The following is a 140,752-nucleotide window of genomic DNA, read 5'->3' as shown; positions in this document are numbered from 1 at the left end:
GTGTTGCATGGTATTGTGGTGTGGTATTGTCCAATCTCCGCAGATAGGGGGGGAAGATAGAAATGCAGCAGGGCTAGAGCAGTGGTGGGGTTGGCACCGGCACACAATCTGGCCAAAGGCCGCCCGTGGGCTGTATGAAAACCCCGGGTATAAACAGGCACAGCTGCGGGCGAAGTGCTCCACTCGGGTGTGCGAGTGAAGGACTCGGAGGCTTTAAACTGCGAAGAGTTTAAAAACACCTTCGCCTTCGGATTTTTTCTCGAAAAGAAATTGCCGTTCCAAAAAGGATGGCACTTAAGTAAATTGAAGCGTAATTTACAGCGGACATACAATACATTATTTATGCTGTTGTTATCCTAAATATGTCAGCGAACGTCTTCCAAGAGCCTAGGAAATGTCAAAGCACGCAGTGTTTTAACAAGTAGTTCAGGTTTGTAGCTGCGTCAGCATGCGTAGGCTGCAAAGGAACAAGTTTGACAGGTGTGACACACCTGAAGAAGGCTCCACGGCCGAAACGTTGTGTTTTCTTCTTTTTTTTCAGCATGGAATAAACCTATTAAATGTTTTAACTAAACAATTTAAAGATAATAATTTTCTGGGAGTTAGATAAACACATGTCCCCAAGAACTGAGTTGAAAAGCCTGTCAAAACTCTGAAACGAAAATAGACACCACCCACACACAGTGTCATTGTTATCATTAACCATGCATATAAACCCTTTTTATTTAGCTTCCTACCCTTTTGAATATTGATTTGAATAAACAGATCTGTTAGCAGAATATGTATTACCACAATATCAAAGCATTGTCTATTAGACCACAGGGGAGAAGCAACTTACTCTTTACTTGGGGACCGTATTCTCTAAGCTGGGCCTAAATCATACTGTCACATTTTGCAAAGGCTATAGCTTTGTTTGGGGTAAAAGGTGGGGGTCCTGTCACGGATGTCGGAAAGGACGAACCGTGGAGAGGCAGGAGAGTGGAAAAAGACCCATATGCGTAGCGGCGGAACAGGGGACTAGCCCCGGCTCAGCAGTTCAGGAGTCGTATAGAAACCCTCAGGCAGTGGACGTGGGCTGACCTGGATGCTAGGCGGGTCTCAGGACATCCGAACGTCAATGCTGAGCGAAGGTGAATCAGAGACCCAGAAATATATAGCTCCAGAGAGAGAGAGACACCGTAAGGACAGCAAAGCACAGGAAACTAGGGAGAGGACAGAGTAGGAGCATCCTCTGGCTGCAGAGGGTGTGACAGGGCCCTCTATAAAGGGTACAGGGTTTGATTCATTTATGTTCTACTACCACTTCATAATCATTTATCTGTCTGGAAAAATGTGAGAATTACAAAACCCAGCAGTAACAGGGGATTGCTCTGTAGACCTCAGATCCCCTTCTGTCAGTGATGCACATGTTTGTGTGGGAAAACAGTGTGGTGGCCATGCTTTTTGAATCTTTGGTATTCTCAAAGCATTTCACATGGCATGGCATTGCCTGGGGGTATTGCTGAGCCTGTGGTCTATCCTACCATGACATTTAGCACAGGACAACTTGCACTGCACAGCTTTCACACAACGTTTAGGACTAGTGCATAGGTCAATACAGCCAATTGTGATGCCACACGGGGAAGGTCACAACATGCCACTCAAAATTACAAAAGTACAATTAATTATATGCACATATTAAAGGGGTTATTAGAAAAAAACAAGAAAAATAAAGTAATATTGCAATGGGGGTTAAAATAAATCACAAAATATTCTTTCAGTGGTACAACAAAAAAGACATAAATGAAGTGGTAAAAACCATAGATGATCAAGTGAAACATATCTTTTGCAATAAAGGAAAACTATAGAATGAAAGGGAAATGGCTGCTGTACTAAATGAGTATTTCTCTCAGTTGTTCACCAAAAATGAAGTCACTGACCTGCCATAGACAGAGGAAGGGCAACGTTCTGTATTAAACTGCATTACCATAGGAAAAAGAGTGTTGCAGGTACTACAAGTTTAACATATCTTCAGCACCTGATGGTATCTTACCAATTGTACTTCAGGAAACAATAAGTGCTATTCAGGAATCATTGACACAACTCTTCCAAGAGAGAATTGCTAATGTGGTTTTCATCCTTAAGAAGAGTGACAAACTGAAACAAGTAATTATAGACAAGAAGTCTCCAATTTGTTTACAAGTTTGACTATGGAAACAAGTGTTAGATCTAAACTAGAGGATCAGCTATATGGAAATAGGACTCTGTAAGATAGTCAACATGTATTTAGACAAGCTAGATTTTGCGAAACTAACTTGTTAGTTGACTCTGAACTGGCAACAACAGTAAGGGACACAGACGTGTGCTATTTGTACATGTAATAGCCTAACATGTAAAAGAAATCAGTCTTTCTGGCATAGAATTAGTTTTGTTGCCCTTTTATGGGTTTATACTACATTAGCAGTTCTCCAGTTTATATTGCTTGTTATGCTTTAACTGGTATTTTTATTTCTCCTAACCTGAGCCTGTGGTGGTTATCACAGAGTAAAGAAAACATACAAGAACAAATTGTTTGACTGAAAATCTTGTGTCTCTTTTGCAGTCCCACTCCATTTTGCTTTTTGCTAGAGCACATAGAACACATAAAAAGTTCTCTACATCCCCAATCACATTTTAAACAGCAACCTCTTTCCCAATATTTGAATGAATCTTATGAACCTTTCAGTTAAACAAATCTACAATGTCTACATTTGCCTTTTTTCTGTGTCTTATTTGGTGGTACTTTTTATGAAAGGCTTGCTTTTCTGTGAGTGTATCCTTGTTTGTGTGTCTCGGTTTGTGATGCCCAGATGGGTGTAGTAGAAGAGATGTCTATGCATGTGGAATGTTTCTGGGACAGGTGATAGGCAGGTCTGTGGGTGAAACCATACAAGACAGGAATCCTGTATTCCAAAGCCCTTAATGTGAGTCCTAGAGTGAGGTCAAAAACCTGTACTACCTTTTTTTAAATAGAATCGGCTCTCAAAACAAAGGAAGTGTGCCTTTCTCTTTCAGGGCAAAAAGCAAAAACAGATTAGACACAAGAAGGATTATTACTTTCATCATTTACAGTAGTTTGGCAATACCTAACTTTTTGATTCTCCAGGTTTTAAAAAAATTCCTCAGTTTCAAAACTCCTGAGGCTAACCTACTGTAGGATGCACTTTTTTTGTTTACCAGTTTGGGTCTTTTGGGGCCAGATTTTTATGTAATTTGTTATGGAATGAACAGCTGTATTACTATCACATGACATGATGTAAACACCTCTGATCATGGAGAAAATTATAGAGTCTGCACATGCAACAAAGTCAAATCAGTAGAAAAAGTGTTGAAAACTGTAGAAAACATTTTCTATTTTCAGCCATAAATACATCTAGAGCAAAAAAAAAATAGATGGGGGGGGGTAGATCGATAGAGTCAGTTTTGGAAATAGTAGTTCCAAAAGTAATTGACAGCCCAAATTAAAATAGAGAATATAAACAATAGCAAGAGGCTTTGTCAAAGAACTGCATCTGGGTAGAAAATTCATATCTACAGTATCTACTCCTGCTAAATCTCCTGATTTTTTATGAATCAATCCTTCTTTCCGTCTAACCCTTAAAAACCCCTTGTCTTTTTGATCAGGATGTCTGTAGAAGATGTTGACACACCTTCATTCCTGGAAAACCTCCAATATTTGCAAGACAGGCAGCAGGTATGTCTGTGTGTTTCCACTGTTTGTAGATTCCTCTCCACTTTGGGGGCTATCATTTCCTGTCCATCTGAGTTGCAACATTAAGTATGCTTTAAAGGACATTTAAACAACTGCTACTTTTGATCAGGATTGAATACATAGATAGAATTTAATCCTGTTCTATGCTGTCAAATTAATCAAACCCAACTGCCGATTAAAGCTGATTGACTGTGTTCAGAAATACATTTTGTCTTGCTTATCCATGTTAAGATAGGGTAAAGGATCCGTGAAATCACTCATACCTGTTCTTTTCTTCTCAGAGGTTAATCACCTCTGATCCTGTGGCAGCATAAAAATCCCTGGATTAATAACCTTCAGATGGAATGTTGATCATTTAGTGGCAGCTGCTAAAATCCAGATTATCACTGGATCAGATGAGCAATGTTTTTCACAGACAGGAGTCTTTTGCTTTTGCTTTTGCTTTCTGGATGCTTCAGAGAAATATTCCATACTGCATTTGCTTTTCTTTGTTGAGTGTTTCAGTGGCCATAGCAGGAAAGTCAGACTTGAGGACGGTGACGTCTGATCTGGTTAGAGAGCCATTTGCCCCTGCTGGATAACCACAGATTTCTTTATCCCCCAGTACATGATTTACTCCTGCACAATCTCCAAGTCAAGAGTCTTATCTAATCTCTAACTACTTTAAACATTTTGCATACAAAGGCTTTAAAATATATTTTTAGCCTTTTCCTGGCTTTGGTGCATTGATGGCACGCAATTGAATTTCATGGGTAAGAGTGAATGGAATAATACTGTAATTCCAATAGTGAATAATAATTCCTTACATTTACAGTATATAGCACTCCACTCAAAGCGCTTTACAGGCAATTGGGACTCCCCTCCACCACCATTGAGCATAGGGTAGTGCTACTCTCGATCATGGTCATGTAAATAATGTAAATGATAATGTAAATGTCTTCTCTCAGGTCTGTGTTTTAAGCTTCTAGCCCTTTTCACCTTGATAATAAAATCAACCCAGGCTTAAAAAATTATTTTCTCTATTACACTCTATGTTTTGGAATTGTATATACACTATATCACAATGTATTTGGTGCTTTCAAGTTATTGGGAAAAACTTGTATTCTTTTTTTAATATTTATATGAAACCCAGACAGAGTTTCTGTTCTTTCTTCTTTATGTAGCAGATTTACAAAAAATCATTTACTACAATAAAATATATGAGAGTGTTGTATAAGAGTGACCTAAATTCCTTGAAATCCCTGAGTAGTTAAAACAGAGGAACACTGTCTGGTGTTTGACTTGTAGTATTAGGTTTATAGAAAAGAGTCATAATTATAGCTTCAGATGAAAGTAAGAAGATAGCTCAGTAGAGATACAGAGCAGTAAGTGCCAGTGACGTAGGACAGCAACAGTGGCAAAAGGACCCAGACTATTGAAGAGAGCAACACCCCACTGTGAAGACAGAATCAGAAGATGCATAATCCCATGGTTGTTATTTTTTAGAACTATCTGTAGATCTCTTGTGTCTGTATATATGAAGTCACCTCCAATCCTAACAAAAGATGAATTCTTACCCTAGAGGCAGCAAGCTTGGATAATGCTTATACTTGGTTTAAGAACCAGTTAATGTGTAGAGAGTACAGATTCAGATATCTCAATTTGATGTGATGTCAACAGTGGAGTACCACAGGAATCTGTATTAGGACCACTGCTCTTCCTAAGCTACATCAATGACCTTGTGGTGCAGTTAATAAACTAGTCACTTTTATTACACAGTGAGTTCTGGAAGTATGGATGGTTCCTGATAACCAAACATGTGAGATGGCATCCACATCCTTTCATTTGTAATCTGTCATGTGTTTTTGATTTGTTGTTTTATGTCTTTTAACAAAATATTCATTTTGATTTCCAAAATTCTTTACAATAATAAAACATCTCTTCAAATAATGAATAGGAAACCAACTGGTATTAATTAACACTTGTTTTGGAAAACACTGGTTACAAACTGGACAAACCTTATAAATCTTGTCCAATATGAGGCATAATGCCCTAAAGAAGAACATACCTGAAATGATGTGAGTTTAAGCAGATAAAAAGCCAATTATGTGAAGTGTAAAATATTATATGGTTTAAAGTGTCCTTTGTGGTATCTGAGATCTTACAGGAACAGATTTATTGTAAATTGAACCTGTTCCTTACAATTCAGTTGTCATTTGATCTAACCATTTAGTAGATAACAAGAGAAAATGTTTCAGTCTCTAACAAAGTGTTTAGAAAATATACCTTATATTTTATGTACAATAATAAAGTCTTAATGCAGCACATATTAAAAGTATTAAACTCTCATTAAAGGGTGAAAAAGAAATTTGCCACGTTGTTGTACCTATATATTTAACTAATGCACAATGAAAGGTTGAGGTTGGAAAGCCGTAAGGGATATACAAATTAATTGTTTTCCTCCAGCATGCAAATCCTGATTTATTATTCTTATGAGCACGAAGCCAGTGGAAAATTCTGAGAGTCTGTCAAGACTGTGGTTTTGAGTGAAGGGGAGATGGAGGTCATGAAATAAGCAACCAGAGGAAGGTCATTCTCTTTTAATGGCAGAGCTAATGCTCAGCGAACCATGTGAAAAAAAAATCCTCTTCTGAGTGTTTCTGATCCACTCTGATGCTTGGTACTTAATTTTCCCTTGTGTAAGATTTTCCTGCTAAACACATGAGGATATACAGTAAGTAGGTATCTTTTCATTTGGCTGACACCTTTCTACAGGACTGCTTACAAGTTAGGGTTCTAATCATTGCTGTGCAATTCATGATAATAGATAGTTCATCCATCCATTTTCTAACTGTTTTATCCCATACTGGGTCACAGGGGAGCTGGACATGTCTCAGCAAGCAATGGACACAAGGCAAGATACACCCTGGATGGGATGCCAGTCCATCAAAATGATAGAAAGTTATCATTTAGAATCAAAGAATTGTAACAGATCACATAGCAAAGCATTGCTTACACCTGTGGTGTAACATTTATATACACCAGGCTGCAAAGCTGATAGGAAACTACGCACAAAGTACAAATGTAACACATGGACTAACATCAAGTGCAACAGCAGTGCCAATGGCCATTTATAAGCAGGAATAGCAAGAGCAGCAACAACAGACACTGTAGCAACAGAAGGGTCACATCAGTGGACTCGGGATAGGCAGAGCAGGAGCGCATCAATCTTGTTGTCTTTAGAGAAAAGAGAGACCTGTCAGGAGTCCAGGCATCAGAACCTTTAGGCTAGCGTTGTCACAAGTATGGGATTGGTGGTTCAATGGAGTAGGTAGAAGGTTCATACCCTTGCTCTGCCATTGATTTTCATCCTGCCTCCCTGGCCACACCGCTAATTCTCTATTGTCTCTTTCCTTCACCCCCCACCCTTTAAAAGAAGTGTCTCCTTTTCTCAGTTTTAGACCTGTCCTCTGGTTTGTGTTTCCCCATTAAATCTGAAGAAGATTGGCTTTGTCGATGCCTTTGAGGATTTCAAGAAGCAGAATTTAAACCAGAGCTTTTACAGCCCTCCTTCAAGACAAGAGCTGCTATGTCTCACATTACTATGGCATGATGTCACATCTTGTGCTGCCATTTGAAGCCACATACTATATTGTAAATACTGTATGTGTAGGACATTTACTATGCAGTGTAACTACTGTATGTCAAGTGTTTCTAAAACTGCAGTTTCCTTTTCTGTGTCTGATTGCCTAGAGTCCACTGGGCACAGTTTTAAAGGATCAGGTTGGTATTTTAATTCATGTACTTTTTTTAACGATGACTTTAACAAAGCATTAACATGACAGTAGCAGGAACAGAAAACTTGCATCTGCGTTGCAGTAAGCGGATTTTCTAATGATGCCCTGTATGGGAAGCACTACAGTTGTCAGCCCATTATGAGTTCAGAGTCAGGCTTGTGTGACTCACTGTTTTCTGCATTCCCTGGTTTGTTTTATGGCCTAAATAATGTGCCTTTATCTTAATAATCCTAATTATACTGTATCAGAATATGTACAGCACATTGCACAGCATTGCAAAATACCTGTTGCTTGTTTTGTAACCAACTCCAAAGGGTGTTCTTTAATGTCTTAAGGTTTTGTTATAAACAACGCAGACATAGAAATACGTTTTTGTGTGATTATTTTTCTTGAACCTTTGTGATGCCTTTGCAGAAGCTATTCGACATACAACCCTGATTTTACACTCCTAGAAAATTACCAAAGAAAATCAGTTCATTTATCATTTTTTGTGGGTCATAAGAAAGGTGCCGAAAAGCTTTCCATTGAAGTCTTTCAACAACTGCTGAATGGGTACACATGTGGCTACAGTTCCAGAAGCAACAACCTCAGAGTGGACAACAAGTAGAGAGCAGGAATTTTCCACAGCCCTGCCCTGAAGCATGGGCCAGAACGCTGCCTCTCATCCCTGCCGCAGTCTCAAGCATTAGCCAAGTAATCCACCACTGTGACAGCTTTGAGAAGCTGTTAGGATAAGGATAAGATGCTTGGTAGCTCCCATCTATCAGTGCGCACCACAAAAGCTAAATGCTTTCACTTCAGTCGCTGTTCATTTTTCTGACAGAAAAGGTGTTGTTCATAAGTGCCAAATCAACAAAGACACAACACTAGAATATCTTGAGGGAAAAAGACCATAACTCAGAATATGGGCAAGACTTAAAAAAGTGTTCCTTTCAACATATTGGAATCAGGCCACACTAAACAAGCACAAACTAAACACTGTAACTCACCACAGATCTGTCCAGCTTGCTTTCAGCATTGAAAGTTAATTTACATACAGGAGGGGTCATACTCTTGCTTTAGTAACCCTACACCCAGAGCCTCACAACACCTGGTCAACAGCCAGTAATTGTTTTTGTGCAATTCTAAAAATCTAATAAACGTTTTCACACAGTGAGGCCACATTTACTGATTTACTTAATAAACCCAGAGATCATTGTGTCGATATACAGTAAGAACAGCTGTTTAGTGGTGAATTAACATTTTATAAGTTTTTAAATTTTAATTCAGATGTTCAGAATTTGCTCCACAGTTTGTTCTTTCATTGTGTTCACTCTTTGGGTACCTGTGCTTGTTATTGCTTATTATACATTTGCCACCTTGAGTTTTCACATTTTGAACTCAGAAACTGGGAGTCAGTTTGTGCCCCAAAGCTAAAAACTGTGGACATCACCCTCCTGTGGCAGATATCATATTTGTCCACTTTGCTTTTGAAAAGCACTTCAACTCCTGAATCAAGGGCACGTATCTCCAGAGTACTGTGTTTTTATAACACCTTCCCAATTTATTGAAATAATTTTGTCACTTAGGAAGATACTGTACATGTAAACAATCCTTGCAAGACCTGCAAGATTATAGATGTTCAGGACAACTCATCTACATTTCACTTCCAAATAAATCTGTACAAGCAAACTCGTTGCCCACAATCTGACAATAAGGAGTTGCCCTCGTTAAAATAAGTGCTTTGCTGTATTTTGGATACTGTTTTTGGATAAAAACAGTGAGGACCCTATTTAAATCCATAAAAGTGTGTTAATTATTTTACCAGCACATTTATGAAAGAAGCAAAACAAAACTGCAGAAGTCAACATTTTTCAAGCTATTTAAACAGGGAACAGTGCACAGAAATAATTGTAATGTGTGTTCAGATTCAGTTCAGCTCTTGCTGAGCAAACTGTCCTTGACGTTAAATAATACAGAACTATTAAAAAAGGCCACAGAAAGACAAGAAAAAAAGACAGCTGAAGGTCATATTTTAATTATCTTCAAAAATCTGATTCTCTCAGTAGGTTAATCAGTACAATCATACATGATACCTAAACTGACTGACATTTTGATAAAATCATATTGACTTGCACTTAATGTGTTTTAATAGTCTACACAGTTAACTAGACAGTTGATATAAAAACACTTTAATATAATAAAGAAGCACTGATGTTGGTAATCTGTCCAAGCATGTCCAAGAACTGATTACAGAGCTAAAACTAGAAGCAGGTATTAGCTAGACTTTCATTTACACACAGTATTGGCACACAACACATCCACAAATCTTACCAGGAACCCCTTTGTGGGTTATGGTGCATTTTAAGAGGAAGCAGTTGCAATGAATCATGGGAATGTGAATGTAATTAGCTATCACCATTTCACAAAGCTTCACAGTAACTGTAGTGATATTACAATGTGTGTCGTTTAATTAAGCATTTAAATTAGATAGCTGACTTGTTGCATTTATTATATTATTTTATGGATTGACTTGACAACTGAAGCAAACTGACCTTTTGATACAGATTTCACACATATTATTCACCCTCTGATCCAAAAAATCCAGAAAACAATGAATAATAACAAAACATTCCTTCTTCTGGTACCCTGGAAGAAATGTGTTCTTCAAACTAACACTCTAGACACTAATGTGTGACTGAGATTTAACTGGAGACAGAAGAGGAAGAGTATTCCACCAGTTTTATTTTTCTAAATAAGCTCGGTTGTCTGTCCAGTGGAGGATGATTTGAAACTCAATAGAATATTTGCACACATTCACTGTAGCTGCTGAGCTGAATGTAGGTCTGTTATCCACATTAACCTAATGGTCTTTCTTCGGTAAGACACTTGCTATTTTTGACTGTAACCCGAAATGTGTTTGAGTCCTCCACAAATTCAGCTGAAAACCAAGTTGTCCACAAGGTTTTGCCTTTTTATACTAAAAGGTACTAGCTTGTAGTTACTGTTTACAGAAAATGGAAAAAAACATAGAGTGCATCCAACGTAATATCTGCAAATTCACAGCATATTGCAGCAATTGTCATTTTATGCAAAGTTACTCATCAGACCTCACAATTTTTCAGTTTACTTAATTACAATCTTCGGGAGGAACGTGGATATTGCCCTGAACCATGATTGACCACAGACACTAAAAATTAGTTATCATATTGCACTATAGCAATACCTACACTTGACCATAGTATGCCATGATGCAGTCCCACAGGATATGCAGTAAGATAGCTCTGTGGTAATGGAATCATGTTATATCTCTGTTGTACAGTAAATTATGTTTAAAAATGTAAATCTATACAGTAATGAATTTGAATTGCCTGATATTCCAGGTTTGCACAGTTAACATAGAATTTAATAGCAGCACAGCTGACACAAACGCTTTCATTCAGTGGCAGGAAATGTGGTTAAATGCGAAACAGGATTAAAGACAGCTTGGATTGTTCGACCCCCCTGTGGTGTCATTAAAATATTTTCCATATAGTGGTTGAACCATTCGTTACAGTGTGATTTATTTTTTTTCCAGTGGAAATGTCTTGCACTTGCACACAGCATTTTTGTTTGCCTTTGAAAGACCGTTGTTAATGGCTGGTGAATAATATGTCTCATTTGTCTTTGTTGAATTGAATAAATACTATCAGGCCTCAGGAATTTATTAATTCTTTAGGGTTCAGATTAAGACCAAGGTTGATCAAGACCAAGTTGGGGAAAGGGGGGATTCCATAACCTAAGATTCCTTCTTTGAGTATATTTGCACAGTTTTTTATGCATATATCATTTTTAGGAATTCATATTCTAATAAATCTAATTGATAAATTATACATGTAAAATATTTGTATGAGTTATTTTCCTAAGATGATTCATAATTCATTTTTAATCAATAAATGGGTTGTTTACAATCGTATACTTTTCCAGAGGGAAGATGACTCACTGTACTTTACTCTGAATTCATATCAGTCTGCTAAAAAAGGAATTAGGTGTCCTCTTACACCCAGAAAGGCCAATGTGTTACTTACTAATCTAGCATCTGTACAATCAGATCAGGAATCACAGAGGAAATCTACTGTCACTCAGTGGAAAAACGGAAAAGAGGTTTTTAAACGGAAAAATCTCTAATAGAGACTTTTAGCATTCCTTTCAAATTAAATATTTTTACAAGATTAAAACGAGTAAAAAATAGTTTGAAATGTCCAAAACCTGCAAGTCCACTCTGTATCACTGGTAGCCTGTGCAGTTTTCAGAGGATGGGACTTATAGTTTGATGCAGAGTGTATTCATTATCCTGGACATGCTAAAGCCTATTTAGCACCGTAGGAGATATCCTAGGAAGTTAATAATCTATAGAATTTACAGTGGTCTAATCCTGATGAGAAAAAGGCATACTATTATCAACGTTTCAGCATCAGAGAGCAAGGGCTATGCTGTGCAAGTAGGTAGAAGGTACCCACTTGGGTCCTACTGATACGTCTCCCTACTGTTTCTGAAAAGTCCAGCTCTTTGAAAGAATGAGCCTGACAACAGTTCCAATACGTCAGGATATCACCCCTCACACAGGCCTGTGAAGGGCGTTAAAGGTTGTCACATTTGTCTTGTTGGCAAACCTTCTGAGACACACACTGAGGGCCCGGTCACACCCGCCCCTGCCATTCCCAAGGACGGTAGTGTCTTCCTGACAGGTAGGCCGAATTCCTTGTCCGTAGGTGTCGGAATATCATTGCCAGAAGGTTTTCTAATTAATGGATGTTTGTTGCAGTTTCATAAAGATCTGTTTTATGGTTAATTTAAAATACAGTAAATAATAAAAGGTGAATCTTTCCCCAGTACGCTGTGCCAGCACTGGGGACCAGAAATTGTACCAACTTTCACATCTTTCCTTGGGAAACATGCTTTAAAAGCCAAATGTTTAGAAATTGAAACCCAGCAGACTTCATTATCATTAATGATAGATTCATCGCTGCCCACAATCTTTTCCACATTACTAGTGAGGGACAGATCAAAAACATCTGTTTGAGTTCACACAGCACCGTCTTTTACTTACTTTCTTTTAACCAGATAATTCAGTTGATCATTTCTCATTTTCAATGAAGTCCCAGAGAGGCATTCAGGCAGCAACACATTGATGATAACGGGGGTTTCCTTGTTCAAGGGTACAACAGCAGCTCTCCTCCCCAGACACCAAAGAATTTTTTAACTCCATGGGTGGTGTTTACAGCTTCATTAATCCCTCTAGATACTGACAATAAACTCATGACTTCATTACAAAGTACCGGCCCAGTGACTGCTGCATAGGTCACAGAGTGAAAACATTTCTGTGGGACAACAGGTATCAGGAACCATGTTGCGCTGAATGGCCAGTGTCTCCCTTGTCCTTTTGGGCTTCCTCCTGTTGATCAAAGGTCCTTGTGTAGGCACTCGTTAATTCCCACACAGTTCAGACGTGACATGGAGGAAGTTGAGACAGGTCTAACTAGGCCTCAGGCTGAGAGGGGAGCTCTAGAACAGAGTACACATACACAATGCATCTTTACACCTGTCTTTCTGCACACAGTCGGTTGGTGAATGAGTCCCAGGCAATTAGCTCTGCCCACACCCAAGACATGAACCTGTACACCCCTCCCCATCAATAATGAGTCCTGAGCTCTGAATCAATAAGGGCTTCATAGCCTTCATAGCCCCAGTAAGGGGTCACACAGAAGCCACAGCGACAGCAGAAAATGGAGGAGCAGTTAGCTCCACAGCACCCGGGAGGGCACTCAGACACCAGGGGCTCTACAGAGAGCAGCGAAGAAAAGCCCGAGCATTATCTTCCCTACCCCCATAACCGAAGTTCACGTCCACCGGGACTGGAGAGGATGCCTAACATGGCAACCGAGTTTTTTTTCTTCATTTTTGCTCCCCTGGACACTGGGTTTTTGGTAACTAGGGTCCATGCGGTTCTGGTGCAGGCCTGGCATGTGTGTCTCCTGGAGACACCTTTTGTGAGTTATGTTCTGTTGGGTAGGCCTTGATACAATTTCCCTAATTTCTGGGTAATAAAAAGGGAAATTATTTAGAATGACTGTCTTGTCTTTTCTGAGGGGGGCACCAGTGGTTCTGGGTGATAAAAAGAACCTGCTGCAGGGGAAAAAAAGGACCTGGCATCCTTTAAAATAGCTAAATTGCTAAAATTGGCATAGTCGGCTTCAAAAGCAGATATTTTTCCTGTATTTAGGGGTCACCCGTCTGTGACACATGCAGTACTGTAAATTACAGCTGCGCACCATGAAATAAAAAATCCGCTTACCTGACTGCACATCAACTTACTGTAGTACCGCCGGCACTTTTTTTAACACACTGCGTCTGTGAAATGCTCGGAAATTTGCATGAAAGTTAGATTCTTAGTACAAATAAAACATTTTCAGAAGATGACAAAGGAAGGGGGGGGATAATGATTCATCAAACCTGCACACAAGCGTATAAAATGAAATAGTATCCCAAGTGCCTTCAGAGCCAAGGAGAATGTAGTATTTTTTCAAAGTAACAGGATACACGGTGGTACACGGGGGGAGGTCTCAGTTTTAACAATGCGCTGTGAATGTAAACAGGACTGTATCACATGCGCTATATAGCACAGCGTGGAAAATTCCACAAGGCGAGCCGCCTCGCTACTTGACAGCGTTCAACGCGACACCTGGAGGCGCTCCGAGCGACTGCTTTGCATCTCAGTGAAATTAACCGCGACGTGACAGTTTTAATGGGGCCGAGGTTGTTGGGTTTTTTTAGTGACGGGGTACATGTCGCTTGGTGAAAACCTGTAGCGTGCTAGGAATCCGTGTATTACACACGCACTGACAAATCCTGCGAGACTCAGGCGGAATGGCTTTGACCCAGCAGCAAATTTACCTTCTGAAGAAGCCAGTCATGTTACGATGTCAGCAGGAACAGGTTAAGACTTCAGTCCCAAAATTCTGCAGTATTTTTTTTCCAGTCTCATTCTTTATAATTAAGACAAATAACATCTTTGGGCACATGAAATCAATATTTCCATCAGAGTGAGTTTCCCAACACATAAATATGCTTGTAGGTATAATGATAATCGAGTTGATTTGTTTTACATAACATAAAGCTATAGCAAAACACGTGTAAATCACACGTGAATAGTTTTAGAATAAAAAAGCTTTAGACTCGTTGGTGATTATATTTGATTTATCTTGTCACATGGGCTGTAAACCGGTTAGTGTGTCTGCTTACTTCAATCTACAGCACACAGTTGCGTTTCCTGTGAAACAGAAACTTGACCAAATACTAATACACACTAGCCCAATACCCAATCATGTACCAGTATTTTTGTTATGCGAGCATGTAATTTTCCATCGAGCATCGCACTCCGTTGCAAGCATACTGTTCGACCTGCGATGCAGAAAGTAATTTTCCACTGTACAGTCTGAGGCGGCGCTTGACTCAGTTTTAAGGAGGTAGTAATTTTCCATTGAACTGGAAAGCCTTACCTGCCCACTACATTTACCAGAAAGCTCTTCGATCACAGCACGATTGCGTTATAAACTACAGTAACCACAATTCCCTGTGTTTCCCGGCCACCCTACTTCCGTTCATGCGCTCTTGGTTTGACCTACACAGTAACAGGAGAAAATGGCAGCGGCAGGACTGGGGCAGCAGGTAGGACATTGAGAAATGTGGATTAACAGGACAGATAAATTCCTTAGGGACTGCGTTGAGTCCGTTTTCTGTAATCTATGGTGATGATAAATGCATACGGAGAGTGAAAGCAGTGCAGTTATTATTGCATGTGTTCAGATTATATTATAGTGAGACTACCACTATTTTTTATTCAGGCCTTGTGCATATGACAACCCGTGTTTTTACGTGTTCATTTGAGTGTACGGTTTTGTCTTCAGATGGATATACTGCTCCATCTAAAGACCAAACGCATATCACGTTTTGGAATAAACTGCCGAGGGTGTCGGCCTTCTCTGAAGTGCCCTTGTCGAAGAGTAAAGACATCCCCCCCCCTAAACCTAGACTAGAGGAACCCCCCTTTCTTACAGCAGTGGTTTCCTGAAATCCTAAGAATTAGATCTCCAAGTTAACGAGTTGTTTTAATTTTTCTTCTTTGCTTTTAATTATAAACGCAAGACCTTGAAAGATTTGATTCTTTGACTGCAGAAGTGGGACAGAAGCCATTTATGTAGGTTTTGTTTTTTCCAGGAAAATGTTTTTTGGCCTTGTGGACATCGCAGGGTTTATTTTTTTTTAAAAAAATGATGCAGGTAATTCTTAATTTTAAGATCAGACCAGAGGGTGTCAAATAATGTAATAGGTGCTCTAATAGCTCTCTTTCATTCCTGCAGGTGCGCCTCTTCAGCACCACTGTGATTAAGCCTGCTGCGAAGCTGGTTAAGGTAAGACTAGAGGCACAGTGATCTTAAGGAACATCTTGACAGACTCCCTTGACTGTTGAGTATCTGTGTTACGTCTGTCTGATAGGACAGAAACACAGAGCGAGAACGCTGTCTCTGCTGAAAACTAACATTTTCATTGTTTTGGTTTTCAAGTTTGAAAAAGTCAACATTTTCACCTGTCAGTTTAAGTAGTCACATGTGGTGTTGTGAGCATTGGATACAATGCTCGACAAATCACTTTCCCTGAGTCTGACTTCTAAAAGTAATATCACTTTTAATATCTTAAAAGTAAGTTTAAGAAAACCTCTGAAAATTATGGGCTGCAAAGAGGTCTTCTACGTTTGGTTTTGTAGGGGTGCAGGGACTCTTATGATTTCTTGGCAACCCAGTCAACTGTTTGTCTCCATTCTGTTCCCTTCTGTTTTCTCTGTCATGTACTCCCTCTTTGTAAATTTCCCAGACATTGTTAGTTACGGGCGGAGCGGTGGCTCTGTGGCTAAGGATCTGTGCCTGTGACTGGAAGGTTGCCGGTTCAAATCTCGCGGCCGGCAGAGGAATCCTACTCCGTTGGGCCCCTGAGCAAGGCCCTTAACCCCAACTGCTCCAGAGGCGCCATACAATGACAGACCCTGCGCTCTGAAAGGACGCATGCGAAAAGACGAATTCCTAATGCAAGAAATTGTATAGGGCTAATAAAGAAACATTATAAAAAAACATTATAAACATTACATTATTATAACATTATAGTGCGCTAAGCCTCTGTGAATTCAGGGTTAAGGGCCTGGTCTGCACAGCCCGATCCTTTCAAAACCGAAAGCCACCTAAGACACAAACTGCTTCAAACAGATTCAAAGTTCCTGTACTTGTGGAGTGTTCCTTTCTGAGGGCAGCTTGAGCAGTCCATTTCAAAGGGGGGGGATAGGGAGTATCCAGACAGCAGCTGACCCGTGTTCCCGTACTGGCGATGCTCTATTGTTTGAACGCCTTCTAGAAAGCCCCCACTGGGCAGACGCAGCTAACGCAGCCTCTTCCTCCAGCCGCCCATCCAAGTGTACGGTGTGGAGGGCCGCTACGCCACTGCCCTGTTCTCTGCCGCCTCCAAGCAGAAGAAGCTGGATCAAGTGGAGAGGGAGCTGGGTCGCGTCGCTGTAAGTCACCTCTTCTCTTGCGCGCACGAGCAGACAGGACATGTGTGACACAGACACCAGCAAAGCAGCATTGTATGGTCTGACCTTGTGTGCTGCGCAGGGCCTGATGCAGATGCTCATGTAGCACCCTATTGGCTACGCCAAAGGATATGGAAGGCACTTGGGTACATTTGAAATGATATTATGTTGAGAAGTGCCCTTTTTACAATCATAGGTCATGAAGAGTCCATCAGGCGATCCACAGCGCATGTAGCTGGAGTGTGTGGGAAGCTGCATGAGATGATGGTTTGCTGTAGACTTTGGAAGGAATATATAAAGGAATATTAAAGGATATGTCATGGATTGTTGGAAGACATGGGTGGAAGGCATTTGATCTAGTATCTAAACATGTCTTGGGGAAGATGGAAAGACTTAAATCAGTACAGACAGCAGGCTTCAGGAAGGTCAAGGCTGATAAAGTTGGCGGCACACTCCAGAAACAACTGCGAGCCTATGTTTTAATTTGGTTTTCAGTGTGGGGATTTAAATAATTAGGGGAGATGATTCTGGGGGCTCTGTATTCCTGACATTTCTTGCTGGTTTCTTTGAGCTGGGCAACAGATGTCTTTAATTGTAGTGTCTGTGGAAGTGTAAAGCTTATAACAGACACATGGTTTATCCCGCTTTTGTTTTAAATAATCTGTGATGTAAATAGGATACTGAGGAGATGTGAGTCTGATCTGTTTTTATAGATTGTGAGAACTTTAGTTGATGCCTCTGTCACTTTCAAACAGCGTTAACCTACCCATGAAAGCTGCTGGTGACCTATAATAAAATATTTTAACAGCCCTATTTGTAATACTGTTTTTTTAATGAAACAGAAAATAATGAGGAAATTAAAAAAAATCTATAACAATTTTTCAGCTTTTTGGATTGCTGATTTTAAATCAGGATTGAAAACTAATGGTATGAAAAGGTATTTGCATGTGAACATATTTGTTCAAATACCAGTGCTGAAGTGAAAAGTTTACACAAACATCAGTCCAATATTTTTGATGGACATCAGTCCAATGATCTCCTTGATTAAAACCTGTGCCTGTTACAGCATTCTTTAAATTCCAGTGTCTACGTGCTTTACTTTTTGGGTATGAAATATACAGTGGCTATTGTGTTACAATAGCTATTACATGGAATTGTAATGTATTTAACTGGGAGTTTTGCTATTGATTGACAGAAAACACTCTAATGTCAAGCGGAAATCAAAATTCAACAGCTCCTCAAATTATTTATAAATATAAAATGGAAAATAACCGATTCCATAAGTATTCACTCCCTTTGAGATAATGTTTGATTAATTACAGCCGTAAATCTTCTTAAATAGGTTTCAACCAGCTTTGCACATTAGGACACTGCAATCTTCGCCGATTCTTGTTGGCAAAATTGCTTAGACTCTCTCGGGTTGGATGGGAACTTTTGGTGACCAGCAATTTTCAACTCCTGCCACAGATTCTTGAGTTCCGGGCTTTGACTGGGTCACTCCAGAACATTGGCTTTTTTTTTTCTTTTTAAACCACTCCAGCATGGCTTTGGCTGTATGTTCTGGGTCATTGTTGCTGCTGGAAGATGAATCTTCTCCCAGCTCCCACGTCTCTTGCGGTTTGCAGCAGGTTTTCCTCCAGGATTTCTATGTACTTTGCTGCTTCCGTTTTCCTTCTATCTTCACAATCTTTGTCCAGGCCCTGGTGCGGCAAAGCTTCCTTGTAGCATGGTACTGCTGGTGTTCTGAGGATGATGATCACTCTTATGGTTGTGCCCAACATGACGCTTACCGTTGAACCCAAAAAGGTCAATTTTGATCTTGTTGGACCATAGAATCTGCTTCCACTTGGTCTCGGAGTCCCTCACATGCCCACATGCCTTCTGGAAAAGTGTAGTCGAGATTCGATGCACGTTTTTTGTCACTCTACCATACATCCCAGTTATCTCTACCATATCACAGGCAATTGTCATATGCACAGTTTCTCCCATCTCAGCCATGGAAAACTGTAGAACCTTTGGACTTCTCACAGGCTTCCTGATGCACTACCTGACTAGTGCACTTCTTGCCTGGACACCATGTTTTTGAGGACTCAATGTTCTTCACAGTTGTGCAGTTTTATCCACATTTCTTTATAATGGACTTCACTCTGCTTTGGAGGATATTCGACGCCTTGAATTTCCTTATACCCTCCCCCTGATTGGTGCTGTTTAATAACCCTATCCCAGATTTACTGTGAAACTTCCTTTGTCTTCATGATATTTTTGCTGGGAGCCGTATGAATCAACTGTGGGACCTCCCAGAGATAGGGTGTTTCACATGAGTTCAGGATAATTATTCCTAATTGCACACAGCTGGACTCCATGTGTGTGAGAATCACTTATTTTCTGTTTTATATTTATATTTAGGATCTATAGAATTTCAGTTTGACATTATGGAGCGTCTTGTGTCGATCAATGGCAAAAAATCCCAAACAAATACAAATGATTCTGTACTGTAACAGTACAATGAGAAAAATTCCAAGGGGGGTGAAGACTTTTGAGCGCCACTGTATAAAGTAGGTTTTCTAAAATGTGACACACCATTGCAGGAGTCGAGTACATGCCATTCTAAATTGGGCCCGTACTGTTGTGAATGTTTGTGTGCAGAAGTGTCTTCCATGGATCTGGCTGAATGAGCAGGAGCACTGGAGTGATTGAATTGCTTCTCGTTTTCAGATCCTGATCAAAGAGCCCAGGCTGTCGAGTGTGGTGCTAAACCCTCATGTCAAGCGCAGCGTGAAGCAGAAGACCTTCGGTGACGCTCTCACGAAGGAGAACCTCTCCCCCATCACAGTCAACCTGATCAGTAAGGGCACTGTCCCTGTGTAGAACAAGCACACAGGACTGATGGGGCTCTGCTGCAACTCCCTTTAATTAAGAAAACGAAATATTTCCTTTCCTATAGGACTGGAAGAGAGGGACTTGTCAATAGGTTAATAGGTCTAACAATGAGGTATAAGATGTGATTGTGCATTATTTTTTCATTTAAATCTTAAAATGAAATCTTTGTTTTGCAAGATAAATGTTTATCAGAAATACACTTAATTTGTATGAATTTTGGATAAGCAGGAAAAACAGGAAAAATATAGTGGTAGGTGATGCCATTAACTATGCTTGTATTTACCTCAATAATCTTGACCTGTTGACCTCTTAGCTGTTTTTTATGTAAACTACACCTTGAGCTTTTACACATTAGTAGAAGGATCTACTTTTGGTTCAAATCGGTAATGCTGCTTTACGTTAGAACTATGGCTGTAGTCCACAGCTTTCAGGCTGGCCGAAGTACTAGTACTAGGTACTAGATGGGACATGCTTCGGTTTTACCATGCTGAGGCTATTCGACAGTCCTAGCGTGAGGAAGACACTGTCATTCCTCCCGAAGCGCCTCGGATCGTTCCCATTCAGACACCGCAGTGGTACTGGGGAGAAGATACGTTGGAGGCTGCACTGCTCTGTTAAATGGGTGCCGTTTCACTTCCCCTCTTTCCCAGAGGTGCTGGCTGATAACGGCCGCCTGACACTGACTGCCGACGTGATCTCGGCCTTCGGCAAGATGATGAGCGCGCACCGCGGGGAGGTCCTCTGTTCCGTCACGACAGCGCAGGTAAGGCACAGGCCTCAGGCGACAGGAACCGACATGCACTTCATCAGTCGTGTGTGTGTCCTTGTTGCTGTAACATTGCCCTGTGAGTCTCCTGTTTTGATTTCAATCCCAGCCCCTGGAAGAAGCCCACCTGACTGAGCTGAAAACTGCTTTGACTGGGTTTCTGCAGAAGGGAGAGACTCTGAAGCTGGAGACCAAGGTGGGTGCTGGACTGCAGGTCCTAATCTGTTGCTTTTGCTTGAACCTTTTCTTGAATAGCCTTTTCTTACTTGAACAGCTTTTACATTTTTATTCAGCTTTAAGTGTGGTGTTACCAATCTTGTGGAATGCCATAATAGTAAAGTAGATACACCTATCTGTTTATAGGAAGTGTGACTAGGGCATTTTCTTTAAAAAAATATTAGTGTTAAAAAATAAAAGATTATTAGTTCTTACGGCATAAGTCAAGTAACTTAATTTTAAGACATGGAGTTTCTGTCCATAAATGCAAAGTTATTGTATATAAAGAATTATTGATAAAACGGTGCATGGTGTGTTTCTCATGTTGATGTCTAGCGTTAACATTTCATTCAACGGTGAATTTTCCTTATTCAGTGGATTTAGATCATCTTTAAAACGAATCTCAAAGTCTGTGAGGAGGTAGGCTGGGCAGGCTGGTCTGAGGATTTTGAATAATATTTACCCTGTATTCCATCAATGTTTTATTTTTTCTTGTAAGCTTCTGTTAATCTCCTTCCAATGATCACATTCTGATCATATATGTGGTTTCTGATCAAAAACTTTTTTTAATTGGTATTATTTGAGATCTTGCATAAGGTTAGATGATGGATTATCAGGTTCACCTACCTTCTACAGTTGGAAGTGATTTCTGAAGTTGAAGCTACAATTCTGAATGGGATTTAACAAGACTAAGAATCGATCTTTGAAAATGTAGAACCCCAAGTGTGCATTAAGTGATGTCACTGATGACAACCTTTGAGGTTATTTAGTCCACTCGTGAAACAGTTTATACAAGAGTGAAATTTTCCAGTTTTCTTGTTGCTTTCAAATTTTGAACTTTTAAATTGGTTAGACTTATAGCTTTTGTACGAGCAAGAATGAGATCTGCCAGGCAGTTGAGTAACGGCAAGAACATGTTCCCTTCCACTGAATTCCCCAACAAGGACAACAGAGCCAGAAGCTGGAAATGTAAACTACCTATTATTGTATCTGTTTTTTGCTTCACGCTATGAATGAAGTGTTTGCCTTGTGTTTTACCTTATAGTCTGACCCTTCCATCTTTGGGGGAATGATCGTCAGCATTGGAGACAAGTATGTGGATATGTCCACGAAAACCAAGATCCAGAAGCTGACCAAAATCATGAAGGAGACCTAGTTCTACGGACTGTTGGGCTGTTAAACGTGTACTTTTCTGCTTTTCAGCAGTGACCTAGACCTCATCTGCCTGTTATGAACGTGGGTAATAAATGTTCTGTAATACAAACTGTTTTTTTGTCTTTGTCCCTCTGTCAAAATGGAGCTTTTGGAGAACTGATCTTGGTAATCTGTTAATAGGAAAGCCAAGGGTGATTGGTTGTTTCAAAATCTAAGTTCGTGAGGGAAAGGGGGTGAGCTGTGTTTGTTACAAAATTTGCTGCTCGATCAGATCATTTTCACATATAATGGCAAATATGATTGACTAAGAGTCTTCAAAAAAATGCATTGACATCTCTTCGGTTCCACTTTAAAGTGTAAGGTAATATTAAAGAGCTTTGAAAAGTCCGACTGACTTTTTGTGCGGTTAATGTGAGGTGAAATCTGCGTCGTTGGTTGGTGAAGTAGGTGAAATATATTGAGCCTAACATGAAACTCAAATTCAGTTCTGTTTTTTTTTGTACTGGTTGTCTTTGTAACCCTTTGCTGCACTTTTCTATGGGACACAGTCAGCTGATCAGGTCCAGGTTGTTCTCTTGAGAACATTAGTCAGTGCTCCTACAATGATTGGCACCACAGTCAATAAGTTCCAGTAAACAGGGGGGAGGGACAGCCTGAAAGGCAGAGCATACTGTGCCACAGGCATTCTGCAAGCACTGTGCTCCTCTGCCTGTTGCCGTGAGTCCAGCAGCTGGAGCCTGAGGGCAGTGTGGGTGCAGCTCTACTGCTGCTGGGGTCGATCTCGGGGTGCAGGGCTCGGAGCACGTGCCGCTCTGCTCCCAGGGTGCCTATACAGCGGCAAAAAACTGGGACTTCTGCGACAGGGAGAAGACCTCACTTCTGTAATGAGCTCTTGAACACTGGACCCTGGTGTAAGGACCTGTGTCCTCCTTCTGTTGGGAAGGAGAGCTTGGCGTTTACGAAAGAGAGGTTCGTCAGTGCAGTGGAATTGGCACAATGGCAGCTCTTGCATCCGGAGCCTGTTAAAATGTGGTTTGAACTCAGGACCGAGGGCCTGGGATTTTTTGGGAGGTCTTTAAATGCGCTGGAAAAGGGCTGGAAAGGGACCAGGTTTTTAGAGTCTTGTTATATTGTAGTTGAGCAGAGTCTGAAGTGTCTTTAATATTCGAGAATATTAGTCGGGGGCACGAGCTCATGCATCCCTGAAAATTGGTAACACCTTTGGACCGCTCCTGTGTCAGAGCAGTACATCAGCCACACAGCCCCAGCCTGGCCAGGAGGCACCCCAACAAAAAAAAATGCATGTTAAAGAAAGGAAGTCCTTTAATTAGGGTCTCTTGACAGGTTTACATTACAGTACCGCACACTAGGTTTTACATGGCATCGTTATAGAACCAGGGATCAGACACTCTTCGTTATACTATATTAAAAAAAATAAAAGCAATTGCATGCTTTGTGGGTTTTGAAAAAAATGATATTGAGAGCTATTATTATGTACAAACTTCAAATAATACAAACTTGATTTCCCCTGAAGATCAATTTTGAAAAGGAGACATCCCTCTCCAACACCCCTCTTCTCCCACCAAAGAGTACTTCCACAGTTTTCCTCGCCTGTCTTTTTATCATTTTTTAAACATTTAAGACAGTACAGTCTTACACCATTATATGAATCAATTCTCTGTATACGTTTAGACTTGAATATAACCACGTAATATGCTTATTCTTTAAATTAAAAAAAAAACATGATTGGCAACAAAAATATGTGCACTACTGTGATACAGCACAAACCAGCAAGGGAGTGTCTGAAACTTCGCACTGGGAAAACAAGACTCTACTGTGTTGCCCGTTCCCAGGCTTAACTCGGAGGATTGGGTAATGGAGCAGTTCAACAGAAACTGAAACACTCCACTACAAACTAGTTTGACACAAAAAGTTAGAGCAACGGCGTTTCTGCAAAAGCTGTTGCCATTCACATAAAGCCCTTTCCTTAAGTTCAGAAATGATTTTATACAGAAGCTGAGCCTTAAAACTGGAAGGCCAAGGTTATTCATCACACCAACCTTTTCTTCTGATCACCAGCAGGTCTCTAGCCCTGGACTTTGAGGTTTAAAAGGTGCTTCAAGACCATGTGAAGCAGACTCGTGGTGCAATCAGATTACTAAACCGAAATAGATCAGCTCAGCCAGGAAGAGACCAGGGGACCAGGACTAAAAACCTCTATGATAATCAATCTGCCTCCTGTATACAGTAGTTGGCCAGTTTGATGCATAAAGCTGGCTCTTCCATGTAACAGCGGCGATTTCCAATCCCAGTCCTTGGGAAAGACAGCCCTTCTCTGGCTCCTAACCCTTCTTCTTTCATTCCTTCTTGAAACTGTTTTTTAGCTTTTAGGACATGAGCAACTGAAAACTTGTATATGTACAATTTTAAACCCATGTTACAATATTCAAGTGTTTGAATATTTTTTTTACGGCCTCTAGGTGCTGTCTAGGAACTGTAGGCTCCGGGTAGGAAACTTGACTATTTTAATTCTACTGGGTCAGCCAAGCTGAACAACACAGTGGTGATTCCTCCCTGCAGTGTGGCTCGGGATGCTGAACCAACAATAGGCCCAAACAGCCATCTTGTCTGCAACACTGCCCTCAACTGACTGCCTTAATCCACAGCTTTCGTACTAGAAAGTGGATCAGATGGGACGTTTGCTCACAAAGGAAGGCTGGGCATAGAAAAGGCAATGCAGCAAAGGATATCCACAAGAACAAGCCTGCTAAGCACAAGAAGAAGCAAGTGCAGGACACTGAAAGAAACAAGCTGAAATAACAGCTTCTGAAACACCAGTAAGCAAGTCTGAGCTGATTTACCTTAATACTAAGAAATGTCCTAAACATTGTATTTGTAAAAGAAAGGAATAACTCATGTTTGTAGAAAGGATATGGAGCCACTGTGTAAAGAAAGTCTCTTGGTATTAAAAAAAGAGGCAAATGTTCCCTCAAATTGCTTCTTTTTTTGTAGTGCAATTTAAAGCTTCCTAAGTGTTTGTAATATGTTACAAAAACAGGTCCTCCAGTATTTCATACTGTGTAAGAAAAAAACATTTAAACTGCAGTACTTTTTTCCCTTTGAGGAATAAAAGTTCAGTTCATACTACAGATCACAAATTCAAAAATACTATGTTTCTTGGCAAATATATTAAGTCTAATTGTCACAGCAACACACTGTGACGTCAGACCTCGATTACCTCACCCGGCTGACGAGAATCAAACAAGAGTCGGCGAATCAATGAAGTCAAACAGCTTTGCTGTTTTTATAAAGCTACAGAAATACCTTCTTGTCCAAACAGCACAATCATCCAAAATAAAAAAAAAACTTGTGTATAAAAAAATAAACTTAATTTCACATTTTGTCAAAAATAAGTAGATTAACCTGCATTTTTTCTAAAAAAAGACACCCTATAAACATTCCAAAACTGTTATAATTATCCTATTGTAATATTAAATGTCACATTTTACATTATGAAGCTTTCAAATACACACATACATCACATTAAATAAACATTCTAAAATATCCAATTGATCTAAATCAGTATGACTCATGAACAAAGTTATATAATGCTTGTGATTCTAAGTCTTTCTCAAGATTTAAATAACTATCATTTGTCCTTTTTTTGACTTACAAAGCTATCAAAATTAATTCAGTGCTTCAAAATCCACTCTTCTGTAACAATCACATCAGTACCCACTGGTACTTTCAGTAGTAAGCTAGAAGGAAGTTCTAACAAAGAAAAGGCGCAATGTTATACAATATATATATCATTATACAAGTAACAATTTAGATTCGTTCAGAATGCCTTCATTGACATTTACAGTAAAGAAAAATAAGTGCCAAATGACAGATGGATATTCACATGTTTCTTACAAGCTTTCTGAGAAATTTTGGGAAGCATTCATTCAAACTGAACTGCCAGGTTTCATTAAAATCAAATGCCTCACAAAAGTGTATTTGTGTTGTTTTTGTGTTACTTCAGGTGTGAAACTAAATGAAAAGTATACATATTTTAAAATACAAGACATTTTGTGGTGTTTTATCTGTTACGCAAATAATAATCAATGTAATAAAAATAAGAAACACCCTGCAGACTTCAAATTCCATTACAACATCCATTTGAATAGTTTCTTGAAATGAGGTAAAATGATATCTTTCTTAAAATAAATATTTTAGCAATTGATAATGATTTTCTGGAGTGTCTTGTCACATTTTTATTCCTATCGTTACTGAACCTAAGACAAAATATTTCATCATTAGTTTACCACAGAACAAAATTGCAGCTTTCTGAGCCTCAGGTTCAAACTTAAGCAGAGGACTTAACACCAAACCAAAGATTTAAATGATTCTAAATAGTACTACTGAAAGGAGTTCCACATGAAAAAGGCAGAGGGAGTGATGGCAGGCATGATAGACCAGCAACCTAGCACTAAGAAAAGCTAGGATTGATGTTAAACCTAATAACATTTATAAACTAAGTCTAAACACAATAGCAACACAGACATTCTAGTCTGACTGCTGATTCCCACTGTGGGGAATCCAACCCCAGTGGAATGCTATACAGGGAATTGAGGCAGTATAAGCAAATCACCAGTGGTGATTTTCCCCAAACCTATTTGTTTATAACAGCAAATAACTATGCATGAATTGGATGTGACATCATGTCTTCTAGAAAATCAGAAATTCAAAACATAGGAATTTATATAAGGTAAAAGCACATGGCAATGTTCAAGTTCTTTAAGTATCTGCTGTGGAATACTTTCAGTTTCAATGGAATCAAGACTGAAATCTACATATATGCAGCTAATCATACCAACCCCCCCCAAAATCTATGTTCCTTTCTGTAAGTACTGTACCCACGCCTTCATTTTTCAGAATAAAAGTAGTCTTTATGTATTAGCCTTCAACAGGAATTGTCACCTTTCCTCTAAATTTTGCTGACCCTTGAAAAAAAATAAGCCCAAAACACACAATCTAGTCATTATCTAGTCATGCACCAGTGTCCTTTTCTGTTGCTTTGATAAAAGCATTTCTTTGTTTCTAAAAAAAGAAAGAAAATATTCAGTGCCGTCTTTCCTTTAACATTGCTGAGACCACATGTTTCCACACAAATATGTATAGTGTTTTTGTGTGGCAGTGCAGATCAAAGCACCCCAAGAGCAGAACAGAGACGCATCAACAGATGCGAAAGGCCTTGCTGTAGAACCTCTGGACCCTCATTGATGGGCACCTCTAATTCACCTGAATCTCTTTCCTGCACAAGTACCCTGCATCAATCAATACCTTCATGCAATAAATAAATATTTCAATAAATACATTTAGGATTAGGACTACAGTCTCGTTAACACATAAATGAATTTTGCCAGGTGACGTGTGATGACAGCAGATAATTTAAAACATTGTGGTAAAATATAATTACACCCTTATTTCTTAAAAATACTCCTTGTTCATACTCTAAGCTCTAATGTCTTTCTGCTGACTATGTATCTTGTAACATTCTGTAATAATCTTTTTTAGTTCCCTGCAATTCACACAATTCATGAGAGAGAACCAAATATGAACGTGACAGAAACAAATGGTAAAAACGTTCTTAAGACTAATAAAGATTATATAATTTGTGAAAGAAAAAACTCAGATGAAATTGTTTTCTTTTTTGTGTGTGGTACACATTGAAAAGTGGCATGTTGTGGGGTTTTACAGTTCTTCACTAATAGGAAAAGCCTACGTGTTTTTTCTTCTGGTATAACATAAACCAATGTGTGTTTTATAGCAATTTGCTCCAAATCTTCATGTTACAGTTAAGAAGTGATTGCTCATGCTTTGTTGAGGTCACGCTAATGACTTGTAGTCCAAAAAAAGCCTGAGCTAACAGAAGGATGTCTGATCCTCGTGTGAAGCAAAGATCACGCACAAAATATATATATATATAAAAAAAGAAAAATGTAAAAAAAAACATCCTATCTCACACAAGAACTGAACAGCTTTTGCAGATACACACACATTGCAAACTACGACACTAGACCTTGGAATTCAAAAACAAAGCTGTTCCTATAGTTCATCAAACAGCTGTAGATCCAACCGTACTACAATCTCTCCCGTGGGGACTTCATGCAGAAGAAGCCTCTTAGTGATTGGTCCCTTTGAGCCCTGGTCTTTCTTGATATCAGCCGCCCGGATTTCTGTCCTGCCCAAGAAGTCTGCAACACAGAAGGGGTATTGGGTGAGAGCAGTGCTTTCCCCTCTCTCCCTGGTCAATAGCCAGTCCGAGATCCTCAGGGAAGCTTGGAAAAAAGGGTATCGATGACAGAACACCAGTGTGTTTAAAATCAGTGCCATTTCTGTTCTAATCTAATCTAAAAGTGTAGAGACCTTTGTTTTGTATTCTTTTCAGTGTGATGTTTCTGTCGACCATGGACAAAGAAAAGTTCTTTTAAAAGGAGCGGAATGGCTGTGGGCTAAAATATGAAAGCTAGGCCTCTTTTGGCGGCACACAGGACGTATTCACATCAACAACTTGTCCAAGATGCTGTAGGATCCAGAAACCCCTGAGCCCACACGTGCTATAGACCAGAGGTCATGTGTGTAGAGTATGCCGTCTGTAAACAGATAGTTCTGAAGCCGGCACAGTGCTAGGAAGCAGTTGGACCTTCTTACCGTCAGGGGAGAACTGATCCCGTTCGAACACGGTAACACACAGCACGTCCTGCTCCAGGTCCTTGATGAAGAACTGGCAGTTGGAGTTCCACTTGGGATTCAGCGTGTCCTGCATTGTCTTGGTGATGTGGCACTGGGAGCCCATGGTCACCTCACAGTATGGGTTGCTCTTCCCTGTGGGCAGAAGAGACCAGTCAGGACAGGCTTCTCCACACAAGATACCAGCAACAGCTCCAGAGGTGGCATTTTTCACATCTGTGTTTTCCCTTGGGGGGGAAACAATATCTCCTCAATGCTTTTGTCCAAGATGACTCACGATAAGATGATGAGAACAGAGTTATTTAAAAATAAGGGAATGTTAAAATCTATTTAAAAAAGCTACTCTGAAGTAAGCCTCAATTACACATTGCAGCTTCTAGGAGAAAAGCAAAATGATGGGCTAAATATATGTAAACTCTGTTGTGGAGAATGCTCCACCCTCACCAAAACCAGATATATTGTACGTAATCTTACCATGTGACCTGCAGGGCTTTAGTTCAATACCTTCCACAATATTCACCATCAGTCGACCGATTCCTGTGGCCCTCTGGGAACGCACTGCATACAACAATAACAGCGGTGAGAAATCTAATGATTTTTTGTAACAGCGTATACATGAATTAATTCCAACAGCAAATCACAACATTTCACACAAAGGTCCAATAACAAAAGGGTACCTCACAACCCTTAATAACATCTCTGCTGAATTCTGGTAATCGTCAGCTGTCCAGGCCAACCACTGAGAGGCACTGAGAACTCCCAGGCACTCCAGCCTGTAGTGACTCTGAAACCCTGTGAAGGGAGCTGAGTGTGCTGTCTGTGTGCTCTGATCGGACTCACCCAGGTAAGCCTTTTCCCTCTTCCTTTTCTCTGTTTCAATGTAGAGCTCAGAGGCAGCTTTTATTTTCTGCACCCAGGCTGTTCTGTAGACACATGAACAGAAAAGATTAGATCTTGCTGGAAATCCTTACTATGTCCAATTCATCCACAGCTTAATAAGACGTGGTCTTATTTTTGAAAATGACAAAGATCCAACTTGTAATACTCGCTCTCGGGTAAGTGATGTTTCCTGCACTCATAACATCACGGCTGGTGTTACTATCAATCTTCCTATCTACCCATTCCCTGGCAACACGATCAGGCAGATTATCTAGACCACCTGCATGTAATTAAACAGCACTTATTTTCTTTTCAGCCGGGTATTTAAATCAGTATCTCCCTGATCAGTCTTAGTGCTTGCTCCTAAATCTTAGCACTTGTTTCTCTCTTGTTTTGAAACTTCTCGGGCTTCACTCACTGGACCACATCCCTGCTTTTATTTCCTCTACAGGTGAAAAACATATGCCAGATATTGAGATGTTTATCAACATCCAAGTGCTAAATACGCCATTTCATGTGCAGTATACAGTAACCTGCAGAGTGTCCACTGTACAAAAGCATACCTTTCGTTGATGCTCTCTGCTCGCAGCGTGTACACTCTGTCGATGTGTGAGATGTGAAATATGGGCTCATCGCCAGAGGGGTCTGTGGGCAGCTTCACCAGCACTTCGTTCAGAAATATTGGCTGTGAAACCAACACAGGATATACTGAGTAAATTTACTGTATGTGAACTCTAAGTACTTGTAGTACCTCTGGGGTTTTCATTGATCTGAAGCTAAAATCTCTTGAACCTCAACAGCCGTACCAAATACAAACAGAAAATCATTAAAAGAAAGTCTGGGACAAACTTTCCCAAACAAAGTGGTGAAGAAATAGGTGGTGGTATACTTTTTCTACAATGCTGGGCCTTAGCCCAGCCAGTCGGACGAGGGACTCACACTCTTGTACATCTTGTACTGCAGGTTGGACTTGGGGCTGAAGACCTTGTCAGACCCAGAGGAGCCCAGCGGTTTGATGGTCTGCGTGAGCAGCAGGAAGTCGTTGAAGAGGAAGCCGTACAGCTCCTTGTTGCTCTTGGCCTTGTAGAGCTTCCCACTGTGAAGGAACTTGCGTGGCCCCAGGCAGTTCGTCACGGAGTTGAACACCAGTTGCTTCACGACAAAAGGGAACAGGTGAGCGTTTCTGAAGGGGGAATAAACTCCAAAGAAGTATTTTTCTTCACTAACCTACAAAAATTTAAAACCTGTTTCTACATGAAATCTCTTCCAGAAGACTGGTTTAATGAGCACACAGTTGGCATGAAAACCAGAAAACACAGGGTTTGTCCGGGATCAGTGGGGAAGTACAAAATTATATGCCTGTTTTTAATAACTCCATATAATAACAAAAGCTTATAGTATGATTTATTTATTCCTGAATACTTTAAATATAACTGTTTATCGCCATGCCAAAGAATTAGATAAAATAATTCAGTGAACAGTGCCTACAGATGCCAGCAGTCCTGCCTACCCAGGCCCCTGGCCTAGCAGGCTGTGAGCATTACCTCAGACAGGCCCTCGCACTGCACATGGGCCTGGATCCACTCCAGGCGGTCCGAGTTCTCCTTCTCCCTCACGCCTTCGTTCACCTGCGAGCACAGCTCCTCCGCCTTCTCCTGCGCCTGCTTCAGGTGGCTGTGGTCCGGATGATTCTCCGGAGTGTTCTCCAGGATCTGGGTCAAAACACCGCCTGTCACTGTAGGCAAGCGCGAAACCCTGGACTTTGTACCCCTGTCAACTCTAGTGCCTGTCCTTTCATACAGTCACCCAGCAAGCTCTGGCGGTCTCTGTGTGACATTTCCCCATGGGTGAAGAACTCCAGGGCAATGGAATACAACCCAACGGTCTTAGGGAAGCACAGTCAAATCAGCCACGATGAGTCTGTGCTCTTATGACGCAAGGAGGCAGCTGGGACAGCCTTGCTTTCTGGCCCATCAGATTAGGGAGGCGAGTAATCACAGACCAGTGGTTATTGTTTGTATCACTTGCCCTTGGGAAAGTCTATACTTGTACAGTTTTCCCATGGTTACATCACTGTCATGTCACATTAAGACGAGGATGGAAGAATAAATAAGGCTTCAGTGAAAAGGATGAAGGAGGCTGAGAAAGTTTATGTTAAAAGTTTAGAGGGAGAATGATCCTGCAAGACGGTGCCATGTTTGTCTCTTAGAATTACAGAGTAGGTGGAACATTTTACTGGTCTGTGTAAAGCAAGGGGGATCTGGGTATAAAAGAGAGGCCCTTGTTTGAGACAGGAGGAGAGCTACCTGTCAGGTGTGTTATAGTGTTGCTCCCTTGCACGAATGCCCCTTCAGTGTGACACTCTGTCCTGATGAGCCATATTTCATTAGTCTTAATGACAGAAAGGGTAGTGGAAATCTCTGTGTATGTTAAATAATGGTGTTATTGGACCGCCTGTGTGTCTGCTCAGAGATGCAGGCTGTGAAAACAGTTCCCCACAGACTGTACAAAACTGATCATACCTCTCCAACAGCTTTTACTGGGATTTCACTGCACAGGTTCTGTCTTATTTTTTTTAATCTCCTTTAAGACCTAACTTTAGTAATTAACAAAATGTCTACAAACCACTTAATTTTGGAAAGTGTAAATTGCAGAGTCTTGTTTTCTTTATATGCATTCGAGAACACTGTGTGAACCCATGTGACTTGAAGCACATTTGAGGAGAGTTACAGGCACTTATTTCCGGGAGCTATGAAACAGCTGCCCAGTTATACGGATACGGATAGCCCTCGCCTGTCTGGCTCTCTGACTCAGAGCGGACAGCTTGCTTACATTCTTAATGATGAGTGGGTATCGAGTGACTCTCTGCATGGGCTTCAGTAAGAAACTGGACAGTGGCATCCCCTTGCAGCGCGGGTCCATTGCTAACCTCTGGAAAAGAACCACGACATGGTAGGGGTAAGACGGAGGTAGGGAGCTCTGTTCAAGGCATAAGAATTACACGTCAGCATCTTAAACCATTTCATTTCATTCGAGTACCTTCACCACCCACGTAAGAGGCTCAATATAATTCACACAGGTAATTTAACAAGTACTGTGTAATAAATCTACAGTATGAATAACTTTACATCAGCTTTAAGGTACTAATAATTGGATCTGTAACTATGTTAAACAGAGCTGAAGAACATTTCAAAACTCAATCCTGCAGACATGTTGATTCTGTAAGCTAAGAAGAGTGTGTCAGAAGCTTCAGTTTCACATAAGAAGTGGTATCTTTGTTAACTTACAGACACTTTGTGAATAAACAGCTTATGTTTTGAATATATCTCCTTAGATTTGTCAGGAGCATTGCATTTCATACAGTAGTAAATATTCCTGCAACAAAAATTTGATGTTAATCTCTTCATTGCTGTTTTGCCCTGTGGCTTAAAATGGCGTTCTATTTTCAGATTTGTCATCTGCAATAAAAACTGATACCAGATTTTTATCTTACCCTTGAAAAGGGAGTAATCCAGAATTATGCTCAGATTTACAGTGAAGCTGGCTAAATTTCACTTTCCTAGCTAGCAATGTATGCCAAAGTGAGATTTAATTTTAAAAACCCACAAACAAGCAACCAACAAATAACCTTACAGGATACTGCTGCAGAAAATGATTATCAACTGATTGATATTAAATCTAAATTGAAGATTTAAATCAATTTTGTCGTATCCTGGCTGCTACGCCCATTTTAATTTAAATCCCATGAAACAAATCAGGCCTTGTAGTACTGTAATGTCTTATGACCCTGTCAACGAATTTCAGATCGATGAGCAAAACTGAAATTAAGTAGGGCACACAGCCACTAAGCCAGGGGAACTGCAGTTCCAGTCTGCTGCCCCAGGGGACCTTGCCTTGACAAAGTCCTTGAAGTCTGGCACTTCATCAGTCTTCTGCTGAATGAGAGTGGCGCCGTTCAGCTGACAGCTGCAGAAGCGAATGTAGGGCTGCATGTGGGGCAGCTGGGCAGTCAGGATGTCACCGATCATCTTCACTGGCATCCGCTCACCAGACATCTTCTTCCGTACCCGCAGAGCCCTTCGCAAACACACACCTGCAGTTAGCACTCAGCCTTCAGACAGGAGTCTCAGAGATCAGAGATCACACCCTGCAGGAGGGGAGTGTCAGAGATCACACCCTGCAGGAGGGGAGTGTCAGAGATCACACCCTGCAGGAGGGGAGTGTCAGAGATCACACCCTGCAGGAGGGGAGTGTCAGAGATCACACCCTGCAGGAGGGAGTGTCAGAGATCACACCCTGCAGGAGGGGAGTGTCAGAGATCACACCCTGCAGGAGGGGAGTGTCAGAGATCACACCCTGCGGGAGGGGAGTGTCAGAGATCACACCCTGCAGGAGGGGAGTGTCAGAGATCACACCCTGCAGGAGGGAGTGTCAGAGATCACACCCTGCAGGAGGGAGTGTCAGAGATCACACTCAGCAGGCCGGAGTTTCAGAGATCACACCCTGCAGGAGGGAGTGTCAGAGATCACACCCTGCAGGAGAGAGTCTCAGAGATCACACCCTGCAGGAGAGAGTCTCAGAGATCACACTCTGAAAAATGGGGTCTCAATGATCCCACCCTGCAGACGGAGCACTGAGACATCACAACCTGTAGGCAGGGGTCTCAGAGATCACCTAGAAAGTGGGGGTTTTAGGAGATCTCTACAGTTAAGAAAGGCTAGTCCTGATTCGCATATGGACAGGAAAACATCGAAGGAAACTTACTTCAGCAGTTTGATGTTGCACATGATCAGTTCCTTCCAGTTGACAAAAATCATCCCCACCTCCTTCTCTGTCAGCAGCTCGGACTCCAACAGGGGCTTCTGGAAGACCTGAGGTCACAAGAGAAGAGCACTTAACGCAACCAGAGCCCAGTGGGCTTCACTCCAAGAGCTCATTGAAGGATTCTTAATCATCCCATTTGTCTATACACTCGTAGGTTTAGCTCCATTATGAACCAAACCTTTGGAATTCGGTGTATAAGGAAAATTTGTTAATATTCACGTTCTAGAGTATACAACAATGGCTCTTATTGTTGAAAATTATTTAATCCATACAACAATGGCTCTTATTGTTGAAAATTATTTAATCCAGCACATGAGGTTTGGGCACCCTGGTATCTGCCGATAAACTGACAAATAAATCCACAAGCTAGCTCTCAGTGTTGTTCCCTGTTCTCTTTGACAAAGGTGTTTTAAATTTGTCTCTTTGTTTGTTGCGTTAGGGAAGTCTTGCCTGAACTGCTAGGGTGTAGGAGGAAATATTTCAGAGGACAAAACACTCAACTAAAAGTCTTTTAAAAGTTTAACAGCGTAGCCAAACGCTGCTCTTCTGTTGGTGGCACACCTCAATGAAACAGAGAAGGTTTATGATCTGTGAATTCCAGCTCGATAAACACACAGGTACGGTGGGGGCACAGTGGGGAAGTGTCACTGTAACATGTCCACAGGGCTGTCTGTACCTCTGTAACCAGCTGCAGGTCATTGACGTAGTTCTCCTCCGTCACAATCAGCTCATGGATGTAGCCCTGCCTCTTCCTCTCTGTGGGAGTCAGCATGTCCAGGAGGTGCAGGTCTGCGCACCCTAAGACAGAACAGGCCATCAGCCTCTTCTTCCTCATCACAATAAACAGCGGTTTTCAACCACCAACCACAAAAGTCAGGTGAATCCCTGAGGTCACCTTTCCATCTGGGGTTTGGTCATTGGCAGCTCCACCTACAAATACCCGTTTCACCTTTCACCTCACTGCAAGGATGCCCTAAATCAGCACACGCACAGTCACAAGGGAGAAACAGCACCCCTTGACTTCTTCACCCGGCACTTCTCTAGAATCACACATTTCAGGACAATGGCACTTCACCTTATGTGCTGGATCTGCTGTATGCTGGATTGCTTTGCTTACTGTATAGCTCATTGCACTGTGCTGTATTCTACTAGTCATGTGACGTGGCTTCATAATATGGAATTTTTGTACTAAGCTGGTCTGTAATATAGGCCTGAATGTAAGCCATCTTAGACAAAGGTCAACTATGTAAAAATGTTAACAATTTAAGCCCAACATATTATTGGTATTATTACCAACACTATTAAGCTGAGAACATTTAGGAATTTTACAATGTATGACTTCTATACAGCTTTGACTTTCTGCAAAAATTAATTGCAGTCCCACAATTTCAAGAAATGAGTTTGAGCAATATCTAAAACCAGTAGCTGTACAAAATAAGGTCTGTGACATATCTCTCAGCTTCTAAGGTCCTGTTTTGACCAGTCCTTGTTCCCTTTTCCCTCCTTAAATTAGGAATTCTGATGGATAAATAGGCACTGATGACATCACAGTTGACGTTGGATTACTTGGACAGAACACATAATTTGAAACCAATGCACTGCAGAGATCAATAGGATGAATTAATGAAGCCAGAAACTAAAAGAGCTCTGTATAATCTCGTGTTCTTCATAGCAGGTGAGAGATTCTGAGCCACCCTCCTCACCATAAGCTGAAGCACAATGCAGCACTTCCATTAATCGGACTGAAGTGGTAGAGCCATGATTTGTAGAGCAACAGGCTTGTAATCTATTGTTGGCCAGGGTCTTTCTCCATGCACAGCCTAGTAAAACAATGACCTGGTTTGGCTTGCGTCTGTAACCTTGACCTTGTGCAATAAAAAGGTGCCCTTGTTCATGATTTCATTAAACAAGCTAACATTTTCAGCCAACGTCTCTTATATTGTCGTGGAAGCATTTTTAATTATCTGGTTGTCTAGAATCAGCTTCTCAAGTATAACTGCAAAAACTAGCCCAAACTGACTACATTTCTGAAGACTATTTGCCTTGGCATAAACAACACTTCTTCTCACAAAGTTAGAAAAAGGCAAAAAGATGAATTCTGGACTGTTGATAGGTCTGGCGGTACAGAAGAAAGAAACCATTTCTTGGGAAACCTGCAAGATTTGCAAATGAAAAAAAACAGGAGACGGCATTCTGAAAATCACAGTTCATCATCTTGTGTTAGAAGAGAACCCAGTGCTCAGCTGTAGGGCCGTGACCCCCTGACTGTGCATCCTGGGCTTGTGTGCTCATCGATCAAGTCCTCCAGTTTTCACAGTGCTGCAGGAAAGCTGGCACGGACTGTGGACCAACATGGGCCTCCACATCAAAAAACGCCAAGTCCCAGCAAGCCAAGGACTCCCTGGCTGACTTAACCTGGCACCTGGTCAGCTTGTAACGGGATTTTCCAACCCATGTTGTACACCTCACTAATGACTAAACTCACACTAATGTCTAAACCCAAAATCCAACCTACAACAGGGCACAGTCCGTGCTTTGAAAGGGTGTCTTCAGCGAATGAGCCACTTTGACGAAGGGGAAATGGGAGACTGCAGAAAAATTCGGTACCATCTTGGTGTGTCTGACATCTTAATAGTGACAGCTTATCTTAGTTTAAAAACGTCATCATAATGCGAGTTAATAAATAATAATAACAATAACAACAACAACAAGGACAACAATCTTTTTTTTTCATGCAATGATCATTTTCACTAAGAGAATTAAATACTCCTGATTTACAATTTATAGTTGCATCTCTAAGGAAATATCATTGCATGTCTGAATCCCCAAGCTTCTGTATTTCACTAATTCCTGGAAATAATATCCTTTTAGTAAAGGTGCCAATAACATCACAAACTTATACAGATGACAGACACCGGATATCCCATTGTAATGTTTGAACTTGAACTAACAGCAAGAAGGTTTATCCATTTGCTTGCTGGCATGCGATGTTCTCTGCAGCAGATCTATTGCTTCGTCAGCAGTCAAGAGCACTGGCATTAAACTCCGTTCCTGGAGACGGTGGTGTCTTCTGGTTTTCTTTCAAACTGAGCAGTCAATTAAACAATTAACCAACTTATCTTTTTAGACGCATACAGGATGCTTATGATGTTCTGAACACTCACTTAATTAAATGTACAGTTGCCTTCTATACACCTCAGAGCCTTATTAGAAATATTACAATTTAGCAGCAGTTATTAAAAGCTAAATTGTGTAATTAGATAATTAGAGCAACTATGTAACTGAGAACTCGGATAGAACTAAGACCAGACGTCAAGACCCCAGGTCAAGAGCCACTGTAGGAAGAATTTCTCCAACAGATCGGGGCTTTACACACACTCCTTTCCAATACATTGCTTGTTTTCCTGGCACAGCAGGGCAATGGTGCATTTGCCCCAGCAATTCTGATTCTGGATTAGTCTTACCCCATTCCAAAGCTAAATCTTCTGTATGAGCATGAAGTGCATTATAATACTTTATTACTTATTTGTCAACGCCTGTGGTAAGATCATGCTATCTTCTCAAATAAAAAGTTCAGGGAACATCCAAGAGAAGTGATGTGTATGTCACTTTACCAACACATCCCCCTCAACAGAGGAAACCTGCACGTAAAAGTTCCCTTTTATAGGGGAATTAAGCAGCAGTGGATCACACTTGATGTTATGCTACCATCCCAACTGTTCATATGAGTGCGTGCCCATCTTCCCGCTTCGGAATGCATGTAGCAGTGGTAAACTACCCGGACAATCCCGTTTAAGGCCAGTCAGCTCAGGTCAAAACACATCTTTTTACCTAAGGGCTGCTGGCAAAGATCAAGTCTGCTACTACAATGAGGTTAAGTATTAATTTTAATTTTAATCTCCGCTGGACTGTTTTACCCATAGAATTTGCCACATGAATCTCTACGGTCTCACTGTCGAGGATCAGTCTACAAACGCTGTCTACTCTGAATGTCTTTTATAGGGAATTGGGTGTCCACTGCAGCCTGTTCCTTAATTTCCTTGTGAGAATGTAAGGTTTGCTTTTTTTTGGAAAGTCTCGATGGTGCCTTCTGGCAGCTCAACACCCTTTTTGCATTCCAAAGTTGGTGGCCCTCATACAGTCACATAATTGCAATTTGACACGTCCTCATAAGACAAAAAACATACTTTGACCTGATTTTAATTGTATGTTTTTTCATTAGTCATTTTACATCTTAAATGCTTTTTAGACACTAGAAATCTGACAAGGCAAAGCTGATGTACCATTTTCACAACACTACTGTCCTTCAAAAAGCGAAGTCACTTTTCTGTGCTGTAAGGACAGTGGAATGTTACTTTCACAATGTTGCCAATATTGAGATGTTTGATAGGCTCGAGCCTATCAAAAGCAAATACAACTGTAGAGCGAATCTGTCGAAGATTGAGAGCTTTTTCTTCACTAGCTGTGAGAACAAAGATCAATCAATTGGAAACTTGGTACACCTACTCAACACAAAGAACACTTTAACACAACCGGGGCTGGCTGCAGTACATGTCTCTGCTAAGCTGAAACAAGGACTGCTCTATACACAGAGCAGTAGAGGCTGGGATACTTCAGGAAACAAGGTTATCCAATAAGCTGGTATCAAGATAGGCCTCACTTACTCAAAACATTTAACACAGGTGAAGGCACTACATCTCAAAGGAAATAAAAACACACACATGTACGTCTACTATTACCATGGAGCATTTAATAGTTATTTATACATGTAATTTTCTATAAAGACTGCATTACAGTTTGTTAAAGCTATGGATGTTTGTATATATATGTTTTTTTACATTCATTTTGATGAAATACTCCAGTAACCAAGTGCAACGGAAAAGGATTTCTGTGACTGATCTTTTGCGTCGTAATGGAGAAGAAAGATACAGCATTAGTTTCCTGTGTTCTAAGGTCTGAAATGAACCAAAGCTTGCCAAAGTACAAAACATCCAAGAGGCATTACTGCCCTCTTAAGAAAATGACAGTGTGTCCTGCAGGCAGCAGTATAGCCCATTCTTTAGGAAGCAGCAAAGTCCAATACTGTCACATTGTGGAAATCAATGAAAGACACAGGCGCCAAAAGTCCAACTTAAAACCATTAGAACTACAACACTGTTATGAGAATGTTGAATAAGAGCAACAAAAATGATATGGTACCAATATAGTATCATTTTAAATAAATGTCATGCTTTCATGTAGAATAGAATATTTAGTTAAAGGCAATAAAGAAACTAACATGTGGCTGTTCAGTACAGGACTGACTTGGAAGCAGGCTCCACCGAATGTCTTAGTATAAATACCACAGTTTACATCGCTTTTTTACATTTGTAAACATTGAAATTGTCTGGAGGGTAGAAGTCTTTTTTCCAGTACATTCGGTCGTGTCAAGAAACTGAATCATGGTGTTCATCAAAATGAAAAAGTCCAGGTTACAAAATTCAGTCCCAGCACAAACACACACACAGACACACACCTGACACGCACGCGCACGCACACACACACACACTGGTGGCTGTGGTAAATTGTGAGTTTTCCTTAGGATGGTGCCGCAAAGCCAGACAAACTGTCAGCTTATTTTTTTCCTTGTTTTAAAAAACTACCATTATGATTTTAAACAACTAACAACAAAATTAAAAGTCTAAGCTTTGTAAATAATTAAAAAAACACTAACCAATGTATTTTTTTTCATGTATAAAAAAATAAAAAGTTGGTCACCATTAGTGACTAGCAGTACTTGGAGAATTCAGAAATGGACCCCCACAGCGAGTCCAAAAGAGAAGTTTTTCAAAATGAAACTGTTGGGAGGAACATAAGCGAACAAGTGAGAAAGATGTAAACCAATAAAAATCACAATTGAAATTAAAACCCCTCCATGCTGTGACAACTCACATTGGCCAGTAAAAACTTGTTGAACCCACCCCCAGTTTAATCATAGTGTAAGGGTGACCACTCACCCTGACTGACGGTGATTTTTATTTGATCGTTTTACCCTCTCTTTCTGTGGTAGAACATATTTGGTTTCAATCCCCACTCTTTCCCCTCAATCCAATATCAACAAAAACACTTTTGGTATAAAAATTAAACAACTACAGCAACGGCGGGAACAAGTGTGCTGGTAAGCCAAGAAGTTCAGATTTTAGACGGACGTAACTGTGTCTCAAATATGTCAACCTTCTGAAATAAATCAGTTGAACATACTATGTTCAACGAGGAAATGGACCAGGATGGTTTTTCACAGCATTGTGACCTTCTTAGCCACCAGCTTGAGCACACATTGCTCTGACAAAGCAGAGAGTGCAAAAATATACTGTATATTATTGGCCCGCCTCTGCCCATGTATTTGACATTAGGTAGTATCTCCAAAATAATAAGCACCTGGTGTAAGTCTGGACGTGAGTAGGTGGCTTGTGAGAAACCTGAAATGGATCAAAAAGCTAGAAGCAATTGGAGTCCTTTCGGTCTCCTTGTAACCGCCTGAAACTCTTCTGAACTTCTTTTCTCACCTCGTGACAGATTGGTTGCAACACAAACACAATTTATAGGTGGAACATCTCAGGCGCACTACGAACATCGTAAACCACATGCAGCATTCCTTGATAGTGGGTCTTTCTGTGGGGCTAGGGGTGAGGGGAGGAGAGTGTTAGTTGGTCAGGGCAAAAGGAAGATCCAATGGAAGCCATTTGACATTTGTGGTTGTTGAAAACAACATCAACGACAAAAATGCTGGATGCTGGTTTTAATATTAGTTCACAGAAAGCCACAAAAGGACCCACTATCCTGGCTCTCGTATATGGATTATCCTTTTCTTTTTTTTAAATTTTGAAAATCAAATTTTTTTTCTCAAATAGTCCAAGCTTGTCGATCTGCGTGCATCTAATGTTAAAAATGAGGTAATAACTGCTGTGCAGTGTGTTCTTCTAGTCAGAAGGCAGTTGGTGATCATGCAGGAGTCACATGATCAGGGGGGCTGCATCTCCCATCATCCCTCAGGTCAGTGAATAGGGGATAGTGGGTCTCTTTGAGGACTTTCAAGCCTGAGTGGGGAATGGGCAACATATGATTCCTAGAAAAAGGAGGAAAACACAACACATAAGCAAAAAACGGAAAAAAAAAACTAAACCAAAAAAACAATGTGCAAAAAATACAAGCTAGGAGAAACAAAATGACTCAGGCATGTCCAAAAACAGCGTGGTGCAAAGAGATGACAAAAAACGTGACTACATGCCACAACAAGGGAGTGGGGATGGGCGTGTGGCCAGGCAGGGGGGTGTGGGCAACAAATCAGAGACTTTACGCTGCACTCTGAAAGGTCTTCAAAGAGACTTCTTAAATGCAGCACAATCGGAGGCTGGGGTTTCTACAGGTCACTGGAGGATTTAGAGCAATGCTGCATGTTTTTCTCTTACTCGGTTTTTTAAACACCAATGCAGTCTTGGTACAAAAACAAAGACGAGCAGGCGGGAGACGGCCACTCACATTGCTGGCTGGGGTCCGTGTCAGTCGTCAGCTTGACGTAGTTGGAGGGGAACAGGCCCACAGAGCCGTTGAGCTCCCCCTTCCACCAGTCTGGGTCCTCCTTGCTCAGGACATTTATAATCTGCCCTTTCCCGAAGGCCAGCTCATCATCGTTCTGCGCAACGTAGTCGTACATGCCTATCACCTGACACACTGGAAGACAAAACCACACGTTCACCGGTGAGGCCTGCGCTCAGAGGTCAAAACGGGGAAAATGAGCTGAATCCCAAAGGACATAACCCTCATATCCCCAAATAACCCCAGGTCGTTTTGTTTACTGGCCTGGCTGTATCTAAGGCTAAAGCTCCCTGCAGTCCTGTAAACCAGCTTCACTAAGACATTGTGAAACCTCCATGGAGGCCACTAAACAAACATGACGATTGTTCCGGATCAGCTAGTTTTTTTATTTGCTCCACCACAAACCAGGAGACTGAAACCGCACAACATGAAAAGACATTTGTGCCCTTGGGAGGAGAAGCCATACATGTACCTGATGAACAGTGAAACCATTCGTGGCTTTGGTCCTTCCCCTCAAATTTGAGCATTTGTCCGATAGGGAGCCTGTGTGGTTTTTTTGCATAAAATTTCATAGCAGTTGTTTTGCTTTTAATTGTTAACCACATATTACTGCCTTTAAAAAGACATTTTGTTTGCAACACAGAAAGACATTTTCTAGGGATCTGTTAGCAGTCACTGGCTATAATTCCATGTTCCCATTTGGTAGAGACATTTGGTTGAGCTCCTACACTATACAACATTCATATCCTAAGAAACATCACTTAATTTGTAGATTCACACTTCACAAACCTTCACTTGCAGACTCACAGGCTTTACGGATTCTGGCAAACTTTACCAACCTTTCATAATCCCCTTGAACGTAGTCTTGTTACACTAGCAGGCAGGCGCACTCACAGCCAGTCACTAGTGACTCATTTGCTGCCTGTATTTGCAAACCTGCACTGTTACCAAATCAGCCAAAGCCTCTGTCTTGGCACAGTTTGTGAAAATATGTGCCCACTAGCCCTTCTGCCCTGTCTCGGACACGCACCTGCACTGGGTCCAGAGGGTTTGGGGGGCTCCGTGGGGGTACTTTTACTCGTTCCTGGGCTCAGCAATTTCACGTAATTTGCTGGGAACCAGCCAATTTGCCGTTTCTTCCCTCTTGCCTGTAAAACACAGCGAGACTGTTGTTTAAAACATGAGGCGCTTCCCAACGCGACATGCAGGGGACCGGAGCTTCAGTCAAAAGCTAACTCGGAAGTACAAAAATCAGACTTTTATTGCTGCTCTCAATTCGAAACGCAACCACCACAGACTCAGAATGAATGAGGTTGTCAGAAAAAAAGGCACAAGATTTATTCAGCTATGAGACTGGATGCACAAACAGAAAAACAGGGACCCTGGGCCCATGACTGCACACACCAGAAGGCACCAACATTAGTGGCGCCAACCACAAGATGGCGATCATCACAGGCACAATTACCGCTCACAAGAAGCCAGTGCAGTTCTCTTTCCTGTGTATTTTTGATGTACTTGGGAACACGCTCCCCTGGTGTCTTTTCCCTCAAATCTCACTGCTCCAGAGTGGAGGGTTTTCAGGAGTCAGCGTAGACATCAGTATCCGACTTTCACTGGCAGAAAACCTATGCTCTGACATGCAGCTTACAGACCTGACACTCAGCTCAGCATTTTTCCTGAATGCATATCAGAATGCAAGTATTTCTGTTCGTGTGAAATTAGGAATTCTATCTCATTTCAATTTAAAATGTTAAATCCTTGTTTTATTTCAGCTTGTGAGGCTGAAGGCACATCACAGCACAGGAAAAAAAAACAGGCCTCTTGGCGTTAGATGTTTCTGAGATATATTTTTTTAATAAAAAATTGGAAAATAAAATTGTGCTTCCTGGAGGAATGAGGCAGAGTGACACCAGTCCTGATAGCGAGCCGACGCCTGATATCTGGGGTTTGTCTTGTTCTTATGAAAGACACAAACCAGCATGAAAGGTCGGCTGTAGAGCGAGACTCACCTGCAGCTCCCCTTCCCACCAGCCCCCTGGGTTCTTCTTCCTGACGAGGATGAGCTGCCCGGGAGCCAGGGTCAGCTGCTCAGCTCCTGTTGCGGTGTACGGCGCGATGACCTGGGCAATCTCTGTCGGAGCACAGCAGAGAAAGGCCGGCTGAGGTTTGCACGTGAGCTTGCAGACACGTCCAGGGAGGTGCCAAAATGGTTTAAAACTCAAACTGGCAGGTTTCCACACAAGACTTCGCCAGAAGACTTCATGAACACACTGTATAGTGCAAACAGGCCTGTTGCCATTTTAAAATGGGCTTTAACACTGCCTACAGTGAACAGATTCAAAATCTTCAGAGAAAATAAAAGTGTAAAAAGTCTTAAGAGAAAGAAAAGAGTCACTGAGTAACTTATTGTTAAGTTCTTGAATAAAATGATTGGTTTATCTGATTTACATGCTTTGGACTTGCGAAATTCAATTGGGGCTTTTTGTGAAGTTGTGGGAACAAGACAAGAAATAATTCCATCCATTTCATAAATATCACCTGAGATTATTTTGAAAAGTAATCTTTGTCAGACACACCCCGACAGCCAGGGATACTATACTTTTGAAGCTTAAGAAACTGAATGTTCTTTAAATATTGACAACAAATAAAGCAGGCTTTCAACTGCTCATAAAGACACCACAGATAAAGCAGAAAATTGCTTGGACACAAACCTCTTTCATGTATTTATTAGCTAACACACCAAATCTAAATCATATATATTGGTCCACAGTGAAATCAGTAATAAAACCAAAAGTCAGTTACACAAAGGACAGTATACAATGAATTAGAAATACCTAAGAAGACCTACAGTACAATATGAACCGTTACAGAAAGGACCTGGTCAACCCTAAGTCATGATGTGGTTCAAGCCGATTCCTCACTAAAAAATTGCATTCGTGTATGTGCAAATCTGAAAAAAAAAAAAAAAAAAAAACGGTTTCCCAGTAACACACAATTCCAAGAGCAGAGTACAACTATAATAATAAATTAACAAAAATAACCAGGACAAAAGAAATCACATCCCACACACCGTAACTTGCTAGGATGTCACAGGGACCAGCACAAACTCGTCAGACGTGTATAATGTTAAATGTGCACATTTGTGACACAAGAGCTGGAGGTGTTTTACTGTTTGGTGAAACACTGCTTTGACAAAGAACACCTCTTGTGAATGTCTGTGTACTCTTACATATTACTGCATGCTCCAGACCAGACCGAACTTCTGATGAAGCATGAGTTTCGTGGCACAAACAGCACCATATTAATCACAGACCAGCCTGAAAAAAAGGCTCTAATGAGAAACTTACCTGGCTTCTTTCCCAGACTCCCCGTCTTCCCAGATGACCCGATTCCCTGTGCATTTCAAAAGGAAGGGACTTAATTGTAAATTCAGGAATCCTATTACACCACAAGACAGTGTTAATAGATCTTTCTAACACCGATTAGGAACTCGATTTCAAATCTTTCAAGTTAAGGAACTCGCCAAAACACTAGGGCTGTATATTCCAACATGAACATATAAGTAGTATTTTCTTCACTCTGCTTCTCACAGCATTAGCATCTGTGAATCCAGACTTCAGAACTTTGGAGTGATTTTACATGCTGACAAAGACAGCACATTTTCTTTGTACCATAAAATATATTCACACTGCCAGCCTCTAGGTTCTTTAACACAACCCACATCCCAGAATCTTGTGAAGAAAACTGCAGTTTATTCACAGTTGGCACTGCAAATTGAATGCCTGAGGAGGCCTTTACTTAACACCATTTCCTTTACTTCCACTAAGAAAAATATTTTATAATATAGAATTCAGACTTGCTTCATTCTGAAGTCTTCTTAACCTTTGGAAATCTTTAAAATAATGGCTTACTTATTAAAGTAATGCTAAGCAAGTGGTGCCTTTGTATGATTTTTCTTTAGTCTCCTAAACTCTTGTTCCTAGGGGCCTGTTATATGATATTTCCTATAACAGCTCGTGGTAGTCAAAGTGTTTGTTTTAACCATAACCGTTATTGCAAACTTGGAACGGCTTCTCAAGCTTGTATACTTTGTTCTTTTCAACAGAAGGGAGTGAGAAGAGCAAACGACAGATGTCACATTCCAGGGCCCTGTGGCTCATATCTGAAAGGGAGAACGGGACACGAGGATCTGGAGCACGATTGGGGAGTCTGAGCACACAAACAGCACTGACCTCGGAGTCCTTGGGCTTGACATAGTTTGAGGGGAACACTCCCGTCTTGTCTCCCACCACACCAGTCCACCAGTCGCCCTCCTTCTTGGTGACAAGAATCATATCTCCCTGCTGAAAGGTGAGGTCACCCTGCTCGTTGCTCTCGTAAGTGTACATCGCTATATACTCTTTAAGAAAACAAAGAAGGAGACAATCAACACGCAGCCTCCTTTTAGCTGTTAAGATCCTTCATGGCAGCGGTTTCAACATGCTGGACGATACTTTTCAAGTTAATGGTAGAATCAATACATCCTTATTACAAAGTTGCTATTAGAAAAGCAAACCACTGAGTGAGAGATGCCTGTATAAACAAATGCCCTGAGGGGACATGTGGACTCTGAGGACAAGTTCATGGACATTCGGGTGAAAACCCTGTTTTACATGACTGGAAACGAAGATTGTGTTCTTTACCCAGACAGTCTCCAGCTTCCTCTTTAGTCCCCAAAGCAGACCAGAAAAAGTGTCATCTAAGGTGTTTCATCTTAACAAGACCAACGTGCTCAGGGATTTCAGTGGGACCTGAGATTGATTTGATAGCTCTTCTGTGAGAAACCCGGAGTGCCTGTGGCTATCAGATCAGTGCTTGACCGGAAAGACTGTACAGAATATGTCTTTTCAAAAGATACTGATAATTTGTGCGCTCTCAGGCAATACTCCCAAATAATTCCCAAGTTCCAAAATCTAAACCTATACAGGTTGATAACAGGCAGCACTCTCCCTTGAAGACATCTTTATTTTCAAATTACAGAAGGAAATTTACTAGCTATAAATGGTGTTTCTGCTGCATTCAACCGGTTGTAACTGCTCTTTACAATGACCTGGAAATCATCGTTGCTACTGAAGTAGATAACAAAATAGGAATTTTTACAAACAAATATATTTGTAGGTTTTCATTTTTTTTTTTTTTACAGAGAGTTACTGAGCTTAAGCATGAAAGCAACCTTCCCTCTGACCAGAACATTTGTGGTTCTGGTCTGCAATGAAGACATTTTTCCTCTCAGAAAGGGAAGATGTAAGATGTTTACATTGGTTTTAAGAAGTGTGATGCACTTGTCTGAGCAAGGTCCTTCTTCTAAAAGGCAACTTGAGTTCTGTGAAGAAACTTCGAATTGAATAAACACAAGTACTGAAATTGAGGAATTTATGGCCATGCCCTGCATCAACTTCAGCAAACAAGAATAGTCCCTTATTCTTCCAGTTTAAGCGAGCAGTTCAGGAACTGAACAGCCATGACCGAGGCCAACACGGGATATTAAATGGTTGTGTTGAAAGGGTAGATGGGTCACAGCATCCTTTATCAGCTTTCTTCCTGGCAGGAAACTGAACTAACCAGCTGCTCCTGCACTAGGTTCAGCTTGCGACTCTGCAGCGCACATATCAGTGCCCTACCTTCTGCAGGATCCGTGGGTTTACTGGGCGAAGGCGTGGGTCTTTTCACACTTGGGGGGCTTTCAGAGGATCCAGACTCGATGCTTTGGAGGAAAGCAAAAAGCCACATGAAACGCAGCTTTGATGTTTTCAAGTCCATTCCTGTTCCACCATTTCCTACTTTGGGTTTCAGCAGGGCTTGCTCCTTTTTGAGTTCCGGCTTTTAAAAACGGAAATCAACTTAAAAAAAAAACATGCCGATAACGATGAAATTGGATTTAAGCTTCGAAACAGTGGAGCATCCCAAAACAGCTACTCAGGTTACATGTAGTTCCGCTTTAAAAGCTGCTGTTCACACCTTTCTGGCTTCCTTACATCGGTGTAAGTAGTAACAGCTGTTAGTACTGTGTGGCATCTAGATTAGGGTGAATCTGACATGATGTGTGGACTTCAATACTAACTGCAGAAGGGAGAAATAGTAAAAAAAAAACACCAGGAAAGTGATTAGTCAGTTTTAGGCAGCAGCAGGGAGAGGAGGTCAGGGCTCTGCTGCTCTCCGTCTGAGGGAGGTGTGCATTTCTTCATGGCACTCATATGAGAGATTTCTCTAGTAAATGCCCTGCTATGTAAATGGGCCTCAAGTCACCATTATAAATATGAATTTGTTTTCAATTGCTCTAACTGGTTAAATAAAGGACGGAAGAAGGTTGAATTCTTCTGCTGTAGTTCTAAATTTACTTGCAGTAAACCAACAGGCCTTAAAAACCTTCACCACAATTCTATTCATAAACACTTTATAAAAACCTGTACAGGAAATCAGTGTGAAGGAAATCATTGAACTTTATTTGTCTAATAATCCTATTAAGCAGATCTACTGTACATTATATGGAGAGATGCATGGCTAAAAACATGAGGAAATAATGACTTTTTTTTTACCCACGAGACAGAATGGGCTGATGGGGGACAACACTCTTTGGTGGCGTGATGGCCAATCACTGTACCTCTTTCATGTCTGGTTTTTAACAGGGCAACAGTGACAATTCCGGCATTAAATGCTGATAATTGTATAAATCAAACACAGAGTTAAGAGCTCAGAGAAATTCCCACCCTCTTGCTCTCTAACGAGCTTTAGTTTCCTGCACAGCTCCTGCACACCAGCCATCCCTGGCCTGGAAAAGCACTGAACACAGCACCACACAGCCACAGACGACTGTCCTGAGGATCACTGTGTCAGCATGTTCTCGAAGGAGTTCGACTGCGGAGTAGTGTCGGCGTACGAGTTGTCCTCAGACAGGATTCCCCCTGAGAGGAAGAAAGGGTTTTGGGGCGAGCCAAGCTCTGTTGAGAGCACTGTGACGCACGCATCCATAACAGGACCCACAGGCAGCAGCTGGGAGTTCCTTACCTCATGGATTTCCTCATGGGCCCGGAGATGAGCTTGACGTAAGACTTGGGAAACCATCCCTTCTGCCCCTGCACCTCCCCGAACCACCACATGTCCTGCTGCTCCAGCACAGTGATGATGTCGTTCTTGTTGAAGTTCAGGTGGTTGTCCTTCTTGGCTCGCCATGGATACAGAGCCTGGGCCTGAAGACCTTCCACCTTCTCCCCCTGTGAAACAGCAGCAGGACGTCGGGCTCAGCATAGCTCGCTTTCACAACAGCACCCCCTACTGGACATGCGGGCGCACGCCACCCTGCTCTCCAGTATAAAAAGAATGTTTCATTCTTTTTCACAAACATGCAACAATCCAGGAATGAGTGCTCTAATGCCACAGCTCATGGCTCATAACCTTAATCACTATATTGCAAACTAAGCTACTTAAAATGGTTAATTTTGTGAACAGGCAGCATTTAATCTCAGTGCAAATATCCTCCTTCTCCTTTATAGTGGATTACTGTCTCCAAGGCCAAGCTACAGAAGAAAGCTTCCTGCACGCCACCAGCTTCCCTGTCCCACAAGTGTGCGCTTACCTGCCCCAGCACGGGGGAGGGGGAGGAGCCTGTGATGGTGGCAGGGGTGAAGGCTGACCTCTGGCGCAGCTGACCAGTGCTGGGCACTGTCAGCGAGGGCTGAGTGGGCCAGGCATCCCAGCCATCCCCCTCCGTCTTCTCGGAATTGTTGGACGGCCACCTGTCAGCAACACAACGGGAAATAGGGGAGCTTACACAACAGCGGACCAGAATACCCCTCGGTTTCTCTGTCTAGCTTTAAGGATCTCACTGAGTCAGTGCTGACCAACTGGCCCCAATGACCACTGCTTCGCAGGCTTTAATCACAAATTGCTTTAAAACTATAAGGCTGTAATTCTCCAGGATCTTACAGAAGAAGAGCTGCTTGCGTGCCGGTGTTAAAAGTAGGCAGGCGGTATCTTTGATGAGAGTTGTCATGTTTTATCTACTGCGCATCCATTTCAGTCTGATCCAGATCAGACAGGGCCCCGTCTGATCCATTTCCTGCTCATGGAGGTGCAGTAAATCTACAGCGAACAGTAGGTACTCCTTCAAGCAGGACAGAGAAAAGCAGACTTCAACAGCAACACAAGCTCACCCTCGGTGGACAGACAAAAATTGAAGAGCATTCCCTTAATTAGGGCCTCGTAACACATCGGGTTGTACAACTTTCCGTCAGGACAGTTGAGAAGAAGAGCTGAGACAGCTATTTAAATCACCGCCTTTGTTTTTTGTTTTCCGTTATGCAAGCTGATGGAACTACTGTTCTCACCAAATACACCCTAGATGGTACTTTAGAAAGTTTTAAATGTCTTTAAAAAAGACATTTGCAAGAAAAAATTCATGGGCTTAATTGTTGTAGGTTAATTACCCACTTTTTGCAATCCGTTCGGTTTGGAAAACAATAACACTACAATTGGACATCTTGAGCTAACAAGGGACCACCCAAAAGTACAGCTCTCTGAAAGAAAACCTTTATCCGAGTTACATCCACCTATTTCCTAACTGCTTTATCCAATCCAATGCTGCGAGGGAGCCAGAGCCGATTCCAGGAGACAACGGGCGCAAGGCAAGATACACCCTGGATGGGACGCCAGTCCATTGCAGGGCACACACAGAGACACACACTCTCTCACCAGGGCCAGTTTTTCCAGAAGCCAATTAACCTACCAGCATGACTTTAGAGTGTGGGAGTCCGAATTGGAGCTCCTGGCGGAAACCCACACAAACACAAGGTTGTAAAACCTCAACACAGACAGCACCCCAGGAATCGAACCCAGGGCCTGCGAGGCAGCAATGCTGACCACTGCGCCACAGATCAACTGCGTAAATCTACGAAAGCAAATTCACTGGACAGAACAGAATGAAAATCTTGGGTTCCACAACGGAACCAGTCGATTTCAACACAGAAAAGGTCTGGCTTGTTCCTGAAACCCCCCCCCCTTCTAGGATGGCGATCTGGTCGACGGGGCGTGGGAAATAAGTCGAGGCCCGTTCACTAGGCGTTGGTGGGGGCTGGCCAGGCGTCGGGACCTACGTGGAGCTGAAGTCGGCCCAGTTGCTGCCGGCGGCTGTTGTCGGGGGCGGGGCGGCGGGGGTCTCGGCGGGAGGGGGTTGGGACCCCGCGCTCACGGCGCTGGTGGGCGTGACGCGGGCCGCCACTTTGGGCGCAGATCCTGCTCCTGGTTTGAGACTGGCCGGGACGTCCGACTCGGGGATCTTCTCTGCATAGTTAGCGGGGAACCAGCCCGTCTTCCCCTTCAGCTCCCCTCCCAGCCAGCCAGGCTCCCCCGTCTGACTCTCGTCAACCTGGGAGACGAAGCGGGGGAATATCTCAGCCCGAGCTCGAACCCCACAGCCGGCGCTTCCTTCGGGAATACGCACACGCTTCTGGGTTTACTCAGAAACAGCAACAAAAATACTGCATGTGCATGCGATATATTAAATCAACATATATGTAACATACACATTCACAAGTCACGCTGATTTTGAACTGATTCAAAGGTGTCTTATGCATCTGCTTTCAGAAAGTAAAATGATCGGATGGAAATCCAAAGATAATTTACATTTAAACTTTTAAAAGTATAGCACAAGGCTTCAAAAAGTGTTATTGTTTTTTTTATTAACATTTTATTCATGTTAATTCATTTCAGTGTCATCAAGGCTCAGCTCTTTTGTGGAACTATTCATATCTCTTCCTGTCACAAATTCAATAATATTGCTACAGAATACTGTACAAAATCAATATTTTATTACGTGCCAGCAAGTGATTTGGACTCGATGAACATTGAAATAATTTGGCATTGCTATTCATGCATTGTACATATAGAGCTCCTGGCAAAAATAAAGATTCACTATGAAAAGCTCCTTTGACTCTGTTTGGAAAGTAGATTTGAAATCATGTTCTTAGGCTGTGCTATTTCTGAAAGCTACCTCATTACTGTGCTAATTAAGTGCTCAGGATGGCAGGACACAAACCATGTGATGGGAAGAGAATGTTAATATGGCATACGACAGCATGCACAGCTCCCACACAGCGACCGACGCCAGGCCTTAGCATGTGAGACCAGTGTGAAGATGTGCTTGGCTTGTTTGGAACTCGTGGACTTGTGAATTTTTGTACTAGAAGGAACTTCTGACTCAGAACTGATCGCACCGCTTCTCGGACTGGGTGGAACATGAAAGACCAGGCACTTCTGCCTTGTGGGTGCTCTATTTTTCTTTTGCTACACGTAGTGCTGCCATTTCTTGAAGGGTTAGTGAAAGAAGCTAATTAGGTAGCAAAAGGAGCTAATTAGGTTGCTCAAATCTAAAAAAGACAGGCATATTACTGGATTCTGTCAACTTTCGGGCTTGTCAGCCCATTTGAGAGGGACTTTTCACCATTTGGTTTGTGTCTTTACAGTCCTTCGCGAGTAAGTCTAGGTGAGATTTTATAAGTTGCTGAGGAAAATCTACACATTTTAGAGGCCAGCACTTTATATATAAGCATCAAATTGATGTCAGCTACCCTGCTTGATTCTTTGGAGTGTGGCTGTGAGATCGGCTCTAGAAGCCTCATTCTAGCACATTTCAGTCCATCAATGTAGCCGCTGCTCTGAAGATGCAGCTGTCCTTCAGTAAGAACAGAGATGTGGAATGCTCTGAACCATGACCTCCTACTGGTGAAATACCCACAGTCTTCCTTCACTTACCCACTCTCCTTTAACCTCCAGCGAAGAAGCAGAGAGGCGGAGAGAACGGTGTGTTAATGCACAACGCAATCATCAGTTAACACATTTAACCCCCCAACCATTTACATAGGGGCACGAATCTGAGTCATTTGTTTTATACGTGCCCATAGAAACTAGCCTCCGACAACAGCAGTTCAATTGGGTCCATTTTATTTTGTGATAATCAATTCAATTGCTGTACAAATGCTTTATGAATAAAGGGAATATATAGGCATAACTGTATCTGAAAATCAATTAACATGACTATGGAACTTCTCGAATTGTAAAAGGACACCAAGAACTTAAATCCTTCTCATTACAAGTGTCAGAAAAAGTACTTTTTACCACCTGAAAATAGTTGATACACCATAAGCTTCCAAAAACATCTGGCAGGGATTCAGTTACTGAAAATAAGTCTTTCCACTTACTAATAGGCTCAGATTTGAAACGCTGGAGTAAACACTGTACTGAAATAAATCTTTAGCTTTGTTAAATAATACCTAAATATTATGTAGATTAGAAAACACATCCACCCTGTAGAAATGAAGGAAAGATACTTTTTTTAAAATTAACCCAGAACGCTCACAAGCATTGAGCTAGCTGTTATTTTTTCTTCAGCAACAAAGATATTTAAGATATTCGCTCACCATAATGATGTCCCCGGGCTGTATTGTGATTTCATCGTGACTCCGTGCGTCAAACGGGTACAGAGCTCTGTAGAACACCACCTTCACGTTGTCCTGGTCAAAGCCTGTCACAGGAGACTTCTCTGTCGGAGGAGACAGAAAAGTCAGAAAACAGGACGAACATCCGTGTTGAAACTGCATCACCAACAAAGGCTTGCAATTAAATACTAATGCACTTATTAACACGGTATAGATAAGCATCAGAGCCTTGTACAAGCAGAATGGCAATTATATAAATGAGCCAATTAGCAATTCATTAAGAAAAAGACTGAGCCAAGATCTTGAACTGAAATGAATGTTCAACATCACACCTCTCCCACCAGGAAAACCTCTAGAAGGTTAAAAAACAAACATCAGAGCATTAAATGATGCTTTTTTAAAGGCCATTTATGAAACACATCAGTCATTTAAGAAATCAATGCTTTTCTTCAGAACCTCAGAGGTCAGGGGCCTTTTGGTAGCTATGCCCTGACTTGCTCATAACACCGGTTCTTCTATGACGCTCCTATAAATGAAAGGGGAAATTCCCCTGTTCTATTATCAGATCAGACATTGGATCAAAGGGAAAGAAAGGAAAATAATATTGTTTTATTACTAGTATTATTTTAACCAGATATATCTCCCTGTTAGAATCTCAACACTAACTCAGTCCCTTCTGGGGCTTTTTCTTTTAACATACAGAAAATGAATAACAGCTGTGTGTGATCTGAGAGCCCACAGGAGTCAACCCCTTCCTCCAATTTGCATGTAGAAATTCCTATGATTACAACGTTTGAGTTAAGAGGCCCTCTTGTGGCCCTACGCAGAATTACAGGCTGTCCTGCCATAGGCAAATTGGGAAAGTTGCTTTGATTTCTTAAAGAGCAAAGCAGATTTTTAATTGTTATCATCTGAAAGGATTAGGCTGTGTAGACTTCGAACTCACAGAAAAGCTTAGCACACTAACAATGGCTGAAATTTTACTAACAAGGAGTACATGACAAACAGAAAAAACAAAGGTAACAGAAGAGAGTGAAACTGTAAGGCAGGGAACTGGGACTTGACTGGGCTGCTGAGAACTTTATAACAGTCAGTGGAAAACAGCTATTAGAATGAATAGCCTTTTGTAAAATGAAGAGCACTTGTGATGCAAAAACTGTTACACAAACAGCTGCATCTGCTTTAGAATACTGAGACCCAACAGTGGACTCCGGTACTGGGATTCTCACATCAAGCTGGCTCTCAAGTCTCACGTCTTCATGGTTGTGGTAGAATCCAAACCAGTACCAATTTCTGGGTGACTGCCCTCATTCAGGTGTGCTGCCTGTAATGTAACCAACTAGACCTCTGCAGAAGGCCAAAATGCTCATTGTGTGCGTGTCCGCTATAGTACCACTCCCTGTGTGAGCGTGTCCGTTACAGTGCCCATCCCAGTGTGGGTATGTTAGATACCGTATCACTCCTGCTGCGGGTGTGTCTAATACATAATACATCACTCCCAGCTGTGCCTGTTTCTCGTCATTTGACCAACTAATAAGGGCTGTTAAGTCAGAAACAGTGGCAAGCAAGTTGAGAAGAGAAGACACACTGCTCCTCCAGGGCCTGAGTCAGAACCAGTGATCTAGAGCTCAGCGAGAGTGAAACCAGCAGACACAGGATAGCTCCAGGATCAGGGTTACCTGTGGGGGGCCAGGCTGCTTGGATCGGCAGCTGTCCTGGCTCAGGCTGCTGCATGAAGATCTTGTTCAGCTTGTCCTGCATCTCCTTCCGGCCCCTGCCGTCATCGTCCTGCACCCTCTTCATCCACTGCTGCTGCGCCGGCGCCGCAGGGGGGGGCTCGCCGCCCGGCTCGTCTCGCTGCTCACTCCAGGCCGCCGAGACCCCATCCTCCTCCGGCACCCGCCTGGTGGGGGGGAAGAGGCTTTTCAGCGCGTGGCCATGCAGTGTCAGTTAACTACCCATTTTGTTGTTAAAGCACCTGGTCAAACACATGGGTGCCTTTAAAAGGAAGACCAAGGACAGAGATAAAATCTCCTATTGAGGCTGCATTGTGTGAAGCTGAAGTCCAGCCCAGCACCTGCACTGTCTTATGCCCAAGCGTGCAGCAGGAACTCCTCAGGACAGCTCTTGTGCATCAGTGTCAAGACAAATAAAACCACATTACCACATAGACAAATTACCACATTGTTCCCTCACAGTTTTAACATCAACACAGCTTGAAAGATTATTTCAATAACATGTTCACATCACAGAACTCTGTGACACCACCCTGTGATTAAATGTACTGTATGGGGAAATGTCTAGATTTGTTTTTTCAAAATATGATATTTAGCATATTCGCAATGTTGTCACTATTTCATAATCCTACAATTGAACCAGCAGACAGGAAAATGACCACTATCGAAGTGCGGCAGGTCTCTGATCCACCACAGTTTTTGCAACTGCTTTCATGAACCCTCGAGGACCTGCAACAGGACAACAGTCTGTGTAACCTACACAAAAGAGATTTCTGGATTTTGACTGAACATCTTCTAGTTTGTTCAAATAGAAACAAGCAAGTAGTGTCAATTTACATGATTGAAAAACCCATCCCCAGCCTCCCACATCCTCAATACCCCCCAAAAATGCAAAAATGCCTTTTGTTCTTGACGTGTTTCCCAGAGTGCCTCTGGGCCCTGACCTGTGTCGGTCCTCCTTCAGTTCGGCGGTCTTGCGCTCCAGCTCCACCTCCTTCTGTTCCTTCTCCTCCACTTCCACCTCCTTCTGCTTCTGCCACTGCTGCCTGCTGTGGATCTCGCGGAGCTCCTGTGTCAAGAGGGGAGCGAGACACGTTAGGGCTGGGTGACACAAGGGCCTCCATTATCCACACCGACAGGCCTTCGTCCTGTGCAAGCGCTCCCTTCCCCTAAACCCAGGCTAAACAGGCAGCATGTGGCTGCCTGTGCCCTCATCCATCAGTCACACTGGCAGAAACACAACAGGGTGAGTGAGGATCCCAGCAGTGGGAATTTGGGCCAAGATTTTCCCATATACCCAATTTGAGTCGGTGAGCACATCCTTTTTGGGGAAACTGTTTTGTTATGCGTCATCCGATACATCAGTCCATTACTCATCAGGGCTGTTCAACCCATCTGTTCAGGAGTGCTAGAAATTACTCAGACAGGACGTAAAAAGGCTTAATCCTTGAGGTGTCTTGCACAGAGCACAACACTGTTCTGTTGAATATGGAGAGACATCTGTGGCTCTCAGGGTGAGGAGGAGGCAGTGTTACACACAGCTCCAGGTTAAGAACATGCACGTTAAGTTACTGAAGATTGCTGAAGACAGGAAGACAAGGGCTTGTGCCCCAACATGGGAAGCACATACCAATGTGGAAGGTATATCCCACAGTGAGACTGCAGTACCTGTGTTAACACAGGGCTGCTGTTACGCAGTTTAAAACTGCATGCCATCTTCTAGTACACACTTCTGTGACTTTTGCAACAAAAAAAAATGATTCCCCAATTTGAAATTTCAGATTTCATCAAGTTTTGTGAATGAATAAATGTCTCTGTATTGAGGCCTGAAAGAGTACGATCATGTTACGGTACAGAGGATGGGCACGCTGGCAGCTCTCTGGCAGCACAGGCCAGGGCAGAAGCGACGTGGTGCTGGTAATTTTGGGCAAACTCTGCAATTCTAGAACACTGTGACCTAGAATACAAAATTAGGAAATGCCAACGCAGTGATATAAAATCCTTGTCTGAAAACTGACAGGCTTAAACTTTTTCCACTGGATAGTGGCTTTCAACCTCCAAGAAGATAATAGGAACGGCACAAGCTCAGAAGGCAAGTTCCTCAATAACTAACTTTCAAGTATTTCGTAAATTTACAGTATTGTACAGTACATCAGCTTAGGACCAAACCTCAATTATCTTTGAATTTCCAGTTTCCTTTTAAGATGCATATGAATTCCCTACATTGAAACGCTAAATGGGAAACGGCACTTCAAAAGTCGAAAATACAGCACAAGGCATTCACACCAATCATCTAGATTTTGTACCAATGGTCTGTTCACATCTGATTTCTGTTCTGCTGAGGTGTTGAGTGGTTTAAACCGTGCAGATGACAAGCCATGTACATGCAGAGTTATGTACAGTAGTTTACCCACTCACAGGCACCAGACTTTACCAAGCAGTTAGAAAGTACCCGATCTGCACACAAACACAGATTTTTCGGCACATCAGAGCCAGTTGATAAAAGCATTTGTTAGGGAGATATATTTCTGGATATGGTGTAAGTTTGAAAAAAACATGAGTTATCATGCGACTACAGTACATCTTGAGAAATTTACCAAAAGCCTGAACATCAAAGAACTTTATACACAATACAGCAGCAACGATGACTGCCTAAGTATAATTTTAGGAACAAGTACTCCTAAGACTGGGGGCACTTCTCTACATACAAGACGGCAGAAATCCAGAAGAAACTAACCAGCATTGATGTCAAAGCCAATACTCCAGTCGGAAAATACTAGCGTGCGATTGTCAGATCAAAATGAGCCAGACTGGCCAAATGGTCTTTCCTTGTTTCTGTAACAGTTTTTATGTTCTATCTAAATCCAAGAGAATTAGTAAAAAAAAACTGTGCAGAGAAAAAAGAGAAAGAGCTGTTTTAATCCAGTTGATTCCAACAATGCAACAATGATGCTGCTGAGAAGTCAGAGGGATATGTTACAAACTAAAATGAACGTGTTCTTGTCGGCTTTCGACAGCAGAAGCAGTGTAGAAACAAGGAATCTGTAAGATGAATTCAGCTTCTACCCTCAGAACTAACAGATAATCCACAATTCATACAGCATATTGAGGCTTCTGGGGAACAGAGATCATAGATGATCAACACATAGACAATGACCAACTTCAAGTTTATGGAAAACTTTCCACAAGTTGTATTTCACAGATTTCACTCTTGAGTCAGGCGCACTTTGCTATTTTATACTTTGCTGGTAGTAGATTTCTATCGTGTACACCTCTTACCTCACATGAACACATTTCGAAATACTATGAATACACTTCTGCAGTAAAATGAAAATAAAATCATTTATGGATAAAAGGGACTCTGCAGATCTAAAATTTACAATGGATTAAAGAAAGAAAGTGCTACACAGTCTGGAGGACTTCCCTTTTGTGTATATACAGTAAATCCATTCAAGAATTACATAAACTGAATTTGTTTCATTGTACGATGTTTTGTTTTACATCATGTCAAATTTGCGCGAGGCGAGAGCTGAAGAAGGTTCGACACAGGTCAGAGCCCAGCGGCACTCTGGGAAACACGTCAAGAACAAAAGGCAGAATCCAGGGCCTGCCCGTATTGGCAGATGTGTGTGAGAAATTCCACCGATAAGCAATAGCAATGGTGGTACAGGACAAGCATTGATAGTTTTTAAAATGTGTTTCTGGGTTCAGAAAACAGTCTGACAGCCTTGGAGGCTCCGGTGTGGCTCACCACGCCCAGTGGAGGTGGAGGCTCACAGCCCTTCAACACCAGCCACTTCCCCAACCACGAGGCCACCCATGAGGCAACACAGCCACCTAGTGTAGCCTGGGCGTGTCTGTAGCTGCAGGTCACAAGTTGATGAACCCATTAAAAAGTCTTCTGTAACAGGTGCTTAGAAATGAAAGATGCATGAATGACCTATTTATCCGAAAGAAAGAAATGTCCACACGCAGCTTCCTTTACTAGGAAAGTTTAGCTGTATATTCAGAAAGAATACTGCTTCCTGTGACAAAAGGCCTCCATGTGATCTCATGACCATGGCCCAGAAACTCATAGAAAGAACTGTGGTGATTTTAGACAGTGCGGACATCACTCTCAATGGTGAAAGAAAATAAGACACAAGGTACCTTACAGAAAATGGAGGCATGATGCCATGAAAGAAGTTAAATGCTTGATCAGCACTGCGTGAAACCGCCTGAGCACTAGCGCCATCTGTTGAGCTGCTGCAAGACTGCAGCACTGCATAGACCCCACACAGTTACCAGCTGCTCCAGGCCCATCACAACGCATATGGACACCACGTACTGCTGAGTTCAGGTCAAAAGCGAAACGTCACTCCCTTGGTAAGCATCATACTTATATAACACCTGTCCCATCAATAACGTTACAGTCAAAGAGGGCTTCATTAACTAAACATAATTCATGTCTGTGTCTTCTGAAGACAAGCCTGTCGGAAGCTTTCGCTTGCTGCTTTTGTTACCTCATGCAGAGATGCTGTTGCTCCACTGGAGAGCAACACCATTCATTCCAACTACTCCATGTGCAAAGTCTGCCAGCTACTGAGGAGAGGAAGGCAAATTTAGCTGACTGCAAACTTTTCACATGAAGCCAGAATAACCCCGCATCTCACATTCATATTAGAGCTGCATCACGTACAGTATATTTCTGATGAAAGTGTGTTATGCTTTTAAATCGCACAATCAAATGCTGGTGTGACAATCATAGCCAGCGACTTTCATAGTCAGAATTCATTCTGACCACATTTGAAATGGTAAGTTGGGTGTAATATTGCATGACAGGATGCACCAAATGCCCCATGACTTCATCAAATCCTTTTATGTCCTGCACGTGAAGAGTGAAGCTACTACATTATCTCAAAACAAACCAAAACACATCAATTTGAATACACTGGTCCATGCAGAAGATCATGACCCAAAGCTCTGCAGAAAGCCAGTGCACTGAAGTCATACTGCAATGCCACCTTGGAGAAGCAGCCTTACACTGCAAGCCCATGAGCACTGCAAGCAGGTGGGAAGCAATTTTGCTGAGGATGCTCAGCGCTCTCTTTGAATGCATCTCCAAAGAGAGTAGCACGCAGCTGAGGAAGGGCAGGGAACCTTCAAGTAGGAGTCTAAGACGTTGACGCAGCTCAGTAGGGAAGACAGGCTCTCCAGTAAAGCTTCATCCACACTCCCCGACTGGAAGAAATAAAAAGGCTCACGTTTAACGAGCAGTGGGAAAAGAAGTCATCACCGAAAAGAAGGACTGGATAATGAGAACAGCATAAAAACAACAACAAAAGCTGAGCTTTTCAGCAAAAGCCATCGATACAGTTTAGAGACCTGTCATCTGTCTGGTTTACATATGAACAGCAGGCTTTGAAACTTCCTTCTTTGGTCTGACAACCACCTGGCATAGTGGCAGTGAAACACGAACCAGAAGACGCAAGTGGAAACTTAGAGGAAGTGTATTTAGAACTGAGAACAGGAGGCGCTTCCCCATCCTCATGTCCTAGTGTGTAAAACAGGAGCGGCTCAGCGATCTTCATTTCCCCATCCTTCCCTGTGGGCATGGGAGTTGGTTGCAGAGAGCCAGAAACGTAAAGACTCAACCGGTATTTCCAAATTGGGAGCATATATAATTTTAAAAAATACCTTGCCAGACTTAATTACAAAAATAAATTACATTTCGCATTCTGCTACAATTCAAACCTCACTGTCCTCTGTCTTAAGTAGAAAGTCCATACGGCAGCTTTCAAAGTGCACTGTAAGTTCTTCCCCCAAAATGCATGACAATTTCAGATGTTAGGAGACATTTGAGTTTTGGGTTGAAAAGTGTTAAAAATATATGTTTAAACCAAAAAATTAAGTCCATCAGTATGGGTTTTTCAGGCCTTTGATTAGCTAAGCAAATGCTCCCTCTGGGCACACAGCAAGCTCAAGGGGCCGTCTGCACCCAGTGTCTACCTGTGCCCCCCCCAACTCCTCCGCCATCAGGTCCACCTGCAGCCTCTGTATCCGGGCTGTGCACACCTGGTAAAACCCGCCCAGCACCTACGGGGCAGGTAACCACACCACAGGAGAGCTGATGGAGCAGAGTCCAAAAACACATTGAAATAATAGAACAGACAGACAAAAAAAACAAGCCTGCTTCCTCCTCTTCCTCAAGACACAGCCTATACGTAATGCATAAAAAAAAGTTCACTGATTGCTTTCTGATTACCTGCTGTTCTTCAAAAGCTATTGGAGACTCTGCTACAGAACTTGCTGCGCTCATTTTGAAAAGAGAAAGGCGCCTTTCGTCTACCAGACAATGCATCTGAGCAACCAAGGCCTCCGATCAGAGGCGGTCTGATCAGAGTTCTCTTCAGGAGATGCCTTCAATGACGCAGCTGGTAGCTGAAGATTAACACCGCATTAAAAACACCATCCAAAAAAAGACATGACAGGCAACAATCTCCACGAAAACAGATAGGAGAAAAGTACATCTGCATATTGCAAAAGCAAATTTTCTAATTTGGTATGAGTTGTAAAATAAATCTATGTATTTGTAGTTCTGCTACAAATGTCTCATAATTAAAGAAAGTGCACCTCCTAACTCACAAACTACAGAAAGAAAATGTGCTGAGTGACCAAGTCATGCTTCCCTTTTCCAAAAACGCCTCTAAGGAAAGTTATTTTGGATGGATTTTAGGAATGTTTTATTTGTGGAAATGTATTGGTCAGGGAGATGGTGCTCAATGGGAGAGAGCTGTGGTGAGATGGCGATTGGGTCCGGTGCTTAGGGAAAACATTTTCTTTTACTCAGAGGTTTGATTACTGTGTGCCACCCTGTAAAACAGTCTCCTAATCTGCCTGTGCTTGGAAGAAATTAACTCAGGTTTCATGTTGGCTGTGATTCTCCATTCCAGAGCATGCGGGCATGGAGCGTTGACCCCAGACTTTGAGTACAAACATATCAGTTAAATTTGATAAAGCAATTAATGATACCTGGTTCACGACTTGGAAAAAAAAATCGACCAATCCTAAAACATAATAAGAGAAGTAACTGCTGGACCTGTGGAACTAAACATCAGAACCAAAGGAATAAGGACACAAAAGCTGTTCCTTCAGGCTGGTTCTTCAGACAGTGAAGTTGGATGAGCAGGACACCAGCAGGGAAAGAGATCAGTTAGATAACCTTCCAGAACCCGAGTAACACTGTTAACTTGCTCCAATCAAGTAAGGTTAGACGTACATGTAGCTACAGCGACTATGGTCAGAATGCATTTGGGTAAATTAAAACATACCCTATTCTTCCAATGCTCGTTAACTTCCCATGCATCTGTAGCAGATGTGCAAGACAACTGCTATGCCCTGCTAAACCTCAAATCGTTTTTTAGTTTTAAAGTAGGCCACTTGTTGGATTAACAAGCGTACACATTTGAAGGAACTTAAAAGTCAATAAAACCATTTTCTGAAGAGAAATATAACTTTCATTAACGATAAGGAACAGACTGACATCGTGAGGCTCTCCAAAGTAGCTAATTGCTTAGGAAAAAAAAAATGCTTTGGCTCCACATCTCATAAATTGCTACTTTTTTTAGTGCAGCCCTCCACTACACTTTCTTGATTCAGCAAGGGGGAGGAACGAGGACTCCTGCCCACACTTCTCCAGTTCGCTTGCCTCTTCAAGCCATTCATCATTTGAAACGCTAATATCTCCCCGAAACTCGACAGGAGAGGTCTTCGCAACGAACTGCCACCGAGCGTTTTCACAGCCCCTGAAACATTGCAGCCATTCGTGCCAAGGCCTCGCAGCTTTCCTCCCCCCCTTCGTTGGGAGTGAGCAAGCTCAGCACCAGCGGTTGCCGCACACTATTCCGAAACCCCACAGGTCACTGAGTGCAGAAAACCGAGAACATATCAGCTGGCTCGACGTGACCATCCCTCGGCACTGGGGTAACTGAGGGAATCGCTGGCCAGTCGGCCAGAGGCTTCCAACGACAGGGCTCCTGACCGAGCCGCCCGCGGGCCCCCAGAAACACATCCCCAAGGCTGCCATCAGCGACGCAGGGCTGCAGGCCGAGAGCTGGCTGGACCCACGCAGACGAGCAACTCTTCTGCCCGCCGCCGAGGCGGCTCTGTACAGCTCTCCGGTACCTTGAGCTGATTGTTGAAGACGTCGATCTCCAGCAGCTTGGACCGGGTCTCCTTCTCCACCACATCCAGCTGGTCTCTCAGCTGCTGTCGCTTGCTCTCCTTGGCTTCCAGGGCCTTCCTGACGGTCAGGAGAGAATCTCCTGCAAAGGCCGATGATAGCGGATCACGGACCGTGACAGTGAGGTGACGGGGCAGGGTCAGTTACACAATTCTAACAAACAGACGCAGCCACTCATCAGACCTTGTTGGCCTCATTCTAAGTCGTTTCACCTGCATCTGGTTTTAGAAACTGGAATCTTCAGTTTTTTTATCCGTAAAATTATTCTGATTAGTCTTACATCAGAATGACTGATAGTTGTAATACCCACGGTACTTTACAGCAGTGTTGCATTAAAAATGCAACAGATAAGTACTGGAACTAATGTGTTGCAGTTTTTAGTGTCTATAGGTTTGGTGTCATAATACTGGAAGTAGAAGCTACAGGGAAGAACCTATAAATCTGAACAGGATGTATTTCTTCACCGAAGAGTTGTGGGAGAACAGGACAAGCTGCCCAACCATGTTTTTAAAGCTGCTACTCTGATATTTCTTTCTAGAAGCAGCTGGATAAGATCTTTTGATCACTTAGCTACTACCAAATGAGCCAGATAGCCTTCTTCTCTTTTGTCACCTTTCTGATGTGCTTACTGCAGTTGGTCAATATTAATATAATGACGTGACATTTATAAAATGAATGCAATCATCATTAAGCAGATAATTCTATCAAAGCTCATGTACAGTTCCCATGTAGGCTCATTAAAAAAAGGACTTTAACAGTTCAGTACAATCTACAGTAAACCTGTTACAACAGCTATAACTAATTATTCTTCATAAACGGATCATTGGCTCTTTTACACACATTTCAGCTTCGACAAGATCACAGGGCGACTGGCTTCAACTTTGGAAAAAGCCATCTGTGGTAAAAATGTTAGCATTTGATGCCCTGTGAAGGCTGTGATTTTAAACAATAAAAAATTTGGTGATGGAAACAGTGTAAAGTTTGTAACTTAGTGACCTAATGCAACCTTTGTTATGACCAACTGAAATTAAACAGGTCATGGTATAAAAAAGCACCTACAGTCAAAATGCATCTCTGTATACTTCTGATGCTACCCTACTTGCTTAGATTCAGTCAAAATTAAAAATCCACAGTCCATCAGAACAGTGGGATCAGGGATACCTACTGTGCAAACTGTTTTGCTGCACCTGTTTTAATTGGTCATTTAGGGACTGCTTTTCTGGGATCAGACTTCCAAGCAACTGCTGAGATTCCTGTCAAAACCAAGGACATCAGAAAGAGAAGAGCAAACCGTTACCAACACTGAACTCCTAGGTTTCATATCCAAAGCAAACAATGCAATACATACAGGGAATCTCATGAAAACAAACATAAAAAGACTTTGCATGAGGATTACAATCGCACTGATTGATATTACATTGATGAAAAAATCACTTAGACACAAAAGAACTTCAAAAAGCCAAACAAATTTGTGGATTTCCCAAGAAAAATATATTTGTACACACCGCTGAAGGTAAAGTCAGATTTGAATATCAATCTTCATATCAAATTGTGGAAGTGAAGAAGTAGAGGGAGAGTATTATGATTTTCCTTATTCTATTTCTAAACTCAGCTATTATTGCAAAACAAGGTTCTACTGCTGTTCTATGCTCAACTTACCTTCCTGCTTTAACCTGCTTTTCACTGCTGCAATTCCTTAATTTAAGGGGATAATTTGTTCTTTTGTGCTCTTTAGACTCTTCTATCCCAGTTAAGGAGAGTTTAAGAAAAAGTATAAAGAAACAGCCATGTGCATCTTGTACAAAAGATTCCCACCACATTAAATTTGAACGTGTCTGCGGGGTTATTATTGCAGACTCTTACTTACTCCTTTCTTACTACTGGCTTACTACTTTCTGATAACATTCACTCAAAGCAGTGTGTCAAGTGAAAATGCTCCAGGCGGGACTGCATGCTGGGCACCACGCACCCACAACATCCACGCGTGACGGGGGCCCCACCTGCAGCTGCTGCTGAAGATGCGTGATCTCCGCAATCCTCAGCTCCCGCGTCTTGTTCGTGCTCTCGATCTCGTGCCGCTGGGCCGACAGGCGGAACCGGATGTCCTGCAGCTTCCCTTCCAGCTGGTGCTTCTTGTCGTTCTGCAGAGGGGGGTGAAGAGGTTAAAGCCCTGTGCCGCGATCGCTCTTTCGAAACTCAGGATTCTGCGCTTTTCCAAGCGCTCTCCACAGACCTCTAAAGCACCATCGCAGATCACCGATTAGCCCTACCAAACTGTAGCTCTCCTAAAGTGCATTAAAAATGGTCATGCATATCCTTCCAACATGGAATCAACAACTGTTGATCGATGTTGCTCGCTGCTACAACCTCTGAACCAGCGTGGTTGAGTGGAGGACTCTTTACCAGAGCTACTGGTCACTGTTGTTTAACTGCTGCAAGCTCCACACTGCTTTACAGGGGCAGAGAGAGCAGCACGTCTCTCACTGACATCACTGTGACAGGAGTTCAGTGAATACCAGGGCTGATCACTGTCCCAGCCCACGACCAACAGCACTCAGCCCTTGCTTATGCAACTGTAGGCAAAGTCAAAGCCCAGAGTCCCAAAACTGCCCTCCACACTACTTTTGAGCGCTGTGACCATTTTCAATCAAGATGACGTGATTGGATACTTCTGTCCACCTGATTTCTAAAATAAAACAATTTGTTTGGTGGTGTTAAAGATAAAGAAAGTTGAAGACACTTTGGTGACTTCAAAACCTTAATAAATAAATGTGTTCAATCAGCAGCTAACTGTAACAGAAGCCAGGGTTGGATTGGCATTTCCAAACCCTACTCTGCACAGATCCTGTAAATCCCACATAAACACCAGCTTTTCATTGACATTCCAGTTTGAAATGACTGAGAGCTATCCGGTCCGGTACTGCCATGTTCCATCAGCTGAGTAAAAGATAAACACACCTACAGTAGAAGTGGAACAGCCTTACTGGGTAGAGGAATAAACACACTGCTACCCAAAAGGCATTCAGTTTCAATTCCATTGAAGTCAGTTTTTGTTCCTTTTTCCTCACCGGATTGATATGACTCACTGCCTTTCATATAGTTTGGAAGTGAAAGTATACAGGCCTGTTGTGAGGACACAAAAATCAGACTTTCTCTTTGAGATGGAAGAGTGAATGTTTCCAACAAGCTGAACTCTGACACCGGAACAAAGAAAAATACACATAACGCAATCTATCACACTATTCATTCCTGACAGCTTGTGGTTTAATGTATTTTAAGACACTGAACCAAGCCAGGTGTATCCTGGGAAGGGACTCGGTCAAGACAGTCCAGGAAAACTTCACCAGTCTGTATCGTAATCTAACCAGCCTGCACTGAGAAGACAGATTGCTCTCCTGTCTTTGTCTGCCTTGTGTCCATACTGGAACTTCCCATTAGGAATTCAAAACGACTAGAGATTTTGTTCCCATTTCTGGGATAACTAACCCAACAATATTGCTTTCCAGAATTCCTGAAAAATCTCACATTAAAACTGAACATAGCATCTAAACGTTCTAAAACAGGAACAAAGGAGACTTACTGGAGTGCTTCATAAGTCTATTTATCCAAGGTGAGCAAACTGTTTAAACACACCTCAGTGAAGTATTCTCCCAGAAGGTCCCCTGTACCTCATCGGGCCATTCACTGCCAACAGAGTTCTCTGGAACAGGAGCAACTTACAAGAGCCTCCAACTCGAACTCCAGCGTCTTCTTCCTGGCTTTCAGGACCACGATGTTCTCTTGCTCCTTGTTCCTCTGATTGAGCAGCTCCTGGCGCCGATTCCTCTCCCACTCGAGCTGGCGCTGCCTCTCCAGCTCCCGTTTCGCCGCCTGCAGGGAATGGACATGGAGCAGCTGGACTCGGGATCGAGCTCCTGCTAGCAGTGTTGTTTCTCAAAGACTGCCAGCTGCTGGTAAAGCACCTGCAACGGGTGCTACACTCAATTGCTGCAATAAGCCTGAAAGCTCAAAGAAAACAGTCACAGCCTACAATAAACCACACGGCAGAAACTGTGAGTGTCTGAGCAGAACAGGGCACGGAGTCCACCACCTTCAATGCCGGAATTAGCAAACACGCTTAAGAGGTGTTAGTGGGGCCAGCAGGGGGCGCTCACCCTGCGGTCCATGTGGGTCCTAATGCCCCAGTATAGTGACAGGGACACTATACTGTAAACAGGCGCCGTCCTTCGGATGAGACGTAAAACTGAGGTCCTGACTCTCTGTGGTCATTAAAAATCCCAGGGCGTTTCTCGAAAAGAGTAGGGGTGTACCCCGGCGTCCTGGCCAAATTTCCCATTGGCCCTTACCAATCATGGCCTCCTAATAATCCCCCTCTTTGAATTGGCTACATTAGTCTGCTCTCCTCCCCACTGATAGCTGATGTGTGGTGAGCGTTCTGGTGCGCTACGGCTGCCGTCGCATCATCCAGGTGGGGCTGCACATTGGTGGTGGTGGTGGAGGGGAGTCCCCATTACCTGTAAAGCGCTTTGAGTGGAGTGTCCAGAAAAGCGCTATATAAGTGTAAGCAATTATTATTATTATTATTATTATTATTATTATTATTATTATTATTATTATTATTATTAAGAGATGTGAATAATAATTAAACAGCCCTCAGAATTTTGCTCATTTTAGTAGGCAGATCCTTTCAGCTCTTTACTAAAGCTGAAAGTCCCAATGCCACCTAGCTTTCCATTCCTGGTAATCCTGGAAGTTTAACAGGCAAGGAACATTTCTCCTTTTTCTCGGGATCTTTACAGCCCTACTTCTCACATTATAAAGCTCTTAATTAAAGGGAATTGCTGAGACTTTTCAATGTTGTTTTTAAATAACCAGACTTCCTGCTGCTGGAATATTACCAAAACGGAAGAATTTCACTTGTTTAAGCTTGTTTCTAGCACAACGTTGGCTGCAGCAAGCAAAGACAAAGCTACTGTTCAGTATTAAGAGTTTGGCGAAAAAAAGTGAGTATTTTTTGAAGAGGTTTATTACTGAAGGACATGGAAAGAAAGCCACCAGAACGTGAAGATCAGGATAACCGTCTCCTACGACACACAACAATTTTGGCCCCCGCTTCTAAACGCTTTGCCACGTGCTCTCGTACCCGACAGACACAGCCATCGATGCGGCCAGCCAGTACCGACATCAGCCAGGTGACCGCCCACCTGCCGCAGCTTGGTTACATTGATACCCCCTCCGGCCTGAATCCTAGAGGAACCGCTGCTGGCGGTGTGCTACAGTGGGTCCTTGTGCTACAGCCATCGATGTGGCCAGCTGAATCCCTCTCCGGCCAGGTGACCTCCCATCTGCCATCTGCCACCTGCCACAGCCCGGCTGGCGCAGCTTGGTTACACCGATACCCCTCGAGAATCCTAGAGGGACCGCCGCCGGCGGTGTGCTACAGTGGGTCCTTGTGCTACAGCCATCGATGTGGCCAGCTGAATCCCTCTCCAGCCAGGTGACCTCCCATCTGCCACCTGCCACCTGCCACAGCCCGGCTGGCGCAGCTTGGTTACACCGATACCCCTCGAGAATCCTAGAGGGACCGCCGGCGGTGTGCTACAGCAAGGCCTCACCCACCTCTCTCCTCTCGATCTCCTTGCGGCGCTCCTCCTCCCGCTGCCGCTCCAGCTCCCGCTGCTTCTCCAGCTGCTTCTCCAGCTCCTGCTGCCGCCGGCGCTCCTGCTCCAGCCGCTCGCGCTCGCGCCGCTCCTGCTCCTGCCGCTCCAGGGCCGCCAGCCGCTCCTGCTCCTTGCGCTGCTGCTCCAGCAGGGCCTGGCGCCGCTTCTCCAGCTCCAGGTTCCCCCGCTCGAAGTTCTCCCGCTTCTTGTCCTCGAACGTCACTGGCCACAGCGCACAGCACAGGGGAGGGGGGGGGGGGGAGGGACAAATCCTCAGGATCCTCAAAATCCACCAGGGAAAGGCTGCTCTGGACATTTTCCAGAGGGACGGCTGTGCTCAAGCCAACAGAGTTCTGCGGCTGGCTGGCTTGTGGCCTAGTGGCCGTCAGGGGCCTCCGCCATATTCCCCACAGCTTGGCCCCCCATTACCGGAACGGAGGTGGGAATACTCCCACCTTTTCCAAAGCAGCCTGTAGCGATAGACGCGGCTGCGTCTAGGAAAAGCCTCCGGCAGGCGGCAACTCAATCAACGCGGAGTTACTAACTCGTTCAGGAAGTAGCACCGGACAAGGGCGCCTGCTGAGCAGGTATTAACAACTGCTGCCCTCTATACCCCGCACGCACTGGCAAACGCTCTTCTCCGCCTCCACCATTCACGCTGTGGTCTTTACCGAGCTGTACGATCATGCCGAGGACACTGCGGATGATTTCCAAACGGAAGAATAAATGGCCATTCCAGAGCAAAGCTTAAACTGGAATGCGGATCCCCGACTCTACCTACCTGGCAGCCTTTTCTCCGGGGCCTGCTGCTCTTCCTCTGCAGGCTCCTCCTGGACCCTCTGGTCAGCTAAATGTAGGCTTGCGGTGGAGATGCCACTCCCCGAGCGCACTCTTCTGGAAAGGAAGCAGCCCCCCACGCCAACAGGTCAGAGCCCACCTGTCCTCCGATACCCACAAGAAAATCAAGATGTATTGCAGGAGGATGCAAAGGCCAGAACAGTTCTATAACATTTTTTTACCATCACAATTTCATTTTGTACTTCTTTAAGAAGGGATCCAATGACAAAAAGTGGGCTTTACTCACCCCTTCACTCAAAGGATCCTAGTAAACCTTTATTCTGAGCTGGAAGACCTACAGACTACAGCTACCTCCGTGTCAAGGAGAGGGTGATCCAATATCATAGCCACCGTCTGGATATCCTGTCAGACTCCTCCCGACATACTAATATTCACCGAAGTGGAGGGGTACCCTGTGCATCACCAATGCTACAGCAGTTTCCAGAGCAAGCTGGTGTACTCTGCAGGTTGTACTTATGTGAACTCGCAGTGGTGATGGTTTGGTATTTGTTTTACCCTTAATGCTCAGCAACGTCAACTACTGTAACAGCATTGAACATGCTCCGCATTTTCCTTCATTTCTGCACAGCTGTCAAAAAAATAAACTGTAGGTTTGGCAACCAACAGAGAGATGCAGGCCCAATGTGCCGCTGTTCTGAGAGAGTCCCGGTTCCTAAAAATGGACACAAAAACCGCAGGCTGCATTTCTACATTTGAATCTGGCTTCCGGCACCTTCCAGCACAACCTTCCGTCCACCTCCTCTGTTCTGTGTTTCCGTCTGTAACTACTGTTACGAAGTACGTCCCCTCCAGTGGACACGGATAAAAGAATACTGAATGGACCACAAAAAGGCCTGAACTCCAAGGGCACGGTTTGTTTTCTTAGGAAGAACAAGCAGTCCTGTGTTCTGGCTGCAGTTGACTGTAACAATCTTTAGGTATTTGTTTGCCATCTGGAGGAACACAGGAGCTTTTGTGAGCTCCCTGTACTTCTAACTTTAAATGATGAAGAATCTAAGCAGGTCTAAGGAAATTGTACCTTAATTCCTGTTTCTTTTTCTATATCAATCCTGTGTTGATTTCAGAGCAGCTTTAGATAAAAATTCATTTGAGAGTCACTTCAGCCCCAAGGCACACAGTCCTTCCTAACGCAATCTGAACTGCAAAACTGGCTTTGTCTGAACCTCCTCTGGAAAAAGTCTGCAATGTTGTGTAACCTACTTAGTATTGGGAAATCAACACCAAAATTGCAAAGAGCATGTCTGCTGTAGTGCACCAGGCTCACAACATTATACATTTTGACCAAGTGAATGAAGAAAAACCGAAGCCAAGTCACAAACACTGCACACAGCCTGTCCATCTGTCCCTGCCAAACCACCTGAGCAGATATCCTTATTCTTCACTGATGAGGGCATCAATAATCCTCTTTCCTCCTCTTCTATTCTCATTACCCATGTATTTTCTAGTCTATCCTGTTCAACCTGAATCATATTAACACAAGGCAGGCGCCTTATAAAATTGTATGTTTTTTCAGTTTCTCTGCTAACTCTGCAACATGACGATAGGGAACACAGATGGCCTAGTGACAGGCTGAAAAAACAGACAAAATGCAGCACAAAAGACTCTATTCAAGATCTATGTAATACCCGCTGTTCACTTTTCTGGATTTAAAGAAGGCAGTGGGATTGTAAGCTGCTCTTTTCTTTTCTGCCTGAAACAGGCACAGTGCAGGCTGTGCCCCTTGATTGCCGCTGCTAGGTTATCAGTGTCTGGACTGCTCGGAGAGGAACCATCACAGGGATTGTTGGCAGGACATAGAGGGCAATTCCTGTGGTTTTCCGGGCGCCTGCTGGGCCGGTTGAGCTCTTCTCCTTCAGTGGCGGAGCACAATGTGACAGTAAGGAAGCCTGGCTGGGTCATACCCTGTACAGTCACCTTTCCCTCACCTGGTAGCTTGTGACAGAGCACTGTGAGCCTTTAGCTATTCCAAATAAAAAATCAGATCTGCTTCTCCAGCTCATGTAAATTTAAGGGTGCAAAATAGCAGAGTTAGGATGTCTACTGAAAACAGTTTGAGTTCGAGGGTTTTGGGAGTTAATACCAAGACCCTTAATGGACTGGGTGACTATCACAACAAGAACTACACATAAGCTGCAGCTGGGGCTTCGCTGACGCTTGGACGTTCCATTTACTGCAGAAGACAGTTTTGCTTTCTCACAAGCCTCTCCTCGCTGTATGAAATAATCCCCAGGGAACATCATTCATGGACAGAGGTTGATGGCACCGTGGCCGTGGAGAAAGGGAGTCACCGGAAAAGTGTTTTTTGCCGACTCCCCTCCAGTTTGGCTATAAATGAACAGCTGGAAAAGGGTGTTGAAATTCAACAGCAGCAGACGAAGTACTGTAACAGACTCTTTTCTTAAGCCCATTCCCATGTCAATGAGCAAAGAGGAGGCTGCTGCAGGGTCATATACAGAAGGAGAGTTGTACAAACTTCAGACTGGCGGGGTGTCTAAACACTGCCCTAGTCACATCACCTTCTGATCAGCACGTTGTTCCCGGTACTAACAAGCAGGGCCGCACATTGTCTTCTAAACATCTCACCTGCCTTAAAAGCCGTAAATTACTCTCCCACGTTAAGACAAACATAAAAGCAATGACATGCAGTGTTCAGCATGGCTGAGACTGCTCAGCCCTAATGGGGCGGTGCAGTGGCTCTGTGGCTAAGGATCTGGCTCAGGCTCCGACCAAGCGTTTTTAAGAAAAGCTGATATGCAACCTTCCCAAACATTAAAGGATTTTTGCTATAACTACAGCTGCTACAATCAAAATTGTAATCTTGAAGGCCAAGCAACACCTTTTAGGAGAGGGTCGCGTTTCAGGGTTGACAAGAGGTCATTATTTGCCTTTTCTTCAAACATCCATGACAGATGTGTACATGAAAAATGCATGTGCCACCTTAAGTGCTCGACTGCGACTGTGGTCACACAAGACCTTTGAAGGCTGGAGTCGGACAGCTGAACTGCACAGCCCTGCAGATAAGTGAGGTGGGCCCCTATCAGGGTCTTACAGCACCACAGTACCTGAAGGCCGGGGGGATGAAGTCTGGGGGCAGCACCGGGGGCAGCGGCTGGCCCGACATGGCCATGTCTATCAGGTGCATGGCCAGGATGAACTCCTCCGCCGTCAGTTTGCCATCCTGATCGATGTCCGACAGGTTCCTGCAGACACAAAGAGAAAGGGAAGGGCGCGCGCCCACACCCCGGGGTCATTCAAGAAACAGCGAGATCAGATCCTCAGGTCCGATAATGACTCACTGCCGAACAAGCTAGATGGCCTGGAGGCCTCTTCTCAATTACGCTATGATAAGAATCAGGACTAGGCTCTCACCACACACTCTAGACACATGGCATCACCAAATGCACACTTCTGAGTGTACCCATAGCGTTGGCATTTTAAACACTGGCGTTTGAAATGCCAAGGGTTACTGATCTGTGTTCCAGCAACACCTAGAGGTCCACAAGCTCCCCGAGTCAAAGAGGAGCTTTTCACATTTAGCAGTTTTTTGAAAACCGAAAACATAATTCTTACATTATTCACAAACAGTTCAGACATACAGTAGCTGTTCTACTGTCTCATTGCCTTAGAAAACTGCCAGAAACAAATGTAAATCACTAGGGAGTCACAGCCATTTAATATTCTGAAATGCTTTCATTTTTAAGTGGGAGGCCTGATGAGGGAGTAGCTGGAAAGGCTGTGCACATCGGAAATGTGAAAACGAAGGAATATCTCACCATATAGATGCTAATTGAGCTTGTGGTAAACTTGACTGCATCAGGATGGTTCTTGCCTGAGGGCCTTGGGGAAGAAAAAAAAAGTGTTTGAGACTAAACTCCTCGGAAAACACAGCCAGCTCAAAGACACCACATCTCAAGTCTGGACAGGCTTTATTTCCCCTTTCCAAAGCAAAACCTCATCACAAAAAATACCAAACTACTTACCATAAAGCAAACTAAAAATTACATCTGAAACAAAAAAGATTTTAACAAGCCTGGTTTCTGTCCTATTTTTTTCCTCAATTGTAACATTTCTTTACACTGTTAAACCTTTCCTTGCTGCAGAGAAAAGTACTGCAGACTGACATGGATGCAATGCGCTGTGGTGTTCTCTGCTTTGAAAACGTTTTTTTGGGGGGAAAAGCTTAAGCGATGTAGAACACCTGTGTGAATGACACACTTGCCCTGGCGAGGGGCTGGCACAGTACAGATCGTGACTCCTCATGGGGAATTCTGTAGCCATCACAGGCCTGCTGAAGGATATAGTCCCGCCAACATGTCCTGGGTCAGCCTTGAGGTCTGACCCCGTGGGCACGTGGCACTAAAAGTGCCCCTGCCAGCTCCTCTCGATCCGGCACAGAGGAAAGCCTGGCAGCCCTTCCAACTACACATGAGCACAAAGATGGAGCTGCACCTTCACCACCACAGGCGCAGCACCCACAACAGTCCAAACACCGCACCAATCCTCTGGGCGACCTCCTGGCCCTCGCTTGTGAACAAGACGCCCAGGCACCCGAATCTGCCCCGGAAGGGCCTGCTAACGCTCCCTGACTATTACCCTGGCCTCAGGCTTGGAGGAGCTGATTCTCTCCAAACTAAAGGCTCGTCACTGACACCTGCAGTGCACGACACCCCCGTTTCCACTTGCCTTACACAGCAGACAGGACGAGCCTCAAAAAACACGTTTCTAGATCTTTCATTAACACTTTTAGAATGGATATGTTAAAAAACTTAGCCATTGTAACAGAAAATGACCAAATCAATATCTCTTACTTCCTAAATCCTCCCAAGGGAAAGCAGGTTGCCTGACAGTGAGAAGTTATATATGAGGCCATGTGAAATTCAAAGGTAAATATGAAACATTAAGCATGGGAATCCCAGAAATTCATTTTGATCCTCCCTCAGGATGTTCGTCAAGCTAACGGGACAAATAAAAAGTAATTAGCACATTAGCCACCAACTATTAACTAATAAGTGTAAGTATATAATTAATCATAAGCTAATAAGTGTTATTAACAGCCCAGTGCCTCCGACGTGCAACTGTGGTCGTTCCACAGCAGGCGCATTTTTAAAAGTGAAAGCAGATTCAGTGCAGACAGAATTTGAATATCACAAAATCTCTCTCAAAAATAAGCAAATTCCTCTTCTCGTTCTTAGGAAGTTTCATCTTCGTCGGTCGTTGAAGTGTTGGTTCCTGATCTGGGTCAGGCTCAAGAGAGCGGGTGAGGCTCCCGACTGTACGGGTCACTCCAATCCACCTGCAATCGGAGTCAGGGATGTGATCCTGATTATCGAAATAGGCACAGCTGGCAAGTGCTGGAGCACACACCTGTTAAATGTCCGCTCATCATTTTATCATGGCTGTTGAAAAGCTGCCTGTACTTCAGCCGGGAAGACTGGGGGACGGCCCAGTCCTGGGGCACGGAGGCAGCTGGCGCACTGCAACGAGAGGAGAGAGAAGACCGCCGCTCACGATGACATCACCACAGAGCACACGCCCCCTTTCTGCACAGTCTCAAGAGGAGAGGGGAGCACCCTTCACCCGGACCCTTCAGGACAAAGTCGATAACAAAACTAACACACTTCCTGCCTTTATCCAGCAGGCACCAGGGGAAGAAGCCATGCTTGACCCACTGCTGTGGACAAGTTACTTACAGGGCCTCACTTCCACAGTTCATCCGCAGGACAGAGCGCAAACATCTACTGTTGCCCAGGCCACCCTGGACCAGTCATCAACAAGTAATCAAAGCTGTACGACAAATGACCTCTTCTCTTTTGTAATTTGGCCCAATTTCTTACATTCCTGAGCACTGTAAGTGAAAACAAGCTCTGTATAACAGTCTGTGGGAAGAGTGTTCAAGAGCTGGTCGAGAGACGGGAAATACAAATGAACTTCAACAAATGAAAAAAAGCTTGAATGAAAAGGTCAGAAAAATGAAATGAACACTGAGGTGTAAACAGTCGCCCTACTTCTTATTTCTGAAAAAACACAACTTTAAAACAGTGTGCATTTTCTTATACTCGCAGACGGGCGTTACGGAACAGTGCTGTGCACCAACCCCCAGTTCTTGATTCTCTTCTGTTTGTCCTAGGAACATCTGGATACTGCATTTAAACATCATGCTCGGGAGAGCAGAATTAAGTCTGAACTGCTTTCGTTAACAGAAAACAAAATGACTGCAAATGAAAACCGAACACTTACAGCAAGAAGTCTCCGCTGAGACCGGGATTCCAGACAAAGTTCTCCATGGCGCTGCTCAGTCAGCAAACTGAGAAACGCCCGGCCACTTTATCACTAAAATGAGAAGCTGCTGAGCCAGCCTCCTGCAGGCTTAATCTTTACCGTCACAGAAGGATCTCGGTGGCAGCAGTGCAGCTTGGGAGGAAGTGAACTGCTGTAATAACAGTACGGGGACAGCACACTGAACGTGATGCGGCCGGAAATGAGAGCCGGCGCTGCAGGGAGACGCAGGCAGAGTGACACGAGCAGCGCGTGGAGGTTTAATTGGTCTTCCTGGGGCACCGCAAAACCACAAGGCTCGGTTTCCCTTTCTGTGACCAGCTGCCCAAGGGCCCCCAGTAATCTCTCCCCATGTACACATACCGGAGAAGACTCTATACCTGCCGCGGAAAACATTCCTTCACTTACTTTGGAACATCGAACGACTGCGCCTTTTGAAGTTTTGTGCTGGAGCGGCTGAAAGAGGAGCCTTTGCTGAGGGTTGCAGCTGCCGCAGAGAAAAAGAGAGTGAAGAATAAAAACAGGATGAATAAATGAAAACTCCGACCTGGATTTCTCCTCACAGCGAAGCACACACCGCTCTCTCTGAAACAAAAAAGAGGATTTAGGCAACGATGAGGAAGAACAGCTCCTCTCTGTCTACCTTTTCTGCTCGCACTCAGGCTAACGTCCTCACCCTTACCTTAGTTCTGGTCACCATGGTAGAAAAAAAGATTCTGTTGCTCTGGAATCAGCTACCAGTGCCCACACACATTCCTGAGCTTAAAGTAGTATCCTACGCTGACGGACTGAAATAAATGAATCTTATAACAAGTTTCGAAATCCTGAAAAACGATGAGAAAGCCAACCCAGAGGAGTCCCTCTCAGAACAAACACGGAAGCTAGGACCCAGGCTCATGAGTGGAAGAGGAAGGGAATTCAATCAGGAATTGATTCTTTATACAACGTGTGGTGAACAAACTGCCCTGCCATGTTAGTGAACCCCATTCCATAGACTCAATCAAGAAACAGCTGGGCCAGATCTTCAGATCAATGAGCTATCTGGCCCCAACTGAGCAAGACTGGCAGAAAATTCCACCTATTGTTCACATTTAACATGATAAATGTGATAACATGTTCTTACCATGGAATCTCAATGGATTGGTGGAGACCTACTTAATCAGCAATGTTATGATAATCCCCCAATACTGGGCTTCTAATGCAATTCCTAGCCCCGTTCCAGGACTGTGCTGCAAGCAGAGCCTCTGCAAGCTAGAGATTCTCAGGCCTTGGTGTTTAATCTATCAGGTACTGTATCCACAGCTCAGTCTGGTCTTTCCCGGCTTTCCTCCATAATCAGAAGAGTAACAGGTTTAACCTCTGAATGTCCTGGCTGCTGGTTTATACAGGAATGTATCTCTGCCAAATCCCTACTCATCTCTGACTGATCCAGTACAGTTTTGTGTAATATCTAGTTAGAAGGTTGACTTCTTGGGGAAAAACACTACAGGAAAAAAAACAAACTTTGGTCAAGTAAAGGAAAGAGCACTTCCTCTTTCCTGCAGTGCCACAGTTAGACCACGTGTTCAGTGGTTAAGATTGCTGACAGGAAGCAGACTGACCTGCTATCAAGGGACACACCAGCGGACTGATTAATCACAGCACCGAGAGCCCTGACATGGGGCTTTTTCTGGACTTGTCAAGGAATTCTCAAGTGCAAAAACACGGATGAGAAAACTGAATAAAACAGTTGCAACAAGGCAGTATGGTCTCAAGAAATCCGACATGAGAGGGCTTCTTCTGCTAAAAGACATCACCCAAATTGACGTTTTATTTTGTATGACTGGATAGTCACAGTTAAACACTTTCCAAGTTCTTACAATGTGACAGCTTCAATTTTGTTTAAAAATGATAGAAATCAATTTAGTAAAAGAAAGAAAAGATTAAAAAGGTATAATTCCTTTAATCTGCCTGCAACTGAACACCAATTTTTTTGTAACGCTCTACTAACAATAATTAATAAGATATAATTCCTTTAATTATACATTAAAGGAATTTCATCACGGCCCTAATTAATGCACTGCTTGTAAGTGCAAGATTGCTCTCACACTCCACCGTGAAGCTGACAGGGAAGGGCAAACAGAGCAGGACAGGACAGCAGGAGCGCAGCCTGTGCTCATGTCTGCCTTACTCAGTCAGCATAGTGCTGGCCATCACCCATGGGCAGTCAAAGGGGTAATCTGCACAGCAGCTGGAGGCCATGAGCGCTCAGAAAGCAGTGCTTAATTACAGCAACATGTCTTCCCGTGGAGAACTGATATTTCTGTCTTGGTGACTTACTTTACAGAGGAATCAGAACATGAGACGAGTTACAAATAAAAGGAGGCCATTCGGCCTGTCTGGGTGTCATTAGTTACTAGATCCGAGGATCTTGTCCAGCTATTTCCTGGAAGAAAGCAGGGTACTGGCCATTACTGCTCTAGGCCCCACAGCTCTAGTGTACACATATGGAGGGGGACTGTACCTGAATGGGCGAAGCCAGGCAGAGGCTGAATCATGGGCGGAGCTCCATTGGCCATTGGGGGTACAGGTGCAGGAACCGGTGTCACCACAGGGGGCGACATTCCTACCACCGGCAGGGGAGCCATTGGCACTGGAGCAACTCCCGGTATCCCCGGCATGCCAGCCATGCCGCCCATTCCTTCAAGACAGAACGGTTTAGACCCCAGTTATTGTTTCAGACGTAAAGAAGGCACAATTCACAAAGCCATCTGCTCCAGTGTAAAATCTGCTCCACATTTTCAAAGGAACAATCCAATAAAGCTAATCTTCTAAAATTGGGAAAGGGTGTGCCTAAACGTAGTTTTTTTACCAATGCACGTTTAAATATTTTGGTTACCCTAAAACGGGCAAAACAGCAGCAGGGTTTGCTTTATCGAAAGCTTTGACATTCACCCCACTAATTCACAGAAGTTGGACTCCACTAACTTTAGCCATTCTTGTCTGGTTTGGAAAGGAGACAAGCCTATTACTCCCTGTGATTCAGAAAGACAGCATCAGGAAATCATGAATGAGATGAGAGTCATGAAACAGAGGGTGAGAACTGGATTTGAAGAGCTGCCAGTCACAGCCATAAGGTCTTCACCCAACCAGCACACCTGGTCTGGCCTCACTGAGAAAGAAAACTAGTATTTGACTCTCAGTACAGAAGGAACAAGACGATAACCAACCTTGACCTTTCAGGGTCACCTGCCCCTGGTGCAACAGAGAGACCCCTTAAGCATACTTTTCTCATTTTACTACAGAACGTTTGTTACACATCTGATTGTCAGAAAAGGAAATAATGGGATGATACTGCAGAACTTCTATCTATGCAGTCAAAAGCATGAAACAAAAGACTAGAGACACCATGTAAGTCACTCAGACACAGGCCAAATGCCAATGCTGCCTGTGGATCAACCAAACAAGGCTTTGGTGAAAGTCTTGTGAAAGTGTCCTGCAGAGCGAGTTTTGAGAAGAAAGTCATCGCCTCTCATATTCTGAAAACCTGCACGCCTGCGCTTAGCCAACGCCTGTCTTTATCCTGCTCAGAAAACCAGAAAAGAAATTGCTCAGGGGACTGATTTTAGAGTTACTGAAAGATATTCAAACAGTTCATTTTGACAGTGTAACATTAGGAGGTTTTCTCTCCACTGTTCCGCTAACAGCATCTTTATTACTATTGGTGAGGCTGTCAAGTCAGTAAATTTAAAAGAGATGGTACAGTGAAATCAATACAGTTTAATAAAATTATTATTTCACCTAGTATCAGTCAACAGCACTTCTAGAGATGAGGGGTCAATACTTCAGACTGTGACTGTAGAGACAGGGTGCAAAGAAAGTCAAAGTGTCACATGCTGTTAAATGCTTTATGTTCTGGAGCCTGGCATCTTGTTCTTTGACAAGCAACGAAAATTTCTACAGCGGACACGAAAGCTGGACGATGCATTGTGCTTGCTAGCGAACACTATTCCGGAACTGCGCCATTCCACTCTTCCCAGACTACTCAGGCCTGCACTCACCGAAGGCCGGGGCCGTGGGGGCCGTGCAGGGGGGCTGCTTCATGACGGGGGGCAGCGAGGGGGGGAGCGGGTGGCCCTGCAGCTTCAGCTTGATGAGCTTCATGGCGATGGAGAACTCGTGCAGGTCCATCTTGCCGTCGTTGTTCAAGTCGGCCAGCGCCCTGGGGAACACGAGGGCGTGAGAGAGGGGCCGCGGAAAACGGCGCTCCGCATCTCGCCGCAGCCAGGCCCGGCGGAGCAAACGATAGCGCCTTTCCGCGTTCGCTTACCGGCGTGGTGCGAGGTGCGAGCCGCAAGCCTAGGAGTGCCCCCCGGCGGAGCGCGACCCATGATGAAGATTTTTAAATGAGTATTTAATCTGTCAAATTTTCTTTTAAAACTGCCTCCCCCTTGCCTTGTGGCAGTACAGCCCCTGTATACTGCACAACGTAAACGTCGCTCTTGCACACAAGTTACTGCCCCTTACCTGGACTGCAGTCAAAGTCAACGAAATGTTTCAGAAAACCACATTCGAACTTAAAAACTTTAAATTTCCACACTTAGATATCATTAGAGTTCACTCACAGGTAAACATCTACAAAGACTGGGTCATGAGGAAAATGGGGACGCATGATCTTCTGGAAGAAAACAAGTTATTTTTTTATACATGCAGGCCTTATACGTAATGAAGGAAATACAAAATCAAAAACTAAATTTTTAGTGTATAACAACAAATAGTCCATTAACAAAATTAATAAACAGTACAGGAACAAAAGCTTTCCAGTGAAACCCTCTGCCCAGTGTCTGGCTCCATTAGGATTAAGCTTGTAACAGCATTAGATGTCATGACCCAGATAGTGGATGGCACATTTATTACAAGGCTTCAGAATTAATCTGACTAACAGACAATCCAGGAATGTGGATTACTGTACCTAATGGCCATGATGGAAGGGACTAAGGTCTTACCATATCTGTGCAAGAATGGGAGGGGGCAGTCCAGACTGAAGAAAGAAATTCCTAGCCTGATCACCTGTTAACAAAAAAGAAAGGATTCTTAACACTTCAAAAAAGCAACTGTCACTTAAGTACTAAAAAAGGGCAACAGTTTATTGTTTGTTTCAGCTTCCGGAATATTACTCAAAGATGAGGCAGATATTGAATTCTTAACGACATTTGATTATCAAAACACACACAGCATCACTACAGTCGTGGACCGAACTGATGACTCTCTCAAGGGCTCAGGCCACGCTAAGTTCCCCCCAGTCTGGAAATCAAAGAATTCTTTCAAGTGACTCATTTCAAATTAAGAGTCTACAAGGTTTACTAATTCAATTTTAATTTTAGACAACGTCTGGTTTCCCAGCAAGAAGAATACCATCTGACGCTGAAATGGAACAGAAAACACTCACTAAAGACCCTTAATATCCCACTAACTACAACATGAATCTATACACGTCAGATCCCATCTGTAATTTACAGCAACAGCCAGAAGTACTGGCACCATGCAGCTTAAACCTGATGGAAAATACTCATTTCTATCTGCTAGAATGAAGATGTGTTGGACAAACTTAGAGGAGTCAACAAGTACAGTTTTAACAAACAAGACGGCTGTGTTACAACCAACAAACTAGCAAATAGCCAAGCTTCAGATACAGTGTAGAAATACCAACGTAATCAACCCTGTGCATATCCCAAGTTTGAAAGCACAGCAGTTTGTACACAGTTTATGAAGAAGACTGCATCAGTCAGTATAGGATTTAACCTTACAGATGTTTTTCATAAACCCACACCATGTGGAATGCCTGTTAGTGACAGACAGGCTATCTAACTTCGAACCAATAGACAGATGTGTTGCTGAATGAAAGCCAGGGATATTGAGCTTATTCCCCACAATATTCTGCTGTGGCAGATACAGCTAGCACCCGAGTTTGTTACATGGATGTTCAGCTGATGCAACATCACCCAAAAAGACATCACTCCCCTCTAGTGGCCTGAAGAGGTATCTGCTGAGGGTGTGGTTAACACTTCACACACCCTGTCCCCAAGCCAAGCAGAGCAGGGACTGTCCCATAGTTCTGCTAGCCTATCAGTAAGCACTCCTTCAACCTTGGAACAGTTTTGCAATTGCAAAATCACCTCCCCTCCCAATACGTTCAAGTCAGCTCTTCTACAACCGACTCATTTTTAGTCCAGCAATGCCAGTCTTCAATGTTTCTCACTTGAGGATAATGGTTTCTCACTGACAAACCCATGCGTTGTGCCCATGTGTGCTAGTACTAACTGTGGCAGCACTCAGGTGATGATCTATTCCACAGGCAGTCGTACAAGAATAGAACTGTTTTTTGGACAGGGCAAGAAAAAGCATTTGAGATATATATTTGAGAAGAGCAGAACTAACTGAACACCATTCAGAAAAATAGAACAGCATTAGATAGAACTATAAAAGCTTTCCATGTCAAATTCTATGTTTTGTAAACACTTAAAAGTACTGCAAAACAATTCCAGCTTAGTTCTGTTTTAGCCACCTCTGTCACCAAGTAGCTTAGTTAATGTGTCAACTTCATGACTTCTGTCCTACAACTACCACAGTCTTCATCATGTTGAACAGGGAGAACAGGCACACAGCAGACGGGCTTCAAACCGTGCTTTAAACTGCGCTCTGCTGACAGCTGGACAGTGAGCAATCTTCAGGCTTCGACAAGGCGAAGGCAAAGCCACTCTTTCCAAATCAATGTTGGATAGCAAATCTTTCACACATGGACTGAAAAGCCATTAAAAAGGCACCTTTTAACTGTCCTCCTAAGTGTAATTCTCAGCTGAATATATTAAGCAACATTGATGTCAGTGTGTGAAATGGCGTCTCTGGACAGGGCTTGATTCTCACACTGCAGGAGAGACGTTTATCCATTGCGGCCCGGCTGCATCTAGGCTCATCCACCGGTAAAACAAGCGCTTAGGGAGCAGCAGCAGGTCGAGCGCCATTCTCCAGCCTGGACTGCATTAGCAGAATTCCTCTAAGTTCCCATCAGGGAGCTGCCAGGGTGCTGGAGTAACAGTATCAAAGCCCTGCACGCTGCCTCTTGTAAGCAATTTGGAGCTCTCACTGTGCAACGTGCTGAACGGTCAGTCAGTCCTGGTGTTGGAAAACATGTGCCCAGTCTACGGCGTCCCCAGCCAGTCCTGGTGCTGGTTCTGTGACCAGTCAATCACGTAAATCAAGAATTTCAGAGCTAGAGAGTATTAAAGCTGGTGGCAGTTCAAAAAGGAATAAAGAAATGGACTTGCTTTTCAATTGCTGCCAATAGCACAACAGTACAAAAGTCTTTTTTAGAAGAAAAAAGATCCATTGTTGACTCAGTGTTGATATTTTTATCTGCTTCTCGTCATTACAAAAGCCCTTTTTTCTCTTAGTGAACTGCAAAAGGTCAAGTTAAGGAAGTTAAGATGTGCAGGGGAAGACTAAATTCAGCACGAATGTTATAGAACACCTTCTGGCGATGACCCCACGTCCAACATAAAAATATCCTCTGGCCACAGGCCTGAACGCTGCTCTCGTGTTCCTTTGCCTGCAGTGCCGAGAACATCTAGACAAAGAACAGCTGGGGGAGCTGTAGTAACAACATTTTTATGAAACATATTTATTAGAAGAACAACGATACTCCAAGTTATCACCCAGAAATTATGCATGGTTTGATTTTGTGTGCATTTCCCTGTTAATCTAAGAAACGGGATGTGTAAGCTATTGTCACCACAGTTACTGTGCAGCACATGACACTTAGCGAAAGTCCAGGGCGTAACGGGGTGGAAGGGACACGCAGAGAGCCGGCTGTCCTGAGAAGGTGAACGCTAAACCGCCTGCCTTTCCTTACCGGTGATGAACCCTGCAGTGGGTTTTAAGCTGTGGAACTGCTGGTCATGTTTGGCCCGCTCCTCCACGGTGATGGCCCAGAAATCCAGGCCCCCTGCGAGGGAAAAAAAACCCGGAAAGGCTTAGCGTCGGCACATGGCGGCCACTCTTCCGTGTGGCCCAAAACGAGGCCGCTCTCAGGAACGAGCTGCCAGGGTTTGAGAAATACAGCGGTGTGCTTCTACGTGTGAAGCTACAGACGTTTATGTGAACATTTCAAGTTATTTTTTCGGTCTGTACTTAAACTCCTGACAACCTTCTTTTTTTGCTAAAAGGAAGCCTCTCTCCAGCTTTCGGAATCTATTCTTTCACAGGCCACTCCTTCAGCGCTAGGGTGTGGTACGAGCCGCCTTTAATCTACTGATCTCGTGTAAGAAGTGGTATCACAGCGAAAAGTACTTGTTATTACAGGAAAGCTGAAATGCTTTATGCTTTTAACTTTATAAGTAAACTGTATATACAGTGCCTCACAGTATTTCCCCCAATCTAATACAATCCCATGCTATTTAATTAAAAATGATATTAAATTATAAATGCCAGAGCAGTGAGTGAAACTGCACCAAGCTGGTGTGCAAAGCTGGCAGACACTTATCCAGAGAGACTATGTGTAAGACTCTACCAACTTTGCACAACAGCCACTGTCGAACTGGGAATTGTTGAACTGGGAATTCAAGAGAATGGGATATAACTGGAAGGCAGAGAACAGTTTTTCAAGGCAGTGCAGCTGGTGGGCAAACTGAATGAGGACCATGAGAACTGGCCACTGTGTGAGCACATCCCTGCTCACAAAGACATACTGAGTGTACTACAGTACATCACTAGGCCTATCAGGGAATGGTCAATTCTGGCTCTTATTGGGGCCCAGACTTGAAAAAAAATCAAGGAGCCATTTCATTGCCCTAGGGGAGTGGAGGTAATGCTTCTGTAAAGGCTCTATGAAATTCTATAGATACAGTATCTCATGTCCAGTGTCTTTACTATCATTAAAAAATAAAAAACCTAGGCCTAATTTATAAATAATGTATAAATGTTTAGATTAAATAAATACTTCAGATGAAAACAAAAACAAAACAATGTGGCCTTCTAGGAGATGCAGGACTGCAGTAAGCAATGAGCTACAAGAGAGCAGGGCAGCAAACAATTTCTCCAGCAAATACCTGTCATTTACTCCAAGATGCTTCAAAGTTGCTACATAAACTTTTATATATAAAGTGTGTTATAACTTGTATCTCCTTTTATTACCAACAGACAAATATGCAAGAATACATCAATTACAACTTTTTAAGAAGGTTTTAGAAGTACAATGCAGGTTTACCGTCAATTTGAACACGGTCTCATTTTAGAGTGAGGGCCTTAAAAAAATAGATAAGACACAATCTGTGATTTTGCAGGTTAATTTCAACAGGTCCAGAAGTGTGGGCCTTTTGAGAAACCACTACACTAAAAGTGTAAAGGAGGCTCAGAAAGTAAAGATTCACTTGCGGTGGAGCTAACCAGCTTCTGCTTAGTGGCAAACAGGACTTTGTTTTTACCCCTGAGAGCAGTTTGTACTGCCCGCCACGGACAGATTGCAAGCCTGCTATCAATCCGTTGATCAAGGTGTCCTCGCACGGACAGGAATAATAATCTAATGAAATAATGAGCCCAATCCGGCCAAATTCTTTCTCCTGACTTTCTCGTCGCGAGCCGTAGACTCAAAGAGGGAATTTAGTATAACAGTATAGGCCAGACTCCGGTAGGGCAGGGTGAGTCAAGGTAAGGAAATACAGAAGCTGAAAGCTCACAGTGTAAAGAGAAGAGGATACATTACTAGCCAGCAAAGCTAAACACCTGCCTTGAGGGGCCAGGTTACCACTTCAGTTACAACTTTCACTTCGCTGTGCGCCTGCAGGCCCAGAGAGGAGAGGGTGGCAGTACGGTCCTACTTAGGAAAACAACACCCCCCAAACATGCCTGTGGAACCCCTTTGTAAGAGCAAAACAGACTTCCTTTCAAGGGGGAAAAAAAAGGCACCTTGGTTCACTAAAGAAGGATGGGTACTCACCTCCGAAAGGTGTTGGAAACTGAGCCATGATTGTGTCAACTTGAGCAGCCTGGCAGACGCCTGCAAAGGGAGATGAAACAGATTGACTCTCTCGGCCCACACCAGACGCACACATGCGCAACACCTGCTCTGGAAGCCAAAAGGAAAGTGCCATAACTTAGATGAATAGGTTATAAACTAGACACAGACAAAAAATTATACTCTGATACAAAAGTGTAGTTTGGGATGTGGTCACTAGCAACATCAGAATGAAGCGACATGGCCAGGGAGCTGAGAAACAGTCCTTCAATGGGCAGACAAGATGTGGGGTAAATTACTTTTACTGCACTGTTTCCATCCCATTAATATCATGCTGTAAAGAAACAGTGGGAACTTGGGGCCTGAAAATACTTTTTAATTAAGGAAATTGATGTCAATTTTTACTCTGACTGTGTGCATCTCTCTATTGCATATGGTTTCTAAGTAACGGAGTAAAGTCTTGAGCACACTCCAGGACTCCAGGTGGCTGTAAATGACTAATAAAGTTAATTTATGGACACACTGGTATTGCAGATGTAAACTCTCCCTTTCCTACATCTATGAATGCAGGATTTCTCACCCCCACCTTTCAAAGAGTATCAAAAAGAGATTTACAAATAGAAGTCTCACAAATCACATGGGCTGTTCCCCCACCAGTAATCAATCCCTGCTATTGTTCACAGAGATCTCAGAGAGAGAGAATAGTGACATGCTGTTACAGAACACCACAGGAAAACCTGCTTCAAAAGTTCTCACTGCTGACATTTTAATATTAAAGAATTAAAACCCCTCGCTTCTATGTCTTTTGGATAGAAGATTGAATCAATTCCATGTTTTGTCCACATCAGACCACCCATAAGAGCCCTGTTAAGAACAGGAATGTTCCATTAATAATTGATTATGTTTGCTCAGGAGTCAACAGTAATCGGCAGTCAGCGATTCCCCCAATCCAATCTCATTTTCAAACACACCCATGCAGTCACTGGTCTTCTCCTCAGGACACTGTTTTATACTTCCAGCGGCGTTTAAACTTTACTCAGCAATGAGCACCGCCCTCCCACCTACCGCTCCCTAGAGAAACCAGATGTTTTTTTATGGGTCAGCTGAAGTGTGTTCTGTCCGGGAGATCGGAACCCCAACACTGCAAACATGCGGGCCAACACCAGCTCTCCTGCCACGCTGTGGGGGGCCGAGCAGAGCCGAGAGAAACTCCGGAGCCAGCACAGCCTGATTGCTGTCAGCTGTGACCAGTTCCTCCTCCCAGCTCGGAGCAGCGCGACTCATGAAGGAGAAGAGAATTCTGCAGCGTCCGGAGGGCTGCAACACTGTCGCTCTGACAACCTTGGCTGTAAGCAGCTGGAGCCAGTGCCTGCTGCACTTTGGCCACCGTTCTGCCACGCACTTGCCGATCAAGTCATTTGCAGACAAACAGAACAACTCTAAGGAAACATCCTGATTAAAGATAAATCACTTGATCTCAAAGCCACGCACCGAAGACGACTGGTGACTGTGCTGTCGTGTGCTAGTTCTCTCTCTCACAGGCCTGTGCCCCCACCTTACGCAGACAGTAACATGGTTTTGATCATGGTTCAACAGAGCACGACAGGCAGAAGTCCTGCCTCTCAACCTCTATGATCTTTAAGTCTATGTTAACTTTTATGTTCAAATACACTTCAGCGACCAACTTGTCCATAAGGAGGACATGTGAAAATAGCTCCTATTATAAAACCGAGTACTGAGGCCTTAGCATTTTGTTATATCTTCAAAGTGGCAGATCATTGATTCCGCTACCTTTCCTCACTCACAGGAAACCTATATGAGCCTCTCCTAGGTATCACCCACCTCCTGCAGCCTGACATGCTTTTGTCCTGTAATGTATTCATGGTGTATTCTATAATGTGGAAGCTGTACATGGCAGGAAACTGGATAATCACACTTCCCTAAGTGGGAAGCCTTCAGTCTCAGTCCTCGCCAGCTACTCAAGGCCTCTCCGGCCTGATGACGCAGTATTTCCAGACAATGGCCACGGAATGGCACTACATGTAGGAGAAGACAGCTGCACCCAGGTAAACCAAACAAACCCAGCTGATTGCATCTGTTTCTACTGGTGTCAAGTTTCTGAGATTCCTGGACAGGAAGCTTACATGGAATCGCTAGCACCGTTATTCGCAAGGTCATCAGCATGCTACTTTCAGGTGCAACCGCACTCCAGGAAAAGAGAGCTAGTGGCACAGGGATCACAACAGCAGCCCAACGCAAACCTGCTCCATCCAATCCTCTTGCCCTGCCGAAAACACGGCTGCGACAGACACAGTGCATCATTTACGAGCTAGACAGAACCACATAAGGGAGTACTGTTACTTTTCTACACTGCTGGACTTGGAAAAAAGTGCAAACTACTGGAAACAGCAGGACAGTTCCTCCTGGCCTTATTTATGAACTGGCTCTGTCATGATGTGTGATTTCACAACACAAAACGCTGACAACAGCACTGAATTCCAGCACAGAAGGACCCTAGTAAAAAGCTTCGCAAGATTCACAGGCTTATGGAGAACACTGCTGTGTTCACGTCCACATGAAACCCATTCGAGCTGCCTGAGATAGCGAAGCTCAGAGTCACTCTGGGAGGGGTCAGAACTGCACAAAATCCACGTGATTCACACTCACTATGACAGAGCAGCCAAAGTCACTTTCACTGATTACTCAGCACCTTACTGACTGGCTGGCTGGCACAAGAGGAGAGAAATTCTTCACAATCACTAGAGTCCTTGTGTTTATTAACCCGGCCCTCATCGACAGCGCTTCCAATTTAAAGCACAACAGTCATTTTAAAATCACACAACAGGAAAACAAATCAGTCCATAAACCTGCTTTGCTATACTAAAATTAAGTGATTGAATCATTATAATGCGCAGCTCTAAGGTGTTGGGAGAACTAAAGAGACTGAACCCCACTGGAATAGCTAGCTATTATGTTTTTCAGACATCTTGGGCGCCTAATAGTATACGAGCTTAACAGAAGTATATAAAGGCAGCAGGACTGAGAGCAGACACAGACACAGCTCGTCAGGCCTACACAAGCATGGCCCGCGTGTGCGCGAGTGTGTGTTTATGTGTGGGTAAGTGTATGTATGTGCGCGTGTCCGTGTGCGAGCATGTGTGTGCGTAAGAGCTAAGCAGATAAAATGGCCAGCCCTCCCCTCCCCCAGCTGGATCTCTTGTGATTCACAGCGATCTGCATTATCAGACAGGCTGTGGAGTCTCCCCACCGTTTACACAAGCAAGACTCGCGTCAAGCGCTACAGCACAGACTGCGATATCCGAGTACATGACCTCGAGGCAACTATAAGCAGCACAGGGTCTGCACAGCAGCACAACAGAAAAATCCTGTATAGACTGAGAGTGTTCTTTTAGACAAAAGAAACTGATGACTGGTTATGCGTCTCATGACTGCTGCATGTATAAAGATTTTGATTAAAGGATTTTGGCCACATTTTCATCAAGTCAATAATGATTAGCTTGACTAGACACAGGTGACGGGGTGGTTTAACCTGCTGGATCTCAGGCTTGGCGAGAGTCCAGAAAGACTCACAATCTGGGCTGTTCACACTCATCAAGGTGAGTGACCCAGTAAGGTGTTGTGTTCAAGCACAGCCTGTCAGTGAAAGGCCTCAGTCAGGAGGATCACAAGTCTTGACACCTCACCATGAATAATACGGACAACCTAGTTGGGCCAGGTGTATCTAAGTAATTGAGGACTAGTCATTGATGTAGTGCCATGCACCATTCCAGCAGATCAACACACACCCTCATGTACCAACAGCTGTCCTGGGAGATGAGACTGTAACAGTTATAATCTGGATGTCCTACTTGATAGGCCTGAACCCCCCTGGACAATTGGCTCATGACACGTGGTATGTTAGGGTCAGGCACCAGCAAACAGACACATGCATCATGTCCAGGCAGAACAAGAGGAACAGGACAGAATTACAGAAGACTGGATCTGTAGCCTGGTGCCGAGCACACATCTCAGATGTACAGGGTTGATTGTTTTGCACAGTGAAGAGACCCTACTACCCAGAGCCGATGTTGTGCAAGATGTTGCTCAGTACTGCAAAACATTTCATGGAAACCAAGTAGACATTTCATCGCTCTTTCAATACTGTCCAGGCAGAAAGTCTGCCCAGCTGTTCTAGGGACAACAGCATGGTCAGTTTCTTTTCTTTGTTCTTCCAAACATACCGTATATTGCAGTTGATTGTATGTAAATGTGGTTTTCTTTACCATTCGATTCAAGGTATCTGTAACGTCTGAGTATCTGAGAAAAAAAAACATGTCAGAATGACTTACTGCCACTGAGAGGGGGCAACTCTCTCTGCCTGGTTTCCTTCCGTCTCTGCGTCAGATAACTGCCCTTTGAAACTGCCCTTTCTGGAGTACATTTCTGGTAAATGCAGACCAGAAACGCAACACAATTTGCAGCAGTGAGATTAAAGGCATAAAGATGTGATAAAGGTGGTGGAAACGCATAAAAATGATAAGAATGCGCTGACTAACCAGGAGAACAGGAGGGGGTTGCAAATTAATCCTCTACACAGGCACACAGCCTTCCTTCACAGGAAGAAACACCGGGAGGCAAAGGCGACGATAGAAAACCAAAAAAATATCTCAGTGTTGGAGGCCAAGAAATAGCTTATAACTTTAAATTCTAAACGGAGAAACACCCTCATCCTCTGGCTGGATATGTATAGCATTACCTGCGTCACAGCAAAATTCCAGGAGTGCCTGTGCTCCCACAAGTTTTTTTTCCAGATCTTGGGCTATCCCAGTCCTTACTTGAGCAAGATGTGGGTACTGGGGGCTACATCCCTTGTACCTTAAATAAAAAAGGCTTAACAAAACCAGCTTAGTATCTGTCTGAAGCTCTAAGCTAGAGCCAACAAACCCTCCCCTCCATCTAGACACACACATGCTCACGGGCCCATCTGGCCTGTTTGATAGACAGTTCTTAAATAACCCAATAATCTTATCCAGCTATTTGCTGAAAGAAAGCAGGGGAATCATCTTCAACAACATGGCTGGGTAGCTTTTTGCTTCCCCACACAAAACACTCAGGTAAAGGAGGACCTCCTGTTCTCAGATTTAAATGCACTTTCACACAGTTTTCACTTGGGTCCTCTGCTCCATGTCTCACTGTTTACTCTGAAGAAATACAGTATACTGGGTTTATTTTGTCAAGGCCTTCGAGGACTTTGAATACTTGTATTAGGTCCTTTTGTTCCCTTTTCAAAACTATAAAGGTTTCCCAAGCAAGGTTTTTTCCACTGTCACTGTTGCATCGAAGGGCACTCACTACAATTCACCAGGAGAGAAGGCCGGCAAATTTGGTTTTGTGGATTGTGATGTCAGGTTGGACAAGCTTTTGGGAAGCCATAGGAACCAGTAGGGTTCTGGACTTATAACTGGAATTTTGTGGGTTCAAAACCCAGGAGCAAAACTGCTGTTGTACCCTTGAGTAAAGTACTGAATGATTCCAGTAAAACACCCATCTTTATTGGTTCAAATGTAAGTTGCTTTAATAAAATAAAATAGTAACAGTTAAGAAAATAATATTAAACATGGAGTCAATGCCAAGTCTGTACAGAGAGATAGATGTGTGCGTGTGTGTAGGTGAGGCAGGGGCAGAAGCTGTGAGAAATCAGGCTCAGGCCTCATCGGCACACCCACAGAGCACTGCATCTTCCTCCTGCCAACCCTGGATTTTTAGGAGGGGTATACACACCGCCTCCACTGAGTGTGAGGAGCCAGTGTCCGACTTCAGCAAGACAGTAAAATTTTGTACTGTAAATTCCTGGCATTTTGGAATACTGCACTGCTGTAAGCAAAATCTGTGTAAAACCAGCACAATCTTCACAGCTGGTCCTCAGAGAGAACTGAGAATTCTGCCGTTTTCAATGTAGACAAGTTCGACACAGCCCACGTAACTTAAAAGACAGCTGCATCTCAGGAGAACGCTTGCTAAATCACAGCCATCTTTTAAAGCTAATGTTCACAGAGACGCCACACTGCATCAGTCTGAGAAAAATTCAACATAGTGCCGTGTCATGCCTATGTTTTTATTACACCATCTGGCCGAAATGTTCATCCGGGCTTGAATCACTAAAAATGTGCTGCATACAAGAAGATGTTACACAGTGCCAGAGACCTAGCAGGATATGCAAGTGCAACATGAAGAGCTGACGTTGACATACACAGTGTAGACCATGAATAAGAAATGAAGAAAAAATACTGAAAATCTACACACTTGACAATAACTGGAGGAGACTATATGCACATGAATGCTATGAGAGTTGTGCTCTAAGTAAGAACTGTAATAGACAGTAAAGCTCATTGTAGTTATACTGAAGGACAGAACACCGTTAGTACGAACTGGGGTGTTAATCCTGATGTACTGGTTAAATCCCACTCTGGGCTTCATTCACCTGGGGCAGCAGTTTCTCTCCTGTGATTTACTGTCCAATGGGACTGCAGTTCCTGGATCCCACCTGGATCCCACAGATGTCTAAAGTGCTTTTGGTAATTTTTGAATTGTTAATTTTGAAATAAAGTGTATATATGCCAGACACAATATATGGCTTACTCTTATTGAAGAGGAGCAACTAAGAATTTTAATTTCATTGCAGAATTTGGTGTTATGTTGTTATGGTTTCATCTCAAATTCAAGGCCAGTGTCCTTTTCACAGGAATGGTCAAACAAGAAAAGGTTTGGGAATCTCTGCCACAAAACTGCTCTTCATTCATCCTGCCCTGCATATGCATTCTGAAAAGTCATATCAAAATATAACATATTTATATTTAGAAATGCAACTTCCTTAAGGTTATTCCTGCTTTAAAAAAATGTACTCAAAACAACTTCCCCCCACTTAGGCACTGACACTGATCAAATCGCAATGGATATCAGCTGAAATACTGATTTGAGAACCAAATTTATTCTTAAAGAAGGGCCAATAGAAGTTTAAATATTTTTTTACTCCCAAATGGCTTTATTTCATCTTTCTTACAGATGTGCAACACTGCTGGATAAAAACTCTCATTCTGTCCAATGCTGGGGTACTCTATTTATAAAGTACATGTAATGCTTTGCTTAATATGGTGTTTCTGAAGGTACTTAAATGGCTTCAGTGTGCCCAGGATTCTGCAGCTTGTTTGCCAACTAAAACACTGGAACAAAGTCCTCTGTCAACTGCACAGTCTCCCAGTGACACATAGAGACAACTCACAGGTTCTTGTGCTCACCTGTAAGGCACTGGATGACTCAGGTTATTCTAAGGATTTAGAGTCCAGCCCAGCTCTGAATCCGACATTGGCTAACGACCAGGTGGCACACAGTGGGCAACACAGCCTCTCCTTGGTGGCACCACGCCTACAGAGCTCACTACCAAAATCCTTCAGAGGCTCTGCAACTGTTTACAGTTTCGGAAGTCACTTCAAGACCTATTCACTAAGGCTTTAAATCCACTGTTTTACTGATGGGTCCCCTTTTATTTTTGTTCCCACTCAATTTGCTTCTGTCGTGAATTACACTGGCACTTTAGTGCAGCACTTTGACTTTCGTTAACCAAAAATAAAGCTGTATTAGTATTTTCAAAAAGAGTTCATCCAAAAAAATCCCGTGGTCAGACAAATGTTCCCTGATAATTGGAGAACAAATCTACTGTAACCTTTATGCCGGCGTCACACTACACGACTTATCCTAGGATTTTCAGTCAGATTTTCAATTATATTTTTGGAGATGCTTATTTGTGGGAAAACAATGCCTGCGTGACATTTTTCAAGATGTTTACGTGCTTGTTCTCCATGTTGTTTGTTTACTTTGGTGCGGAGGTTGGCTGCCAAAACGAGGCGACCTCACGGTACAATGCGAGATTTGGAACTGTGATGAAAAGTTGTGAGGGAATCGTGTAATTACTCATCCCCTGCGATTTCTAGTCATATAATTTGACACCCTCTAGGACAGAAAAGGCAGCGAGATTCAGCAACTGTAGTTGTTAAATTTGACATGCTCTCCAACTAGAAATCGTGTCGAGCCACGTAGTGTGACGCTGGCTTTAGTGAAAGGAGGAAATGTAAACATCTGTGCATTGAAAAAAGACCAAATATTCAATGTGATAAAGGCTGCACTTTGTACTGCATATCATCTGTTCAAGTACACATCAAACAGCACACTGTAAATTAGAAGATGTCCACTTTAAATTTGGTTCCTCCAAAATATAAACTGTTTTACAGCGCTGCATATTTTGCAAATTAAGCAAAAAATTAAACAGAAACTTTAACAAATCTTCCATATGCTACTGCTACATCACTGTCTGTATTAAATGAATTATCGAGAAAGAGCCTACCTTTCTACCGTGTAAATACAGCATCCGAGAAAAGCAGCAAATATTCCACCGCGAGTGTGTAATTGCAGTTGTGCACTGTCACTCAGTCTCTCAAAAGTGTTTTTGAACCATCTGGGCCTCTCATATGCATACAAAAATTGAAGAACTTCAGGAAAGGCAGAAGTTTCTGAGCAGAACAGCAGAAAAAATTAACTACTTAAAGTAGATCCAGCAGGTGTAGTCACAAAGTTTTAGTGAGCTGACACTTTATGTCTCATATACAGTGCAGTCCATAAGTATTTGGACAGTGACACATTTTTTGTTGTTTTAGCACTGTACTCCAGCACATTGGATTTGAAATGAAACAATGACTGTGAGGTTAAAGTGCAGAATGTCAGCTTTAATTCGAGGGTATTTATGTCTTTATTGGGTGAACCATATAGGAATCACAGCCCTTTGTATACATAGTCCCCCCATTTCAGGGGACCACAAGAAATTAGACACATTAACGTAATCTTACATTTAGGCATGTTTGCAAATCCTTTGCAACTGATGACTGCCTGAAGTCTGTAACCCACAGACATCACCAGATGTTGGGTATCTTTCCTAGTGATGCTCTGCCAGGCCTATAATTCAGCCATTTTCAGTTCCTGCTTGTTTTGGGGGGCTTTTTGCTTTCAGTCTTGTCCTCAGTAAGTGAAATGCACGCTCAATGGGATTCAGGTCGGGTGACTGACTTGGCCAGTCAAGAACATTCCACTTTTTGGCCCTGAAAAACTCCATAGTTGCTTCAGCAGTATGTTTGGGGTCACTGTCCTGCTGCAAGGTGAAGCGCCGTCCAATGAGTTTTGAACCATTCGGTTGGATCTGAGCAGATAAGATGCTTCTGTCCACTTGAGAATTCATCCTGCTGCAGTCACATCATCAATAAGGACAAGTGAGCCAGTTCCACTGGCGGCCATATATGCGCAAGCCGTGACACTACCTTCACCATGAGGTAGTATGCTTTGGATCATGAGCGGTTCAATTCTTTCGCCATACTTTTCTCTTTCCATCACTAAGGTAAGGTAAGGTTAGGTTAATCTTCAACTCATCTGTCCATAAGGCTTTGTCCCAGAACTCTAAAGGCTTTTTTACGTACTTTTTAGCAAACTGTAACCTGGCCTTTCTTACCAGTGGTTTGCATCTTGTGGTGAACCCTCTGAGATTACGGTGGTGTATTCTTCTCTTCATGGTCATCTTTGACACATCTATGCCTACATCCTGGAGAGTGTTCCTGATCCGTACAACAGCCGAAAAGGGTTTTTTTCTTCACGACTGAAAGTATTCTTCGGTCATCCACTATTGTGGCCTCCGGCGGTCTATGAGGTCATTTGCTATTGCTAAGCTCACTAGTGTGTTCTTGCTTCTTAACAATATACCAAATAGTTGATTTATTCTCATTTTCAGCCTCATGATGGCCCGCTGTAATGGCATTAACACTTCTTTGGTCCTCATGTGGAGAGACAACAGCAACAGACTCCAGATGAAAATGCCACATCTAGAATCAACTCTTGACCTTTTGTTAGCTCTCTTGTGCATGAACTAATGATGCAACAACACACAGCTGGCCAAGAAACAACTGAGCAGCTGACTGTCCAATTACTTGCGGTCCCCTGAAATGGGGGGGGCTATGTATAAAAAGGGTTGTGATTCCTATACGGTTCACCCAATATAGACATAAATACCCTCGAATTAAAGCTGACATTCTGCACTTTAACCTCACAGTCATTGTTTCATTTCAAATCCAATGTGCTGGAGTACAGAGCCAAAACAACAAAAATTGTGTCACTGTCCAAATACTTACAGACTGCACTGTACACACACCACCAGCTGACATACTTTAGACTAGACTGAACCTTGATCTTTGCCACTGGAGAGCTCCAGCTGGGGTCAGCCTGGACAAATCTGTTTGCCTTTCTGTATATCTACATTGTTTTGTGCTCAGATAGCAACTTTTTCTATGTTCAAGTGCAAGTCCCTGTTTTTGGCCACACCTAAATTTCTCTTTATTTTTACTACAGAAAACCCTCCCTTTACTTAGTAAGCAACAATTCCGAAACAGCCCTCTCAGTGTAAGGAATAAAAAATTACGTTTTTTTAATTTTCTTCAAGCAGTCAGTTGAGTCAAGTAAAAAATAAAATCGCAGATGATCTTCATTGTGATATGGAGCAAAAGGCTGTTTGCTTTTTTTCCCCAGGTTTGGCATATCGGCAGAGGATAATGCAAAGGAAAATCAAATTATGTAGCAAACACATTGGTCCAGGTGACAAACATCAAAATTAAACTGGAAATAATGTCAGAAGCTGACAAACTGAAACAGTGGTAACTAATACTAATAATAATCAAACTTTGTTTTTTCAAATTAAATTACCAAAGGATTGAAACCCACAAGCGGACTCAGTACAAACTGACTCTCTCACCACAGCGCTGGTGTTATAAGTCAGCATGACCATACGCTAGCTACCACACTTTGGTTTCTAATTCAGACACCCGTTTGAGCTTCCAGTTTAATTCCTAATTACCTATTAAGACAAATCCCAAATTTGCTGTGCACTCCCACATTTATTTACCAGCATTTTAGGCTTCACTGAGCTAAACTAATACCTACTGTACAACCTTTTAAGGACAGCAACATCCTGCAGTCATTCAAATCACACCAAGGCCATCTTTGGCAATCTGCTGCTGAACAGCTGCTGTTACACATCTGCAGGGCCTTAGTTCCACATCCGCCGAAAGAAAGGATGCTGGGAATGGAGACCGATTTTAAAAACCCAATCTAAAATGGGCCTGCTATTAAGAAATAGGAACTGACCCTAATCCTGCCGGCAGTACTGACATCGGTGCTTTAATTCCTCCTGCTGGCTGGCTGGAATCTGAGCACACCGGGTTCTCCTATCGGAGGAAATCCCAGCTCTCTGCCAGAGCTGGCAGCAGCGCGCGCGGGCCTTCATTACCATGTTGCCATGGCAACGCGACCGAGCCATGCCCGCCTTCAAGGGCAAAGCGAGACTGGCTTCCCCTTGTCCCCTAGGAAACGCACCATGGCGCCTCCCCTTGCAGCCCCACACGGCAGAGGCTGCCTTCATCCTGGAGGAGGTCTGGCGGGATCACAGAGGATAAACCCTGACACAGGTGTCCGCAATCCTCAAGGGCCTTGACCAGGGCCACCCAGCAGACCTCTCCAGAATGAGCAGTCAAGCGCAAACCAGTGGGGCGCAAGTGGAAACTACAGGCAAGTGCATTTAAAATGGAGATGAAGGGGTACGTCTTTATCCAAAGGGTGGTGTGAGTCTACAACAAACTTCCCATGTTGTTGAATCTTTCAAGAAACAGCTAGATGAAATCCTTGGATAAAATAAACTATTAACTAGCAAATGGTCAAGATAAGACAAATGGCTTGCTCTCATTTGTACCCTTTCTTATGTTCTTAAGACTCTTAAGAGATTGCTTTTTAGGGGAAAAGGGCAGGACTCATACAAATACCTTCTCACATCTTGCAAAAGACATGTTTAAGGAAATTTCCTTTAAATATTTTAACATCCCACTGGTAATCTAAGCAAAAGGCTACAATTCACTTCAATACCATTTATCGACCACCTGAAAAGCACCTTAACAAGCCCTTATTAAGAATACAGATGCTTTAAGACATCTGTACAAAGCGCATTCCTGTCTGGGCAGCACAGTGGTAACCAAACTGTCACACTGAATGATAAGCCAAAACACAGCTCACTACACGCCTCGTGGACAGCTAACAGTACATCTTTAAAGCATAGTGAAATGTGAAGTTTTTACTCTACACTAGAAGGTCATTAGGTTAACCATTACAAAGGAAACATAACAGTCCAACATTCAGATGATGAAAGTACATACAGCCTGCAGGAAGAAACCAGCATGCTGGGATCAGAGAGTGTGCCCCCAGTTCTCTGGGCTGGCATGCCTCATTTCCCGGCACGGCTAATTACAATGTGGATGGAGAAAGTTGACCAAATTCACCAGCTGACAAAGGAGCTGCAAAGGCGGCAGCAGTGACACAACCAACATCCTGTTTCCCAATCAGCACATGGCTGGTGTTCGACACTCCACCGATCTGCTGAAGGAATGAAAAAGAAGCCAGACACATGACCAACCCTGCTAATCGACCTGGTAGAGTAACTGCAGCACATTAACATTGACAGGACAGTCCTGCATACCACGAGCTTTAAGGGATACCATCAAAGACCCTCAACAGCGCCTCTGTCGTTCACTACTAACCCACTGAAACGTTAAGGAACAAGATGCGTTTGATGGCTAACTACATGTACGGATTCTCCCATCTTCAGAATAGAAATTACAAATGAAACTAAAGAGCAAAGGGTTAACACCCCACTATGAACACTACTAATGTTTTCTATAAACACTCACTAACAAAGCACGACAAAACATATGCTCCCCAGCAACATTACTGACTGTACCGGCACACTGTTGATTCAAAAGATAAAAGAAAATAAAAATAAAAACCTGCCAGGGTTTGGAACTAAGCTGCTAATCAAGAGAACACCACCAAGTAAAACTTCTCAGGTTTGCACTTGCAATGTACAAGGGGTACCCTTTATTTTAAAAAATCAATTTCCAAATGGTGAAATGTTAAGGTACTGTCTGGATTCTTGCTGTGGTCTAAAATGTGCCTTGTAAAAGTACGAAGACCCTTGCAGTTTTCTCATTTTGTTGCTTTAAATTTAGCCGTCATGACATTTTGAAGTAACACTTTGTTACTTAGCCTACTTAGACTCTTATTATGCAAGAGGATTGAAAATGCCTAGAGAAGCTTTAGAACAGCAAATGAAGGCATCTTTTTGCTTTTATTCACAAGTACAGACAAGTGTTTCATTGTGTGTCCAAGTCCTATGAGTTCTGTTGCCCTGCAGGATATACGGACAGGTGACTAATATGAAATTTCACTTTCACAGTTCAATCAATTGCACTGTTGACGGTTTCACAGATGTGTGGAGATGCCTGCAGTACAAAGAGTGTTTTTGGGTATGATGTTCTTCAAAAGATGGGAGAACTTTTCAGGCGGGTGTCAAGACTTCTCTTTGTCTTTTGCAGTGCTCTGTGAAAGGGGTTGCTCAAAACAAAGTTAGCTCATTGCATAATTTGAGGCTGACGTAAAGCTATTAACGCAAACGGTATTTGACTCTGATGCCTTGCACTGTTGTACATCTCTATTTGTCAGCCTTCTCCATGTTATTTCTGGTGTGAAGTGATTTTGTCACAAGTTGTTGCAGTCCATCAGAAAAGCTGCTATGGTTGTTTGGTTTAGTCTGGAAATGACATCATTCCACTTCAAAAGAGTTGTCCGAAAACCCCAATACAGATCAAAATGGAAGGAAATAATCAATGGGCTACTTAATGTTCACACTCTATCATTCAATATACTGTATTATTACTACAGGAATTGGTGAATCTGCATTCCGCTGTGCAAGAAGTCAAGCTTCATTTAGTGCAAATGATGTGTTGCTACACGGCATGAAAGTGCCTGATTTCCACTTCGACAGACTCACTTACCATCGCTACAGTCTATGCATCTCTATCCACTTGACTAAATTAAGAATGGAAATGTCTGCATACAAAAGAGATTTCTCAATTGCTACAAACTGTCAGTGAAAGTTTGATATTTGTCAATAAGCAAAGAGCACCCACAAAATATCTTTCCTGTGTTGACAGAATCTGGGGCTCTTCTTGTGTTTTGAAGGACAACTCATCAGCCTTGTGCTTAAAAATGATGCACTACAGGATCTTAAACACAAAATAACGTTCTCGGTGGAATGTGTCGCAAGTTGACTCTGAGAAACAAGGGAGGATATAAATGTACATCATCTATCTACAGCTATAGCAGCTTTGCCCTGTGGAGAGGCAGAGTGAGCCAGGTACCCTCTGGACAGGACGCCTCACAGGGCGGACATCTCCAGAGCGCTCAGAGAAAGCCCAGTTGTTTTATTTCATTCATCCGCAAGTGCAGACCTTATAGACAGTGTATGAAAATGTAATTTCATGCAAACCTTCATTAAATATCACTTGTTGTTTTTAAAATTCCTTATTGTAGCAGTTCTCTGCCCAAAATAATCCGAAATTGCTTCACATACTGTACAAGAAAGGACATACTTATTTACCACTTAAGTAAAGCACCAATCCTGCCTAAACTACCTCACCAACAGACCAGACAGAGAAATAAGAAACTGCTTTTTTTATAGAGGCCAGACTGTTCAAGCCCAGTGTGGAATTTAGACAGGACATTTGGATTAACACTCATATTCCTATAAACAGTACCCTGGGATCTTGAAGACCAGTCAACAGCTACATTTAACGTTCCTTCCAAAAGAAGTCACCTCCTACCACTGTGTGCCCCATCGCCACACTGGGGTACTGGTAGGAAAGTCTGGTCAAGAGGGAAGACCCCAACCCTCACTCTAACCTACCGATCCCAATGGGTTGTGGGAGTCTTGAACAAGCTACCCAGCCACGTTGTTGAAGCCAATACCCTGGCTTCTTTCAAGAAACAGCCAGATGAGGCCCTTAGCTCAATTAGCTACTATCAACAAAAATGGATAGATGGGCCAAGTTGCCTCCTCTCATCTGTAATGCCTGTAACTTTTTTTGGTTCGTACGCCCCACCAACACTATTTAGAGCGGCATCTGGTTTTCATTGGAGTCCCCTGTTTGTTCAGTATAAAGCAGCCCCAACCTTGATAAGATCAGGCCAATGGGTGGCAGTAACTATTTCATTTCTAGAATTAGTGTAAAATTCTATAGAAGAACAATTAATAATGGTATGTTACTGCGTGACAATTTCTTATCCGTCTTCCCAGATTAAGGGGTGGTGTCAGCACAGACTTGCTCCGAGCTGTTTACCAAACAATCATAGCCGTTTCTCCTGCAGCAACGTTTACATTTTGATATTTTTCCAGAGTGACAAAAAGCCAAAATTTTTGTTGTTGATCACAATTGAGTTTCTATCCCAAATATAAGCAGGTTTCGTAGGAGCTCAAAACTATCTTCTTGATTTATCGATACATTACAAAGGGTTTCGCGTTTCCATTCTGTTCAAAAACCTGCACATAATTCAGAAAACATAGTGAGTAACCTTCATACTGTTCATCGGCCACTTGATTTGAAAACTGGCCTAGGACAAATTCATATGGGCTGACAATTGTGTGGAGTACGGGAAGCAGCATCAACTGCATTGTACTTTCACATGAACCTGCACCTCAGAATTCCTCGTAGTTCTTAAATTACGGGCTGAACCACTAAGGGCCAAGTCACCGCATGTCATAGCGTGGGCATTGGCGACTGTACTTGGCACACTGATGCAGGGCTGCGCTGCAAAGCTCTCAGGGTGTAAACAGTCATCATTCAGCAAATGAAGCAGCAGATGCAGATTCCTATACGAGCACACCGTGAACGGATCACTGCCTCTGTCCAGGCAGCAACCAGACGGTCACCCAAGGGTCTCGACCACCGTGCTAGAGTACCTCCATTGCTTCTGTATTTTGCTAAGCCGATTACTGAACTACACTCGCTCTCCGTAAGAAGACATTTCTGCCTCCAGTCCTTTTTTGCGAATCGCTCTGCTTTAGGCGGCTTGCTGCCAAGACATTGAGCAAGCTGAACTCTTGTGCAGTCTCTCCTCAACCCGTTTAATTAACCTGTTGCTTCCCTACAGTTACAGCTCACAAGTGGTTACCAGTGACTAATGTGAAAACCGAATGACTCTGTATCAAACATTTCAAGCCTTTGTGGGCCCCACTGCTTTAACTCCATGAACATCACTCGAACATGAGGAGAGCCAGCAGTCTGAGCCTGGTAGAGGGTTAGCACTAATGTCCAACCCCGACCACAGTTAAACAGCAGATCTACTTGAACAACAGCTGCAATACAAGATTCCGGCAGCTCTCAGTCGAGCGATGGAGAAATCAGCTGGACACACTATAGAACACACAAGGACAATCCAGAGCTTACCCTAGAAACATGAGGTGCAAGACAGGGACTTCACCTAGGACAGCACGAGTTTGAAGACACATGGAGAACATGCAAACTACACAGAACTCACCTCAGGCTGGAGTCAAACTGATCTAAGAGCAGTGAGGATGCCACATTAACCAGCAATGCTACAGTGCTGCCCCATTTTAAATATAAGCGAGCATGACATTAATGAGTACTCAAGGAGACAGACTGCGGAGGCAGCTGCCCACTTTCTTATTCCTTATGCAGCCTCAGCTGTGCGTTGTGTTATTTCGGTTGACCTTTGGATGGAGGTAGCTGGATCTGCCCCAAGCCACTACCATGTGGGGTGGAAAAAAGCAGAAAATGAGTCACTTCAAAGCGTCACTGCTGATAGCTCTGTATTCCTGCAGTGTCACAGTCCTGCATGTTTGTTCTCTTTGCGTGCCAAAGCCTTTGTGACTGTGAATTTTAACAGCAGCTGGAGGTGGAATATTCATGAGGAGGACTTGTCCTTCCTGTCAAGTCAACGGCTTCAAAACCAAATCCTATTCACAGGTCTTTCTATGAGCATCAGTATTTAACACCTCAGATTTCAAATGCAGAACAAACACCTTTGAATCCCCCACAAAACAAAACTTAAGGTTAAGGATTGCTTTTATAAAGGGTTCTTGTTTCGGTTTTTGACGATAGCAGAAAAAATTACTTCAGCACAAAAGTGTTAATGTCACGTGGGGATCTTCACATAAGATCAGAAGATAAGACTGTGGAAAGACCTGTCACACCTTCCTAGCACCTGGTGTGTGGGCGGTGTGGTTCTGACATAACAGCAGGAGACAACATTGACCACCTGCTGCTAACATGTAGCCTAAACTCCAAAGCTATGCAAGACTGGGCCTGGTCAGTGCTAGAATGGGGCACATCCTCCCTCAGTTGCTGCTGTAAGGGGTTTCTGAAGACCAGTAGGTGGTGCTCTTCCCACAGATCCAAACTTTCCAATCCATTGCCACCTGTATAGTGATCAGAAACACTATGCTGTAGGACAGGCACCTCACCATTCCATTTACTTCTCCCAAGAAATATAAATTTCTCCACATTTCTTTAACCTCACATACATTTTTCTGCTTGTCGATAACATTGGATTATTCAATGATTCCTTTGCTTCTGTGTTCTCAAAAGAACCACAAAGTATAGTTTCAGCGAGGCCCATGGTGGTTCAGTTGCTGAAGCTGCACTAAGCGTGTGTAGAGGAGGCACGGTGTCAGTAGTCTTGGCATGCCACCGCCAAACTAGATCTGTGACATCACTCAACAGTCGCCCTGTGATTGGTTGGAAGTAGACACCCACAGGAAGTGCTGTGTATGTGACACTAATGCACCACCAAGGGCACAAGCTTCGTGTGTGGGATCTTCAAGGTCATGCAATGGAAAAAATGAATTCAGGCTGGTGGCTCAGACCACAGCAGCCACATGGGCCAGAAAAATGGGGTTGGAGGGCCGGAACAGACCCACGAGCCAATGTTTGACATCACTGTTGCAGGAGGTGCCACTCTTTGGATGAGACATTAAACCAAAGGTCCTGACTACTGGGTCATTAAGGATCCCATGGTGCTGTTCATAAGAGATGGAGAGTTAATGCAACCAGAGAGTTAAATTTAGAGACGAGAGCTGGCATCCTGGCTAAATTTCTCTCTCAATTTCCACACTTTGACCTCACTAAAGCTTAATCCAACCAGTGAAGTAAATCCCCACCTTTCCTGCTGATCCGCTGTGCAGTGGGACTGCTGGCCCAGCATGGTTGCAGGCTCAGAGTTTGTAGTTCAGTGTCCACTCTTTTTTTCCCAGAGACACCCATAACAAGCCATGGGAGTGGTCTATGGAGCTCAGCCAACATTCTGACTTCAGTGTTGAGTATTAGGAAGCCATCCTGGTTTACATCCTCAAAGAGCATGCAAACCACCCAGCAGTTACTAGGTTAAAGAACATTTCACACAGATCTTCGCAATCGTAACGGCATGCTCTTCTATCTTACTGCACCACAGGAGGCATGACGTGGGAACAGACACCACATTGTTTCGAGTTTTGAAATCAACAACAAGGCTCCTTGAGGCTGTCTGTTCGGTAAGGGACAGCCACGCCCTTGGGCGAGTGCTACACCGCAGAACCATTCAGGTGTGTGCGTGACAACCAGACCACCACCCCCGCGCCTCAGAAAACACAGGAATCTGAAAGTGATAAGCCTGTAAGCAGCAGCTAAAAATAGAAAGAACTGCAACCGTTGGTTGGTCTTTGAAAGGAAACGAAGATAAACACAGCATGCCAGCATGCGGCCTGATAATATTAAATCAATAAGCCCCGTTTTGCTGGCAGTACTTTAAGAAAGAAACGGCCACCCACTATGCTAAAGAAGGATGCCGCTGCAGAAACTCTAAAAGAAGCAGCTGCTGCAATAGTGCCCAAGCTGTGCAGGCTTCAGCTGTGCCCACCGGAAGGAGAGGAAAACGTCTTTCGGTGGTCTTCAGATAGACTGTTTCTATTGAACAGTTAACAGGGTTAGAATACTGCCGCTGAAGGATGAACAAAACTCAGTATTGCAGGAGACTGCAGATCCCTGAGCTACTCAGTAAGAGGTATTGAAAGATCTCTCCAACATATCATAAGGATGTTTGCTTGAAATACATGCTGAACTTCACAACATGCTCATTACTTATGTCATTTAAATATGTTATTTAAAATGACAAAAGTGGGAATAATACACGCATATACAGTACATCAGCACTGTGCAGAGGAGTTACTGAACCCCACAGGCTAGCTGGCTGAAACAGGGGTGAGTGGAGACTAAAGATCTCTTAATTCTCTGGAGTGCAGATGTCTCGGCAGTGCTGGGAAAACTGTCACAGAGAAGAGTAGAGTTCTCTGACCTGGCTTGACATGTTTTCACAATAGCGCCACCCAGTACCACTGGGAATTACTGTGACAGTTTGGAGGGAAGTGTTTTCCAAGGCTCAAGACAAAGTCACAGACGGACAGCCAGCCAGCCAGCACATGAGTCAGACTTTACAAACCCCAGAGCCGAGCTGGTGAAACAACATCTACAGCACCTGCAGCCCTCATCGACACAATAGATTGCTGCAGTTCAAAGGTACAAGAGCAGCTCCACGTGAGTGCCGGTCACCTGTTCTTTCATCACACTCATCTGCCAGACTAACGCTGCACAGATGTCAAGTTCACCTGTAGCCTTGCTGGGGGTTTCATAACACTGCAGTTTACAGAGCCAAAGCCAGGTTTTACTCATCTGACCTCTACGCTCAAGCTAAAAAACCCAGCCGGAGCTGCACCTGAGTGGCAGACGAAGAGTGTCCCCCTCTTGTATGTCAAGAGCATTTGGTTTCTTTATGCCAAAACGTACCACATAAATGCGAGGAATAAGTCTTTAAAAAAAGTAATCTTCATTCCAGAAAGCAACAGCTGTTATTCAAGACTGTAAGATAAATAATGGAAATTGCTGGGGGGAGTCCAGACCTCATGCTGCACCACAAACTTGCTGCACAAAATGTCTGACCCCGGAGGTCTCTCGTGAAGGCTGCTGGACACATAAGGAAGAGAACTGTGCCGATCACCGATGTGCTCTGATATGAAGCCATGGGAATGTTTCCGGGGGGAGGAATGTAGGAGCACAGGCCTGAAGAACTGAGCCCTCTGAGCACAGCTGTGAAAAGCTGAAGATTTCAAGGCAAAAAGGATTCAAGGTTTCAAGGTAAAAGTAATTGCCCTTCACTGTATTGCAGAACATGACTCCTGAAATGTAATTGATTGTAGATGATGCAACGAACATACTTTGAAATAGGATATGAATTTTGAGTGCTGAAGGATAATTAGCATAATTTAGTGCATATTAAAATGTAATAGTCATGAGTGAGATGAATATATATACAAAAAAGTACACTTCGCTATAATATTCCTAAACCCAGAGTGCTTTAGGATACAGTGCTTCTTTATAAAAGCCGCCTCAGCACAGATGAGTAGATCTACACCCCAACATGAGAAACCAGCCCACTGGGCAGCCAGTCCTCTCCCCTATCAGGAATGGTGACCCACTCACAAAAGCATATGTGTAGAGTGCCAGTAAAATGAGGAACTGGAAGACAAAGGTAACAATTCCAAGGAAACAGAGGTAGTGCTATTTGGTTTGTGCATTCACAGCTGATTTTGTGATAATTCTTATCACGCTGGGATATGTGTGGGAGTTTCAATGGCCCAGATCCTAAGATACAATTAACACAAGAAGCCTTTCTGACAGCTGTGCTATATTCACCTAGGATACTTCCCCAGCTGGATGAGACCTACTGGAGCCCCTGCTTGGCATCAGTCTCCATCATCGAGCTTCAGTCTCAAACCTGCAGCTGGTCCAGATTTCAGCAGCTCTGCTACTCACCAGGATTAATGCTGGATAACCATGCCCGTATTTCAAAACATGCATTAGCTCCCCGTTCCTTAACATGGTAACTTTAATACACTAAGTCTTGACATGTGCCTATACATCTGTCGTACTGGGCGCAGTGTATACTCCTGTAGCTTGCAGACTACAGACTCTGGTCAGGACAGACAGCACTCCTCTTATTAGGCTCCCTTTCATTTTCCAACAATTCTAATAAATCTTCAAGTGAAATTTTACATTTCAACTTAAAACATATCCAGGTTGACTTATGGATTCCTTCTAAGCATTTCGAGATGAGCTCCTGACTTAAAAGTACTCCACATGACAGGAAACACAAAGCACAAAACACAGGCGACACAAACACTCCAGGGAAACCTTGGCCTTGCACGCCAAGGTGAAGAGACGATGCACAAGCACCAGGCTCGCTGGCTCCCTGTGCAAGAGGGCTGTGTGAAAACTGGACAGCTCCGCTGGGTTCAGGAGTGCTCGCTGTAGGAGACGCAAATGGGCCTCACTGTCACAGCTATTGGGAAATGTAGTATAGCTAATATCTCTGAAGTGATTATTTTTCAGTCTGTTCCACAATGTTGCTTACTGCCTGGATAAAATGATACAGCATACCGAGGGAGCCTGGTTTTCACTGTCTATGGAAAATCCTAAAGTGGATGAACTGTCGTTGTTTTTGTCGAATCTCAGCACAGGGTCAACGATCCAAAATGTGACGTCTGTAACGTCTCACTCTTAACTCAGACCTCTAACGATTCAATCCTTTGAAAAGGCGTTTGTTCCTATACCTCCAGAGGAGAGGTCCAAATTTTAGGATCCTGAATTTCACGATAATTTTCTTCTAAGTCCTGGAACCCCCCAATTTTCAATCTAAACCAAAATCAGACTTCAAATCATGTTTGATGTGAATATCACAATCATAGTAAACAGAAGAGGTTGTGAAGACATGACAGAATAGAGCTGGACTTCCAAAAAAGGAATACATAATGTCGATTCTCATCGGCTCTTCTAATTCTGCAGACCAATGCCTACCAATTTTTTAAACAAAAACCGTACAGAAGGTTGAGGCTCGTAATCTCGCCACTTCTTCCACAATGAATATGGCTTTCATTTCAGATTGGCTCACAACAGGAGGGATCTTTAAACCATACCTGCACATTCCATGTCATCAGATCACTGACTACTCAACATGAAGATATGTAGCAAAGAGTGGGAGGTTTAAGACAATGGATTCTGTCTGGATGAATTTACTCTGTGAATTGACTCTACTCTCGCCCCCTGGCCACAAACAAACTGAAACCTTTCATTTACGTTGTGTTTTGTGTCTTGCGAGCTTGGGTCTGATCCAGATTCTGACATCAAGCAGGGAAAAGAGCAGGTCAAGTCACGCTCGCAGGATTTCAAAGAGGGGTAGAGTTGGGGCATGGTTTTAGAAAATGCACAGCAGCTACGACCCCCAGCCTGAGGCCGTGCAGGCGTTCAGACAGAGCACCGGTCTAAATGAGAAAGGCAGCAGTGAGGCATAGTGGTCAGGGCTCCAGCCTTAGAACAGTAAGTTTGCAGGTTCAAATCCTGGTGGAGCATTGCAATTGTACCCATAATTGCTTCCATAAAACAAGTAGCCTGTCTACCTTCTTTAAGATCTCCAGCTGTATAAAAAAAGTACAAAGGTAAGCTGGCAACCTGATTTATTAAAAATAAAAAGTATTGCTCTGCCTAAATCGCTTTCTGTGGAGGAAGGCATGGAGTACAGCTCAGCAGAACCTTGCAGTCAACGTACAATTCAGTATCTTGCCCTGTTGGCTCTTTCCTTTCCATGATATAGGTCAGAAGGCTGCCCACACAGGCATAATAGTGCAGACACCACCGAGAAAATAAGAATAAACTTTATGTTATATAGCACCTTTAAAGGTGGCTTCTCAAAGCGCTTTACAGGATGACAACAACATTAAATAAGAAGAATACACAAGATAAAACACAATTACAATATATAGAGGAGACTGTGGATGGTGGTACTAAGAAAAGCAGAGGGGTGAAGAATGGAACCAGTTAAGTAAAGGCTTTTCTGAAGAAGAGGGTTTTGGGTCTGGATTTGAAGGAGTTCAGAGGTCACTCTCTGATATCCTTGGGGAGAGAGTTCCAGAGCTTGGGGGCATAACAAGAGAAGGCCCTGTCACCCATACAATGTAGACCGGCTTGGGCGACAGTAAGGAGAAAGAAGAAAAATCCACATTCGGAGGAAGGAGGAGGAAGAAGAAAGCTAAGACAAGGGCCTGCTCATCAATGCCTTGCAACAAGGGAGGTGACAGGCTGTTCCAGTTCTGTGCTCCATCAGAAGAAGGGATTTGGGTCAGAAGTGGATACTGGGGCTCTTCCCCACCAGCCGCACAGGAGAACCGAGGCACCACCTGACTGCTCCGCCCTGCTTCCATGAGCAGCCAGGAAAGTGCAGGGAATTTAATTGCATCTTTGAGATGGGGGGGGGAGAAAAAAAGAGTTGAAAACTGAAGGGGTCAGCAGCCCCAGAACAATGGAAGCTTAATCCAATGAAGATATTTCTATTTTCTGGAGACGAATTCAGAATTCCCAGAAAGCTTTACGACTGTCAAGATCAGGAGAATATAAGAACGGTTACAGATTAGAGAAGGATATTTCACCCATCCCTCAAATATGCTAGTTAGTTAGCTAACTGATCCAAGCTCATCCAGCTGTTACTGAAAGAAGCCACAGTATCGTCAACAACATGGCTGCTCAGCTTGTTCCAACTCCCAAAGCACTTTGGGTTCAGATGTGCCTCTGGTTTGGGGTATTAAATGCACTTCCATGCATTTTCCACGTGTGCCTCTTGTGGTTGGTGCCTCCCTGTTCATTTTGAAGAAGGCCTCCGAGTTGACTGTCAAGGCCTTTGAGAATTCTGACTAACGGGTCGGATTCCCTCAACCTTCTCAGTGCAACATGAAAACGTTTCTGTTCATTCAGCCGGTCAGTGTGGGACAATCTCTTAAAACACAGAAGGTATCTGGTTGCTCTTCCCTGGGTAGATTTCAGAGCAGTAATTTTTCTATAGTGTTCAAACCATCATTCACTGACAGCCATGCTCACAATGATGATAAGAGGCAATCATTACACTCCGCCCAGTGCCGGCTCCTGCTGCACTGCCAACAGGCCGCCCACTTCTAAAGGAACTGAAGGCCGAGTCCTCAAGCCAGACTCGGGGGTGATCTGGAGCTGTGAGGGTTCAGCCGGCCCTCATTTAACAGAGTAACAAGACTTTCCTTCCCCCACAAGCAAAGGCTGATGGGACATTAGAAAAACACATTCAAGAAATCAGTTTCCAAACAATAAGTCAGTGTTGGTCAAAGAGAAAAATATCCTCCTAAACACAATTCATTCCAACAGATCAAACTGATTAATCCCTTTCAGCCAAGCGATATTCTTTTAAACTGTCTCTTAGGCAGATGTGATCCCAACTGCGGCCTGGTCATGCCTGCTTAGCTAGCTTACCCATCGAACGCGCACCACACCTTTACTTTGGCCCCCTGTAGAACTTCACTCCTGTTCCACGAGCAACGCCGGCCCTGGCACAGTCACGTTCCTCTGCAGCTGCCAGAGGCCGAGAGATCAAGGACGAGAAAGCGCCAGTAACCTCTGCAGCCCACTTTGGCAGACCGAGGGAGTGCACTGCTGGAGTCAGGCTGGAGAGCACTGAGGTCTGCTCAGCCTGGGGGCCCTGCGCTTGCAGTGTTCAGCACTTCGAATGTCTACCTGCCCTCAAGCCTTTAGTCAGTCTTCTGGCTCCTATATTAAAACCTAAAGGCATTGATCAGAAAAAAAAGCAATGAAATAAACGGCTAAAAACAGGCCTCAATAATAAGGGCCTGAGATGAGACTAAAATAACAAGCAGCGTAACTCCTCAGGATGTTTCAAAATGAGCCAAAAACCCTCCTGTGCAACAGTGTTACCCTTCAATCTATACACAGTGCAGCAATGCAGGGACGTTAATTTACAAGGGTGCCTGTTTAAACTCGGTAGTACTCTTGCAGACGCGCTGTGCAGCCCGAGACGCTGGAAGACAGAGGGTCTTTTGAGGCGGAAAGGGTTTTAAAAATGAACTACAAACAAGCTGACAGGCTTTGTTGAAAAGACAACTGATCATTTTGGTGGATGAAAGGCTCTAGCTAGCAAACTTCGCTAAGCATTTACGCACAGTGTTCAGCGATACCAAAAGACCCTGTTACAGATGAAGTGGTGCGTGTCGCTGCAAAGGCCTTACGGGGGCTGTCTTAAGAGAAGATCATTTACAGGCGCGCTGTACCTTTGATTGCATGCTCTTAAACCTCTGTGAATTAGGGTTGCCGGGACAGGCTCAGTGCAGGGCAACTCGACTCCAGCGCTCAGTGTCTTCTAAGTGTCCTCCCATCCGAGCTCTTAGCTAACTATATGAACTCATTGTTTGCTTGACTTGAGACAAATGAACCCTTTTTCTTCCCCAGGGCCTGGAGCAGCCACAGCTGAAAGAGATCTGCGACTCCTGCGGAACCGCAGCCAGGCCCGAAGGCTGCCATGCTAAACTTTCTCCCGGCCTGCATGTACAGTACACCATCTTCTAACACCGCGGGCGCAGGGAAACTCAGAGGAGAGCTCACTTTAGGAGACGGCACACACAAGACAACACCCCACCATTCCACTCACAAGGCAAACCCCGAGGCAGGTCCAAGCACGTCTTACAACTCCTGCAGCCTGCTGTCCTAAAAAAAACCAAAGTTTCTCAGTGAAAGCGGATACAGAAACAGTTACTGCCACTCTGTGTTCACAACAAGACGCAAGCCGAACAATTTTAGAACTGCATGGGATAGGAACACTAGGACCCCACTATAAGATAACATGAAACAATGGCTTATTCCACCGCCCTGTAACAAACTATACCACAGTTTTCTTATCAAAACACTGGAAAGAACTTGAACTCCACTCTCCTGTTACTGAAAGAAAAAAAATCACTAGTCATAACCATGTAAAGCCTATTGTAGAAGAGTTGTATAGGTAATAGGTCTGAGATATAAATAATCAGAAAACGTGTGTGTGATAAAATGTTTCTTCTTTCTACTTTTCAGTGTGGAAATAACTTCCACTTGTGCCTTTGCAGCCAATGTACACTGGCACAGCTCCCCACTGAAACCCATTAAAATCAGACTATCCCTGGAATCAAACCGGCAACAATGACAAAGTGATCTTTGGGTCTTTGAGCTCAGTGCTCCCTGCCTCGAGAGCAATCAAGAAATTAAACGTACTATCAGGCGGTGTAGCTGCAAGGTAAGGCCAAAACTGTTTTAAAAAAAATGATACCAGCCACACCCAATGAAATTCACTAAAAATAACACTGATCTTTACATGAGTGAAAGTTATACCGCACAACTCAGGCAAAGCAGGCTTTGAAGTACTCGTGCGTGAAGTTGAAACGGTCCTGGTTTCAGTTTCACCAGGAGCGGAAAGAGAAGAAGCCTCTTACAACCAGTGAATGAGGTTACCAGCTCAAGAACACCTCTGACTGACACCTCCTTCACACAACAGCTGCCACCTTTGACCCAAAGTGAAAGTGTTCAAAAGCCGGTCCTCCTGACTTCACACCTGAACAGCATTAAGACCGAAAAAAACCTTTGCTAAACTTGAAATGCCCACACATATTCTCAAGATAACTTCACATCAGACACGTGTTTTTTCAAAAAGTATTGCCTATTCTTGCATTGTTTTCCTGGGTGTCCCAGGAAATACTGCCCTGTTCCAAAACTAAAGATCTGACAGCACAAAGATCTTCTTGGGAGATTAAACAGGGATCAACTTGACGAAGCACCACCAAAGAGCAGCAGCAGCAGAGGATGTTGCTTTCACAGTTTACACTTAATGACTTTTCACAAACAAGCCATTACCTCCCAGTGACCTCTACAGCAGGAGCGCTCACTACTGCCACAGAGAGCAGCGATGCTCCAACTAAAGGAAAAGAGACGATATCCCTGGTCACCATACACACAGGAGCTCAGCTGCCTAACAGCATGCCTGCTGGAGATTTGAAAAGTGTCATGAGAGACAAAAGTACCCGGGCCTAATCCAGGAGGTACAAAGATCCCAGCCCTGCAGGGCTAGAGAGTTTCTGGCTTTCTTTTTACCCAAACAAGTAATTATGAATACTTAATAATTTTAACTTATTAGGAGGAAAAGTTGAAACCTTTTCTTGTTCTTTTTTAGATTTAGGGTGACCTATAAAATCTGTTGGACCTTGAAGACACCAGAGTTGGGCTCCCCTGTCCTAAACGACAGCAGGTCCAGTCTCACTCTCCTTCTGTCTCGGTCCAGACGTTCATTCTTGTTAACTGGATTTGCAGTCAAGTACACAGCGTTTCTCTACACTCTACACCCAAATTACCAGCGCAGCCACGACTAAGGACGAAGACCCCGAAATACGGTGACGGTGATGTTACCGCAGGTCCTCCCGATTTAACTGTCGTGACTGTTAACATTATTAGTATCATTAGACGCTGGTGAAATGAGTCTGGAGATCTCCAACATCACAAAGACGGCGGATGGGCAGCTAGACTAAGGACTGCGCCTTGCTTTAAATCCCTTGGCGCACCCAAACTGTTAGTTATGCATCATCAAATGAAGATGTTTGCTGAGGAGGGCGGTAAGTCTACCTCGCAAGCTGTCAGGGCAGTGCGATTAATCAAGGAGTCGCCATCAGTCAAGAGAACATCGCCAGTATTTTGTTATTTTAGGATGCCGTGTGCTATACATCCAGGTCCGTGCGAACTGCGATTATCACCAGGTCGCCTCTGCGCAAAGGCTTCTTTCCATAATCCAGAGACTGGCATCATCCCGTTACTCAACTGCAGCGTCATGCTGTACGGACGTCGGACAAGTGTCCAGGGTTAGAAAAGCAACGTGCAAGGACGGCGAATCGCCGGCGCCCATCGCCCCCCACCCCCACAGGTCTGGCGGGCGCAGTGTGCAGCCTCTCCCGGCCACACACACACACACCCGCTCCCGCACTCCGCCGCTGAGGAAACCGCCGATTCACGGCAACGGGGCACGCTGGAGAGCCCATCCATAATTCATTATAAACAACAATGACAACTCGAGCGTAATAACTGGCTTGAGACGGGGAGCGGAGGAAAAAAAAATCCGAGGCACGAAGCATCCACGATTTGCACCACGTAAATGGAGCATGATAATTAATCTACTTTCCACTTTGATTAAAAGAACACGCACGAATCCCAACTTTTCCACGTCGAGCCTGCAGAAATTGCACTCCCACCCTCCTTGTCTGGAGGTAACTATGTAGGCTTATCCGTGATTTGCAGCGGTTTGGAGGCACGGAGCGGCAGTGATTTCCTGCCAGGGTGACCCTCCAGTTCACTCCTGCTCCTGCTCCTCTTTCCCGCAGTTCCCAGCTCACGATCCCGTCTTCCCGACGCCCGGCCAGAGCACCGCTGCAAGATCAGGGCAAGACAAAACACGGACCTTCTTACCTCATCGTTGGGGATCCATCGCGAATTACAGCTTTAATAACAGTCAATTCAGAATATTTAAAACCACCAGACCCCCCTCCTGCTCGTTGCCAGTATTTTCCTTGCTTCCAGACTCCCGTTTTTTTTCTTTGAGCCGCCGTACTGCTGCGCAACCTACCCGACCCGGCCTCGTCAAGCCTTCCAAAAGATTGACAGCAGCACAGTCCAATAGGCAGCCAAGTAGAGCGATTTCGCAAGGGGTTTGGGTGACTCTAACCAATAGAATGAGAGATACTATTTGACGGACGGAAGGCAGGACAAATGGGAGTGTTGGGCGTATTCCGGCTCTGGACCGATCCCACTCTTTCCACTGACTGATGATAAAGAAAGCCAATAGAAAGAAGATGATAGTTAATTGACGGATCGTTCAGGCAGTCGCTGCTCAAGTTTTCGCCCCTTTCCTCCTGACTTTGTGAAGATTTTTTGTGAGCGTAGCGAATGAGAAAGCAGCCGTCGCCCGGTCTGCTAAAATCGCAGGAACGAGGGGCGCGACTTTGGGAAGTTGTTTGGATCGGGAGGATTGTAGAGCAGGTAAGGTCTCTTCCTAGTAATGCACCATCCTAATCGCTCGGAGGGAATTGCACACTCGGATTCTTTAATTACCAGTCACCACTTTTTTCCTGTACTGCTGAAGTCACTTGGGATAGTACACTGCCATGAGTAAACACAACAGCGTTTGATTTCTATACAGTGTCGCTTTGGGTTTTTCATTGAAATGCATCCCCAGCAGAAATATGCGTCTCCTCCCGGTCTCTCCTTGTGACAGAACGGTCAGGAATGCTGGACAGCCGACACGCCTCCTGTCGGGATCAGATTCGAAACATGTTGATGTGATAACTGCTGACGATGATTATTCTTCTGCATTCAGTGGCTGTTGGACGCATTAAATTAGTAAGCACTTTCAGCTGGGGCCATGGTAATATAAATCAGAATAGCTTATTCAAGGCTCGTCAATGCTAGAGTGTCTTCACGATTTCCGGGTCTCTTTAAAATTGTAGCACATTAGTTGCTGGGAGAAACTGGAACTGGTCCAGTTAAGCCAGTAACAAATTGGTTTAGGTTTCATTAATGAATGAAGTGGAATAAACACTCACAGACACACCAGCCCTCCAGGATCAAAACTGGACACCCCTGGTCTAGCTCAAAGGGTGTAGGAGTTACTTGCAGTTTATCTGCCATGGCGTGCTGTAGATTCACACCTTATAATTGGCTTTCAGAGAGTGAGGTTTTCTGTAGCTGTGTGCAGCACAATCTCCTGGCATGCACAGGTTCAAGGGGTGTAACGCTGCCTACTGTGAGACTGTTTATTCCAAATGTAAAAATGCTGGTGCAATAGACCCATATGTATACTGTATATGGCATGGAATATACATTGCATTAAAGTCAACCATAAGAAGACAACAGAGACTGACGATTGGTCGTAAACGGGCTTCTGTCATGTTGTTCCTGTGGCTGGATTCGGGAACTGCAGAATGTTTCTGTCTCCCACAATGACTGTCATAAGGATATATCGCCCTGTGTTTGAGCTGTCACTCAGCAAAGTTTGAAGCACTGAAAATGGATGACCACCTCAAGTCCTTAAGGGCTGCAGGCCATCTGCTACTTATCTATAATTATAACTCCTCATTTTGAATACAGCTGTTTTTGTTGATGTAAATAAATAAAATAAAAATACATTTATATAGGGTTGCAACTCACAACTGGCAACCCACTGAAACTCAGTACCTGGATGGGAGACCTCCAGGGAAAAATTAAGGTTTCTGCTGGAAAGGGTGTTATTGGGGCCAGCAGGGGGGCGCTCACCCTGCGGTCTTTGTTGGTCTTAATGCCTCAGTATAGTGACGGAGAAACTTTACTGTAAAAAGGCGCCGCCCTTTGGATGACAAGGATGAGACGTAAAACCCAGGTCCTGACTCTCTGCGGTCATTAAAAATCCCAGGGTATTCCTCGAAAAGAGTAGGGGTGTAACCCTGGTGTCCTGGCCAAATTTCCCATTGGCCTTTACCAATCTTGGCCTCTTAATAATCCCCATTTATAAATTGGCTTCATCACTCTGGTGTCCTCCCCACTGATAGCTAATGTGTGGTGACCGTTCTGGCGTACTATGGCTGCAGTTGCATAGTGATGAATGCTGCACATTGATGGTGGTGGGGGGGAGTCCCCATTACCTGTAAAGCACTTTGAGTCCAGTGTCTAGAAAAGCGCTATATAAGTGTAAGGAATTATTATTATTAAATTATACTCTCCTTTATTTTTCTCAGGGTGCTTTTTGCTGAGCAGGGATTTCCACCCCAAGATCCGCTTTAAAATGAAGGGGCTTTACTGTAAATTAAGTGAAAGTACTGCGGAAGAAGTGAAGTTTGTCATCCAAGAGACGGTGAGTGCAGACAGCTTCAGGAAAAGAGCTGCAAAGTCATTCCCACTTTAGTGATTTGTGACAGCACAGAGACTAGAGACAGGTCATGTGGAACCCATTCCGCAGCCACTCTCTGTCCTCATGGGCACTATGGCTGGCTCAGTGAAAATGAAGGCATCCCATTGATAAATCGCTTTATGTGTGAGTTTCAGCTGCGGGGAGAGTGAAAATTGCAAATTTCAAGGGCGTCCATCTGACAAAGGAGTCTTTTAATGTCTGTTTAGAAATGCATGACCGCAAAGTTCCTACCTCAGGGGTTAAACTCAGCTTATTCTCTTAGACCTCCTCTTAAAACTACTCTATACTACCCTGCTGATTCCCTTTCTACAGAGTGTATGGGACAGTGTGGCAAAAGATTGAATATCACTCCGGCTTTCATAAGCAGAAAAGGCCATATTTCTCTTTTTTTTATATAATCCAAAAGCAATTGCTCCAATACATAGTTACACTCCAGCTGTAAAAACACTTTGTAGAGCCACTGTCAAAAATGTAAGGACAATCCAAAAGAATAGTAGAAGATCTTTTTTTCTAAATTCTTCTGAAGGCTACCGGCCGATTCAAGCATATGCACCAAGAAGTCTGTGCTTCCTGAATGAAGGGCTGTGACTGTTTGTCTGTCTGGTAATATTACTAATAAACATGGCATTAGCAGGGGTAGTCTGAAGACTACTTTTCACCAAATAATACATTTAAGTGTGGACAGTACATTTGCAAACCATATGTCCTTTTGCCCGTTGTAACTTTGGAAAAGGAAGAAACAATTAAAAACGTTTTTAAGGAATTAGGAATTGGAAATTGGTACACTCAAAATGGGCTTATATTTCTGCAGTTTCGAAGTACAACTTCGTCAAAGACGGCCATTCTTTTCAGCTAGGCAGTTCCTGGTCGTCAGATGAAAGCCACACAGCATCACAAATACGAGCCAACTGTTTGCCAGACACTGTGAGCTCAAGCACATCCAAGACCATGTCTAAAACCCAAAGCGGTTGAAAAGCTTGAGGTTGTAATTAATATTAGAAATTTGAGAGGAGCATTTCCAGAGATGGTCTTGGGCATCAGCCTTCTCACAATATTGGAAGTGTAGCAGAATGACATGTCATGTCAGCATTTGGTCAATCTAAAATGTAATTTACTTCCTTACGTATTTTCAGCACACATATCTGTTTTCCCATCTCTTCAATTTATAACCCAGGAGCTCCCAAGTGTTCCCGGCAGCCACTTTGTCAAAGTGCAGGTGAAAGCGTGTGCCCTCAGCCCGTTGGATACCGCGGTAAGAAGTCATCGGTCACCTGGAAAAGATATTGGCAGTCAGATCTGAATTTCCTATCTGATTTATTCCATGTGTCCTTGTGTCCTTTGCCCAATTTAAAACTGTGCTTGTTACACCATTCACCAGAAACTTCAATCTGTTAATGTTATCTTATTTCACATGGTTCTTAAGTCTGCTGTTTAAAATTAAAACTGGGCCATAAAATGTTATTAAAGCCTCATTTTTAGAAGCTATAGTATATCTTCAGGGCTGTGTTGTATTTAGGTGAGTAGCCCTACTATTGTGAAAATGCATACTGTACTGATAGGAAGGCTGGAAATGGGAATCTCTTCTTTATTAGTTTATTTTGCTTATACTTTTATCCAAATCATCCATTTATACAGTTGGACATGTTAGTGCAGCATTGAATGAATTTGCTGAAGGGTAACACTAGCAGTGTCCACCGAAGACTGAAAGCTACAGCCTTGGAGTTAGGAGTTGAGAGTTCTGGACAGTACTCAGCAGGGCTGCCTCCTGAGTTACTGTATATACACCCTATATACCTTCCCTCGATTTGTGAGCATAATTTGTTTCTCAAAAACGTTGTCAACAGAAGATTCATTTGTATTATTTTAGAAACTAAATCTTCATTCCAGAGCTCCAGAAAATCACCCAATATTACTTATTTTTACTCTGAGAGAGTACTGATTTGTCAAGGTGAGAGGTCATTCTATAAGCATAGATCAGTTACAAAGGACACATTCTCCTTTTTAGTGAAAATCTATTTGTACATGTACAAACCGGATACACAATTGCCTTATTAGTGCAAAAATCCTTATAAGAGCTGTTCATACATCGAGGGATGGGTGTATATCTGTGTGCTGGGAGGTGGTTGTCCTTTTTTTTTGTATAAGTCACGGCCCTGTGCTTTTTCACAGTGATCTTGTAAGAAAAGGGAAACGCAGCATGTCTTTGAAATAACAAAGATTTATGTCCTGGGTTCAGGTTTCTCCGTCTGATTTTTTTTTCCCCCGATTGAGCCAAATCCCTTTTGTTCTGAGGCAATGATAGGGTTGCAGTGCTCGTGTGAAACTGGGGATTGTCCAGTGTTGCAGTGCTGAAAGTGCTCTCCCTGAGGCCTTGCCACAATAGACATTGCTTGCTGTAACCCCCAGCATTTACACCTTTCTCTTCTTAGCTTCTGAAGGACCTGAAATTGCAGCAAGACTTAGTGCCAGTTGGAAGAGAAATTGCCGGAGTAGTCCTTGAAGGTGAGCGAGATGAGTTTACATTAGTCAGCAGAGTTGTCCTGGTCCCATCGGTTTTGGTTTTGCGGCACTAATGCAAGCACATTTACAGTAGGTTCAGAACCCACTTGTTCAGTAACCTCCAAATGTACCGAGACAGAAAAGTCAAAACTGTTCAATTTACTTTATAATGAAACATACAGCATGTTAGTTCTATTAAGATTTAATATGTGCTTGGGATTATCGAAAAATAAAAAGTTATATTGCACTTATAATTCATATTACTCTCATGATCAAAACTTGCTTCTCTGTAATAACAAAATACATTTTGAGTTTGTTCTTATAGTGCTTTTGGAGGGCACTGCACTTTGCAAATATTTTTTTTTCTAAAATGAAAATTAAATTGGGATTTCATACAGACAACACCCTGGCTTTTTTTTTAAGAAACAGCTCTTATCATCTTATATTCTTAAAACACCTTATACCTGACAGTAACAGCCTAAAATTAAAAGGCTGAAGACTTACACAGTTGTTTCCCTCACATTTAGTTTTCATTTAACAACAACAACAATCTAAAATAAGACCATTGCCCTCAGGGTATCGGTTCTATTTTAACAAGTATCACAGATGTTACATAAGGTTTATACCTTGAGGAAAAAAGCTAGAGGTTTTAAAATAGACACAACACTGTATCTGAGCAATATTGTCTTTTTAAGTAAGCATCTGGCTCAATCTGCTTTCAGTGAGTTTGTACAAAATAGTAAAAAATAAAACTGTTTGACACAACAGTATTATTTGATGTTGTCTTTTTATATCGCTTTTGGTTGTCTAATGGGAAGTCCTGTTTGGTTGAGCTTGCTGTGATTGTTTAGACCAAACTGGCCTTTGTAACCTGGAATTTCCACTTTCATAATGACCTCACTTCTCCTTTAATGCCCTCATGCCAGCTCAGGGTGAGAGAACTACACATGGAACTTCCTCTGCAAAATATGCATGTTAGTCCCTCGCCCAGCCGATTGTACACCAGCACCAGGGCACTGTCCGTCTCTGTGGGCTTTAAAAGCTCAGCCCAGTTCCGTTTTTATTTGGCATGGAGCCCTCCCACACTCGTTCATTGGCACATCAGAATAGGCTGCGCACCTTTCCAACGCAGAGGGAGGAAAAACACAACTCCCCAGTGGGGAAAAATGGATCCCTGGAGTCGGAGGCTAGGGGATTGCATGCCCTGAGCCAACAGACCCACTGTGCATTTAGTGGGAACGAGGACACTACAGGCTCTTCCAAAGGGCACAGATGCGGGTGAGAGGGCAGGAGGGTATGTTAATACAGCTGAACAAGGATAAATTGTGAACATTTAACCAGGAGACAGATGGCTTTGGGCCTCACATAACCTGGAGCATTGGCAGCATTTAGAAGGTAGCGATTCAAGAATGGGAAGGACTGGATGAGATTTGAGCCTTAATTCAATGGCTTCCTTTACATGGACTGGTAGATTATAAATAATGGACAGAGCACAGTCTGGGCTGCCTGATTGTACAGTGCTGTAACACTCTAGCCCAGGTGTGATGTTTCTAGCTCCCTTTTCGAGTGGATCCAGACCCATCCTCTTCATGCACTCTTGTGCAGCCTTCTCTTACAGGCAGGTAAAATTCTATATTAAATATATACCTTGTGGTAGAAGATATAATATAATTCTTCTATATGCAGACCACAGTGCAACTATAGAAAATAAAAGCAACTAACAAACGGCAACCCACTGAAGCTCAGCAGGTGAGAGTCTGGTCAGTAACTGGATCAGTACCTGGTCAGACCTCCTGGGATAGCTAAGATTACTGCTGGAGTAGGGGGCGCTCACCCTATGGTCTGTGTGGGTCCTAATGCCCCTGTGTAGTGATGGGGACACTATATTGTAAAAAAGGAGCTGTCCTTCAAATGAGATGTAAAAGAGAAGTCCTGACTCTGTGGTCATTAAAAATCCCAGGGAGATTCTCGAAAAGAGTAGACATGTTACGCCACCAGCTTGGCCAAATTTCCCTCTGGCCCTTACCAGTCATGGCCTTCTAATAAGCCCCTATGAATTGGCTTCATCACTCTGTTTTCCTCCCCACTGATAGCTGATGTGTGGCGAGTGTACTGGGTCACTATGGCTGCCGTCGCATCATCCAGGTGGGGCTGCACATTGGTGGTGGTGGAGGGGAGTCCCCATTACCTGTAAAGCGCTTTAAGTGGAGTGTTAAGAAGAATGCTAAACAATGTAAGGAATTATTGTTATTAAAGGGTAACCTCATGCACAAAACACATGAATTAAGTTTTTAGTGAGACACCTTATGAGCAAGCAGTTGAAATTGGGTATCAGTATTTAGGCTGTTTAAATCTAGATATTAAAAGGCTAATTGGATTGAGAAGAATTTCAGTAGGTGTTCTCTGGACTGGGAAAAAAGCAGAACTAGATTTTGCAGATAAGATTGACTTTTCATCAGTGCTTAATTAAATGCACTCTTTGTTTTATCAGTGTCAGGCCTCAGGTTTTCCTGGAGGAAATTTCTCAGCTTTAGTGCCGAACAGGCTGTGGAAATCTGAGCTGACGCCATCCTGTAACGTCATTTCTGTTTGTGTCCATGTGGAAAATGCAGATAAAATATAAAAGGGGCCTTGTGTATTAGGGAAATATTTTTGCGCTGTGCCTTCATTCTTTTCATGAATTTATTACAATTATTTTAAAATGAGGTGGTGTTGTTTGGACCTACAGATCCTTCATGAATTAGGAAATCATTGTCCTCCTGCTGTGGGAAGGGGAAACCTTGAGAATTCCTGGGAATTCCTATCTCTCTGCCACAGTGTTTGGTCTGGAAAGATGCGGTCAGTCAAACTATGATACTGGGACTAGGGTAAATATAACATCACAGAGACTTAGTATCTCAGTCTGTGACCAAGAAAGATAAAAGATTACAGGATTTTCAAAGGTGGATGCAGAGAGATGGTATGTTTTTATGTTTTATTGTGAATGCTGCCCTACTTTGAGAAGAAATTTGAATCTGACATTTTCTTCTGTGAATCATGGGAAACGTTAGGTTTCAAGTCAAGCATCATTACCTACCAGGAGCAGTGGGATTGTGTTAACTAGGCCGCATTTTCATGTCTTCAGTTATATCAACTTCCATTGAAATGTCTGTGTGTTCAGGAGGTGCCAGCTCCAACAACGTGAATTGAGCCTTTTTTTGACGGACAGCAGGAAAACTTCACAGTGTTTTGTGTTTTGAGAGCAGGCGTGTTGGAATGTAAACAGCCGAAAAATAAAAGTGCTATTTTCTTTAATGGGAGGTGAGGTGATACAAAATTGTGGCTTGACTACACAGAAGTACAGTTTGCAATAAACTACACCTAGTCAGAAAAGACTGGAAAAGTCTGCCTGCTCTGGCCCCTAACCAACCTCTCCCCTTTGTCTCGGGAGGTTCCTGCTAAGCAGATCGGATGTGGTCAGTTTGGTCAACAGTGTGGCTATGTATTGTAACATACCCTGATCACATTTTGAATGGTCAGTTAGCAGTGTCCTGGCCCACTGGACTGCACGTTTTCCTTCTCATGTTGCAGAGCTGCGTGTCTTCCTTCTCAAGACCAGTGTCACGAGGGCACCATTCAAGGATATGTTGGCAAAATACAGAAAAAATGATTGCGTACATTACAACAATATTGTTGTTTGAAATGACAGTAACTGTATCTGAGAGCTGTAACTGCTCCTGGTATCCAGATGTGTATATTGTGTCATACGCAGCCTGGCTGTTTCAAAGTGTCCCTGACCAAAACTCAGATTAAGGCCTGTTCCTGCCTGCCTTTGCTAGCCAAATGGCCTGTTCTGTGGTTCCTTTCACCTGGACAGCATTGCTCCCAAGTTCTGCTGGGCAACACAGAGACTTCAATTCCTGCAGTGTGAACAGAGTCCTCCCAGCTTAGGGAGAGCATCAGCAAACCTTGACGGAAAAGAGAGGTAAAAATAACTGTTTAAAAGTGTGTATCGATTCATGGATTCTGTTTTTCCTGCTCTTTTCAGTTGGGCCCAAGGTGACATTCTTTCGGCCTGATGATGAAGTTGTGGGTAAGTCCAGCTGCAGGAACGCACAGTCCATCCTAAAGTTGTCATTGCGCTGGTAGAGACTGGCCTCCTGTGATGATTGTGTGTTCTTTGAAGATGAAAGGTGAATTGTTCTTCTTTTGAAATGCTTTGTAATCCAGTGCTTATAGCTTGGTCAGATGTAGTTTTCCTTTTGTACCTCCTGCTCTCTGACCTCGGATGTGTGGGATAACAGATGATTAACATGCTTCCTCTTCTTTGTAATTTTTAGCTTCAGTTGTTTTTTCTCATGTGCCATTCAGTCGCCGTGGTGACATGACAGTTCTGTGTAGATGTGTTGGTGATACCAAAGCTCTTATTAACTCTTATGACTGAAATGGCTCTTTCTTAAAACTTCTCTGACATTTTTTAAACCCTTAATGGCATAGAATTGTAATGGAGGGCAATACAAAGGTACAGATCAAAATAAAAACAAATTGGTAGTGATGATTTGATTTGTTGGCAGCAATGTGGCACTCTCGACTTGTAACTGGGAGGTTGTGGGTACAAGTCTCATGGGCCACAGCTGTATAAGTGCATCCATGTGGGATTTGATATGGGTGCAGATGTCAGTCACTTTAGTTAAAATGAGCCACTTTACTTTAGTTAAACTTTAGGATGAGCCAAATTATTATTTATAAATTAATAATACATTATTTACGTGGTATATAAAGTTACTATATAGTGATATTGTCCAGGTATCCTGTTATCTGTAAATTGTGAACTGAGGCAGTCTAACAATTAGTGAGTGGTGTTATTAATATCTCAACCCCTAAATAATAAGAAAATCACATTTGTTCATTTCAAGCCCAGGAAGAGAGGAGTCACTATCTTCCTGTGACTGACAGTAGGTTTGGTTAAATTTGTCCAGCAGGAGAAACATTTATACTTCAGGGTTTCTCATTAAAGACAGCTGTAACAGATTGAGTTCCCCTCCTCCGTATCACCCAGGGTTTTCTTTGCTGAGCGTAAGTAAGAGCTTTCATGTCATTTCATTCACTGTCTACAGGAATCCTACCACTGGACGCAGGAGTTTCTGGGCTGTGTGATGTTGTATTAATCCATGAGCATCATGTGGGTATGTTTCAAGCTTTGCTGTTATGTTGCATTAGAGCATAACAATTATAGAAGTCTTATAGAATTAGCATAGTGTAGGAAGTCCCACAAAAATCCTCATGATTCTAAGATGCATTTTCAGAGTTTTTTATTTTTAAATTCTGGGTATCTTTTGAACAATACAGGGAAGAAAAAAAGACTGTTGTTGACTTTGCGCTGTGCTCCCATGCAGTCTTTTCTGCACTAAGACAGTTTGTTTTACGATTGCTTGCATTTTTTACCTTATAGAACCGTTGCTGAAGTTCTTGTGTTCAGAAGCGTCTCTTCATGACATAATAACATAAATGAAAAAGTTGAGTCTCCAGCTGTACCTCTGAACTGAAACCTCTTTAGTAACCTGAAAACTACCCTTAAGTAAAAAAAGATGTCATACTCTTGTGATTTATCAGCAGTTGTCCTTCGGCTAGGTAGGATTTGACTGTCAGTCTATAGCCACAGAGGTGCTCATATCATCTCTAATTGACCTGGTGTTCTCAAGGCTCGTAATTAGAAAGCTGTGTTGTTCATGGACACAAGCTTCTGTTTCCAAACCACACAGAGTAGACTGAAAGAATAATTTGACATCAGAGGCCACAGATGAGAGGACATCCAGCTCATCCAGCCTGATTGGTAGTTAGGAGCTAATTTATCCTAATTGATCTTATCCTTATCCATTCTCGTATGTGAGAATGCTGTTTGTGGACTACAGTTCAGCATTCAATTCCATCATACCCAGTCAACTGGTGACAAAGCTCAGGGGATTAGGTCTGTGCAACTCTGTCTGCAACTGGCTGCTGGACTTTCTTATCGAGAGACCACAGGTGGTGCGGATAGGCAATAAAACATCAACACCACTCACCCTGAGCACTGGAACCCCACAAGGCTGCTGTCTGAGTCCAAGGTTGTACTCCCTATTAACTCACGACTGCACAGCAAGACACAGCAACAACCGCATCATCAAGTTTGCCGATGACACCACTATAATAGGACTGATCAGTGATGATGACGAGTCCACTTACAGGGATGAAGTTGTACAGCTGCTTAGGTGGTGTCATAGCAATAACCTGGACTTGAACATAAAGAAAACGAAAGAGCTAATAGTGGACTTTCGGAGACACAGGCCACACACTCACAGCCCACTCAGTATTGATGGAACGGAAGTGGAGACAGTCACCAGCTTTAGGTTTTTGGGAATTCACATCTCTAAAGATCTAACCTGGACTGTGAACACTGACTCTATCATGAAGAAGGCTCAGCAGCGCCTTTATTTCTTGAGGTGCCTCAAGCGATGGGGGATGCCAATACATGTGTTGGTGAACTTCTACCGCTGCACCATCGAGAGTGTCCTCACCAACGGGATCACCGTGTGGTATGGCAACACCTCTTCACGAGAAAGAAAGGCACTGCAGAGAATGTTCAATATGGCCCAGAAGATCATCGGCTGCGGTCTCACCGAGATTAAACAGCTCTATGAGGACCGCAGCTGTGGTAGAATTCTGGCCATCACAGAGGACAGTCACCACCCCGGGCATGAGCTCTTCACCCCACTGCCCTCAGGCAAGAGATATAAGAGCATACGGACACTGACCACTAGATTCTTCAATAGCTTCTACCCACAAGCAGTGAGGCTGGCGAACACATTTAGCCATCCCCCTCGGACCACACCTACACCATCACCATCTACCTCTTTATGATTTCTTATCTATTGCACATCTCCAGTCATTGTTAACACGTCTGTATTGTTTACATTCAAACTGTCTACATGTTTACTTGCACATTGTCTATTGTTGTTTGTACATTGTCTTGATGCACTGTTTGCACTTTGTCCTGTTTTTTACACTTGTTTTACAATCGAGAGACTTTCTGTAAGTAAGAATTCCATTGTACCAGTACCGGTTACATATGGCAATAAAGTTCAAGTTCAAGTTCAGTCCTTTCTTGAAAAAAAAAACAGTGAACTGAGTGGCTTTTCGGTTGCTGAGCTGCATTTTTCAGAAAGAAAATAATTGCACATTCAGAGCTTTTTAATTCTGTCATACCGTTATGAGTGAGCACAATGAGGAAGTCATCACAAATGCATTGCAGTGGCAGCTCTTGTTTAAAACATGAAAGGGGAGGTAGCCTTCTGTCTTGAATTAAATGTGTGTATTTTGGCCTTTGGAATTTGATCATTTGAACATTTTCTGAGACTGGAAACGTTGGAATTGTTGGAGATCTTCATGTCACAGTTACTGTGATGGCACCCTTGTTGTGGAGACTAAAAAAAGAGGAACCCCCTGACAGAACTCCAGTGTATTAAATTGCTCAGACTATAGAAGTAGAGACAATACCACACTCTGCTCTGGCCAAAGCCCAGCTTTCTGGGGTCATTCTGCAAGCTAATGCTTTTGAATCTGGTAAGATTGTTCTAGTAAATATTCTGATTGCATAATACCATCCTGTATAAATATTAAAGACAAACTTTGTTGTTGGGCCTTGGATATACAGCTTGCCATTAAGAATCCTAGAAAAACAAAAGTGGATACAAACAAGAGAAGGTGAGTCATTTGGTTTCTAGCAGCTAATTGATCCAAGGTACTCTTGTCTTGACATAAGCTTAAATATCGTGGCTGGGCAGGTAGTTCCACACTCCTACAACTTTAATGAAAATCGGATTTCAGTTGGCCCACCTATTATAAGCCCCCTTGAGCGAAGCCTCATGGCTTGCCAGGCCAGTGCTGTGCTTTCCGCTGGGAGCGGTGGCCCAGCTGAGTGCCGTCTGTCCTCCACAGTGCACAAGACTGAGAAGGTGAGCTGGGCGGAGGCGGCCGGGACGATCCGAGACGGGCTGCGTTCGTACACGGCGCTGCACGCCCTGTCGCACGTCACCGCGGGAAACACCGTCTTGGTTCTGGATGGGGCGAGTGTGAGTACGCGCTACCCAGCCCCCACAGCCATTGCTTCGGTGCTGGGCGTCCATGTTGAGAGCACGGAGCGTTAGTCTCTCTGGGCCTGTGTGCAGCGAGGGGTCAGCGTCTAGAATAGAACCATGTGAAAGGACAGGCGTTTCTTTTTGAAAACCATGACAAAAGAAGGATTCTGAGTTTGAAGAAAATCTTATTTTGTTCACTAAAAATGAAATATTGTAGGTGGCTGGATGTACAGAAGCCGTTTCCTGGCTAACAGGGGCACACCCCACATTGCGGACAGGGTGGTCGCTGCTGTGTCAGCTGGTGCTGCTCTTCCTTCAGCATCAGTAAGTGCTGCCAGAGGCCCAGAGACACTTGAGTGACACTCATCAGAGGTCACTTTGCAGTAGTTTGAGCACCATGACAGCGAAGGCCTCTGCTTCTTGCAGAATCATCTAAAAAAAACTTTGTTTTTGCCATCCTATTTTAAATTCCCTTTTCAGAAGAATCCTAAAGGCTTGATCGTTCCTCATGACTCCAGAAAAGGATGAGAGTTATTTGAATGTTTTCCTCCAAATCTAAAATTCATTTTCATGAAAGGGACAGCCATTCAACTCATTTTGCCCCAGTGTCATAGGATCAGACATGTCATGGATTGAGAAATGCTTCACTAGAGGTTTACATGGTTGTTATATTGGGTAAATTACACAAGCGCTGTGAAATGTTTACAGCTCTACACTGAAACAGAAAAAAGGATTAATGTACTTCTACAGATATTCTACAGATATTATAAATTGAGATGGAATTCAAAGTATTGTGCATCACAGTTGCCTTCTATAAAGGTACAGATGAAAACTGAAGTATTCTTAAACTGGGCAATGTCACTGTTATGTTAAAATACACTGTAAGTCTGCATAACTTGTAAAAACAGGAGAGCATGCTCCAATATTGTTCACAGTTAACATCTAGTTTCCTTCCAGGAAGAATTGTACGAACACTCTAATTAGAAGACTTTCCAGCTGTTGGCTCTTTTCCTGAGTTCAGAAAGAGATCCTCCGAATAAATTTTGAAGTCCAAATGCAGCAAGTGAAAGCTGAATTTCAGCATTATTTTTACTTTTTAGATTACATTTTTTAGATGAATATATATATATATTTCCTTTCAGATAGAAGAGAAATATTTTTTTTACTAAACTCAGTTATTAAAATTCACTTGAAGGTGGTAAATAAACTTGGGTAGTGCCCATGAAGAGTCCTTGATTCCAGTTTTGTGTGTGTAGCAATATCTACTCTTCCAGACGACTGAATTCTGCCTCCTGCCTCACATGAAAGTAACTACCCTTCCCCTTCAGTTCAGCAGGGAGGTATTGTTTGTTTCGGGCTCAGATCTCCAGTGAGCCATCCCTCCTTCATATAGACCAGAGCAGCTGGTACGATGAAGTGAATAAAGACTTTGTAATGCGGTTATCGCATCAAGCTTCCTGCCACTGCTTATTTTATTGTCTTGCTTTCTGGTTGTTCATGTCTTTTTTTGGCCCAACTGTCTTGACGTCTGTGTTTTTCCTCTTCAGGGCTCCTAATAATCACCTCTGTCAGTACTGGAGGTTATTTAAAAAGCCTACACAGCTCTAAATAACTGCCTCTGCCTTCTGCCTAATACTGTTTCTCCTGTGCACTGGTACTGTGTGTATAACAGAGTCATTTACAGTCCTGTGTATGCCACAAAGGGAGTATTCAACTGGATATAGCAACTTCAAGCTTTTTCGAACCTTGGGCAGTAATGGCTCTTTTTCCTTTTGTGTTTCTAGCCGTTTGGTATAATTACAATCCAGTTAGCCCATTACCATGGCGCAAAGGTATTGTCTACTGCCTTATCTATTGAAGACAACCAGTGTCTGGAGCAGCTGAGACCCACTGTTGGTAAGAGAATACGTTCGCTTTTAAATTGTTCCAGGGGAGACGGGTTTCTGGGAGTGTTTCAGGCCCTCTGCTGCTGCCAAAGTCAAAGTTGGCTGTTTGAGTGCCTACACTGCCTTGTCTCAATGCACCATCTTCACTTAAGCAACAGCTAAAGAAAACTTGGTCCTGGTTGGGACTTGGATGTTAAGCCTCTAAAGATGAAAATCAGTTTATCACTGGAAGTTGGCAAACTCTATCCTGGACCAGAAATCCACACCATTGCAAAACTATAGTGATGAGGCACCATTGTGTAAGAGGTTCTGCTTTTCAGATGAGCTGCTCAGCTGATGTTACTATTGCATGCAGTTACTCTCTACAGAGATTTTTCTACCCCAAAGCCCTTGCTTAATTTCTTCTCGGGCATTCTCTCTCAGCCTGCCAGGCACAGGAGACAGTTCAGACAAAGTAATTCCTCCCTTCTTTTCCTCATCGGGTGTACAGTTGATGCGCACAATGGTGCACTATGGCTGCCATGAGGGTACTTTCTCTTCTGTGGTGGATAAAGTCCCCACCTGCCTGCTTCTAAGACTTGAAATGAGAAATACCAGGTTTATTATTGATTAGCTTTATTATTCTGCTCGTCAGCAGCCATGTTTCTGCTCCTGTGAGATCTCGTATCTTGGCACCAGTGCCTTCCTGTGAGATTATTCTAGAAAACCTGATGCCGAGCGATCCATGCCCCCCTAGCATGGTCTTGCTGCTGCAGCTCTCTGTCTTATATTCCACACACTGGAGGACAACATGGTTATTTTCTGATCAACATTTTTATGTAACCTTCAAACATAAGTAAAAAACAAATAAGAACAAACATCAAGACTACAATCATCATGACAGTACCAATACAGCCATACAATTTTATCAGAGCTTATGTAATGCTAGTTTAATTCTAAAGTCATGTGTATACATTGACAAGAATCAAGAACTTTTCCAAAAGCTGTGAAAATATCTTCCAAGATTAGATTGTTTTACAATTTGCCTTATTAGTTTTAGCAGTTGCACATTCTATGTTTCACAATATATTGAAATGTGAGTACCGGGTATTTATCTGGTGCAGGGTCTGGGCTTATTCAGACTTGTACAATTGTCTTTTTTATTGCTATGAAGCCAACAAAAAGCAGTCTTTTCTCAGTTAAAGTGAAATTAACCAAATAATCATCATTCACCAAGCACCAACAAGACTTTTGATTGAAGTGTATGCTGATTGGCTTTCCCAGTGTAGTACAGACATAAGTCCAGAAGGAAAGCATTTTTGACTGTGGGCATAGCAGTGTGCAGGCCGTGTTAGAAAGCTGCGCTCTTTACAGTAACATTAACAAAAACTAAAGTTGGTAGGATTCTGGAAAAGCTGCCCAACTATGTTGTTCCTGGCTTCTTTCAGGAAACAGCAGAATGAGATTCCCGCATCAATGAATTTCTACAGTAACTACCCAACACGCTGTATGAACTGAATGGCCTCCTCTCATTTCTAACCTTTCTTATCTAACAGATAGACAAGTAATACATTGGATATATAAGTCTTTATCTTCTGTATCTGTATCTTGGATAACGTATAGCATTCAAATGAAAAGAACATTGATTCTTCTACAATATCAGCATTTTAAAAAGTATCGGAAAAATCGTGCATCCTTTTTGCAATGGACTTCATTTGTCACCAAAGTGAAACTTAAGTTTCATGAATCACAGCATCCTGACTGTGTGCAAGGAGCCATCAGGGGCACAGCTGAAGACATGTTAGTTACTTACAGGATGCCACAAAGGACGTGTCAGAATGTGCGTGCTGGGTACTGGCGACACAGGGAGTTTGTACACACAGTGACAGGGAGGGGTGAGAGCACTCTTCAACTGGAACTGCCTGTCTGAACTGTCTGAACTTGTCTGAACTTTTATCGCCCTACTCCCCACCTCGCAACCTCCGCTCTTCAAATTCTGCCCTCCTTACTGTCCCCCAAGCCCGTCTACATTGTATGGGCGACAGGGCCTTCTCCTGCTATGCCCCCAAGCTCTGGAACTCTTTGCCCAAGGATATTAGAGAGTCACCTTCTCTAAACTCCTTCAAATCCAGACTCAAAACCTTCTTCTTCAGAAAAGCCTTTACTTAACTGGTTCCATTCTTCACCCCTCTGCTCTTCTTAATACCATCTTCCACGGTCTCCTCTATTATTATTGTTGTATTGTTGTAATTATAATTGTGTCCTATCTTGTGAAATTTTCTTATTTATTGTTGTAGTCTTCTTATTTATTGTTTATTGTCATCCTGTAAAGCGCTTTGAGAAGCCACCTTTAAAGGCGCTATATAAAATAAAGTTTATTATTATATTATTATTATTATAACTGCCACTGCAGTGTTCTGTATGATGGAAGTAAACGTTTAACATAGATTCGCTGGTGGAAGACAAAATATTGTTCCTACCTGCATTCCTGTCAGAAGTATAATACTGCCCACCTTGCCTTTCATAATCTTTCTTTGCCACATTCTTTTCAAAACAAAAACATCACTTTTATGATTAATTACAAAGATATGCCATTAAATTACAATCCTTTCACTTCATTACAGACATTCTTGGAGGCTTGTGTTATCAGCAAATGGTTGTATAATTCAACATCCTGCAATTTTATCCAAAGCTAATGTGTTACTAGTTTAATACAGATGAAAGAAGCTAGTAAATTCAGGCAAGATAAAATTAAAATGAAGGTCTTCACTACTGAAAGTTTAAAAGCCTGTCTAGAAGGGGACTGATTTTAGGAAAGAGGAGGAAGTGGCACAGAGAAGAGACTGGAGCCCTGGTGCTTACTATAGAAACTATTGGGCCCAGTGCAGGGAGTGAGGATGAAGCAGCGTCTCGAGTGTAAAAGGCTGAATGGTGTCTATGGTGTCGCATGGGTGAGGCCAGCAAACAAGTGACTCTCCCTCAGAAGCCTGAAGGCCCGAAGCCTGCGCCTCACCATGGGCCTGAACATTCACAGACCAGATAGGTGTAGGAGGCTGAGAAACAGTCCAGCAAGAGAGGTGTTTTTCAGCCATTGTTGAAAGCATGTGGAATTTCACCATACTTCAAGAAAGTGGCTGACTTTCCTCCAGGTGCTCGATGAGTTTGCTATGACTGAGCTAATTCACAGGGAGGGAAAACTGCCATTGGGAGTAGAAAATACAAGGTCCTGGAGTCTTAATTGGCTTAATGAAGGACAGTATAAGAACAGTTTCAAACCAGAGGAGGCCATTTGGGTGGTCTTACCCATTTGGAATTTAGTAGCAAATTGATGTTGGAATCTCAGAAAACAACTCTTCACTTGTTTGAATCGCAGTATTATGACCTAAGCTCTCGATCAGCATGAATGTGATCCCCGTGGATGGTTTTGGCAGCCGAAGAACAGGGTGTGTTAAGTACAGTGCAGAGAGGCAGGAGCGATAGGGAACCAGCAGCTTGGCAGCACAGAACAGGATTATGGATTAAATTGGAGCAGACGTATTAAGTAAAATGTCTCATCTCAGATTGCAAAACCTAATTAGAGCAGTAAGTGAAAACTGCCAGTACTTGCTCGGTAATTACTGAAAGTAAAAATAACCGATTTAGACAAAGGCCAGCCTCTTGTTGTACGAGGCGTGTTTAGAATGAAGCGGGGGAGGTTTGTTTAATGCACAAATCATAATTTGGAAAGCCTGGCCAGGGAAGTACAGATGCTTAAATTGGAACAGCAAATTTAGAAGACATTTCTGTAGAGGCTCCCATAAATTGGTCTGTTGTTTCAAACTTATTAGTGAACATCAAAGGGGATAAAACACCTCCTCTAAATGACAGCCTTCTTGATGTTCCTATTATACTAATTTGGGACACAGATATCCTTTATGGTGAGTGTGATAGTGCTGTTTTCAGTTAATTCATATGAAATGAAATCTCTTCACAAAGGCACTTCTTCAGTTCTTAATCCAGAATGTACTTGGGTATAATTTATGTGTCTGGAAATGTCTCTAAAACTCTTGGGAAAGCATTTCTACCACTCCATTAGAATGGCGTCACAATGTGAGTGGAAGTCCTTTCTGTTCTCACTCTGCTTGTTGCTTCTACTGTTTCTCTTTCACCGCGGCGACTTGCAAAGGTGTCCAGGAGTCGATAGTAGGTGAGTCTGCTGTATGGTGCCCGTGTTGAGTCTGCACATCGCCGCACTTGGAAAGTCAGGGCCCAGTTCAGATTTGTAACGTGTAACTGTATCAACTGATTGGGCAAAAGCCGACGTATGTTTTGTGAGTGTGCAGCACCAAAGCGTTTGTAGCATGTTGCCGTAACCATCGAGGGTGCATTTTACAGCATTGCTCCAGAGAACTCCTTTGGGATGTAGTATCTGTAGTTTTGTCCTGACACCTTTTGTCATCCGGAAGTGGCAGCCAAAATTACAGTTTAATTTCAATGTTATTATTTACAAAATACAATTGTATTTGGTAAAATAATGTAAAATTGTACAAAATACAACCACTGCAAATTACATTTCAATTAAAATTTTATTATATAAAGAATGCAATTGTAAATTGTTTAATCTTCTGTATCCACAAAAACATTGTCTCTTTTAAGCTCCAGTACTTGGCTTTTAACTGTTGGAAATATGCTATTTTACAAGTGCATGGCATGCCTTTCAAGACAGATGTGCTCAGTTTCATTTTATTTGTCCCGTGGAAGTTTTACACAGCATAGGTGAAAACAATTTTTAACGTCTTGCATCACCTTATTCAGAGTCAGGTAAAAAACAACAGAAAATGCGTTTGCTTCCACACTTCACACTCCCTGCCTCAGGCTTAACGTTTGAATCAGTAATTGCCACCCCTGACTGCTTAAGGGGTCTTAGACATTCAAAGACAGATTAACTAGATGATTTGTGCAGATGTGAAAACCCTTCTAAGGAGCATTAAAGAGACATTACCTCCCCATTTTCTGAAAGCATATCTAAAAGTGAAAAGGTTAAGTATGGAACTCAAATGGTCTATTATTTTTCAGTCTAAAGCAAATTGTACTCCATTTACTGAGAACTCTGCTAGTGTCTCTGTCTTTTTGGTTTGTGGAAAGACCGTTCAGTGCTGAAGATGTTGTAAAAGGTGCATGAGTGGATCTAGAAGTGCTCGGGGCCAGACTGCAGTGCATGTCAGCTGAGCACCTGTGAGTGCAGACAACGTGTGACCTCTGACCTCTGCTTGCTTCCCTTCAGCCAGGGTGATCAGTGTGTGGGACCAGAAGTCAGCTCTGGTGGACATCTGCATGGAGGAAACAGGAGGCCTGGGCGTGGACATTGTCGTTGACACTGGAGGTGAGTACGTGGCCCCTTTCCTTCTGGTTCGTCAATGGCAACAGGTTGACATGGAAGATCTTTTTTCCTTGTTGAACTTCCAGATCTGCTGTGATTGGAAGTGCGTTTACTGGCAATATGTGAAAAAATGAATTCCCCATGATCTGAATGCATAATTAATAAAACGTGGGCTTGAAAAATGTTCTGTTACCCAATATCCTTCCCTGTCAACAAAACAAAAAGAGAGCCTTGAGCTCTGAAAATGAGATGAGCTAGATTGTACCTTTCAAGTTAATTTAGTGACACTTTGACTTTGTTGTACTCACCATGATCCACAGAAAGAAGTTGCCTAGAAGAAGTTGTTAGAAAGATGGTGCCTAAAAGAAGTTGTTAACAATTACATTCATATTACTTAATATTCTGCAGATCTCCAGTATTTCTGTACAATAAAAGGTAAGCTGTGGTACACCTTTACAGGCTGGGCATTAAATATTATAAAAACATGTTAAAGACCTGTTGTCAAAGCTTGAAAACCATTTATTTCTGAAGGTAAAAAAAAACTTTTGTTCCTGTCGTATTCCTGTTAACAGTGAGGCTGTATGGTGCAGATGAGGAATCTGCATCAAAGAAGCTGCTTCCTCACAAGCATGACATCATCACCCTGCTGGCTGTTGGAGGTCACTGGGTCACATCAGGAGAAGGCCTGCAGGTATGAAAGGGACATGCAGCTAGAGGATAGTTTCGGGCTGACTCTTCAACTCCTGTCCTTCATGCCTTTAAGGTCTTTTTAATTGATGAACAGCTCTTGAAAGAACTGTCCCGGTTCTCTACAGAAACATATGGTCAACATTGGTGAATTTCATAAGGAGGGGCTTGGGAAATGTGATATAATAGTCCAGTTGAGCAAATTACTTGTTCATTTAGGTGTTTAAGAATACAATGTCAGCGACCCCTTGGGGTCCACAACTGGACTTACCATCCAAGTATACAAGGTCAGAAGTCTTCCAGTGTTCTTAGTAATCCAAAGTGTCTAGGGTCACAAACTGCTTTCACACGGGTTCAACTCATGACTGACGGCAGCCCCCCACCCCCACATGATCCGTGACAGCCCAATGACAACCTCATCCCCGTATCATCTTCACCTCAGTGACGCCTTCATGTCGTCAACTCAGTGACGTCCTTCCTTTTGCCTGTTGTACCGCCATGACTGGAACGTGTTTTTCAGCAGGTACAGGTGCAGGCACAGATGAGTTTCACCACAACCCCAGTCACATCTACATGACTTTCAACCCCAGTCACATATACTATATGGTGCATTATGAATACTACACTCAGGTGAATGACATTATTCTTCAGCTGTGCAGCTGTTTGCAATCGTTTTTACTCATAATTTGTTAATACACCGTTTGAAAAAACATATTGGAATTAGAATCGTTTTGTTTCTTGTTAGTACGGTTAGTGATTAGTTCCAGTACATGGCTCTGGCTGAAGCACAGTTAGATCTGTTTCGTTTGTGCAAACATGAAGACAATGTTAACTACGCTTAAAGAAGTGTAAGAATGTTTTTTTATTCAATTGCAATAAGTTCCACTTGTGTTGGGCACATTTCCTAGGGCAGATTGTAGAAAATGTTATTGTGCAGGACAACAGTGGTTAGCATTGCTGCCTCTCAGCACAGGTCCTGGGGGCGCTATCTACATGGAGTTTTTTCTGTTTTTGTTTGCACAGCTTTCCTCCACAAACCAAAGATATTTTTTTTTCCTAAGATCACTTTATTAGCCACTTACAATTTCTTGCATTAGGAATTCATCTTTTCGCATACCCCAGCTTGCTCTCCCTGAGACACAGACACACAGACAGGGAGAGAGAAGCTTCGGGTCAGAGCACAGGGTCAGCCATTGTACAGCCCCCCTGGACCAGTTTTGGTTAAGGGCCTTGCTCAGGGGCCCAACGGAGTAGGATTCCTCTGCTGGCCGCGGGATACGAACCGGCAACCTTCCAGCCACAGGCGCAGATCCTTAGCCACAGAGCCACTGGTAGGTTAAATGGCTTCTGGTAAAATTTCCCATGCTGTGTGTTTGTGCCTGTCATTGTATGCCCTGTGACGGACTGGCATCCCATCTGGGGTGTCTCCTGCCTTGCACCTTTTGCATGCTGGGACAGGCTCCAGCTCCCCTGCCACTCTAGGCAGGACGCCAGTCCATCACAGGGCATACACAGACAGGCACAAGCTGGATAATCTTTAGAAAATGGATGGATGGATGTTTCCTCATAAAGATAGGTTTAACAGTGTACTGTATATGCTGTCCATCTATTCAAAACACCAGAAAGCCTATGCCTTGGTTTATTAGGCCACATCTTTACACTTCTAGACTCTTTTCCTTTTAGAGCCTTTCCATTCATTTACAAATTTCTCCCCCTTTGTGTGGACACTCTCGGTCACACCCTCTGTCCTCTGCTTTTCTCTCTCTTCCTCCCGCCTGAAGAAGCTTGGCAACCGAAACTTGGTGGGTTTTTTTTCTTTCTACTTTTTTGCGCGGAATGAACCTCTTGCCTGTCCCCTTCCCGAGCCGACGCCCACCAGGCCAGCTGCAGGAAGACCAAGGACTCCTCTGGTAACGCGCAGGGGAAAGGGCTTGATCCTGGCACAGCGCCCCCTGCTGCTCTTCAGGGAGTCACCGAGCGAGGAAATCAGGAGGTTGCGATTGGACCTCGTGGTGGCGAATGCGTGATTCAGTGGTCTGCATTCCTCTCTTCCCAGCTGGATCCCCCAGACAGCCGAGGCCTGTATCTGAAAGGAGCCACAGTGTCCTTCCTGAACGATGAAGTATGGAATGCCTCGGCCTCTTGCCAGGGGAAGTACCTTCGTATCCTTTACAGCAGCTGAAGGGCCTTTATCTCTCCCCGGAGAAAGCTGGTGTGTGCACACAGAGCTGGTGAATTACTGCTCCTCACTTCCACTGGCTCAGCTGCCATTAAGCACAGGATTGTATTGTAAGTGTGTTTCAGTGGCATGCAGCATCATGTTGCATATCTGGAGTTATCAATAGCCTGCCCAAACACATTACTGAGGCGGTATCTTCGTAATGAGATCCTAAAACCAATTGGTCGATCAACCTGAGCAAAGTGAAGGCCCAGTGAAGAAACTTAAACCTGTCACACACAACACAAGATTCACAGTTAATATACTTCTGTGTCACTTTATGCATCCTCATCTGCCATGTATGTACAGCTACTTCAAGCAGTTAACAAACCGCATCATCCAATGAACTTCAAGGGGAAGATCTTTCCAAGTCTGCTGTGTGTGTTTGAATTGGGCTTATCACCCCCAGCCTCCTGATGCTCTGTGGCTTCATCTGACAGGAGTAGCAGGCCAGTGCTAACCTGAAGTTAATCAGTGCTCCGAGAGTAATGTAACATGGAGAAAGTGTCTGAAGCACCTGGGTCAGTGAACACAGTGGTAGGTTCATGGCTGTAAAGCTAGTGGCCTGTTCAATCCATTCTTGTCCTGGCGGCTCTGAGCTCTGAAGACTAGACTATTGCAGGGTCACTCCCACCAGCACTGGTGCGTTTGTACAGAAGGCTGTACTGGGGCTGTCAGGGTCAAGTCTTGTTCGAGGATACTACAGCAGTTGTGGATTCAAACACACATCCCACCAATAAGGAGTCCAGGGTTTTTGTGGAAAGAGGGTTCAGATCTGATGGACCTGAATGCAAAGTGCAGTGAACATTTTTCCCATTTATTTTGAAAATTGACGTTTGTCAGGTAGCGGCACCGTACATGTGGTGTCTGGGTTTATACAACTGTAGTTTCATTTTTTACTTCTTTTTGACCTTCATCACTTTTTCAGACATACTAAAAGATGTGGTTGAGAAGCTGTCCAACAAGACCTTCAGGTACAGTACAGATGAAACTTTCTGCCCCCCAGTGTTTCACAGCACAGAACCCCCAGTCAACGTCATGTGGGTTTAGCACTTAAATCTTCCAAGCATTCAACAGTGCAAATGTAGTGCAGGACAACAAAGCTTCAATAAAAGAAGAATTATATTGAAGCTGGTTTAGTTCTTAGATGCAGTTTGAAAGAGTTGCTCATTGTGCAAAATTGTGCATGAATGCTTCAAAAGCTGTTTTGCTTTGAGTGACACATTCAGAGAGCTTTAACACTGAATATCCGTGTTAAATGATGTTATAATATCATTAACATTAACCTACATTCTTTAGGATGCTATTAAGTGTTTTGTCTTTCGTGGTTTAACACTCCCTGTCTTGGACATGGCAATTAACAGTTGACAGTTTTTCAGTAGTCCTATCTTCTTAAAGGTCTAATAGCATAAACTATTCAAATATTTGTACAGTGCGTAACCAAGATTTCAGTCAATTAAAGGCATTACAGTATATAATGTCACAACTAACTAAAATATATTTTACTTGACAGTATTGAAATGATTAAACAAATCAATTATAAATTAAGTACTGTAGTAGATTGGTGTCAACCCACTAGAACAGGAATAGTGTTCTCTGGAGACTTGCATTGTAAACAAGATAAATATAATATGTGTTTTTCTAAAATGACAAAAAACTAAATACGTTTAAGTTGAGTATTACTATATGAGTGAGCAGGGCAGCTCTGCCCACACATGCTCACTGACAGGTCAGAGGTCACCTGCGCTCCCTGAGAGATGAGTTCATACAGTGCTGTAACCTGTGTCTGAAGAGTTCACATCCCTGGGCAGCAGGAAACTCTGCTGCTGAGAAACACTTTGTGTTTCAGTTCAGGCATGAATTAAAGTGCCCGAAAGATTGATAGCTCCTTAATTGGCTGAAGGCAAAACCCTACAGAGTTTCTACTGCTTAATATATTTTAATATGTTCCTTTTTTCTTCTCCGTGGATCCCTGGGGCCTTTTCACAATGTTTGCTCTCATTCCAGGCCGCTGTTGGAAGACCCGGTGCCTTTGTACGAAGCCACAGTTTCTATGGAAATGGTTCAGAGGAGGAGAGTGAGGAAAAGGCAGGTTATTCAGCTCTGACATCCCCGAGACCAGCAAATGTCAGCAGGGCCCTGGAACCGCGCCGGAACATTTTAAGGGAAAAAAAAAAGGTTCCTGTTGCTGCTCTTTGTCTTAAAGTCATGTCAGCAAAACGTGTAACATTGTGAGACTGTGGCCTTCCAAAAGGGAAAGTTGCTATCCTCTTGTCAGTCTGTAAATACTGTTTGTAGTTCAAGGGAGTGTCTTGTCCAGTTCGGCCCCAGCATGGTTCTGTCTAACACTGCACTTGTATCGCTGAAACCCCTGGGGATGTAACCCTCAGCACACTTGCCCCACTGCTGTGTACATGAGGATCCTTTGGAGCCCATCTTCTTTTCCCCATTAAAGTTCTGCTTAATGTATGTCTTTGACCACATACTATACTGGTTGAGACACTCGGGGAAGCCTTTCTTGATTTTCCTGTAATTATGGACTGTTTTTGTTTTTTGTTTTTAAACTGCATAATCCAAAACTGGCGAAATCTATCCACTATCGCCTCACTGCTTTGGTCCACCTGTATTCTCCGTTGGCACGGTGACGAGTCTTGAAAAGGGGGACAGTTTTCAATGCGCTTACACTTCCTAAGCATCTCAAGGTCGGGGTCAGTTTTAATTTGCAAGCTGTGTCCTTGACAGTGTTGTTTTTTTTTTTATCTGAGCTCCAGTCTTAAGAATTTTTTTCCAGACCAGGCCCCTCGCTCTCGCTGTCTGCATTGGCCGCTCCTCAATGTGACAAAAGGGTGCTGGCCAGAT

General features: G+C 43.2%; 3 protein-coding genes across 11 annotated transcripts; 2 read left to right on the top strand and 1 right to left on the bottom strand.

Annotated features, from left to right (window-relative positions):
• The first annotated feature begins 15,054 nt into the window (after window positions 1–15,054).
• atp5po (ATP synthase peripheral stalk subunit OSCP) lies at window positions 15,055–22,227 on the top strand. Its single transcript, XM_088601147.1, has 7 exons — window positions 15,055–15,192; window positions 15,885–15,935; window positions 16,973–17,083; window positions 19,817–19,946; window positions 20,632–20,744; window positions 20,857–20,943; window positions 22,009–22,227. The coding sequence occupies exons 1-7, from the start codon at window positions 15,166–15,168 to the stop codon at window positions 22,117–22,119; spliced, it is 630 nt and encodes a 209-aa protein (XP_088457273.1). The 5' UTR covers window positions 15,055–15,165; the 3' UTR covers window positions 22,120–22,227.
• A 1,196-nt stretch (window positions 22,228–23,423) lies between these two features.
• Window positions 23,424–114,848, bottom strand: itsn1 (intersectin 1 (SH3 domain protein)). Of its 8 annotated transcripts, none has more exons than XM_088600967.1 (41): window positions 114,700–114,848; window positions 86,321–86,380; window positions 84,239–84,331; window positions 81,336–81,399; window positions 80,391–80,551; window positions 78,854–79,030; window positions 76,759–76,837; window positions 75,439–75,548; window positions 73,848–73,911; window positions 73,137–73,274; window positions 69,998–70,110; window positions 69,176–69,438; window positions 67,277–67,426; window positions 65,557–65,697; window positions 64,722–64,809; window positions 63,499–63,638; window positions 61,324–61,410; window positions 56,280–56,404; window positions 55,279–55,502; window positions 53,582–53,703; window positions 52,917–52,931; window positions 51,260–51,531; window positions 49,744–49,903; window positions 49,176–49,381; window positions 47,792–47,874; window positions 46,364–46,530; window positions 45,479–45,524; window positions 44,141–44,262; window positions 43,162–43,279; window positions 42,075–42,266; window positions 35,233–35,354; window positions 34,497–34,603; window positions 33,626–33,809; window positions 32,565–32,663; window positions 31,277–31,444; window positions 30,672–30,884; window positions 30,296–30,417; window positions 29,694–29,776; window positions 29,328–29,411; window positions 28,815–28,988; window positions 23,424–28,357 (listed from the first exon to the last, which is right to left on the bottom strand). In XM_088600967.1, the coding sequence occupies exons 2-41, from the start codon at window positions 86,346–86,348 to the stop codon at window positions 28,209–28,211; spliced, it is 5,253 nt and encodes a 1,750-aa protein (XP_088457093.1). In that variant the 5' UTR covers window positions 86,349–86,380; window positions 114,700–114,848; the 3' UTR covers window positions 23,424–28,208. The 8 variants fall into 8 exon arrangements, with proteins under 8 accessions (XP_088457093.1, XP_088457041.1, XP_088457050.1 ...); XM_088600915.1 differs by lacking the exon at window positions 61,324–61,410 and adding an exon at window positions 60,475–60,555; XM_088600924.1 differs by lacking the exons at window positions 61,324–61,410; window positions 114,700–114,848 and adding exons at window positions 60,475–60,555; window positions 113,866–114,591.
• Window positions 114,849–114,985: 137 nt separating this feature from the next.
• cryzl1 (crystallin, zeta (quinone reductase)-like 1) lies at window positions 114,986–140,362 on the top strand. 2 transcript variants are annotated; one of them, XM_088601124.1, is made up of 14 exons: window positions 114,986–115,269; window positions 117,000–117,115; window positions 118,347–118,424; window positions 119,602–119,674; window positions 123,699–123,743; window positions 124,768–124,836; window positions 127,625–127,758; window positions 129,549–129,660; window positions 133,795–133,815; window positions 134,893–134,991; window positions 135,561–135,679; window positions 137,732–137,837; window positions 138,822–138,867; window positions 139,901–140,362. In XM_088601124.1, exons 2-14 carry the CDS (start codon window positions 117,047–117,049, stop codon window positions 139,998–140,000), a joined length of 1,071 nt encoding a protein of 356 aa, XP_088457250.1. In that variant the 5' UTR covers window positions 114,986–115,269; window positions 117,000–117,046; the 3' UTR covers window positions 140,001–140,362. The 2 variants fall into 2 exon arrangements, with proteins under 2 accessions (XP_088457250.1, XP_088457259.1); XM_088601133.1 differs by lacking the exon at window positions 133,795–133,815.
• The last annotated feature ends 390 nt before the right edge of the window (window positions 140,363–140,752 follow it).

This window comes from Lepisosteus platostomus, chromosome 2 (assembly GCF_059453375.1).
Source record: "Lepisosteus platostomus isolate fLepPlt1 chromosome 2, fLepPlt1.hap1, whole genome shotgun sequence".
In the NCBI taxonomy this organism is placed as follows: Eukaryota; Metazoa; Chordata; class Actinopteri; order Semionotiformes; family Lepisosteidae; genus Lepisosteus; species Lepisosteus platostomus.
The sequence above is the reverse complement of the archived record's forward strand: the minus strand, read 5'-3'. Positions and strand labels throughout refer to the sequence as shown.

Bases quoted from the DNA above. Each gene is read 5' to 3' on its own strand.
- cryzl1 (XM_088601124.1), top strand. From the start codon at position 117,047: ATGAAGGGGCTTTACTGTAAATTAAGTGAAAGTACTGCGGAAGAAGTG. The intron at 129,661-133,794 runs GTAAGAGAATAC...CGACTTGCAAAG, and splicing joins GCAGCTGAGACCCACTGTTG to GTGTCCAGGAGTCGATAGTA. The intron at 137,838-138,821 runs GTATCCTTTACA...TCACTTTTTCAG, and splicing joins TTGCCAGGGGAAGTACCTTC to ACATACTAAAAGATGTGGTT.
- itsn1 (XM_088600967.1), bottom strand. From the start codon at position 86,348: ATGGCTCAGTTTCCAACACCTTTCGGAG. The intron at 76,838-78,853 runs GTACAGTCCCCC...TCTCTGCGGCAG, and splicing joins GCCTGGCTTCGCCCATTCAG to CTGCAACCCTCAGCAAAGGC. The intron at 49,904-51,259 runs GTAGGTCCCGAC...TGTTGCTGACAG, and splicing joins TGGGCCGACTTCAGCTCCAC to GTGGCCGTCCAACAATTCCG.
- atp5po (XM_088601147.1), top strand. From the start codon at position 15,166: ATGGCAGCGGCAGGACTGGGGCAGCAG. The intron at 19,947-20,631 runs GTAAGGGCACTG...CCTCTTTCCCAG, and splicing joins CATCACAGTCAACCTGATCA to AGGTGCTGGCTGATAACGGC. The intron at 20,745-20,856 runs GTAAGGCACAGG...TTTCAATCCCAG, and splicing joins GTTCCGTCACGACAGCGCAG to CCCCTGGAAGAAGCCCACCT.